The following is a 144,179-nucleotide window of genomic DNA, read 5'->3' as shown; positions in this document are numbered from 1 at the left end:
CCCCCCCCCCCCCAAACCGAGGAGAACAGCTGCCCTTGGGTGAAGGCCTCCAGGTGATAAGGACCCCACATGACCTCCATGGTCTGGCTGGTGGTACATTTCATCTTCAGCACGTCAACATTCCCATGCAAGTTCTCCTGAAATTGCCTCGTTTGTTGGCGCTTATGGTTGACTTTAAACATTCCCAACTGACCTTTCATTGTGGGCCCCACCCCCTGTGTGAAAACGGGTGCTCTATCAATTTCAATTGTCAGCTCCGGTCTTTCCACTCCAGTTCAGTCCCATATTTTCAATGTCTTTGCACTTTTAAACTTTCAATCTGTGTCTAATAAATGTTTCATTCTTGCAGATATAATTACATCCTGTGACCTTGCCCCCCCCCCCCCCATTTTTCACCAAGCAGCTCTGCCTTCCGTGGTGGAGCTCTTCTTACTCAGTTATCATTTCTTTTCCACGCAGTAAGAACTTTTTTCCCCAAAAGTCATGTGTTTTAAAACTGTGCTCTAATCCGATTTGCTATGTAATCGCTTATCGATTCCTCATTCAAATCCGGGCTCTCACAAGACGTTTGTCTGCTCCCGAGCTCCAACTGATAAGACCCAATTCCTCCCTTTCATTTGGTCATAATGGGAATCATTTCAACCCAGATGACTGATTCATAATTCATTCATTATGCTGGATACTGGCTTCATAAGGCACCTTTTACAACCACTTTAATAGGCTGTTACACCCCCCCCACAAATATTGATGATGTTTGTCGACCAGCCATTGATGTTTCTACTCCATTGGCTTCTAGGACTTACACAGGATCTCCGTTTGTAACACACTCCCATGGATCCATGGCAGCGTTCCATTCCATCCCGTTTTACTGCATGGGAGCTTTGAGCAGATTTCGGAGCGTGTCCATGACAATGTTTGTTCATTCATCCTGAAGTCATGCCGAATCGAAGAGAGGGTCTAACTTGGGGTTGGGTATCAGTTACACAGTATCCCATATCGGTGCCAAATCCGTACTTCTGAAAGGATGTTGGGACTTAAACTATGTCCGCACCGGTACTTCATAAATGGAAACACATATATTTTACATTTCTACAAAAACAATAACTCTGTTTTTCCCTGGGACACTAAGTTGAACACAGTCATTGAAATACTTGAATCAATGAACTTCAATGATTCTGTACTGTAACTATGTAGTAATACAGGCACCAATATGAAATGAAATCCACAACAACAAAGAGAAAACCAGCACCGATATCGAACACAGAGAATGTACAAAACAACAACAACGCAATATTTTATGCTGCTTTAAGTCCCCGACCTTCTTGGGCCCATGGACCGGTTCTTGGGTTCTCTGGCGGACTAGCGGTGGCAAGGGTGTACATCATAACGGTCTATCCATCCATGTTCTATGCGGCTTACCTTTACTAGGTATGCAAGGGGTATGCTGGAACCTATCCCAGGTGTCTTGGGGCAAGAGGCAGGGTCCACCCTGGACCTCGGACTGGTGGCCAGCCGCATTTGGGGGCCGAAGATGAGGTGAAAAAAAGGGCAGTATCGTAGTAATCTGTGCAGCATGAAGGGAGTTAGATGGTGTGTTCGAGGACCGTGGAACAAACTGGCCCATAGTTCTCAAATTAATTAGGTGGGAGCCTGTGACGTCTCACCCGGGGTGCCACTTTGGGTGGGGCCGGCTGGACATTGTCAGAGTTGCATTTTGGGTGGAAGGGCGTTGTCAAATCAGAAGACTGACCTCGTTTGTGGCCAACAGAACACCATGCATCAGCTGACTACCTTGTGAACTCCCTGGGAGATCATTTGGCATCATACCTGCCCCCCAAATTCCCAAGTTACTCCATCCTCCAAATTCCCCAGTGACCTCCAGCCTTTATTTTTTGCCAAACAAATGCTTCTTCCCTCATTTCCCTCCTTGTATCGACCGTGGTGGGATTACGTGATGAGTCGGCCTTTATTCTCCTTTGGAACCGTTAAGGGCTGGCCTCCACTCTTGCATGTCTCATCCTCTTATATCACGCCGTTCGCTGACTTGTTGTCAAAATTCATCCTAGCCTTTTATTTCCCCGACTGCTATTACGTATCCCACACAGCTTTTGGTGAGCCAACAAGTTGAACAATAAGAGAAGAAGGCGGCCTTGGAAATGAAGGAATTCCTCCTTCTTCTTCCTTCTTGTCTCTTCTTTACGGGGCTGTGCTCGGGATATTGCTTTAAATGGAATATGTCGATAATAATTGAAGAAATTATGCAAAATATTGAATCACCTTACTCGAACTTATCCATCCTTTGGTGTCAGACCTTTCCATGAAAGACCTGGTCCACGCTGCTTTGATTCAGCTTTGTGGAAGTTCAACCCAACTCAGCAATGCAGGAATAGGGCAGATATCGATACTATATCATCATTTTCCTCACCTCCGTGCGACTGCAGCTTCTGCTGGTCGAGGCGGCGGGGGGGGGGGGGGGGGGGTAATATTGCAAACCAAGCAAGCAGATCGGGGCGGCGATCAATAAGAAGCACTGTAGTCAATCTTGTTAATACCTCCTTTTGCAATTCCAGAATTCAGATTTTTGCAGCAGGGATGAGAGATGATTGAGTGGGTGTAGCAGAGCGAGCGCCGCAAATTACCCAAGCAGCGAGGGAAGACTAGGAAGAGGGAGGTGGAGGAGGCAGTTGCCATGGAGATGATGATAATCCTAGACATGCTCAGATGCTATTTTGTTCTTCCCGACTTAGACGTACACACAAGACAAACACAACAATGTGTGCTTAATCTCCGTATGCTTGGCTGACTTCAAACACGCCGACACGGGGGCTTACAAATCAAATGGAGGCGGGGGGGCTTGACTTGCAGACGAGCAGAATTACACCGGAAGAGGAAAAGTCCAGCAACACGCTTAGCGCTAAAGAAAAACACTCTTGGGGCAAACGCATTGGGAAGTTCCTTTTTAATCAGGTTCCCACCTTTTTCAGCCGCAGCGTAGACCTAAGGTCCTACAGTCCTATAAGGTCCTACGGTCCGATAAAGTCCAACGGTCCTATAAAGTTCTACGGTCCGATAAAGTCCGACAGTCCTATAAAGTCCTATGGTCCTTTAAAGTCCTACATTCCGATAAAGTCCTACGGTCCTATAAGGTCCTACGGTCCTACGGTCCTATGAAGTCCTACGGTCCGATAAAGTCCTATGGTCCTATAAAGTCCTAAGGTCCGATAAAGTCCTACGATCCTATAAAGTCCTACAGTCCTATAAGTTCCTACGGTCCTATGGTCCTATGAAGTCCTACAGTCCGATAAAGTCCTACGGTCCTATAAAGTCCTACGGTCCGATAAAGTCCTACGGTCCTATAAAGTCCTACGGTCCTATAAAGTCCTATGGTCCGATAAAGTCCTACGGTCCTATACAGTCCTACGGTCTGATAAAGTCAAAAGGTCCTATAAGGTCCTACGGTCCTATAAAGTCCTACGGTCCGATAAAGTCCAACGGTCCGATAAAGTCCAACGGTCCGATAACGTCCAACGGTCCTATAAAGTCCTATGGTCCGATAAAGTCCAACGGTCCTATAAAGTCCTATGGTCCATTAAAGTCCTACGGTCCTATAAAGTCCTATGGTCCGATAAAGTCCTACGGTCCTATAAAGTCCTACAGTCCGATAAAGTCCTACCGTCCTATAAAGTCCTACATTCCGATAAAGTCCTATGGTCCTATAAGGTCCTACGGCCCTATAAAGTCCTACGGTCCGATAAAGTCCTACGGTCCGATAAAGTCCTACGGTCCGATAAAGTCCTACGGATCAATCCTGGCCACACTTTTTGATGTATGGTAGCGAGCTGTGTTTGTGGGGTCTAACCGGGTCTGAGAAGTTCTTAAATCAAGGTTGCACAACTGCAGATTTGTATTGGAAGTACGGTTCCAACCCAAGCCCCTCGCTGTGAGCCCACCTAACGCCTCACAGTGCCGTGTCCATCATAATCTCGGCTGTAGCCGCAAATCAAGCAAACAAATACATCCTGGCACCAAAATGAGATGAAGTCAATCCAGCTCCATAGTTTAGGAGAAGGATTGACATTCCGGGAACGTTAAAAACAATGACATGCAAATGTATGCATGCGTCCCTGAGAGAGTGTATGTGTGTCCCCGTATGTGCCCTGCCTCCTCAAACACTCGCCCCCAGCGCCGAGCCCCGTCTTTTCATCACAATGTCTGTTTCAGGCCGAAGAGAATGAGGCACACCGGGAGAAAGCAGGAGGGAGAGGAATGGAGGAACCCCGCCGCATCCCAATCAGCCCGGCTCACTGAGGCGGAACGCTGGCCAAAGGACTGGAACTGAGATGGTCTCAGCATCGCATCGTATTTCCTACTCGCTGGCATCCCTGTCCAGGGCAATTCAAATACTAATAATAACAAAGCAGGTAGACGTGGACGGTTACGTGTGTGAGATGTTTAAATGATTCTTCTGGAACTGTTAAGAAGACTGCGTACAGATTAAGGGTCCAGCAACAATTTCAGCGTTAAAAACATGATTCACCAACTGTGCTTCAATATGTTCTATTGTTTAGCATCATGTGCTACGTTGTTACGTTTTTGGATGTAAACTTCCCCAAAATGAAATTAAATATATATAATATCATCTATTGGTAACATATTACCTACCGATGGTGAAGGACGTGTTTTCTGCAGAACAACCAAACATGGACAAATGTTGAATAGTGACAAACACACGTGACAACAGGATGTGGCAGAATTTCTTTCCAAACTCTCCCGGAAGCCAAATGAAGTGTTCATTTCGCTCCACGAGGTGCCGATCGTAAACGAGTATTGCTGTCAGCTTCGACCGTTTGATTGATGCCGCACCTGAAACCGAAGCAAAGAGAACTGTGGCAACTGTGCTGTGGCAGAAACTGCCAGTCCCGACACACGCGACTCAATTATCAGAGAAGGAAATGTGGTTAATCCTGTGAAAGCTCAGCGCTCGCGACACGGTTCTCCACGCGCACAAGCAGCCTCGTCCAATGCAGACGGCAAAGTGAAAACAAATTTCTGGCCAATTTTCACACAATGAAACGATGCTAATCTGGCCTAACGGCAGAACACACAGACGGGATAAACCCCCGCTCTAATCCTATTGTGTTTCGCCTACCTGCTCACACGGCTCAGCCTCGAGTCTTCCTTTTCGACCGCATTCCCCGTCCATTATTTAACACCTGCTGGAACAAGTAGGCTCACCCGAGAGGAAGCACTCCATTTTATTTTGTCTTACCGACAAGCAAAACCGGGATCATGAAAGTCTTTACTGTACTTCCAAAATCCTCTCAATGCAACACGTCTAGCTCTTGTTGACGTCGGAATGTTTACCTCCTTCGACATTCTTCTACACTGATTGTTCTTCTTGGCCCTCAAGCCCATTCTGTGTTACAGTAGGCATTCCTAATATACTGTAGGAATATAATAATAATAGTAATAATAATAATAGTATAGTAATAATATACAATTAGATGCAGGAAAGGTCATGTGTATTTACTTTCCCTCACCTTGGGGGCGTAGATGTAGAGCATCTGTGCTGGTATTGATGTTGCAAAGAACTTAAGTAGCATATTAGCACTACAGATTACAGGAATGCTATTTGTTTGGGATCTGATGTTTCAAATAATAAAGATCAGTCACATTTATTGTTTTATCTGTATCATATCTGACCTCGAAAAAACAGCACAACATGATTTTGGTGCAGACAAAAATACTGTCACTTGTTTGTTAGGAATGGAATATGTTCCTCTCTGTTTTGGATCAGTACTGCAACGTATTTGCACCTCACACCAGAGATAACACACCATCCTAAGGCCTTTCACTTGGAACAAACACACTATTGGTGTTTGTTGATGATGTCACCTTCCCGTCTCCTGGCTGACATGCTCAGCCACCTAGCCAGGACTAGCTGAAACCAGATCAGAGCAGTACACCAACAAAAAGTTACCCAGAAGTCTCATTTTCATGGCTTATGGCTTATGAGGAAGAGAACTCATGTTGGACACCACTCAGACCTCGGTAGACTTTGGATGGGTGGCTGGTGACTACGTTAGATGATCCCTCGCCAGGTTTGGATGGTTCTTTATTCTCAGGCTGTAGGTAGGACAAAGAGTCCATGGCAGAATCTCCCCACGGATATGGCAGGTATGCACTTGGACACGAATGTTGTCAAACGTCATAAACAGTCAATCTGCACTCCACAAAAGTCAACAAACACCTCCATGAACTCTGCTTCCTCCAGCCTAGTCCTCGGTTGCCACTTCAAGCAGGTCGTGGATCCACCTGGCAGGGGCAAGAGCAGGGTTGGCACACTAGGGGCATCAGGTACAGTACCCGTCAATGTGCTGGGCCTGATAATGCTGCAGCCTGCCGAGCTAAGCCGTGCTCTGCCAGGCTGCCAAGGCCTGTTGTTGGGTCTTCAGTGGAGATGAGCACAAGTCACCTTGTTTGTGCCAACAAGGTCAAATGATGTTGACGGTTTAGTATAAATGTCAACACTGCATGTACAGTAAACCGAGGAACTTCCTTCTGGAAGTGGTCCTTCAGTTTTATAAAATTATACTGCAATCTCTTTACATGAACAGCACATCCTAGATGAAAATGAAGTAATGTACAGGTACTGTAAGTAGCAAACGTAGTACTAATAGTGGTGAGCGCATCTGTGCCTGTTAATTGTTATCACTGACCCAAATAAAATATCAGAGAATTGTTTTTCAATGGCTTCCTTCTGCTTCGGGGCTTTCAGGCCTGTGTCCCAGATTAGAGACTTCCTGCCTGAGCGTCTCAAGACCGAACATGTCATAACAGACTTGACAACGCTGATCTTTTCCTTCCAAGGAATGCATCAAACGCATATTCTTCGTCGTGTGTTCCTTCACTTGAGGGTTGGATGACAAAAAATAGTTCCGGTGGTCCGGATTCTAGATGGACGACAATTTTAGAAAGTACTATGCACCATCATGGTCCTGGTCATGGTTAAAGGTTCCTGTATCTGGAAACTGTTTTTTTTTCCTGAATACAAGATTGTGTCACATGGAGAGACCATAGCCAGGATTCCTGCCAATAAGCAGCATCAGTTTAGCCCTTCGATTCCTTTCATGGTCTTTAGGCTCGTCACATGTCTGGGGGAGGGTGGGGGGGGTCTCTATTGCCAGGAGATACTTAGTATATATGGCTCGCTGATACTGTTATTACTCCATCCTTGGTGGAAAACAGTGGACTCCATCTTTATTCTTTCTACTGGGCCCCAGCCTGCTCATTTCAGGGGCTTTTAAAATCCCAGTGGGGCACCGCAGTAAATAAAAGTAAAATTAAGTAAAAAGTACTCATACAGCACTTTTCACCGACAAAAAAAAATCACAAAGTGCTTCACGATCAAATAAGAAATCGCAGTACATACACAGTTAGAGCCCAGAAAAAAACAGCAGTAGAACCATCGACCCAATCAGAAGGCTTTTACAAAGATCATTCCAAAGCCTCGAAGCAACAGCCTGGAAAGATCGGTCTCTGGTACCTGGAACCATTAGTAGGTTCTGGTCCACAGACCTGAGAGTGCGAACAGGGGTGTAGGGCAGAATCAGGTCTTTGGTCTAAGAAGTGGCCTGGTCATGCAATGCCCTAAAGGTGAGGACCTGAGGACCTCCGGAGGTCCTCCGATAGAAAACTGGCAGCCGATGGAGAGTTTTTAGGATGTGTCCTACTATTTTAGGGGGTCAGAATCCTTGCTTCCTGGTTTGGCACCAGTTGTAGAAAAGACGATGACAGTCGTCTTGTCGCCAAATCATCATGCAACACTACATCCCTGATGTTGGAGATTCTTAGCTGATGGGAACCGTTTTTCATCTGTTACCTTGTCAACGATAACCACCCGGGTTTCGAAGGGATGGTTTGGATGTCTGACCTAGGTCACCCTCAGAAGGCTTGAAGCTGGATGGCATCAGCAAATAGATGATAGGAGACATCACTGAACCAAAACTGAGCCCTGAGGGACTCCATACAGCTACAATCTGATATAGGACTGGCCCCGACCGACCGAACTGCTGGGTGTCCCAGCCTTCCCAACGGGATCCGGTGGTTGAAAGGTTGTGAGAATGGAAATGGACTGTGATGAAGTGGAGAAATGCAGTGGTCGTCCTTCATAATTTGTTGGGCAACGAGATCACGAGTGTTGGCTGACACGGTCAAACGCTGGCTGCCACCACTTAGATCCAACATGGTGGATAATTGAGTCTCAGCCACGTCAGGTGGGTGTCACTTGGAAGGAAGTCTGCTGTGACCTAAATGGACAGCAGATATCCTTTCAGGAGCTGGAACCTTGCCTTTATTTCTCTTTAATACACACTGGGATGGAGTTCAAATATACTTTCACGTATCGGATTTGAGGCTGACTGTCGAGAGTCAAAGGGAAGAAACTACAGAAGCTGCTGGATGTTTCCATGGAATTTCACTTTGTCTTTGAAAATGTATGGCGACATCTTAATGTGACTTCATTCGAGGTGCCGAAGCAAAGCTGGGGCTGAAGAGAGAAGATGAAGGAAAGACTTGCATGTCATATCATAACGGCCTTGCACCTTCTGCTTTTACCATATCAACCCCTGCGGACCCTGCGGTCCTCCAGCACTGGCCTTTTAACAATACCAAAACCCAGAACTAAAACCCACAGTGAGGCAGCATTTAGCCACTATGGCCCCCACCTGTGGAACAGCCTGCCGGATAGACTGTTGATATTTTTTTTTTTTTAAGATTAAAGACACACCTTTTTAATCAGGCTTTTAACCAATATTTTTAAACTTTTTTTTATTAAAAAAAAATCTTTTTAGTCCTCTTTTATGCTATTAGTCTTTAGCTTTTAACTCCAGTGTTTCCTCAGGGGGGGTCCTCCACACTGGGGGCTCTGTCGGGTCTGCTGAGGGGGTGCCGTCCTTGGGTCCCTTCAACCCGGCCGGCAGGGGGTTCCTCCCTTTGATGTGGGGGTCCGCTCGTCTGTTGGAGTCGGGGGGCCCGGATGCTGGTCCTCCGATGGCACGGCCTGCGGCTCCTCCCAGTGTGGACGGCCCCAACGGGGGCGTTTCCTTGATCTTCAGTGCCATGCCATGGTGTGTGATTGTGCGTGTGTGTCTAGTATAGAGGGTGGGAGGGAGGGGCTTTCTTTGTAATTGTTTTTCTTTTAATTGTGGTAATTGTTTTAAATTCTGAAAAAGCACTGTGTTGCATGTCCTTGCAGGAAAAGTGCTCTACAAATAAAGTTGATTTGATTTGCTTCCACCAAACACACTGACCGGGTGTCGGTACGTGCTTTCACCACACCAGAAACGACGGCAACGATGAAAAAGTCGCTAGATTTGTCGCTAGTCGTGTCATCCGAGATCAAGAGAGACCGGATATCTGCTGATGTTGTCACGCTGAATTAACGAAACAGCCCATTCCACCTAGAGGATGGAATGGTCCATGGTCCATGTTGGTGGGGGCCATTGGCAACATTGAAAATGTTGGACGGGATAGTGCTAATGTCTGTAGATGCTATAGTTTGCTAGCACAAAACGCGCATTCCTGATGAGGACAGTTCAAAAAGTCATCAAAATAGCTTTCCCATTTCCAGGACTCGCTGTGGGAAGAAGAAGAAGAAGAAGAACTTTGTGTTATGCACGACACAAATCAGCCAACACAGTTTTTCTCAAAGCTCGGATCTCCCGCCTCAGAGAGCGTTTTTATCCTCAGGCAATAAGAATTGTTCAATAAGAAAGAAATGCTGAAGTCTGATTTATGGATGTTCACTGCTGTCTTCTAATTTATTGTATTTTTATTGTTATCGAGCTGCGAGCGTGCCAGGGAATATGTATTTCATTTCTTTCATGGATGCTTTGTACTTGGATGCATTTGACAACAAGAACTTTACAACAAGTGCAGGTGAAGGCAGCATTTGTGGGGGAAATTGAATGCAACAGTATTTATATATGACCTTTTTCAAAAAAAGAGACATGAAATTCTGGAACGTCTCCATTAAAAGTTGGCCCGCGGATGTTTGGGAGTAAACTCCCTCCTTCCTCCTCCAGTCACCAAATGAACTTGTCACCCTCCCGCAGAGCCGGGCATAAATCAGAGGTCGTAGATCGAGATAGAGCCACGATGATTAGCACGGCGTCCGGACCTGTGATGAATGCTGCAATAATCTGCTGATGCATGAAGATGGAAGTTATAATCTCCTTCTCCATTTCCAGGCCATGACAATCCGCTTTTTTCCCACCACTCAAATGGTACTTGGCTTTAATCATCCACGTTGGGAATGACAGGTTGGATAAAGGTAATACATCAGCGCCGCATCCTCAAGCTAAGCGTTTCCTCTACGACTGGATGGGGCAGCACCTGAAATCAAAACAAGAATAATTCCACTGCATGAACTACATCACGACAAATCTCCTGGAAGACGCCGCCGGCGAGCCTCGTCAGCCAGGGCGAGTTGTCTCCGCCAGCCTGTTCTTGGACTTTTAGCGCCTCAGGAGCGCCTGATTATAAGACACACCCACCACGTTTAAAGGGAAAAAGTTTGTACATTTATAGGCCACACAGGTGGACTTTTAACCTTGCAGTCCTTCCCAGCGCCACTCGTTAGCTCATGAAGATGAGATCTTCCCACCGGAGTCCAGCTGCCGAGTAGAAGCTCTAGTAATTATTGTGTTCTTCAATCCATCCATCCATTTTCCTCACTCAGGCGGGGGTATGCTGGAGCCTATCCCAGGGCACACCCACGTTCATACCTATGGATAATTTGGAGTCATCCCGATCTCCAGACTGTGTGGCCTGCATGCTAACCACTACGTTGCCTAGTTGTCACTGTCGCTTTCTTATGAGCAGATCCTTTTTCATGCCCCAAATATTGATGTAGTGACTTTACTCCACTTTTTGGAATGACTTGAACGTAATTGCTGTCTCAGCAAATGCAATGAAGACAACGGGCTAAAGCCGGAACGCCGCCAATATATTTGTTGCTCTCGCTGATGTTTGGTGTGCAACTGAAGTAAAAGCAAGATAGAGCGTGTGGCTCACCCGTAAAGAAGAGCCCCCAAAGAAGGGGAAGAACGGGGTCAATTACCTGAACACAATTACAGAGACTAACAACCTCCATCCATCACTCGCCTGCTCTCTTAGCACCGCCGCAACGATCTCATCCCGCATTTGGGTCGGCTTTCCCGCCACATCGGCGAGACACTCTGTCATCCTGAAGGGGTTCCTCCTGGCTGCCATGGAAAACCTGAGTGGCATTCATAAACAACCTGCTCCTCCTCCTTGTCTTCTCCTCGCCTGCACGCCAGCAGAGGTAAGCTCCTCTGACAGGGGGAAAGACCCAAGGCCCGACCTGCCAGGTTCTGACGATACAACAGTCTGGATACATCCGGTCGGGATGTCCGCCAAGGTGGAATAACTAGAACAACTGGAATAACTGAGAATGATGAAATAACACGTTGGAGGTTGATGCCGGACACTAGCTAGCTAGCTAGCTAGCTAGCTTTAAGGTCAGAGAGCGTCATGGCCTCCCGGATCCAGCTATCAGTTCTTGATCAATAAGCATTGTATCATTCAGCCCCCACATGGCAAACAGCCATGTTTTCATTGGCTCATGGGCACTAATGACTGAGTCTGATGAAGTCTGCCTGGCAACCAATAGCCATGCAAATCCAAACTATTTACCTGCCGGGTCGATTCTATTGGGACACCGGAAGCAGGACGGCATCAGTGAAGCTCTGCTGTCATTGAGCCAATCGGAGGGCTTGATGCGAGATGGAATATTCCATTGGTAAGATTATGACATCACACTGGTTGAAGGTTCAACTTACCTTTCTCACATTCTACCCCTTATTTTCAGGAATCTAACTTTTTAAATGTAATTGTTAAATATAAATGTTAAATGATGTTCAACATCATGTTGAAATAAATCTAAATATTAATATTATTATTATGTTAAACAGCAATATGACATGTAAATGCTAAATGCTAAAAATAGCAGCAGTAATTCTGCAGGTGAAATGAAGGGGGCGAAGGAAGGACCCCATCGCCCCCTCCATTTGCTGGCACGTGGCATGTACGAATGAACAGGATAAAGTAACCCCCCCAGGACAAGCGGGTGTGTAAAAGCAGAGAGGGCATCTGTTATAAAACAATGGGGGTGTGGCCTGTGTGGGGGGGCCACTACACTGATATTAAATGGAGATGATATCGGAGGCCAAAGAGGAAGATGTAAACAGCTTTGTACCTCCCCAGCATGCATACAGTGTATTCATATACAAAGACCGGGGTGGGGGTGGGGCGCGTGATGGGAATAGCGATGAAGGCAACGCTGCAAGACGGGTGAGTCGGGTGAGAAGGAAGATGCCAGAAGTGCAAGGTTGCATAGTAGCATTCCTAATGTGGGGTACTGAGGTTACACACTGGGGGCACAGATTCATCATTACATCCATCTGTGTGTGTGTGTGTGTGTGTGTTATTATGTGTGTATTTTTTCCAGTTGGGTAGCTCGCCCTTGAAGAAGGTGCTGACTCAAATGTAGATGCCATCCCGAAAAAGTGCTTACGTGTCGGCTGCTTTGCTGTCCAGTCCTTCTTCCAACTTTCTTCAAACAAAGTCCACAATTTGTCCACCCCCTCCTTTGCTCAAAGACAAGGAGGTGAAGCGAAAGGTCTGCCTAAACGCGGGTGGGCGGCGCTCCGAGGTTGTTACTTCTCATAGACGCACCCATCAAAATACATCTGGCATCCCGTCTATGACTTCGCTAGCGTCTTTTGGCAAACTGACAAGCTTTTTCTTTGCCTTTCCTCAAGTTTGTATGTTGCCCCGGAGGCCAATTACCCGGCGTGAGCGCAAAGATCCCATTACAAAGCCGGGTCACGGTCCGCTGTTCTCCGTGCCGTCTACACAGGTCCGCAGAATTCCTGAAATACCCACTGCTAGCTCGAGCGTGGACTTGATGATGCTGCAGCCGAACCACCTGCAATCTGCCATCAAATCCCAAGTCAACCATCACTTGGATTTCTAGCCAACGCTTCAAGGCTATTTGCTTCGTCAGTCCTAATTTGACGTACACAAGAACAGTACTTTTGGAAAGTCGCCCGTTGGAGCTCAGTGGCCAAGCGGGAGGCCTCATCCGCCCTTTCAGGATCCTAGTACATCCTAGTACATCCTAGTACAGCTTGTTTTTAGCAATGCAACCGTCAGACAGAAGTACGTCATGCTTGTGGCGTAGTACTGCATTTTGTCTAGTATACGGTCTTTCCCCGTTATATCACAGTTCCAATTACAGTATTGTGTACTACAAATAACTGTTAAATCTTTTAACAGTCTCATTTACAGAGTTATACAATGTTCCCTCGTTTATCACAGTTAATTAGCAATAAGTGAATTTGCTCAAAGTAAGATTCAATATTGATAAACGCAATATTTTTGTAGTTTAAAAAAACCTGTTTAGTCAGTTTAGTACATCCTAACAGTCTCATTTACAAAGTTATACAATTATCCCTCGTTTATCACAGTTAATTAGCAATGGTAATAATATATACAATAAAAAAAATTAAAAATAATTTAAAAACCTGTTTAGTCAGACTAGTACATCCAGTAGTACATCTCGTAGCCAGTTTTAGTCAGACAAGAAGAAGTACGTCATGCTCGTAGCATAGTACTGCATTCTGTCTAGTATACGATCCTTCCTCGTTATATCACATGTATCACAGTTCCAATTACACTATTGTGTACTACAAATATCTGCTAAATCTTTTAACAGTCTCATTTACAAAGTTATACAATTGTCCCTCGTTTATCACAGTTAATTAGCAATAAGTGAATTTCCTCAAAGTAAGATTCAATATTGATAAACACAATATTTTTGTAGTTAAAAAACCTGTTTAGTCAGACTAGTACATCCTAGTACAGCTTGTTTTTAGCCAGTTTTTAGTCAGACAGAAGAAGTACGTCATGCTCGTGGCGTAGTACTGCATTCTGTCCAGTATACGATCCTTCCTCGTTATATCACATGTATCACAGTTCCAATTACAGTATTGTGTACTACAAATATCTGCTAAATCTTTTAACAGTCTCATTTACAAAGTTATACAATTGTCCCTCGTTTATCACAGTTAATTAGCAGTAAGTGAATTTCCTCAACGTAAGATTCAATATTGATAAAGCAATATTTTGTAGTTAGAAAACCTGTTTAGCACCTTCTAAATGAAGTTTTCGACCATCATTAGAGCCCTGTAGACATGAAATAACACCCCAATAGTCAGTCACCTTTACACTCTTGTTGTTCTTGTGCAACACTGATGCATAGGCTACCTCATCCATTCATTGTCGGCTGGCTGCTCTGTATTACGTATAAAAGGAACATGAGGACCAAAGACGGAGTCCCATCTGCTGATTGGTTTCCAAACGGCTGCTTGCTTTGTGAGAGCGTGAAACTGAATGAGAACCTTCATTAGAATGATTTAGCTGTAAAAGGTCAGCCCCTCGCCCCCTGGTGACACCGGAGCCTCGGGTTTACGCCAGATGATGTCACACTCCACAAACTCCAGAGTCTGCGTACACCAACGCGAGACCACTACATCCTAATCAGACCTGACAGTCCACCGGCTGCCAGAAAGGTCATCTCCCGAGGCAATCAGACATCAACGCAGAAGAGAGCCAGGGAAACAAACGTGGGAGTTGAGCTGCAGTTCAGAGTCCAAAGTGTGAAGTCTAATGAAAGCAACAGGAGCCAGCGTGGAGAGAACCGGGAGCTCGGAGAAGCAGATTGCTCTCAAGGCTGGAGGCGGCTCACAGCTGACTCTATGTAGGTCAACTGCATGTGTTCCGGGTCGGAGCGTGACAGTTCGGCCAATGGAGCAAACATCGGAAGCAGCCAATGACAGAGTATCTACCCTGGGCACATCCGCCCAGTGGAACAAGGGAGGATAATATTTTGCACAAGAAGTGGAGTTGAAGATGTGGGTGGGGAGGTGAAAATGACAGGGAACTCTCCCAATAATCACCTGTCAATTTTTATTTTTATTTTTATTTTTATTTTTATTTTTATTTTTATTTTTATTTTTATTTTTATTTTTATTTTTATTTTTATTTTTATTTTTATTTTTATTTTTATTTTTATTTTTATTTTTATTTTTTAGTTTTAGTTTTAGTTCTGATATTCTGGTTGATATGAATGTAAAAGCCACTATGGGGGTGTTATATCGTGTCAAGGTGGCTCTAATGTTAAAAACTCTATTTAGAAAGTCGAAAACTGGTTTACTCTAAAAATCATAAATAACAATTCCTACTTTGTGGAAATTCACTTATCACTTATGGTCTGTAACCAATGAATTGTGATAAATGAGGGATTGGAGGACCAGCCAAATGATGGTCAATTATTCAAGATGTTCTTTTACCTGGTGAATGCTCTTTCCACCTCCAAGGTACTCACAGCGCTATAGTACTATACTATGTAGTACTATACTATAGTACTAGAGTATACTCTAGTACTATAGTATAGTACTACATAGTATAGTACTATATAGTACCAAGAGAAGCTTGTAGAGCAACAAGTCAAGGAGGAACATTCATTCCAATCGTGATGTTTTTTTCCGATGTAGAATATGTGTGATATGACCTTGATATGACCTTCTCCATACTACTGGCTCACTACCAAGACTGTAAGTGCCGTAGTTGTAGGACATATTTCTCTCTAAAATCATATTTAAATGTTCATTTCATTCATTAGAAGCAGAATCTGACTTTTCTCTCGTTGTCCATCATCTCCATTCCTTCGGCCTCATAGGATGGATCGTTTACGTTGAACTTCCCAAAGAAGGAGAAGCGATCCTCCGACCAGGATTTGTCTTTTGTGTATTTCCGACAATATCCAGCCTCAAATCCGTTATTACCACCGCACCCACCGGCCTGGTCGGAATGCTACTAAAAACCAGCGACCGCGGCTGGGATGGAATCAGACTGGCTTATCGGCGCCAACACCTTAGCTTGACCATGGGAGTCATCTACGTGTGACATGGGGAGAGTATCTTTGCGTGTAATGTCTACCGATGCATGATGCACACCCCCAACGGAGATAGGAGGTGATGGAGGAGGCGATGGAGGAGGTGATGGAGGAGGTGATGGAGTCTAACTCCAGATGAACTCAGGTAGAGTGTGTGAAATCGCAGACGTTTGTCTAAATAGAAGAGGCCACTACAAATCCTTAGCTGCTTCCCTGTAAAGCAGCTATGATGTCACCCCCCCCCCCCCCCCCTATTAAATAAATACCTTATCAGTTTCTCGACTGGAAAAGGCCGTCGGTCTTGGATCCAGGACAGCGATACCTTGAGGCCTTGATCTGAGAGACACGTGAAGGTCGTAGGTTTTCCACAACCTAATAGCTTTATTTGTGTTCCAGTGCATGTTGAAAGGCGCGGCGTGACATCACAAAGCGCAGCAGCTGAAAATAGTTAGATATTAGTCAACAGGGGGGGGCGAGTATTCTGGCTTTTATTAGCCAAGATCCTTTTCAGTCTTGTTGACAAAGTGAAATGTAGATGAAGACAGATGGAACCATTTTCCATAAAATATGAATATACATACAATGTAAGCATGGAAGTCAAGGTTTGCCGTATTTGTTATTGAAGTCCACACCAAAACCTAAACCTAAAACCAAATCTGACACAAATACAGTACTTAGTACCGACCTGCAGTGCCTAACTAGGGTTAGGTGAAAACAACATGTGTCAATTTTCTTCTTCTTCTATTATTATTATTATTATTATTATTATTATTATTATTATTATTATTATTATTATTATTATTATTATTATTATTATTATTATTATTATTATTATGTCTGATATTCTGGTTGATATGAATGTAAAAGCCACTATGGGGGTGTTATATCGTGTCAAGGTGGCTCTAATGTTAAAAAACTCTATTTAGAAAGTCGTAAACTGGTTTACTCTAAAAATAATAAATAACAAATCCTACTTTGTGGGAATTCAAAGGTTAGGTACTGCAGGTGGGTTCCTGCCATGGCGTGTCCCACGTGATCTCCTCCCATCCTGTGTGGAATTGGTAAGTTTTTGGTTTCTTATGTTTAGAAGGAATAAATTCAAGGCCAATGGTTAGCTTTCTAGGTTGTTAGCTTGCTGGCTAGCAGCTGTCTCAAATAATAATGAATAATAGGAGTGTAAAGGTGACTATAGGGGTGTTATTTCATGCCTACGAAGCTCTAGTAGGCAGGTATGCTGTGCTCTCGGACAATATTCCATGTATTAACGTTGATTCCCACATTGCGAAATCCATTACCGTGGTCTGGCCCGGGGCCAACGAAGCGCTTTCCATGAGGGACAGCTGGACTGGAAAGCTGAGACGTCCACGTCAAGAGGCAGCAAGTGCAGCAGTGATGGATGAGGGCATCGGGCTTTACCGTATAGCGTACACGTTGTCTGTTTCTCCAGCAAGCGCCGCCAGTCGGGAGAGCTACAAATGACTTCCTGCTCCAAATGAGTTGTGTTTGCACGTCACACCCTGGAGTTCTGTCTTGGCCTTCGCTCTCATTTTCTTTTTGCTCTGCTCCATTTTTCTCCGTCACCCGCTCCAGCCAATTACCGTTGTTGGCTGCGTCGTTGTCTGTCTGCCTTCCAGGACCTTCAGATGCTGTTTCACTTGTGCAACAAGGAAAGTCCTCAACAAAACAGACACCAGAGAGTCTTGTCTTGGCATCCATCCTGAGACATACAGGATTATTAGAAGAGGTGATAGCACAACAAGAGTTGTCAGACACGCTTGTTAGCGTGTTTTTATGTGCTTGGAGAGAATATTAACAGACTGGGGACTCCCTCGTAAAGACCATTAGTGTTTTCCTTCCTGCTTAGCAGCTTTTCAAAATCTTCTTCTCCTCAAGTCACCTCCGGTCTGACTTTGGAAGTTCTCCCTGTCCCTCAGCTTCCCTGCCCAACACGAGCAGGATGTGGAAACACAACGACAAAGATTGCATTTGACGGGACAAAGAAATCCCAACTAAAAGAAAACGACGGTTGCATCCAAAGACGAGGACGCATACGTGGGATCCACGGAAGACTTGAAGCAAGATCATACAGACGCTAAAAGAAGGAGATAGACGGCGAGGGCCGCTCCGTTAGTCCTGACTCCGAGCTGCCCGCTAAGCAGATGATGATGAATGAGGCGACGGGGAGGCCGCCTCCCCTCTCTTCTTGCCGGATGGAGAGCCGCGCACGAGTCCGTTTCTCTCTAATTACCTCTCACTTAGCATCAACGCTGCCACAGCCACTCCGTTCCGCCATCACTTCCCAGACTGCAGGCTGCCACTTCCCATTGGTCCTCGGTAGCCCAGGAAGCCGACTGGGTGTCGCTCACTCTTTCCTCACGTCCGCCTCAAATAACAACTGCACTCTGACCCATTTTTATTAAATGGCGGCCGTTTGGGGGTTGGGCCGCCCAACATTGGTCCAAGGTCCAAGGTCATGTTGTCCCACTGGGCATCAGTCATGGATGAGACATGATTGCCTTCACAATCGTGAAATACCTTTTCCTCACATTCTGTGTGGAAGTGGTGCATTTTTAAACCATTTCTCAAGTTTAGAATAAATAACTGGAGACCAACTAGTTAGCTCATTAGCATAAAGTTTGTAAACCCGTGGATGTCTCTGGTGTCCTTCAAGTGATCCTGTAGCCTCTGCAGTAGCAATGTCGTGTAAACACAAAGACTACAGGGGTATGATTTCATGTCTACAGGGCTCTAATAGTGGTAAAAAATAAAAACTACAGGTTAACTGTGCTCTAACTATAAAAATATTCAATTTCTTAATGGGAATATAGTAACTGGTCTGTAACTTGTATGCGCTTTATCACGTTCGCCTACGGACGACGTAGCATCAGGAGCAACAGGCATTGAGTATTTTGACCAAGGATACTTCCACATGATCATGGGAGGGCGGAGGATTGACCCCACAAGTCATGCCGCCCAATTTTGAATCCAGCTTCACCATAATTCACTTTCTCGCCGTCTGGAACCAGTTCACCGTGATAAACAAGGGACGACTGTCATCACATATAACCTCAGCTTAACGTCAGTTTAAGCACTAACGATGTTTCCAATCATGAACTGTAATGATATTCATTTTAAAATTCATATTTTATATATAGGGCGGCACGGCGGTCGAGTGGTTAGCGCGCAGACCTCACAGCTAGGAGACGAGGGTTCAATTCCACCCTCGGCCATCTCTGTGTGGAGTTTGCATGTTCTCCCCGTGCATGCGTGGGTTTTCTCCGGGTATTCCGGTTTCCTCCCACATTCCAAAAACATGCTAGGTTAATTGGCCACTCCAAATTGTCCATAGGTATGAATGTGAGTGTGAATGGTTGTTTGTCTATATGTGCCCTGTGATTGGCTGGCGACCAGTACAGGGTGTACCCCGCCTCTTGCCCGAAGACAGCTGGGATAGGCTCCAGCGACCCTTGTGAGGATAAGCGGTAGAAAATGAATTTTATATATACAGTGAAGAAAATAAGTATTTGAACACCCTGCTATTTTGCTATTTCTCCCACTTAGAAATCATGGAGGGGTCTGAAATTTTCATCGTAGGTGCATGTCCACTGTGAGAGAGATAAACTAAAAAGAAAAATCCAGAAATCACAATGCATGATTTTTTAACAATTTATTTGTGTGATACAGCTGCAAATAAGTATTTGAACACCTGTGTATCATCTAGAATTCTGACCCTGAAAGACCTGTTAGTCTGCCCATTAGAAGTCCACCTGCACTCCATGTATCATCCTGAATCAGATGCACCTGTTTGAGGTCGTTAGCTGCATAAAGACACCTGTCCACCCCATACAATCAGTAAGACTTTAACTTGTAACATGGCGAAGACCAAAGAGCTGTCCAAAGACACCAGAGACAAAATTGTACACCTCCACAAGGCTGGAAAGGGCTACGGAGCAATTACCAAGCAGCTTGGTGAAAAAAGGTCCACTGTTGGAGCTATCATTAGAAAATGGAAGAAGCTAAACATGACGGTCAATCTCAATCGGAGTGGAGCCCCATGCAAGATATCACCTCGTGGGGTCTCAATGATTCTAAGAAAGGTGAGGAATCAGCCCAGAACTACACGACAGGACTTGGTCAATGACCTGAAAAGAGCTGGGACCACCGTTTCCAAGGTTACTGTAGGTAATACACTAAGACGTCATGATGTGAAATCATGCATGGCACGAAAGGTTCCCCTGCTTAAACCAGCACATGTCAAGGCCCGTCTTAAGTTTGCATATGACCATTTGGATGATACAGAGGAGTCATGGGAGAAAGTTTTATGGTCAGATGAGACCAAAATAGAACTTTTTGGTCATAATTCCAATAAGCGTGTTTGGAGGAAGAAGAATGAAGAGTACAATCCGAAGAACACCATCCCTACTGTGAAGCATGGGGGTGGTAGCATCATGCTTTGGGGGTGTTTTTCTGCACATGGGACAGGACGAGTGCACTGCATTAAAGAGAGGATGACTGGGGCCGTGTATTGTGAGATTTTGGGGAACAACCTCCTTCCCTCTGTCAGAGCATTGAAGATGGGTCGTGGCTGGGTCTTCCAACACGACAACGACCCGAAGCACACAGCCAGGAAAACCAAGGAGTGGCTCCGTAAGAAGCATATCAAGGTTCTAGCATGGCCCAGCCAGTCTCCAGACCTGAACCCAATCGAAAATCTTTGGAGGGAGCTCAAACTCCGTGTTTCTCAGCGACAGCCCAGAAACCTGACTGATCTAGAGAAGATCTGTGTGGAGGAGTGGGCCAAGATCCCTCCTGCAGTGTGTGCAAACCTGGTGAAAAACTACAGGAAACGTTTGACCTCTGTAATAGCAAACAAAGGCTACTGTACCAAATATTAACATTCATTTTCTCAGGTGTTCAAATACTTATTTGCAGCTGTATCACACAAATAAATTGTTAAAAAATCATGCATTGTGATTTCTGGATTTTTCTTTTTAGTTTATCTCTCTCACAGTGGACATGCACCTACGATGAAAATTTCAGACCCCTCCATGATTTCTAAGTGGGAGAAATAGCAAAATAGCAGGGTGTTCAAATACTTATTTTCTTCACTGTAAGTATTAATCAGTTCATGAACTGTGGGGCAGGGATCTACAGCATATTTTCTTCCTTCCAAAATGCTTATTCACTAATTTAGCCATGAATGACATGCATGGCTGCAATAAAAGGACAACTCAGGTGTCCGACACAAACAGGAAATGGAATAATCCAACTCTAACAGCATGGAAACTTTTCCAAAAAAACAAGCATACATTTTTAGTCAACTTTTGTGGAGTCAGAAAATGGTCATGTCATTGGGAAGACAGCAAAGATCAACTGCATCGATCTCAGTCGCAAGAACTTTTTCCACATTTCGATCCATCGGAGCGTCTTGAGTGGCCCTTATTGAAAACAACCGATCACTATGGCGGCACCTGTGGCGGGGAAAAAGACACGCCAGACTCTGAAAACGACATATTGACTTCCAACTGTTTCCATTTCCCCTTGTTCACAGTCCGGACAGAACCATGGCTAATCCGTTGAAGATACAGTAAAAGATACTATAAAATGATTTTAAATCACACAGGCTTGAATTGGTGACATTTTGTTCACGTAAATGAAAATACACCCCCCCCTCCCAGCCACACCATCCGAGTGAGCTATCATGTCACCTCCATTGTCCTCGTCTGGTGAATCCTTAAATAAACCTCGTGCCCAAGGCTTGGAGGCGTATTAATATTGCAGGCCGGTCCGTATTCATTATGGATGAGAACAAGTGTGAAGACTGAGAAACAGGCTGCAAAACAGTGCAGGACTGCGGCTGCAACCATGCGGGTCACGGCCATAATCAGGCACCTCGGCTTTACTCACATTTGTAATCACGGGATCGGTTTTGGCTAACTTTCGGCAACAGACTTAGGAAAATGTAAATGGAAAACAATGATGTGTTCAAGTCCGCTAGTTTTGTGTCCTGTTGAATGTGATGCGAAACCTTATGAATGTCAGGGTTTGAATCCGGCCTCCCGCGCCATGACAGGCCAGCGTATTTGAAGCACTGACAACGGCGACCTCTCAGCTCCTGGAACCAAGCTCTATAAATGATGTATATTTTCCATTAAAACGTCCTGTGACATCTGAGACGCCTGACCTGGCAGTGCAGATGGCGGCAGAGGAGTGCCACAAGGTGCTGAGCCAGGTCCGCTCGCACTCGTCCCTCGCGTTGATGTCAACCGTGAGTCACAACAACTGCGCTAAAGTGCTTCCCAATTTAGATGCGCCTGGAATGGGTGGAGGGGAAAGTAGAACAAAAATCTGCTGTACTTCAGCCGGACTTGACCGTATTTGTCTGTGAACACAACACGAGCAGCGCTTCAATCAAGAGTCAAAGTGCCATCGTCAAGTTGGTCTTCATGGGAACGTTTCTAAATTCTTGTTCGCATCGTAGCAAGACATAAGCAGAAAGGTGTTGCACAGGATGTAACCCCCCCATGAAGGCGTAGGGTCCTTTGTAGGGAACTTGATCGATAGAACGATACAGTACTGGGCAACGGGACTAGCTTTTTATGTGCAATATTGCATGAAAACCTAAGCACAAGTTTGGTGCAAACTAAAAAAAAATGTTTAGCTGTTTTTGGTGTGTCAGGAAATGGTAATAGTAGTAGTTTTCATGGGTTTTACTACAAGTATAACGTATTGTTACACTGAGCTAGAAATGGACTATGCAAGTATATTAATTAAAACGTTGCTTGAAAAGGACGACTTGTGTACGAGCACACGGTGGAACCTTGTGATTCATCCATTTCTAAGGATCCGTCACAAATGGAATCGTTCAAAAACTGAAAAACAAAATTCCCATAGGAAATAATTTAAACCATAGAAACCATCCGTCTGAAAGCCTATTGTAACACTCAGAGTCACGCAGGGCGCTTGAACTCCTCATCACGTTAACGATGCAGAGTTGCACACGTTCTAAAGAAAGGATTCCCTGGACTAAATCTGTCTGTAGTGTCCCAACTCATTGGCCACTCCCCTCCTATAAGGACTAGGACTACTTTCTGATTGGCCGATCGATAAACCGGGGCTCACGAAACTGAGGTTCCACCGTCCAAAGAAACTGAAGGTTAAACGCCGTTCAGGAACAGATTATGTTTGAATTCGGAGGTGTCTGTGGTATTTCCATGTTGACAAAAGCGACTAGTCATAAACACAGTCGGGTTTTGCTCTGACTGTCTTACTGTCCGCCGTTACCTCCGCCAAGCACCTGCCAAAAAAAAGCATCAACTTTCCATCACTTCTTTGCCGCCCCGGACCCCCACCTCCATCCAACTCTTAACACCGTCTTGCCAGCCGTCCCTTCAGCACACAGTGGCGTTTCTGTGTTGCCAGATGTGCTTGGACCAGAGACACAATCCCAAACACATCCTCCAGGAATTCCAGGAATGCTCCCAGTTTGCCGTTAATGAATCACACCTACCATCGGACGTGCAGTCCTTTGGTTTGAATGTCGTTTGTGAGACCGGCATGGAGGTCCCACAGATGACCACGGTGCTCCAGGAGATCCGATGGGATGCAACAAGTGTCTTTTACTGCTGATTTGCCAAGTGAATAATTCATCCAGCTCTTCCACCTTTGAAAGTCGGCCCATCCTATTCATTATTTACTGCTCTTTTTACTGAGGCGGAGAGGACTCTTCCATTATTGAGCAACAATACGGGGGCATCGCAAGGGTTAATAGGACTGCTTTTCTCTGGCAGCCGGGGTTGGAGGGAAAATGGGCAATGGAGGTGATGACACCGGCGGGCGGGGGGAGATTTATGGGAAACTTTTTGCGGCGGGGGTGGGAGGAAGTTAAAATACAGGAAATTCTATGGAAACTATTTGAACGGGAGAGTGACAAGAACGAAGGAATAATGACTGTTTGTATTATTAAAATGAAACACACAAGGCACTATGCGTTTACACTATGCTACATGGGAAAAGAATCAAATAAAATACCGACGGCTGTAGCTTTAAGCATAGCATGCTAACTCGTTAGCTCTCAGTTCATTTCTTCTAAAAAAAAAAAAAAGACAGAAGGAAAATGGACAAAGTCAGAAGCCCAAACTTTACCACTTCCACACTGAATGGGAGAACATTTTGTGGCGCTACAATGTCGGACGCGCGTGGCTGACTCCATGTTTGGCGTCACGACTGAGCAGAATTCTGCCTGCATTGTCTTCCAACATGTTTGGACCAATCGTGGGCATTTCATGATAGATATAATTGTTCATATTAGTCCAATAGGTAGAAATGAGCCGTAAATTATCAGTAATAATATTCGATTGTTGAAATTCAGGCTATTCAAGTATTGTTCACGTGTTTTTATGTCGTCTTAGTCATTCCTGATGAAATGTTCCCAACATGGGATGGATATGTCCAGCTTCAACCGGCAGGATCGGGTTGAACGATGCGGCAGTGACGTCTCTTTGCAGCAGGGGTGTCCAACTCCTGCCACGCAGGGCTGAAACATGACAGCTTTTCTTCCTAGCAGGTGATTCCATTGACAGCTCCTTCCCTCAAACCAAACCTGCTTTAGTGACCGCTGGAAAGCTGAAATTGAATTGATTACTTTGGTGTGATGCTAATCATTCGCCATCACTTAGCACACAATGTTCCCTCACTGCATCACTAAATGACTTCCAATCTCTTTTTGTTCTTATTCATATTGCTATTGAGCAAGGCAGCGAGGCCATGGTTTTGCAATGTCAGCGCTATCGTGGCTAATTGATGCGATGATCGGCGTGTCCATTTGAATAATGGAGAGCAAGGAGGATGAAGATAAAGGAGTGGGCTCCGTTTGTACTTCAGTGAGCCAAAGTGGGCGTTACACCCACATGTTTCAGCACCCAATGATGTCAAGCGCTGCCCTTTCCTTCTTTGAATATTCTAACTCTGCTCCATCGTCTGACTGACGAGTGCCTGATAAAATAGCCTGACTTATTTTAGACGACGTGAAGAAGATGCTTGACTAATAATTGATATTTAAGAGCCAAGCAAAGAGATGGAGAACCTTTCCACCTCCTGCTGGCTTTTTCTGTTAGAAAGGCAGCAGCGCCCCCTGTTGGCGCAAAGCTGAAATGCCTGCTTGGAAGTCATGGTGTGGAATGGATAGCTGCTTTTTTTCCAACGTGTGAACTTGGTGAAGTGAGCCTTATTATCAATCACTGATCTGAGCTCTGCGGTTTCTCTCAAGAGGCTGAGCGATGCCCCTCCCTAATCTCAAATGTCATCAACGACTGCCTCGTTCCATCCCAGCAGGTTTTTTTTACAAGATGACTGCATCGCTTTCAATACATCAAAGTCCTTGGCTACAATTAGCTCATTCACTCCGACTAAAAATGCCCCTTTTTACCTCACGGCTCAATCTCAAGTGGTCCACTCCAGCTCCCTTTGAGGACGATTGCTTCCCGTCCGGAGAGGTTGAGCACACTCTCGCTGGGCGCGAGTGGGGCCTCCGTTTTGTCACATTTGGCGAGTACAGACAATGCTCCGCTTAACGGGAAGCTCACTGTCCTTATCTGTCCGGCACGTTCTCCTAGGAACCTTGGTTAGCATCATGAATCTGAGCTCGAACCGAAACATACTCAAACTACATCAACACCAACCCCTTTTATGATTGGACATGCTGAAAACACACAAAAGATGTCAATTCACTTTTTCTTTCACTGAGGATGTGATTGTTGAAAATGCCACCACCTTCCTGTTTTGCCATGAGTTATTTCTTGCATTCCAGTCTCGCTTTTTCTTTTGGACGTGACTGCAGAATAACCCCCCCAATGAAAGTTGCAAGTGTCAGCGTTTTGATAAAGAAGGCCAGAAAGACGATTTAAATTCAAGGAATAACTCATGGCAAAACAAGAATGTGGTGTCTCACTACTGTCTTTGGGCAACAAGCACGTCTTCAGAAAGGAAATCAACCCTAAATGTTGCCTTCATTCTTCACGTCTGCATTTAGAATTGTTTTCTACGTGTAAAACTACCCCCCCCCCACACACACACACTGAAAGTTGCAAGTGTCAGCGTTTTGATAAAGAAGGCGAGAAAGACGATTGAAATTCAAGGAATAACTCATGGCAAAACAAGAATGTGGTGTCTCACTGCTGTCATTGGGCAACAATCACGTCGTCAGAAAGGAAATCAACACTAAATGTTGCCTTTCATTCTTCACGTTTGAATAGTTTTCTATGTGAAAAAAAAATTAACGTTAACATTCTGACATCAGTGTGTTCGTCAAGAAACCCTTGATGACATCACAGATGACTTCCAGTTCCTCTTTCCATTTTGTTAGGAAGCTAATAAGATGCTAACACAGTGATAAAAAATACGTAAAAAACGGCCAGTGAATTAGCAACACAGCATTTGGGACGCTAACCAGAAAATGTACGCAAACCACAGTCGCTGCTATCACTCATTTATTGCAGTTAATTGCTTCAAAGTAAGATTTGATATTAATAAATGGAATATATGTCCTGAGTTAGAGCATAGAAAAACAGTTTAAGTCTTCCAAAATAAGTTTGAGCCTTGTAGACATGAAATAACAGCCCTATATTTACATTGACACCAATTATTCTTTGTTTACACCACATTGCTGAACTTTAATGTGCAGGCTGAAGATCACTGCAAGGACATAAGAGACGGCGTTAAACATTAGCAAGCTAGCAAGTTAACTAGTTAGACATCAATTTATTTACTATATTCTAAACTTAAGAAATAGTTATATTAATAGTTATTAGAAACAAAGTAGGGAGAAAGACAAATAAGCCAACAATGTACCACTTCCACACTGAATGGGAGGAGACGTTTTCCACCAGAAAAAAGCAGCACGGATTCTTTCTGCTGTCAAAAGGGGGCACACAGCCGCAGTGTTGCAAAGGACAATGATGTGTAAGGACAGCTTGCCTGGGGGGGGCAAGCAGGGGGGCATAAATGTGTTTATAAGCTGAATGCTGAATGAGAGTGTTGAGTAAACATGTGGATGTCATCTTAGGATGAATACACGTAGGAATACTTGATAGTGTGTGAGTGAAAGCAGAATGGCACATCAACCCCCCTCCATCGACCCCCCCATACCCCCCCTTCCACACCTTCCTGCCACTGCTGATGAAAAAGCAGATTGAAACGCTTGATAGCAGCGTAGAATAGAATAGAAATATGTATTTGTGGTGGTGGGGGGGGGGGTGGGAAGGTAGCGGGTTCGCCCCAGGTGAGGGTTTGAACAAACTAGCGGAGAGAGCGTGCATGCCAGACCGCACAGAAACAAAGAAGTGAGGGTCTTGATGAGGGGTTGATCGCCGGTCCTCGGATGGATCTTGATGGATCTTCTATCTTGGATGGACTGTCGCCTGAGCTTTGGATCACCTGACCTCAAGTCAAATGTGTGTATTCATAAAAGGCCAAGCTAATTGCTAAATTGAGCAGATAAAAGCTGAGATGAAATCTGGAGCGGCTGTTTGAAGAGAAAGTATGGATTGAGGATGTAAACATCAGCATCTGGTGAGCATTTAGAGATATCCGCCTCTCGAATGCGACACAGGTGTACGGACATACAGCGAGGCCACGACGTGCTCAACCATCTCATGAGCACATATCTCAATCTGAAGATATCGTCTCCGGTCAAGTCTTCTGGTGTCGTTTTCTTATCTTCATATTAAATTGGGTTTTGTTCTGGACATTTATACAGTGGTGTTTAAATAAACATACAACTACTCGAGTTTCACTGACTCACGTGTACTCCATGAAGACTCGAGGTTCACTGAGTCACGTGTACTCCATGAAGACTCGAGGTTCACTGAGTCACGGGTACTACATGAAGACTTGAGTTTCACTGACTCATGGGTACTCCGTTAAGACTCCAGTTTCACTGACTCAAGGGTACTCCACAAAGACTTGAGTTTCACTGACTCACGGGTACTCCAATAAGACTCGAGTTTCACTGACTCACGGGTCCTCCATGAAGAGTCAAGTTTTACTGACTCACAGGTATTCCATGAAGACGCGAGGTTCACTGAGTCACCGGTACTCCATGAAGACTCGAGTTTGACTGAGTCACAGGTACTCCATGAAGAGTCAAGTTTCACTCACTCACGGGTACTCCAATAAGACTCGAGGTTCACTGAGTCACGGGTACTCCGTGAAGACTCGAGTTTCACTGACTCACGGGTACTCTATGAAGAGTCAAGTTTCACTGACTCTCAGGTATTCCATGAAGACGCGAGGTTCACTGAGTCATGGGTACTCCATGAAGACTCGAGTTTCACTGACTCACAGGTACTCTATGAAGAGTCAAGGTTCACTGAGTCACGGGTACTCCATGAAGACTCGAGTTTCACTGAGTCACGGGTACTCCATGAAGACTCGAGTTTCACTGAGTCACAGGTACTACATGAAGACTCAAATTTCACTGACTCACAGGTACTCCATGAAGACTTGAGTTTCACTGACTCACCGGTACTACATGAAGACTCGAGGTTCCACAACCAGGACTTCAGCTTCAGTGGCTGACAAGTACAAGGGTATTCGACAAAGGCCGGACTTTAGCTGACTGGAGACTGGAGAGCATCTACAAGTCACCTGCCAGGCTTGTTGCATTGTTGCGTTGTTGCGTTGTTGCGTTGTTGCGTTGTTGCGAGTGTTCTGTGTGTGTGTGCTTTGTGACGTGCGACTCGAGTGAATCCAGCGACTGGCTTACTTCCCATCCTCATTAGGGTTGTGGGACCTGGAAAAATGACATCAGTGATCATCATCTTTTCTTGTTTTGCATGCCAGACGTGACATCTGGAGTCAAAGTGCTATTCTATGAATGCTACCTATTGGCGGCCTGGATCGTCACAGGTGTACAACAAAAGTACACCTTGCATTTTTTTGGACTCATGTGAAGCATGCGGGTCCTCTACGGATATGCACGATAACGACGTGTGTGTCAAATCAATACGCCAATTATTAATTCCACTGGGTGGGAAATTAGCAGTGACAGACCTTTCACAAATGAATGAAGCTAGCAGGCGGAGTTAGGCTCAAGCAACGTGAGTGTTTACAAAGCATGGTGGACAGCAGTAGTGAATGGAGAGACTCATCCAGGGGCTGAAAAGACAAAATGAAAGAAATTCAGCTTGTACTCAATCGTTGCTAAGACCAGCAGATGTTCTTAAGTAATAAAATCCACTGCGATGATGTGGCCTCGTCGACCAGGTTGGGGGGAGGTGAACAGAATCGAAGTCAGCACGAGCAGCGCTTGGCACCAACCTCCACTCGGAGAGTGGAAGCCTGGGAAACCAACACAGGCTGTCTGTCCGCCTGTTCCCTGAGGTTCCTCACGAGTGACAGCTTTCCATTCAGCAATCTGCTCCGTCTGAAGCTTTCAATGGGAATGTTGTTACGTGTGTGGGTCTGAAACCAAATGTGCAGGCGCTGCAAGTCTGTGTAAAATATGTGCGTGTCTGCGTGTGTGCCCTTGTGCAAAAGCAAAGCAGACTGAATTTTAGCTAAATATTTTCTGATCCCCGGCTCCGGCTGGCAGGAAAGGCTGACATCCGAGGCCAACAATAACACAAGTTAGATGGACAGAAAGGAAGACGTCATCCCGAATCATTTCATGAACTATACATCATTTGTCCCCTTCAATTTAGGCAATCAAACATCAACTTGATCGTCCTCATATGAGAGAGAAAAACAGATCTCAGTGTTTGGTCCACAGATCCACTTGGTTCAGACAGTTGATAAACGGTGGATTTCACCAGCAGATCACAGATTCTGTCAAGGACTTGGCTTGTCTTTGTCTGACTTTTGACTTTCTACATTGCAATAAAGATAAACTTTAAGCCGAGTTCAACCACGCCTGAAACAGCTGTTGGCCTATCAGATCGAGTAGAGGCGTCAGGTTCATTACTTCATTCATGATTGTCCAAACGTTACTCATCACCTGCTTGACTGGTAAACTGTAGGATGTTCTCAGTCCTCCGTGGGGGCAACCACTGCTAGGCGTATTGGGACGTATTGCAGGACCACCGTAATGGAGAGAAGTGGCTGTTCAAGCAAGTACAGAGGATCTGAGGACCGGAGGCTAATATCATCGTCTTAGGGGGCAACTATAAACAAGACAAAGGATCGAAAACGAGCAGAACAGGCAACATCTTTGCCGTCTCCACTGTCTGAACCACTTTGTCAGCCGCATTTATCTTTGCAACTGATGAGTGCCTTTGGAGGGCCTCTGCAGGGTGAAGTACACACACCTCCGCTATGTTTCTTGATGATACAGAAAGTCAAGATCAAGGTATGATGTAACCAAGATAGATGAATGTGTAGTACTACTACTAGTACACGGATACAAATCTGAGTCCCCCTCAAAGAGAACTGAAAACTATTCATTGGGAACAAGGAGAAAATCAGGACAGGCTCTCTATCTTTCTCTCTATCCATCCATCCATCATGCATCCATCCGTGTGTCCATCCATCCATTCGTCCATGTATTCATGTATCCATGCATCCATCTATCCATCAAACCAACCATCCATCCATCCGTGTATCCATCCTCCATCCATCCAGCCATTCATCATTCATCCATCCATGTATCCATCCATCCTCCATCCATCCATCCATCATCCATCCATCCATCCATCCATCCATCCTCCATCCTCCATCCTCCATCCTCCATCCTCCATCCTCCATCCTCCATCCTCCATCCATCCATCCATCCATCCATCATCCATCCATCCATCCATCTATCATCCATCCATCCTCCATCCATCCATCCTCCATCCATCCATCCATCATCCATGCATCCATGCATCCACCCATCATCCATCCATCCATCCATCCATCCATCATCCATCCAACCATCCATCCATCCATCCATCCATCCTCCATCCAACCATCCATCATCCATCTATCCATCCATGCAAGCATCCAACCATCCATCCATCATCCATCCATCATCCATCATCCATCTATCCATCCATCCATGTATCCATCTATCCATCTATCCATCTATCCATCCATCCATGCATCCATGCATCCATGCATCCATCATTCATCCATCCATCCATCCATCCATCCATCCTCCATCCAACCATCCATCATCTATCCATCCATCCATGTATCCATCCATGTATCCATCCATCCATCCATCCATGCATGCATCTATCCATCCAGCCATCATCCATCCATCCATCCATGTATCCATGTATCCATCTATCCATCCATCCATCCATGTATCCATGTATCCATGTATCCATCTATCCATCCATCCATCATTCATCCATGCATCCATCATCCATCTATTCATCATCCATCCATCATTCATCCATGCATCCATCATCCATCTATTCATCATCCATCTATTCATCATCCATCCATCCATCATCTATCCATCCATCTATGTATGCATCCATCCATGCATCCATCCATCCACCATTCATCCATGCATCCATCATCCATCTATCCATCCATCCATCATCCATCCATCCATCCATCCATCCATCCATCATCCATCATCCATCCATCATCCATCATCCATCATCCATCATCCATCCATCCATCATCCATCCATCCATCCATCTATCCATCTATCCATCATCCATCCATCCATCCAAACCAGACTCATGGGACAGTTGTGCCCAAAGTAGCCTGGTCCTTAAGGCAAGTTGTCCTGGAGCGGTCGTGTATTTATTTGGAACATAAATGAGGAATGTGTCAGGTTCAGGATTTAAGCGCTGCACAGTTTGTCTGGGTTGGATGCGCACTAAGCCGACTTAAGTGGTTTTAGGAAAATCAAATATGCATGATTCGTGGCCGCCGTAGCAAAACCAGAAAGCACAGAAGGTGCAGCTTGTGTTCAGACTATAAAAGCAATGAAATGGGCTTGCGTGATACGTTCACCACAGCCACCAGCTCGCTAGCTCACTAAATCAAATCTGGAGTTTCACTTTTGACAGATTTGGCTAAAAGCTGAGAGTGGACGGTTTTCTTGTCTAATCTGGGAAAGAAATGTTCCGACACGCGAGGTGAAAAGGTTATCTGAAAGCAGAGTCTGCTCATCGCTCTGACTGCTTCCTCTGACTCATCTGGAGGACGCCCTGATTGCAACGCCCCCCCTTCCCCCATTCAGTGTGCACTTGAATGCAACACCGTCCTCCACTTTGGAATTCTCCAACACTTTCACAACTAGCATCTCTAGTTGTCCTGACGTCCCTCTCCGCCCACTCCTTTCATCTCTCTTCCGACAGCCAATAAAAGAGCAGCTTGCCCCCCCCCAAATGGGACCGATTCATCCTGTCTTGAGTGGTTTGTTTTCCTTCCCTTTCCAGTTATTATTCCTCTGTTTATATCCTCCTTACAAGAAAGAGGAAAAGATTTCATCGAATTCATGACCCCAAGCTGGACGTCCCAAATGTTTATGGCGCACCCGGAGCGCAGCAGCAGGATATTGAAGCCTATAAAAGTGTGGTGTAGTGTTTGGGAGTTTTAATGACTAGTCAAGTCAACATGGCCGTTCAATGAGAAAGATTGCTGGTTCTCATTTGCAGGGATGTAAACAAGAGGCCGGAGAATACTTTGGAATTTGTGCTGTAAAACACGTAAATATTCCCTTCCCACATTCCAAAACAAGAGTTAGGAACACTTTGATGACGTGCTCTTGAAAGGCAGGCAAGGAAATCAATCCCAGAGTTTCATTTCTCATGAATAATTCTCGGAGAGAAGTAGGATCTCGGGGGTGCGCTTGTTGTCTTCCTTCCGTTTGTTTGGCATTTTGGCAACAGTTTTAGCCTCCAGCTAGACTTTTCTTGAAGACCAAGTCACAGCGGGACGTTTGATGTTCGGTAAAAGTCCAACACTTCAAAGTTGGGGCGCAGGCGTCACCTGTGAAGGTTTAGGAAAAGGAATCTTCTCGCTATTTCTGTGAAGAAGAGCGGGATAAATTTTTTCACGCTTTAATCTGCTGATCGTTGCTGGCGTGCGATACCACTAATTTTTGTCTGAGTGATATTCTAGCTGGTATCAGCGATACCAAGTTGATATTGGTACTGCTCCGTGATGCTCCGTGATGGGATGTGGGGTGACACTGTAGAAAGACATGGAGAGGGCGGTGCTGAGGGAATCGTGGAGCTGTTAGGTTTCAACACTCGAGGTTAAGGACGTTAAACATTGGAGATCAAGCTTACCACTTGAGGCTTTTTGTCATTGAACAGACGTCTTTCTGACCAGAATTTGTGATAAGCACTGCAAACAACCCTAACCCGAGCCCTAAAAAAACGGAAAAAAAAACCTAACCCTAACCCTTTCGTTTTTGTCAAAAATTGACGCCCTAAAATTTTGGCATTTTATGCCATTTTTGGGTGCTCCTGGGGCCCCTGTTGAGTGTGTGTGAGGTATCCCGTTTTGGTTTTTTTTACCCGAAAAGTGCATTTGAAGCAAGTTGAAAAAAAACAGAAAAAAACAGAAAAAAACTGAAAAAAAATGAAAAAAAATGAAAAAAAAATGAAAAAAAATGAAAAAAACTGAAAAAAACTGAAAAAAACTGAAAAAAATGACATATTTACCCGAAAAGTGCATTAGAAGCAAGTTGAAAAAAACTGAAAAAAACGACATGCTAACCCCTTATGTTTTTTGTCAAAAATTTACGCCTTAAAATTTTTGCATTTAATGCAATTTTTGGGTGCTGCTGGGGCCCCTGTTGAGTGTGTGTGAGGTTTCCCCTGTTTTTTTACCCGAAAAGTGCATTTGAAGCAAGTTGAAAAAAACTGAAAAAAAACTAACCCTAACCCATTAAGCGAAGGTTTTAACCGACCTGTCGCCCTTGAACTCCTCTGGCTCAGATGCAGAGTGTGAATCTGTCGGGCTGCTGGGTCGGCAATTAGTCCTGGATGCTCAACAACAACAACAGGAGGGAACAGGAGTGCTGATGGGGGGGAACGGAAGAAAGCTGTGAGCCGGGGAGATTTTGGATGACTGGGGAGGAAGTGATGGAAGAAAGGTGTGAGCAGGAGGTCACCTCAAGGACAAGAGGAAGGATAAAAAACACTTTTAATAAGAGCACGATGCAAATAAATGTGATGAAGCAACAGAAAGGGACTTGGTCTCTAGTTGGCGACTGCAGGGTACCCTTTAATTCTTCATTTTACCAGGACATTTCCTGGTAAACCTGGGAGGATCGTTTGGGCAAGGCTCTCCCACACGTCCAACTGTGACCAATTATTCCCACAGATACTCCGGATGGTTTTCATATGGACCAAGTCCCTGTCTTCTTCCATTTCGGGTTGTTGTGTGCATCCAAAGAGCTAAAACAGGACGCCAGGGTGCTCGGGATGTTTCTAATAAATGAATGAGCATCACTGTAACCATGACGTCATGTCTCGATTGCTCCCGAGGCCTGATAGCCTGATGACGATGCATCAAGGCTGTAACGTCGTTGAGGACAGAGTAGACCAGAGTGTCCAGAAGTTCTGATTGGTTCGTATTGTCAGACAATTTCAACCCCAGAGAAGAGCAATCCATCACTTTGACCAAAGGTCCTCCTTTCAAGGCTTTTTCCTAGTTAAACCTTCATTTTGCTGCGTTTCCGTGAGGTCTGTGCTGAGCAGCTGACCCAGGCAGCAGAGAGAAGAGGCCTCTTTAATCTTTTATTGCTACAGACACGTAAAGATAACCAAGCCGGCCGGCGTCTTTGGGATGGAAGATTTAAGGTGTTTTGTCCTCCCTGCTGAGCTCACAAGTCAAACGTCTGTTTCCTTGATCTCCCTCAACTTCTTTATTGGACGCTCTTTTTTTTACTGCTTCCGTGGATTGTTTCCCAGTTGAAGATGCTCTTGCATAAAACCATCCTCTTTATTCTCCGCCTGTTTGGCTACTAGCTGGGAGGTAGTCAGTGAACTTTGACCTGAGAGGTAGGTCATAAGAGGGAGCTCCTAGTTGAAGGATGAGGCATTAGTGGAAATGTACGTTAGAGATAAAGAGGCTCTTTTCCATCTTAAGCAGTATTGGTGAGAATAACATGAATGTGAAACCAAGGCACCGCAAGTCCTATAAACTCTGGATGCACTCGGTGTCTTCTTCTTACGTTGTACTTGTTGTCTTCTGTAGTCGGAGGGAGGAGGTCCTGTTGGTCCAAAAACAAAAGCAAAATACACATACTGCTAGCTTGTTTGTGACAATCCTTGTTACTTATTCATGAGAGGAGATCAAATGTTATTTTGTTCAATGAATCGTTAATGCCAACACAGCCACACTATTTATTTATTCACCCAAATAAGAGCAGAAAAAAGGCTTGAATGAAACAAGCCGTCTTATATAACGAACCCCACCCACCCACCCACCCACCCACACCCAGCAACATGGTGGTCAACGTCGCTGCTGTCCATCTTGTTAGATTTTGGATTTCAGTCTGTACATTGCTGATAAATTAATAGCTATGATGGGTTTCTCAATAGCACTTTCATCCTGAAGGGGGCATGGGGGGTGGGGCAGGAAATAACCGAGAATCACTTCACGAGACAGACACACCTGAATTGCTGTAAAAAAAACACACCTGATCAGGTCTGGGAGGAGCTTTGACCTTTTGGAGGTCTTTGGAGCTTCACATTGATCTTGTTCTGCCTTCCAACGACTGCTGAGGACATCTGAGGATACATGGAAGCAGAGAGGGATGTAAGAAGCACAGAACCAAAATAAAGGCATGGCAAGGTGCAGGACGATCCGTACCACATACCCAGCAAGGACCTTCTAGACCTTCTGTCGGGAGGTGCTACAATGGGTGTGAACTTCCCTTTGTAGGCTCCAGGCAGTGTCCCTTGGGCCAGCGATGGCTCCTCAGACAGACATTTAAAAGTGGGGATGAAGACACCATGCTGCATGGTGGACAAGTGGAAGTGGGATGTCTCCTCATGGAGAAGCAGCTGCTGTACTTGGTCTGAAAGAGTGTGGAAAACATTCCCGTCATAAAAACTGCAAGTTTTCTCTCATTAATCAGAATCGGGAAATTCATAAATCAGAAGAAAACCGACAGTTCCCTCCATGATTGGCGTGTTGGGTGTTAGCCAACTGGTTGAATGTGCTAACAGCGTATGCTAATCAGTCAGCAACGCGTAGCCGCACATCTTCCAGCTGACGTGGACTTGGACAACCCACTGCAACAAAGCCGTTTGACGGCAGGAGCGATCTCATAAAGCCGTCAGAATCCCGTCACTGCCGTATTATTACAGCTGCTCCCGCTATTTGCCGTCAGAAACGTGCCAAGCTGGGAGGGGCCAAAAGACGATTCACCTCAGACGCTGACTCGCCATTAGAAAATGTTTAGTCCACTTTACCTGTCATGCTGTTGTCTGCGATGGAGCTCCATAAATAATCCGTGAAGAGCAGCTACTAAGACAGGCGAAGAGCATCTAAGTAAACAGAACAGGATGCGGCTGTTAACATCTCAGCCAACACTCAAAGAACCGGCGTGACAGTCGCTAATTCAGGATCTGCCCTGTTAGCGTCAAAAATAAAAGCACCAGCCAAAGGTGATGGTGTGTCTCCATCGGCTAAATATTCACTGCTAGATTCTTCATTTCCTGTTTGCTGTCACAAAGTTGAGACCTTCCATTTTGTTTGATTGTTGTTCCGCCTGAAGGGATTCATCACGCTGGGAGGTTATTAGCCGTGCTCCATCGTGCCGAGTGCTGCCTACCACCGGGATGGCTCATTCACAAATATTCCAATATTATACTCCAGTTCTGTCATACCCCCCCCAGCAAAGAACTGCCAGCTTCATCGTGTCTAGTTCGTTAGCAGTGGCATGTCATTTGTTGTGTGTGTGTGTGTGTGCACGGCAATGCATCATTGGGTCTCCAGGAGGATTTGATGTGTACTCCGGGGGGCCACGTCCACAAAGACCGCCAGCGTGTCTGACATGTCTTTACTGGAAAGGGACTTCTTTGGAAAAACTGAGAAGACTGAGATCCTTAACGTCGCCATGTTGGCAAGCATGCTGTCAATCATGTGTTCTAAATAAACTAACCTATATCCAAAATGTAGCATTTATTCCTCTTCATGCTTGTTCGCGTGCGCCGATAGATTGAAAAACCACTTGGTGCTCACCTAGAACTACCAACTCCATGACATTTCACTTTTATCGATGTCTTTCCGTCATTGTTTTGAGGTTTTACTCTACTTGACACAACACATTGACTTTCTTGAGTCTTTAAGACTTTATCGTACACGCGGACTTGCAGGCATAATGTTATTGTACTAAATGTTATGCTACTGCATCAATATTTAATTATTAGGGCAAATCCATAATTTATTATGGAAAATCATTGTTATTTTAGATATAAGGTGGCTTTGAACTCCCCGTAGCTAGAAGAACGGATCCTGCAAGACATCGCTTGTATAATACAATTTGAGTGTTTCGCATAACATTTATCGCGCTACTTCCTTGTACGTCACTTCCGGTATTGGTTTGGTTTTGTAGAATATAAATACGAAAACACATCCAGCAAATACTTTTGTGTTTACCAAAGCTTGGGAAATATTGGTGCTTGATTGGTCAGTAAACCAGATCATGGGGGGGTCAATGATGGTGTGGACAAATCACCACTGAATCCAAGAGGTGCCATCAAGGGGCATCTTCAAAAAGATCTTTCTCCGGGGAATCCAAGCGAAACCAGACAAGCAGAGATGAAACTTCACGAGAGATGGTTGATGGTTTGAAAAGCAGATTTGTTGATCTGCAGTTTGTGTTCTATCTGAACAGCAGCGGCTGCTGCGGTGACGTCAGCCCCACCTCATAAAGCATTGTGGAGATCCACGCATCCATCAACCATCTTGTCGTACCTCACGTACCTGACGGAAGGCACATCAGAAGGAGTGATGGAAGAAGGACGTGTGAGAAGTTCACACGTTCAGATGGAATTATGACGCATGGACCTTAGAATGAAGTTTGTTTGTAGTTCTAAATGGATTTAAAGTGTTCTTCATGTGGAAATAATATGCAAATTAGCTAACGATGTCATCTAGGGACTTGTAGGACAGCCAATAGCCAGGACGTGACAAAGCGTGTCCACGTTGGACCTCCACGTTCTGTCCTAGGACAGTTAGGATGGCATGATGGACTATTTTAGCGCCATAGCGCCGTATGATTACTTTCCTTCCTACGTGCTCGGCAGGAAGTAGACGGATACAAACGTCATCCAAGTCAAGTTTCTTCCCAAACGATCCAAATGGATTTGGAAGTCGTGCTTGTTTGCCGGGCACGACTGTTGCCGAAGAGCCAAATGAAAAGTGAGGTCTCATGCCCAGGCTGCGCCACAGCTGCAGGCTAATGTTGGCTCTAGCGCCTTATTAAGCTCTCCGCCCGTGAATGGCTGCACTGTATGAGCGCCGTCTCGTATGTCATCTACGGGGGGGGCAGTAAGCCTGCTGATTGTTACAGTTGCTACTGTTGGACGGGGGACACATGCACCGCCCTGCTGGGTGTGTGTGTGTACGTGCACGGGCACGGGCATGGGCGTCTCCCTTTGGAACGCTTGTATCAGCGGCTTCCACTTTCCACTGAGGAGTCGGTGTGCGTTGGCGGGGGATCAAATCTTACGCCAACAACAACAGGACCCCAAGTTTCAGAGCCAAGGCAGACTGTGCCCCCCGTAATTCCCCATAATCCACCCTGTCTCCAGGCAGGTGATCCATGTCTGTGTGTGTGTGACGGGACCATTAGCACCATTCACACAACGCTTTAAAAAGTCATTTTCCTATTGGCCCATCACTCTTTACTGTAACCAAGAGGCGGAGCTTGTCACAGGTCCAGTTATGGTGCACTTCATCTCTCCGTGGGGGGCGCCGGGGCGATCGGATATCAAAACACGGCCCTGTTGGTACTGACATCCGTCATTGTGTCAACATGTAGTTCACTGCTAGCGTAGCGTTTCCTTATAAAGCCTTTCCCGTGCTAATCTCCTTTTAGCAAAAGAACCTGACGCTACATTACTAAAATAAACTGTCAAGTCTGGAATTTCACTTTCACTTTCTTTGGGAGCACAACAATAAAAATCAGATCATTTCATCCAAAAATGTCCATTCTTGTACAACATGCGTACTGTATATCTACATAATCCATACAGTCATGACTGATTCATAATAACATATACATACCTACATAGTACACATCTATAGTACTGTAGTGCTGTAGATCAGGGGTTTCAAACTCGCGGCCCGCGGGCTAGTTTGAGGCCCCCACCTTGATACCAAAGTTTAATGTTGAAATGACAGCTTAAAGCTGTGTGCACACCGGACACAATTAACATGATTTTGCCCCGCCCATACTGTTACCCTACCCTGTTTTGCTTTGGATTAGCAATGAAGCTAAAGGCTTATGACTCTGGGTACAAATAAATGCAGGAAATGATTTGGAATAAAACGGAAAATACACGTCAAGATAAAGCATCTCATCAAACATGTTGTTAAAGTTACGACACTGCTCCCAGATGGAACTGAGTACGATGCTAACTTGCTAATTGGGTCAAATTATTAAGTTTCATTAATGTTCATGTTAAAGGTTAAATAACTGTTAATACTGTACATTTGAATCTGAAAAAATAATTTCTCTACCAACTGTATGTGGTTTCTTATGTTTTTCTTACTTGCTGTTTTATTATTTTACTTATTTATTACTGATTGATTGATTTATTGTCTTTATTCTTAATTTGTTTATTTTTTTTATCTTATTTTGCGTATAGAAAAATAAGAATTAAGATATTTGAGAACAGTGGAATGTTTTATCAGATATTTTGGTGTGGAAAACCGGAACCAAAGTACTGAAAAAGTGTAGGGTATAGCAGAAGCAAAAGCATTGAAGATAGTTTTTTTTATTGATTTTTTTCCCCAGTATTTAATAAATGCGTTTTGGGTTTTTTTTGAAAACCTGATGCGGCCCGGCTTCACCCAGAACCTAGCTCCGGTGGCCCCCAGGTAAATTGATTTTGAGACCCCTGCTGTAGATACACCACATATAATGACATCCTCACATCATCATAACATGTTTTGTCCTCATTTTTATATCTATTTCTTCCTTTGGAGTCACCCCACATATGAACTCTATATGATCAATAATATAGCTATTGTTATTGTTTCATCTCCATTCATTTTAGGTCAACAATTGATGAAAATGTAGGGCTTACAGGCAGGGTATAGATTTTTATCACTTGCTTTGTCACATCCCCTTCATGGGAATATGAATATGGGAATATGAATATGGGAATATTGGTGGAATTGATGTGGTTTTGCTTTTCAGGGCTTATAAAGTGTACATATTATTACCTGATATAACCATTACCAGAAATGAAGAAGAATTCTTGAAATCCGTTGTCAGAACTGGTAAACACAAAGTTTGGTTTTTCAACATTTTTTGCTTAAACATCCCAACGTTGTCGAAAATTGAGATGAATATTGGAATACGATGGCCAAAGGTGAATCAAGACGAATCATTTCAACTACAAGAATCTATCTAGATGCTCACCGACAGCCGTGCATCAACATGCGGGGCGGTGACGGTGGACGTGTTACGTTACCTGAAAGCACTTTCTTCTTTCTGAGTCGTTCCAGATGCGCAAGAAAAGCTCGTCCACGTGGGGGCTTTGGCCTGAGCTCCTAATGTTTTCTCCTAAGCCCCGAATCTTTTGGTTTTTTTAACCTTGGTGTCATTTCCCAGGAGTCTGGCCGACTGGAACGCAACCGCTGCGCAACGGTTACAGAAGGAGGAACAAATGTTCTGTGAGTTAGAAGGACCGTTTGAAAAGGTTGCGGAACGCTGCGGCTCCGCGGGCCCAGCAGCCAAACAATCAATCACAACACGGCGAGGAGAAGAAGGCGACCGGAAAATGGGGAGAGTGATGAGGAGCACGCGAAGGGAATTCTGGATTTCAGTGGGTGAGAAAAGAATAGTCAAAAACGGGAAACTGGAATGAAAAAGGCTTTTCGACATGATTTCTACATTTTATTTTCATTTTTCATTTCTTTTAATTTTTTTGGTTTATGAGTCGCACAATTTATTTAAAAAGTATGACTATGGTTGCATTTTCAGCATTTTTTCATTGTATATTTTTTACTCTTCATGGCATGATTGCTTCAGACGACTTAATAAGCTTTAGAATTCATACGAGTCCTTCACAGCGGCGCCAAGTCAAGTCACGGGGGAAATCCTTGGGCCGTGTTCTTGGATAATATTTTATTTTTAGTGACATCCTGAATTATTTGAACATTGCTGAAAATGGAACCATGTGAGGGGAGGAAACGTCCTGTGGGTGGAGTTTGTGATCCATCTGAAAAATGACTAAAATATTCTCTGGTGTCAAAAGGCGGAAACAAGCCGGATCAGATGTGGGAAGGGTTGCCACTGCAGTATTTGCTCAGAAAAACAGCATAAAAACCACAAGATTTTGGAGCGTGTCCGGTGTTGGACCCAGGAGAGGGTCTGTCCGAGTCTCTTCTAGTCCGAGTCGATCAATTGACTAGGACGTGTGTCTGCCTAACTGCCAAAATGTTAAACCAATCGGGTTTTTTAGTCAAGTCATTCCGACACTCGGTTAACATCATCTGGAAGGTTTGACTCAAACCAAAACGGACGTTAACCAAGGCAAATTTTCCACAAAAAGTTTCCAGACAACCAAAACCCAGCTGAGCGATGAAGATGAACATGATGGTTCTAGGTTATTTGTGCAACGGCGCTCCATCCCGTGCGACCAGGCCGTGCGAGCGCTCCCCTGGCACGCTACGGCGTGAACTCCTCACCCATGATGCACTTGGCCTTCATCCAGCCCTCCTTCAGCCTCCCGGCTTTATCTCTTCTTCTCTCGGGTCACAAGAGCGGCATTTATGGACTGAGATCCATCACTCAACGCCCCCGCCTTATTTAGGCTCTCATCCAGCAATTCCAGGTATTTAGCCTGACTGACGGACTTCCATGATGAGGCCTCGATGAAACCGCCATTGTGCGTTTTGCATGAGGGAAGCGGCTAAGAATGACGGCGGGACGATGGATCAGTGAAAGCATTGAATTGTTTCCATCGTGAAGATTCCTGCACTGATACGCTAAGAAATAACGAGCGGCCGCGCCGCGGCACGTCGGCGTGCGAGACGGACACCAAGCGAGCATCACACAAGGCATGACCGGCCCGTCTAGGAATGTGTTCTGCACTGCGATGCTAGCCCGTGATAAGGCACCATCTGTTAGCCAGCCTTGTCACTCGCTGCAAAGCCCCCCCCCCCATGCCCCAGATTATGAAAGGGTTTGGCTCTTCGGGGGTGCATGGTTTCCATTTTGTTATTGTAACATCTTTGGGTGTCATGAACCGCCTTTCTTCCTCTCTTCGGTTTCGTACTGGGATTACGTGAAATAAAAAAAGGGGTGGCGACGTCTCTGGTGATGGTCGTCTCTGGTGATGACTTTTGGGGCCCCCGGTATGGCGACTCCGCTCCGTTCGTCTAATTTGACGGGGAGGCTGACAATAGAAGTTTTTCATCACGCTGTACTTCCCCACTGTTGTGTTTGGCTGGGGTTCAGAGAGGCCTGCAACAGGCCAGCGTGAGGATCAGGTGGCCCCAGTTTAGTAAAACAACAGCAGGATCCGATTCCCACAAAAAGCTTTGACCCATCCGTCCCAATTCAAATGGAAGCCAAATGAATGTCAGGCCGAACAAAGTCCCAACCCTTGTGGACTCAGACGTGTCCGACCCGAATCAAAGCATTGGTGTCTAGTTCTAAACTGCGTCCTAGAAGTCCAGTTGGACGTAGAGTACGTGTGATTCATGGCCATGTTTGTTAGGCCAAACATGGTATGAAGATAATCACACCACTCTTATTCCGCCGGCGTGGAGTTCTGGTTCAGATGGTGGACTTGTTCAGGGATGCAACATCATCTGCTCCTTGTCCTCGGCCCATCGCTCACAGGGGGAATACAAACGAGGGGGCACAGTCCAACTTATTGGCTTCATCAGGAAACATTTCAACATTTCATATATAATATATATAATATATAACATTATTATATTATAATATAATTATTATTATTATAATAAAAAATAATTAATAATAATTAATAATAATAACAATAATAATAATAATTATTATTATTATTATAAAAATGATTAATAATAATAAATAATAATAAATAATAATATATTATTATTATTATTATTATCAAAGCATAATAATAATTATTATTATTATCATCATCATCATTGTTATTATTATTATTATTATTATTATATGTGTGTAATGGGGTGGATTTGGTGATTTAGTTCCTGTTGCAGTTGAAAGGGCAAAATTCCTACGGCCGGCGCTCCCCCAAACGCATCATGAGCAGCCGAGGTGCGCAGCTGCACTGATGTAGTATCCGGTGTTTTTAAATGGAAGGTTCGCTTCCTTTATCCGCCGGTCACCTGCAGAGGACAGGTGCCGGTTGCTTCTGCCCTGATGGAGCTGTGGAGAGCGCGGTGAAGGTAGGTTTCGGTTTTTGAATGTTAAATTCTGTTTGTCTTTCAGTAAGCCGCTGCTGTTTTGTTATGCTTAGTTTTATTGCTCGTTGTATTAGGCCGGTGAGGCGCACACGGCTACTTACTTCTCAAGTCGTGTTTAGTGTTATAATGTGTGTCTAGCCTTTTTATCTTTTAGTATCTAATTAAATCACTGTCTTTTGAATGTCTTGTTTGTAAAATAAAATAGTGTCTTGTATCTGCCAACTAGTTCCCCCCGGTCGTTTTTTATTTCCCAAATTTATGACACCCTATGTGAGACTGACAGACCGGTGGGCCTTTAGCCCCGCCCTCGCTGGTCGCTCGTTACATGTGAACACATGTCATATTCTACTACTTATACTGTACTTGTATATGATGAGCCTATGATATATTATTATATAATTATTGTTTATTATATGTGACTACATGTCATATTCTTACTACTTATACAGAGCCTATGATAATGAATTGGTATAGCTGAATGCACGTGGAGTACCGCAGTGCTGTGTCGTCATTGGAGCATTTGGCAGCAAACATTTAGAGGCTGTTTATTAGCCAATGGAGAGGCTGTTTATTAACCAATGAGGATGCTGTACACTAGCCAATGAGCAAGCTGTTTATTAGCCAATGAGGAGGCGAAAGCTATGTAGTAGCCAATGAGGAGGCTGTACACTAGCCAATGAGGAGGTGAAGGCTGTGTAGTAGCCAATTAGGAGGCTGCTCCTTAAGGGTTGTACCAAACCCCGCTAAGCTAACCACACCGAACTACTAAAATAAGTTGCTAGCGTGGCCTTGCAAAGAAAATATTACTTTTTAAGTGGTATATGTCCTGCCAAGATGCCCCTTTGGCTCGCTGGGCTTCGTGTGAAGATGGGAGGGACCCAGTGATGGATCCTTCGAACATCAACATCATGCTAAAGTAGGCGCCGATCAACACCAATCATTCACATTTGAAGAGTGACGCCCACACAAAGGCGTCGTTGTCGCTGTTTTTGGCATGGAAGCAGCCGGCGATGCCCCAGTTCCCCAGAGGGAGGGTCGGACTGTACCTGGCCCTCTCTATTGACTCCATCAGGAAGTCCTACACTGACCCCTAGTGGCCGCTACCTGCAGCTGCACATCCAGCTTCAGCTCAGTCGAAGGTACGACCTCGGCGTGACCCCTGGGTCATTGGGAGTTCATGGTGGCGGAGTTCTTGTCTAAGCTTCTTTTCAGTCTCCTATAATCATCATAATAATAATAATAACAAGCAGGGATGATGTCATAGTGCTTGTATAGAACGTTGGAATTATCCTTCTCCATTATGACCATATTTGGGTAGTCATGTTGGCTGCATGTGTGCTTTTATACGCATACAGATACATACTGTGAATATAATACATATATATACTGTCTACACTAAGAAAATATCTATGATGGGTGTCATTCAGTTCATAAAAACTACTGTATATAGCTTTACTCTAAATATATTTGATGAGCAAAGTACACATTTGTATTCCTCTCAGGCCACATTGCCCCATAAATACTGCATTTACTACTGCATGTTATGCTAGCATATGTTTTTGTTCTATATAGAATATCATCTTTCTACCTTGATCATCTTACACTCGCTGCTCTTTGGTTTACTACACTTACCGATGTACTTACTGTAATACCACTATATTATATACTCACCAATACTTCCATACAGTACAAAGAAATACCATGGATAGTGTATTATATATTTACCAATACTTCCATACAGTACAAAGAAATACCATGGATAGTGTATTATATATTTACCAATACTGCTATACAATACTTTGAAATATTATGGGTTGTGTATAATATATTTACCAATTCTTCTTTGAAGTACTTTGAAATACCATGGATAGTGTATGATATATTTACCAATTCTTTTATACAGTACAAAGAAATACCATGGATAGTATGTTTTATATTTATCAATACTTCTATACAGTATATCAGTAGCATTTTCATGTCTTTATAGATGTATAAATAATAAAAATAATTTCTACTATTCCCATGTAGTGTAGTACAGTACAGTCATCAACAAATCAAGGATACTAGTACATGGTTGGAAATTGAATAAGAATGGAGGCATGTCTACCCTCACCAAATACTTACGTATACTCTTATGTACTGCAAGTATATTGATACTTCAACTAAAAACAAAATGACCAAAATTAAAAGCATAATGTAAACATTATTTTCAATGCTAATAAATGTACTGTATATAATAATAATTATGATTTTTGTAATGAATATATGACATGTAGCAGACAGAGAGATGGAGAATATTGGTGTTGTGGGGGGGCTGACCTGAACATGACCTAGAAGTCATGTGCTGTTTGTGTAGGGAGGCGTCTGGGGGGGGGGGGCATGGACCTTCAGACGCGTCCTGGATGAAGACGAAGCGCCCGGCACAGGCGTGAAAGGCTCCAAGGACGTCTGCTGATGTTGATCATAATTCCGGGGGCCTCCAGGCCGAGCCGTGGCAGAGCCGTGGAAGAAAATATATAATTCCAATCAAACAATGAACAATTTTAAAATGCAAAAAATCTTTAAAATAAAATTTGAATAATATAAATTAAGTGATAACTATTTTATTTATTGTGTATTTGACTATTGTGTATTTATTTATTGATAACTATCTCTTGTCAATCTATAAATCATCCTGCACGTATTTAGGAATATATAAATCATCATCCTACACGTCTTTATGAATATATAAATCATCATCCTAAATGTCTTTATAAATCATCATCCACATCTTTATGAATTTATAAATCACCATCTTATATGTATTTATGAATATATAAATCATCATTCTACATGTATTTATGAATATATAAATCATAATTCTACAAGTATTTATGAATATATAAATCATCATACAAGCATTTATGAATATATAAATCATCATCCTGCATGTATTTATGAATCTACAAATCATCCTACACGTCTTTATGAATATATAAATCATCATCCTAAATGTCTTTATAAATCATCATCCACATCTTTATGAATTTATAAATCACCATCTTATATGTATTTATGAATATATAAATCATCATCCTACATGTATTTATGAATATATAAATCATCATCCACGTATTTATGAATATATACATCATCATCCACGTCTTTATGAATATATAAATCATCATCCTGCATGTATTTATGAATCTACAAATCATCCTACACGTATTTATGAATATATAAATCATAATTCTACAAGTATTTATGAATATATGAATCATCCTACACATATTTATGAATATATAAATCATCATCCTACATGTATTTATGAATATATAAATCATCATCCTACACGTATTTATATATAAATCATCATCCTGCACATATTCATGAATATATAAATCATCACCCTGCACGTATTTATGAATATATAAATCATCCTACAAGTATTTATGAATATATAAATCATCATCCTACACGTATTTATGAATATATAAATCATCATCCTACAATTATTTATGAATATATAAATCATCTTCCTACAAGTATTTATGAATGTATAAACCATCATCCTACACGTATTTATGAATATATAAATCATCATCCTACAAGTATTTATGTACAGACAGCTGTGGGTCATGTGACAAAGCGTATCAACTTTTGCGTATCAACTTTTCTGTTGCTTGTCTACTTTTGGATTTGGTTGATTTCATCAACAAAACCCAAGCTGCGGCCTGGAAACGGCACCCGGGCCCCACATTGGACACCATTCACGCCATATGAGTTATGCTCTGTTAAAGGGGACGACCCCCCCCCAGTGGTCTTTGTCACCTCCTGGTTGGGCATGAGGGGAGTTCTCACCAGACGTGCCGTGGGCTTGATGTACTCCCCAAACATTCCGCCTCATCCCCCCACCACATCGCCCCCCCACCCTAATTGGATTTAATGAGTGATTTAACAAATGAAACTGCTACTGTCCGCCACGCTTACACACGGGTCAGCGCTCCGTCATGCTAACATGTCACAGGACCCCGCCCCTCCCCTCGCCGCTCTCGGCCTCCGTCTACGTTCTCACAGCACGGGTGGGACCCCAGGGGGAACCAAGGGGTGGGACGCAAATATACGTATTTATAGTACATACAGATCATATATTAGATGACATTTTTCATGTTTATTATTCATTATTGGTTATTCATGTTTTCAATAAGTCTTTCATACACATATTCATCATCATCCATCCTAAATGTTTCCATCAGCTCTTATGGGAATAGTAGTACTACAGTAATATTCATAGGAATATTCCTAAGGAATAAATCAATAAAGACGTCATAATAAGTCATAATCTTTTCTGATGGAACATTTTAATGACTAATAAAAGATGACAAAAATGTGACGGCTACGTGACGGCTGGACGCTGTATTGTTTCCGCCACCATTTTTTAACTGGGGGGGGGGGTCACCCAACGCTTCTATTCTCACTCATCCAGCCACTTTTTTTCACGCTAGTGCTCTCGTCACCCCCCACCCCCCCAAGTTTGCCCAATTCCCGTCGGGTTCAGCAGCAGGTCAGTGGGTCGCGACACCGGCTTGATTTTCACACCGCTCCCTCCATTGAACGCCACGTCACGTTAATCGGGGTTAACGACTGCGCCGATGCCTCGCTGGGCGGCCTCCCGTCGGCTTAACGCGGCCTGGCACTGGTGATACAGATGGACCGCTAATCTGCGCTCTGGTTGGCGGACGGGCCTGACGGTTAGTTGAAAAGGAAAACGTGTCACATGGGCTCAGACGGGGAGATTTAGCAACAACACAACACTAGCATGGCGGCTAAGGTTAGCACTAGCATTTGTACACGTGAAGAAACTATCTAGTACTACCTTACAAAACATCTTCACCCACCATCTTCCTGCTGGAAAATGTTGGCTGAACTGGCGCCCTCTGCCGGGTTCATAGATGCTGTACTCTTTTCCCCCTGCAGATAGCGCCATCAAACACTCGTCCATCCAAGGTACCATAAAAAAACAGAAATGATTATTTGCAAGAAGAAAAACACCAACTAAAAGTCGTAAGATAGCTCACACTTGTCCCTACTAAGTCTAGACACTAAAATTCCCCACTAAGTCCTCACACTTGTCCCTACTAAGTCCTCACACAATTCCCCCAAGTCGTCACACAAGTCGCTACTAAGCCCTCACACAGTCCCTACTATGTCTTCACACAGTCCCTACTAAGTCCTCACACAATTCCCCCAAGTCGTCACACAAGTCGCTACTAAGCCCTCACACAGTCCCTACTATGTCTTCACACAGTCCCTACTAAGTCTTCACACAAGTCCCTACTAAATCCTCACATATGTCCCGACTAAGTCCTCACACAGTCCCTACTAAGTCCTCACAGAGTCCCTACTATTTCTTCACACAAGTCCCTACTAAGTCCTCACACATGTCCACATTAAGTCCTCGCATAGGCCCTACTAAGTCTTCACACCAGTCCCTACTAAGTCCTCACACAAGTCCACACTAAGTTCTTGCATAGTCCCTACTAAGTCTTCGCACAAGTCCCTACTAAGTCCTCACACTCTGTTTTGTTCGGACCCCCAGACCAGACCCTCCCCCAGGTTGGGGGAACAGCAGGGTGGAAGGGAAGGAAGTCACTTGGATTGTTTCATCTCACTTCCAGTCGGCGTTCCCTGGCTAGGCTGAACGTGTTCCATCATTCCATCCTGCATCCCCCCAAACAGGTTGACACGGCACTTAAGTGTGTGGGGGGTGTGGGGGGTATGGGGAGGGGTGGTGGTCTTGCAACCAATAAATGACTTATTTGGCCAGTAGCAAAGTAAAGCTGGCTTTTAAGCTAACCTTTGAAAGAAAAACTCTCCGACACCCGCTAACCTTTTTTTTTAGCGTGGCCGCGCCTCCAGCACTCTGACCCCCCCCCCCCCCCCTTCATCGCCACGCATCTTCAGAGTGACCTGTCTTTTATTCATGAGCCCCTAAAGCCCCGCTTGCGTACTTTCACAGGTTTTTGTCCCTGCCACCATTTTGATTTGGCCGTGCCGAGGGCCGCCTTCCAATGTGCGACACGCTAAATATTTAACTCGCTGCTGGAGAGTAGCACTATTTATTCCCATCGCCCTTTGGGTCATGGAAGGCTCCTCCAAGGGAAGAAGGGAAATCATGTTGGAGTAGGACGGGAGCGTCCTAACTATTTCACAGCGGGGGCCGCATGAAAAATGAAAGGATGCAACTTTCATACTCGAATACTTTGGATAGCGACACGCGTAGCTATGCTAACAACGCCCTCGTATACGGGAGATGATTAAGTCACTATGATTAAGTCACTATGATTAAGTCACGATGATAAGTCACGATGATAAGTCGCGATGATAAGTCACTGATTAAGTCACTATGATTAAGTCACTAATATAAGTCACTATGATTAAGTCACTATGATAAGTCACTCAGTTGCCCACCCGCCCCACGAGGCAGGGTTGTTGTATCAAACGCCATTTATGTGTCATATTAGATCATATTACTATTACTATTATAGCATTCTATTTTCCTTCCTATTACAGATTAATTCTTGGAAGTTTCTTGGAGTTTTTCTTTAGATTCCTGAAATTACAGCAGGTTTTTTTCCTTTTTTGCTGTTTTTTATATTTCTCATCTTTCATTTGTAAATGTTCTCCTAATTCTGACTTCATTCCCGTAATATGATAACTTTATTCTCATAACATAAATAACATTTTTACAACCTGGTTTTCCAAAATACCTTTTTCTTTCTTTCTCGTGGTACTTTGAAAAGTCGTTATTACAACTTTATGCCGCTAAAATGATGATTCCTCATTCTCCGAAAACTTTATTATGATGATGATTTTTAACCAATTCTATTTTTTGCCAAATATTACAACATTCTTGAATTTTTTTCCCCATCATGCCTCATTTTCCAAAAATAACCAGCTCATTCTTGTTTTTTCCTTCTCATATTAAAAAAATATTTTTTTCCTTTCATATTTCCACCATAGGTTAATTAAATTAAATTATTTACTTATTCTGGTAAATTCATATATTTCCCCACTAGTATTACTATTTACTGACTACTTCTACTTTCTTCTGGTAAGTTTTTGTGTAATATGAATGACTGAATATTACGACGACGAATCATCATGAATTCTTTCATTATGCTGACATTATTCATATCATATTTTCATTTTATTCTTCTAATATCCAAACTTTTCTCCAACATTATTATTTGTTTACTCTGCTTCTCATATTACATCTTTTTCATATTTCAACTTGATGATACTAAAATGTTATTTTGGTTATTTATGTATGTTGTTTCTCTTTGGACGGTTCATTTGGTTTTCTACTCAAATACTGGGAGTGTGCTGCAGGCCAGTGGGGCCCTGGGTCCAGGGGTGGCTCCAGGTGTGGATCCAGGGGTGGGTCCAGGGGTGGGTCCAGGGGTGGGTCCAGCGCATTGGGTCCAGGCGTGGATCCAGGGGTTGGTCCAGCGGATCGGGTCCAGGCCTTCGGCTGCAGCGGAGTTCCATGAGGCTGAGCTCGGGGCGCTTGGTCCAAATCCATGGGAGGCAGATGGCTAATGATGTAGTGAAAATGCAAACAAGCGAGACGTTTAAGCCCTACTAAACTCCACCTGACCTCCCTGCCGCCCTGGAGTTCACCAAAAGTTCACGTGTCGGTTATGGTTGCCCATCCCGGCCTCGTGTGCCTCCGAGCGGGGCTGTGATTGGCTGGCAACAAGGAAGCTAACATACCCGACCGCTCTTGATGCCACACTACACGTCTTTCTACCTCTGACCCTCATACGCGGGTCGCCGTGCGGTCACACTGCCGCTGCGGGCCAACTGTGTGTGTGTGTGTTTGTGTGTGTACATGTATGTGTGTGTGTGTGTAGGATGACGGGAGGGCGGCCCGTTAAGAAAAAAACACCATTAAGAGGTAAAGACTGAAAATATCTCTGTACCCGGGCTCGTGTCCTAACCTTTTGGCGGTGGCACCACGCCGCCCCGCCCCGCCCCGCCGTAACACGGGTTCAAATGCAGTTCACGGCTCAAGCCACGCCCCCTCGCCACTGCGTCATCACGACCGAGAAACGCCACCCCCCCACTTGGCGCTCAGACTCGGTGACCCTCCCACCCCCCCCCCCCCCCCCACCTGGCCTTCATGCGCTCTAGCATGTAAAAATATATGTACCTTTATCACCTCACATAAAAATATACCACAAATATTGTTAAAATATGATACTATATACGTATATGATGGATATACTGTGTACATGAGTACACTATTGTTCCGTCCTGTAGTGTGTAGGATGCTTTTGTGTGTTTTCCCTGCAAAGTGGGGACCACATCCCAGGTGTGTCTGATTGCCAATCAGGTGGGGCCTCCATATTGGACGCTCACGGCAATTAAGAAGGCCTCGCTCGCTCCCTCGCTCTCTCTCTCTCTCTCGTTCGTACTGCTCTCCTCGAAGTGTTGCTGTGTGGGCGATCAGGCGTCCATGTTGTGTGCTCTTTGCTGTGCGCTCAGCCATTTTGTGTCGACTATTTTTGTTTCCCAGGTTTCTTTCTCATCTTGGTGTTGAGGATTGCTTGTTTTCTGTTGCTCCTGGAATTAAATACTTTATTTACTTTAAATACTTTTATTTACTTTACTTTCCCTTGACCGCTATTTTATTTCTACCTTTGTTACGCCCCGTTTCCACCCTAGGCACTTTTGGGGCGTAACATTATGTACATGTATGGATACTCTCTCTATATATATATATATATATATGGATATACTATAGACTTGGGTGGATATATTATATACATGAATACACTATGTACATGGATGTACTATGTTGGATGTACTCATGTTTTAACTGTGTATAAACGAATGAATGTTGTATTTTAACGTATCTTTTACTCTGTTTACTTGTTTTCATGCAACTCCATTTTCTGTAAAGTGTCTTTGAGTATTTTGAAAAGCGCTATACAAATAAAATGTATTATTATTATTATTATGTACTATAGCAGTGATTCCCAAAGTGTGGGCCGTGGTGGTACTGTAGGTGGGCCATGAGAGGTTATTAAAAATGATTCATTTTTGCAAATATTATTTGTATTATTGTTTTTATTGTAAAATATTTATTGCACGATTAAAAAATATATTTATAGGCCTAAGTAATATCCTATTGAGTGTTATTGGCCTGTCACAAGATTTGACAAAGGGGGGCTGCGGACATTTTTTAGAATTTCAAGTGGGCCCTGAGTTGGTCAAGTTTGGGAACACATACTATATACTTGGATGGATATAATATACATTACATACATTAATACACTATGTATGGATTCACTATGTATATGGATATACTATATACTTGGATGGATATACATGAATACACTATGTACATGGATGGATATACTATATACTTGGTTGGATATAATATACATTATATACATGAATACACTAGTACATAGTACATGTATGGATACACAATGTACAGTTTGGTCTAAAAGACAAAACAGGGTTCAAGTGTGAGATGTGGAATATTTTACTTTAATTGAATTAAATTTGCTGCATTTAAATGAACATATTAATTCATCTTAACGACAATAAATACTCATAGCAAGCATTGGTACATAGAATAAAAATAATACATCTCATGACGCACGTGCAGCAGTCATGTCCCATAGAGGTGCAAGTGCGCCCTCTAGTGTTACAATGGAGCAGTCCAGGTTCCCCCTCTAGTGTTCCAATATAGCAGTCCAAGTGCGCCCTCTAGTGTTCCAATGGAGTATTCCATGTGTGCACTGAACAAAGCTATCATTTATAAGACATAACCAATAAAACTATGATCCCACAATTGGACAAACGTGTGAGTTGGATTCCATATTTCCATGGGAAATATACATATTCACCAAACTCGTCCTTATTTAGGGTGCTGCACTTTCCAAACATGTCCAGGAAGCCTGCAGACCTGAGAGCAAAAAGAACATCTTAGGATTAAATGTGGAAAGCTGAGCTTTATATTCTTCATCTCCTTCTGAAGGCCATTAGAAGAAGAAGCCAACGTTGGTTATTATTTATGATATTGTTGTGATAATTGCTGTGTTGGCAACCAACCTTCCATAGCAACTAGCAGCTGACTCTGCTTTCCGCTTCCTCCTCTCCAGAAGGTTCCACCAGCCGCTTGTAGGAGAAGGCCAGCATCACCTTGAGGGAAACACGCACGGCGACATGGAAATATTCAACCATGGAGCAAGATGGCCGCTCCTGCCGCGTGACTAATGCCGCTGTGTCGCTTACCGTCAGCAGCACCAGCAGCGCCATCATGACCCCGATCATGATGTACAGGTTGGACGTGAGGCCACCTGCCCACAGTGGGCCCAAGATGGTGGCCAGACCCCCCACCGAGCGCCGCACCCCCTGACTGAAACCTGCAGGGCCGACAAACACGTCAACCAGATGCTAAGTAGGGTGGTACATTATTATCATCACGGCAGTGCCAGTGGTGTCCAAAGTGCGGTCCGAGGGCCTGTCTTAATTTATTGGCCCTTGGCACTTTGGAAATATACAAAAGGAGTAAAAATGGAAACAAGAGCAGAAACTTTACAGAAAAAGCTGGAAATGTCATTGGGAAAAATATGTCAGGATCATGTGGAAATATTAGAGGAAAAGCTCAAGAAAAAGAGAAAGAAAAAGACTTGAGGCTGTCTTGCTAGGTGCTAGCGTGATGACTGTTAGCATGTTAGCGTTTTAGCTAATTTACTCATGTCTAAAGGCAAATAGACACATGGCATGATGTGGGGACACTATGGGACTGCTCCAAACTTTTCGGGACCTGGGGCTGTCTTGCTAGGTGCTAGCATGGTAGCTGTTAGCATGTTAGCATTTAAGCTAATTTACTCATGTCTAAAGGCAACTAGACACATGGCATGATGTGGGGACACTATGGGACTGCATCAACCTTTTCGGTACTTCATGCTTTCTTGCTAGGTGCTAGCATGGTAGCCATTGGCACACCGGGCTCGAGGTTCACAGCACAGGTGGCACGCCCATCAAAATTTCCACGGGAATTTTCTAGTTTTTATTATTATTATATATTATTTTATGTTTTTTTTATTAAATTGACAAGGTCTATGCTGCAACTATGACTCCTACTTTGTGGAAATGGACTCATGGTTGGGGGATTAGAGACGGGATGACTTAGTTTGTGCTGTAAATATCCAGCTGCTACACATCTGCCTGTCTGTGCAAGCCAGGGTTCACCAGCAAGATCTGGACTCTTTCCGGCTGCGGCAACCAGGATGGAACCATGGCATCAGCTGATTTGCTTCCGTGCGTGTTCCCATTGTGGTCGGAATTCCCACGGAACATTCACGGCTCTTGCCGCTTCTCACCTTGCGTTTCCTCGGAGGTGACTTTGGAGAAGAGGGAAATCTGGGCAACTGCTACAAACGGCAGACCCAGAACCTGCAGGAAGACGCCTACGATGAACTCTGTCAGCTGCCACGGGAAACCACCTGCAGCGAGAAGAACGCACGAGAGGAGCGCCGTTGGTCAGTGAGGGATTCGGGAACGACCCCACGACCAGGTATTACCCCCAGGTACACAAATGCGGACCGACCTAGCGGCTTGGCCACGAAGATGAGGCACCAGACGCAGGAGATGTTGCAAATTCCGAGGCCGACGGCCAGAATGACTCGCTCAGCAACACGCCGGCTCAGCCAGCGCACGAACAGGAAGCCGGCGATCACCTCCACGCCGCACAGGCAGTACATGAGGCTGTTCTCCAGCTCCCCGTAGTTGAAGTACTTCTGGGTCAGCGGGGTCACCATGGTCTGGAGAACACGTTGTTATTCAAACGGCTGGCAGCAGCTGGGACACGTGATCTCCTCTACCTCCAGGGCGGTCTGGTTGAAGAGGGTGATGAACTGGGCAGCCAGCAGCACGACCACCTCCTCCCTCAGGAACTCTGCGGTCCAACACAAGCGACCCGGGTTAGACCGTCAACGAGACCGAAAGCCAAAGCGGCACCTACCACGCGAGAGGCTGATGCTCTTAAAGGGCCTCCAGGCTTCCCGTGACGCCGCTGCCTCGGGGGACGGGGAAACAGGATTCGCATTTGCGCTCGGATCGGAAGTTGAAGGGCTGCGATTCCTGTGCGAGTCGGAAGCGAGCACCGAGCCGTATGATCCCGCCAGCTCCTGGGAACGCATCAGCGGCTTTCCCTCGTCGTTATCCTCGCCCTCCTCTTCCTCCATCGCTTCTTCATTCTCAGCGACGCTGTGCGGCGCCTTAGCCGCGTCCTTCCCCTTTTCCAGAGGTGGAAGATCCCAGTACAGGAAGAGCACGGCCAGTTGAAGAAGAATCCATAGTAGACACATGAACAACTGGGGGGGACAGGGAACAACATCAAAAGTCTGGACGGCAAAACCGCTGTGGGACGCTGCTGGTCTTGTCCCATCATATCATCATTATCATATCATCATTATCACATCATCATAATATCATATCATCATTATCATATCATCATTATCATATCATCATTATCATATCATATTATTTAATCACTATCATATCATCATTATCATATCATATTATTTAATCACTATCATATCATCATTATCATATCATCGTTATAGTATCATCATTATATCCTTTCATCACTATCATATCATTATCATATCATCGTTATCATATCATCGTTATCATATCATCGTTATCATATCATCATTATCATATCATTATTTCATCACTATCATATCATCATTATATCATATCATCATTATATCATATCATCGTTATCATATCATCATTATCATTATCACACTGAGGGACGAATAAAGGCATATCTTAATCTTAATTATCATCACGTCACTATCATCACATCATTATTTTTGGTGTTATTTTCTGACTGTCTGACTGCCAGGCACGTGGGGGTCCATGCTAGGCTACATTAGCTTCCGTATGAATAAAAGCTTTTTAACCTGCTAGTCTAGCCTGCTTTTTCCCGGAAATCGGACAATATTGATCAGCAGCCAAGTCAGATGGTTAGGTCAGGATCCGGACAGCAAAGCAGCAGTCAAATGAATATGAAGATATGGCTTACCCCTGGTGCCGTGTAGGTGTTGACCACGAAGGGACCCAGATGGAAGTCACACAGTCGCAGGAAGATGTTAAATGCCGGACCTACGCCAAAGATACATGGAAAATGTCACCACAACGCAACCATTCATCAATGGCGATCAGACTAAGTACTAAAGTACTAAACATGCTTCCATGCCGACTGTTACACTGGCAAGGTAGAAGGCCCACAATGCACTGCTGATGGCCCCACGATACACAGGTGTGGTGGTGTACGACTGTACGGGTACAGGTGTGGTGGTGTAAGACTACGGGTACAGGTGTGGTGTACGACTGTACAGGTGTAGTGTACGACTGTATGGGTACAGGTTGTGGTGTACGACTGTACAGGTGTAGTGTATGACTGTATGGGTACAGGTTGTGGTGTACGACTGTACAGGTGTAGTGTACGACTGTACATGTACAGGTGTAGTGTACGACTACGGGTGTGGTGTACGACGGTACATGTATAGGGGGATGTACGACTGTACAGGTACAGGTGTGGTGATGTACGACTGTACGGGTAAAGGTGTGGTGATGTACGACTGTACGGGTACAGGTGTGGTGTACGACTGTACGGGTACAGGTGTAATGTACGACTGTACGGGTACAGGTGTGGTGTACGACTATACATGTACAGGTGTAATGTATGACTGTACGGGTACAGGTGTGGTGTACGACTGTACATGTGCAGGTGTAATGTACGACTGTACGGGTACAGGTGTAATGTACGAATGAAGAAGCAGGCGTGCAGTACCGATTATTGGAATCCTTACTCGGCCTCCTTACTCACCAATGAGAAGGCCCACCTGTCGACACACCATGACGGCGGCAAACACGGTGGAGCGATCCTGTGGGCGTGTGCTTCTGGTCAGGAGGCCGAAGATGGACGAGCCGGCGCCTGTGCCGATGCCTGAGGAGAACACCATAAGGACCACGACATTGAAGAAGATTGGAACATGCATCTGGCAACCACCTGACCAGGAAAGCCCGTGGTTGTTGCCCTCACCTGCCACCAGCCTGCTGGACAGCAGGAGCCACCTGGAGAAGCCCAGGAAGTACATGAAGTTACCTGCACGGCCAAAGAAAGGAAAGGTCAACAGAGGAGAACAAGAGAAAGAATGTGCTCCTTTGTACGAGCGCACGAGAACATGTGAACTCACCCACAATCTCAAAAAGGTTGGAAAGCAAGATAATCTTCTTGGTGGTTCGGGTCCTGTCAGACCAGTGACCAAACAGCGGCCCTGACAGGAGGCCGCTCAGGCTGAATGCTGATAGGGTCAAACCCAGGAAGTACGGCGGTGCGTCCAGGGTTTGCAAGTACTTCCATATTGTGGGCAGGATGACGGCTGGAGAGGAAAGCAGAGTTACTGCTCTTCTGCTGGGCGGGGCAAACATAAACGTCTCAATCCCGAAATCCTGGGCTACGCCCGTCTTTCCCGCTTGACATAACACGCCAAGAGCTGCACGCATCTATCAGTGATGCACACGGAACACGGAAAAAAACATCATAGCTGATCAACACCGGAAATCTATGCAGTCACAGCCAGCAAAGTCTTCTCTGCTGGCCAAAACGCTAACCCTAAACCTCGACAACTTGACAATAGCGTTGTTCCATGTCGTCTGTTCTTTCCATCCCGTCACATGTCTAACATGTATGTGGAAGTCATATGTGTTACATTTTTAGTCCAATCAGATTTCAGCTTCTATGCATTGCCATGTCTGTTTCATCTGACCAGGGCCTTCACAATCAGGAGTGCTGGCCCTTGTCACATATTCACATATTTTTCACATATTATTTTTTCTTTTTAAACAAACAGATTTCAGATTGACCTCACAGGGCCAGCTAGCAGGCCCACGGTGACATCAGCAGTTCTCTGTCCTCAGATTGGTTGAGCTGAGCAAAATTTTGCTCAATTTGTGGTGAGTAGACGGATTGTCTTTGAAAGGTTATGGATTATTTTTGATTGTGATGTCAGCAGCTGGATGGCGCCCTCGACTGAAGGCCCACCACAGGCCAAACAAACCTGGTAGAGCAGGGGTCACCAACCACCGGGTGAGTTAGTTTCCCTGCACTTAACATATGCTTTTAGTCCCATCGTGTTATTTTACATTTGCTGTATTTTTCTGCCACATATTGCTGGTCCGTGGTGCAAAAAAGGTTGGGGACCCCTGTTTGAGCACCACGACACACTAGTCTACGTCTTGATGTTCCTGCTGACTGCCGCTACTTCCTTACTGGGCGTGTCTGCAAACAATGAAGACAAGTATTCCACACCAAACCCGTCAGACGGTGAATACCGGTCTTGTCACCCTGACAGAGATACTTCTATGCGGGACGGGGCAAACGATGAGCTCGCTAGACCTTTGACCTCAGCGGTAATCCAATAGCGGAGCCAGAAACAGCTGAGCAGTCGCCATCCCAATCATGGAATTGTTCTACGCTATCCGCATTCCTGAGGAACACCAGGAGTACATGTGTGGTTTCAACTGGTTTCCTGTAAAGCAGCCATGTTGGGGCGACTGTGCTGACGTCATTCTACATGTTACTACATCTGTGGGTTAATTACATTTAAGATACTTTGGAAATACACTACTGCTGTACATATATTATACGTGTATTTACTGTGTACAATTGTAAATACGCCAGAATGCACAGGACTAGTGTACATATTTTCAATCATTCAAACACATTTGGTGACTTTCTTCAGTATACCTGCACAAACACGCCTGGAAAAAACGTTCATCAAAGATGAACATCATTATTATGGTTTACTGATATTCGTCTGCACCAACTTTTGTACAATAAACAAATAGTCAATACGAAGGATTAGCGTGCTACGTCCTGTCCAACATATGTTTACCATATTCCACGCCGCTCAACAAGAAGATAAATCCGATGGTGATAAACGTCAGCTTCTTTTTGCGTCCATGATCCATCCCGGTAGGCTGCTAAACACGTTCAACGTTCATCCACATTATCGCCACGAAGTGACAGGAACAGTCGATAAAGGCTTCCGTCCGTGGGACATGGCTGAATCCGAGAACCAGGACCGGCTGCACCTTAATACGAGAAGGTGACAAGAAGCCGAGACTCGCTCCTCCTGCGCCTTTTAAGCGCTCATACATCACTTCCGGGTATCTGGTTGCACCTCCGCCAATCAGACACGCGGATTCGGATCCAGGCCAGAATTGAATGTGCCACTACAAAATAGACATCCAATATGATTTCATGATCAATACTAAGGGAAAGTACACTTTATTTTATTTCTACCAATCATTAAGCATAGGGTTCGTTTATTCCAACCATTTATCTTGTCCGCTATGGGGCCAAGGACTTGCAGTCCCCCAGTGTCCCCATGGACATGCCGCCTGGAGCATGCAGTGGGTCCCTTGGTCCTTGGTCTGAATCCCTTGGCTGTTACTCAGCATCCTGTGACGGACATTACACACACACGTGACATTGCGCTGGAATTCCATGCAACACTGCGTCTTTCAGGCCATCCTTAATTACATTTGGATTCCAATGTACAATTTTAGCGGCCGCCATTGTAAACGTAGGCGCCTCTTTGCTGAAGACTGAATTGTTGTCCGCAACCAAGTTTGTTCTTTGTCTTCTTTTTTCTGCTTTTTCCTGATTACGGAGTCGCCGCAGCGAATCGCTTTTTGACCTGCATCCTGATTTTGGCTTGAGCACTTTATATTCTTGATGCCCTTCCCGACCAATACCAAGGTCACAAAGCGTACCGACACAAACAGCAGTTTATATTGTAGTTAAACATTAAAGCAAGAATACATCAGCCCCGAGGTTTCAAATATCAAAGCTTTATGTGATTTTTTTTTCCCCAAAAAACTTTGAAGTACTCTTACAAACTCTATGAAGATGTCAAGTATCCAAATAAGGCCTAAAAAAGAAAGACTGTATACCGTATATTTATTTACACATTATGAGAAGTGCGGCGAATAAAAACAGAATAGCTCGGATAGCATCTCCATGAAGAAGTCTGACGGTTCTCACATGGACTGTGGCGGGGCAGGACTGGGCTTCAGAAGGCCAGTTTCTTCATGAGAAGGTACACCCTGGAGTCCACCTCGAAGCCGTGGAGGTTGTTGGCGTCTCCTTGCAGCCTCATGAGCAGACCGCCGTAAGAAACGTAGGCAGAGCTGAAAGAGGGGGTGGCATGGTAAAGCTGTTTCATATAAGAAGATAGTATGTTTAGGTAAAGCCTCTGCACTCCTTCATTCATTCATTAGTTTGACAAAACACATGGTAATCATACCTTAATATGATTTTTTTAGGGTAAAAAATAAGATCTGGGAGGAATTAAAAGGCAGCAGCTGTACCATTACACCACCAGGGACAGTCAACCACTGTGCCAATGAGAGTGTCAGATTACTTGTCTTGTTTCCTGTCCTGCATGGGGCAGACTTGGTGCACTATGCCTCACGGCAACCATGCACATCCTTTGCGCATATGCAGAGAATGCGCCCCCTGCCGCCAATTGGGGGCCCCTTTGGATCGTGCTTGCGTGTAGGGAGAGGCGGCCCTGGTCATAATATGATGCTGAACTGAAGGAACACAAGCACGCGTACGATAGGCCAAATTATAAAGGCTACTCACAGGCGCGTTGCTGCTTCCGTTGATGTCTCATCGCCCTCAATCTTATAAACCTTCCCGTACATCACATAGTCAAATTGGTCTGCCCTGAAAAATGACACGCAAACACTGAGTATCATCCTCATGAACACATTATTTCCCACAAGGGGAACATACCTTGACGGTCTGTCGTCCTGAGGATTGTACTCCCCATCATCCGGCGTTCCGTCTTCGTATAACGTGCTGGCAATGACCAACCTGAACTTGTCACCTTCATGAGATGAACACACACCGTTTAACTTGGCTTTATCCCAAACTCCCGTAGGTAGGTTCACGCCCACAGCCTTAATGAGCTGAGGGGGGTGTCAATCACTAAACAGCCCGAGAAAGCATGCAGCTGGCAACAAGATGAGTGTGGAGATGTGTCCTTACCGAGATCCACAGGGTAGATTTGAATGTTTACATCTAAAATGAGGTCCATCTTAAAAGATTCACTTTCACAGTGTAGACGAGACACTGTGGGGAAATAAGAAAGAAGTAGAACGTCAAACATCTGGCGTCACTCAGCAATGTAGACTGATGGGTTGATCAACAAATACTGTACTACAGCCAAGCCATGGACATTTTCACTTTTGTCCACAAGGGGGCGATGCTGTGCTTAAATGTGTTGGTACAACTTTTGGAACTGGCTCATTTTTTTACATCAGCAACAAGAAAAATACCTATTCAAAATACGAATTAAATTACATTTTTGTAGAAGGTGGTTTTAATTTCACACTGCTGTGGTCATACATATTTTATATAGCTAAATGAAAGCATTCAAAAGTCGTTCCAAACCTCTGTCAAACTTCTTGCCATCTGGATCGATGTCTTTCACGTCAAAGATATCCTCAAAAAGAATTCCAGCCATTTGTTTCCCTGCATAAAAACACCAAATGACAGAAATACTGAAGGAAAATGTTGCAAACATGACTTGTTTCCGTGTATTGGCATTTAAAAAGCGGTTTCTCCTCGATAGGTTCACTAGCGTGATATATTTCACGCGGGATATTTGAAATAAATTACGACTAAAATAACTAATAAATGAAATAAATTACGACTTAAAATAACTATTTGGAAACAACACGTTACCGTCGTAGTTATTCTAAGTTGTCTTGTTTGTTAGCAATGTTTCTGTCTAGCTAGCTGCTAGCTTAAGCGCCCATTTCCTTACCTCGTTATTTGAAGCTGGTATCCCGTATTGTACACAAGCAAGATGTTCCAGCACTCGGCTATGTGGCAATGCGTGTGGTTATAATATGCGCCTTTTCCTTGTTTGGTTAAAACTTCATTCATTCATTCATAACATCGTGAGGCGGTGAAACAATGTGCACAACCTTTGACCCGCCATCTACTTCCGGTTACTTTGAGCGGCACGTTATATAATGTATAATATTAGCAGTAATTATGAAAAATATTCTCGTTATACCTAAAACATATTTATATTATACGTTTTCAAATTTTTAATATCTCAGGTTTGATGCGCACATAAAGAATATTTGAAGGCAGTACTTTGCGACATATACTTCCGCTTTTCAGCAGCAAGCATCTGGTTGCTATGTAGTTTGTTTATTGTCTGTTTGCGGTTGCTAGCTAATGCATAACAGCGTAAAAGAACTTATATTTTCCGTATTACATTATGACTTCTGGAGAGATGAGACTAATGATTGAGTTTTCGGATGTGGGAAGACGGTGAGAATGATTGTTTTGTCGTCCTCTGTTAAAACAAGCGGGTGCTAGCATGCCAGCTAGCCCTATTTTAGTCGGCAATGAAACTGTGTTACTATAAAGTATATATTACCGCGAAAATGTAAATCTATACTTAACACAGACCGTCTTAAAGGTAACCGAAAGTAAACCCACCGATGGTGCCCGCTTTTTAGTTGACGAAAATGCCACAGTATAGAAGGTAGAACTTGCATTGCTAACATGGACCTCATGTGGTGTGTTTCCATGTAAATATTGTCCTTCCGAACAGATAATGACGGCTTCAGTAGAAGAAACACGTTGGATCCAATGAGGCCTCAAGGCGGAAAACCTATCTTAAATAAAGAGAAGAAACGTTTGCCTTCTACATGTGATTGGAGAAAGTTGTTGACATTCCCATGAGCTGGAAGAGGGAAGCCAAGATGGGAGACATCCTAGCCACTGAGGCCCATCTGCTCGGGATGATCAAGGAGGTAAGAACATCCAGCCGTTTCATTTGGTGAAGTACTGTCATCTGTGTCTTCTTCTTCATCTTCCATTGCCCATACAGTACCTCAAAGTTGAACAATTTGACGAGACCGCCCACACCTTTGACAAGGAGTGCAGAAGCAAAGGAAAGCTTGTGTCCAAGCCTCAAGGAAACGCTCTGAGGGACCTAAAGACCCATGTCATCCAGGTACATTTCAACGATGATACACCATTCCAATGTGACAACTAGAGAGTGTGCAGCCAAGACATGTTTGTTTTTTTTCTTTCTTAAATCATCTCCTTTATTACCCCTCCATATGCAGAAAGATCTACTTAGCGCTTTTGATGGTGGACATTACAAGGTGTTCTTTGAGCTGTGGACAGACAATATTCCGTATGATGCCAACAACACCGAGACCCAGAAACTGGAGTTTTACCTTCACATCCACTTCACAGTCTACCCACTGAGACGCCACCCCGGAAGACACGTATGTTGACTGTCTTGTGCTGCTACTGTATCGTTTATATCAGGGCTGTCCTGAGTGCTGCTTTTTATTGGCCTAAGGCAATTCCATTAACTGGATCAACATCTCTAGTCATTTCCAAATATTCATTTTAGTCGCATAATGTTGAAAATATATATGAAAAGTAGTCATTATTGATCTAAAGATCTCAATGTTTGGACACGATGAGCTCCCACTTTCTCTGACAGTGCAGCACATGGTCAGCGTCTGAAGATGCCCACTAGGCCGTGCTGTTGGTCACAATGTTGCAAATGTTGCATGAGCACAGTTCAAGCAGCCAATCACCAAGAGGTGGCCTTGCAAGCTAACAATCAATGGCTCTGTGAATGCTTCTATCTGGAATCCAGGACCGGGCAGAGTTTGAAGAGAGGATTTCTTACTTCAAGAAGTACCTGGAGACGCGAGGAGGAGCCCTGAGCCAGGCTGCAGAATTTTTGCCTTACTATGCCCTGCCTTTTGTGTCCAATCCCAGCACCCACCCCTCCTTCAAGGATCTCTTTAAGGTTCTCCATTCTCTTATTCCCATTCCTGTCCTTGACGCAAACAGTATTTCATTGTCACAGCCACCCTTCCAATGAACAACACCTCATCTTCTTTCATATTTTGTTGATTTAGGATTCCTGGATACCAAAGTTGAAGAATAAACTTGAAGAGTTTCTGCCTGTGACACTCAAGCCTTCAAGCTGTCCAAGGCTGCTGACGTTATACGTATCCTTTACCTCGGTGCCTGACAGAAGCGCACAGCTTAGCTTCACGTTAGATTCAATCGCAGGTGTCTAAAGCATGGCCAGGGGGCCATTGGCGGACCGCAGCTTGTTTTGCATTGGTCTGCAGCACATGGGAGAAATAACCCCGGCAACAATAGGGAGAATACAGCAAAAGGCAGCAAAAGATGAAATGTTGACGCTAATAACACAAAGCATTGTCTTTAAATACTGGTAATAATAATATTAATATATAATGTCAATCATATTTCACAAGTGGTTGTACCATAGAATTAAACTATATTACACAAAAAATAATACAAGTTATATTTTGTAGCCTTCTTCCAGAATTGAAAAGTATATAAGAATATCAAAGGGCCCCTTTCAGTATGCGGCCCTCGGTGGAACAGGTCTGGACATCCCTGGACTAAAGGGACTGTGCAGCTGGCTCCAATATTATATCACAAAAACAGTGGCTGACGTATGTTAGCAAGAATTGTTTATATTTGACCAATTATGAGCTAAAGTGGATGAAAATAGTTTAGTGAGTAAAATAGTTGTGGCAGCCGGGCGTCCGCGGTCCCATTGTAGCGCGTATACAACAATTTAGTACTCTCCATTCATGCGATAGAACGGCAGCTAATGTGAGGCGCTAAACTGTGCCAAACCACTATCATCCGCTGACAGCCAACCTTGTACTTGGTTGTGGGTTAGGCAGCCAGGGAACCCCTTTGACCTTTGACCGACAGTCCCTTTAAACACGCACATAGTTGGTAGCTTCTCAGGGCAACTGTGCTGCCTCAACTTTCACCTTTAGCCACATGAAGAGTACTTATAAAGCATGAGTTGGCATGACTTTACGTTACCAAAGCACTGGCATCTTCCAAGCTATGCACTTGTAATTTGTGCAATAGTCACTACAGGGCAAGGCAAGGATGACAATACTGCACATCGAAGGATCATTTTTCATGCTTCATATACATACAGTACTTCCATGAAACCCAACCCCGTCCTCACCGGCTGCTGATCGGAGATTATAGATGGACATATTAGTTACACCGTCATTTCAAGAGCTGAGCAAAGAAAATAGTTTTTTGTGTCCATATGGAGTAACATAAAGCAGCTTATCTGACGCGTATAATCTTCCATTGTGCAAACACACACAGTGAATAAAGGGCTGCTTGGCTAACGTGTATTTGTTTTCGAGGAAACGGGCACGTTGGAAGAGGTCCCCTGTTAAGTACTTGTCAACTCGAGCATGACAGCTGTGTTTGTCCATGTAAGGGTGTTTGAGAATTTCCCAAGACCGCTTCCATCCCTCCCTGCAAAACAAACCAGTATCAATGGCGTACGGACCCCGCTGTGGCGTCACACTGTAAAATGGATTATCTTAATCCTGTCCAAATGCTCTATGGGAGGGTGCTGCCTGCTTTCAACAGGATGTACAAGCTGGATGTACAAGTGACTGAGGGTTTGATGTATTTTCATGCGTAAGTGTATGTCACCCGGGGCGGAGCCTGGCGAGAGACAAACCGTGTCTTCCTTAACAGATGGCATGCAGAAGGAAGGTGGACAGACTTCTCAAGGTAAATGTCCAGGGTCTCTTCATCACCAAATGTAGACTGATGAAAGACAATATGGATATGAGGTTTTGAAGAGCTTGGAAACACAGCTCAATGTTAACAAAGAGGCAGGTTCTCCAAAGTGCTGGTGCTGCCAGACGTGTTGGTGCTGGCGTACAAACATGGCCGCAGGCTGAAGTGATCAGCCAATCTCTCTCAAGATATAATGATAGCCTTTCCCACAGGCTCTGATTACGCTATAGATATACTGGGCACCTCTGATCCCTCCTGCTACGTCTTCTTCTTGGTCAGACCGGTTATGAGCGAGGGCAAATCTTGTGTGATCCATACTGAAATATTGATCCTTTCAATAGCAGCTCTACTTTATTAGTACCTCAGGATACCAGTCCTCTCGCCCAAAGACAGCTGGGATAGGCTCCAGCACCCTTGTCATCTGAATGATATCACGAGCCTCTCCATTGCCGTACCTTCATTTCCTGCGTCCTGTGTATATGGGAACATTGGAGAAGGTATTGTAATAGTACACACCTGGGTAACAAAGCACACCTGTCGGTCACATGTTCCACGTGGTTCCGACAAAAGTGCTGTCTTTTAGGCTATGCCTCCCATTCACACTTACAAAATACATGGAAAGAAAAGCTGAATTCATCTTTGACCTCCACGTTCCAACACGTCTGGTTATGACAAATGTTTTTTTCTCCTCTTATGGTGCAGTCTAAAGGCTAGTAAATATTGCATTTATTGTCTGATGCATTTGTTACACATCGTCATGAATTCCTAACCAACAATGTGTCTGAATCCACACAGAGGCCGTCCAGCAGCTCCAGCTCCAGCTGGCCGAGTCGGAGCGGCGCGCTTCCGGTTACATGCGCAAGTTCAACAAGATGCAAGCCGATTATTACCAGCTGATTGGCATCACTGCTGAGCTGGTGGACTCCATGGAGGCCACCATCAGTGGAAAAACGGTAGTGGGAGCAAACACGGCACTGCACGCCAACCACAACACACAACGCTAGCTACTAAGAATGCTGTCAGCTGACACATGCCTGTCATGGTTACTAAATAACAACATTGCTATCCTGTGTTCCAGCACTCCAGCTCACCCAGCCTGCTTTGCTTTTCCTAGATCTCCCCTGAGTACCTGCAGAGTGTTTGTTTTCGTCTGTTCAGCAGCCAGATGAGGCAAAGTGCGGCGCACGTGGGCGACCTGACCAGGCCTGGCACCGTAAGTGGAAGTACCTTCACTCCCTGGCAGATCCATGCTGTGGGCATCACCTGGCTACAATGATGAGTAGTATAAAGCTCAGCTTGCACCAGTGTTCCCAGTTAAGCATGGACACTGGCAGTACTAAAAAGCTCAGCTTGGACCAGTGTTCCCAGTTAAACACGGACATTGGCAGCATGGGAGTAGTAAAAAGCTCCGCTTCCACCAGTGTTCCCAGTTGAACAGCCAGCTTGCACCAGTGTTCCCAGTTAAGCACGGACACTGGCAGCATGGGAGTACTAAAAAGCTCAGCTTCCCCCCAGTGTTCCCAGTTAAGCACGGACACTGGCAGTACTAAAAAGCTCAGCTTGCACCAGTGTTCCCAGTTAAACACGGACACTGGCAGGACTAAAAAGCTCAGCTTGCACCAGTGTTCCCAGTTAAACACGGACACTGGCAGTATGAGAGTACTAAAAAGCTCAGCTTGCACCAGTGTTCCCAGTTAAACAGTCAGCTTCCACCAGTGTTCCCAGTTAAGCACGGACACTGGCAGCATGGGAGTACTAAAAAGCTCAGCTTCCACCAGTGTTCCCAGTTAAGCACGGACACTGGCAGTACTAAAAAGCTCAGCTTGGACCAGTGTTCCCAGTTACGCACGGACACTGGCAGTACTAAAAAGCTCAGCTTGCACCAGTGTTCCCAGTTAAGCATGGACACTGGCAGTACTAAAAAGCTCAGCTTGCACCAGTGTTCCCAGTTAAGCACGGACACTGGCAGCATGGGAGTAGTAAAAAGCTCAGCTTCCACCAGTTTTTCCAATTAAACAGCCAGCTTGCACCAGTGTTCCCAGTTAAGCACGGACACTGGCAGCATGGGAGTAGTGTTGATGGTGTTGTTCCTGCTGTGAACTGAACAACTTGTCTCTGTTTGTCCTTCCCGGGTGTTTATGACACCTTTGTCCCCAAGGGATATTACTCTATGAGCCCCTATGATGATGGCTATGTAAGTTTCTTGTTTTCATCTTTTCTTTCAACCTTCCTGAGTTGTTCCCTGCTTCCCGTCTCGCTCGCCGTGCCTCCTTTTCCCCTCGCCTCCAACTCGTGCGTCTCCTTCACTGACAAATGACCCCGTCAAGCCGCTTTGTCTCCTCCTGTCTCCTATTCCTGCTGGATTGTCCTCGTTGAAAGGGCGTCACGTGACATAAACGTGACCCCTGCTGTCAGCCTGCCTTTAAGATGCACCCCTCTATGACAATCACCTGCATCCTTCCGGCTCCACCAACTCCCTTCACTGCCTGTTTCATGTTCCTTCCGGCAGCGGCGGTTGGACGGTGCAGGTTTAGCCAGACACGGTGAAAGCACCAGAATGGCAAACTAAAGCATTCTCTCACGCTCAGCTCGGCTCCAATTCCAGCCACTTGAAAGGACAAATGATCAATCAGCTCTAAATAATAATCCGGCCAGGAAATTCCTGCCTGAAAATCAACAATTAGCACGTTGTACAAATGAAGACACTGCTGAGCCTTGTGTCGACAGTACCGACCTAACACCATCATTGACCATAATGGACAGTTTGCTTTGTCATTTGGCTTGACTTTTATATGCTAGGGACTGTCGGAGCAGAGCTGTCACCCTCGCCTATAAGGTGAACAATAAAAGGCTTTACAGCACAGTAAAGCTGAGAGAACGGAATAGACGGCTTATGTAAACCTTTATCTTCTGCCTTGTGTGACGTTCTACTGAAAGAGGCAATATGAAACCGATGTCACACTATTTGTACCATATCACTGTCACGTCTTATGGTGCATTCAAAGTCCCTGGGTGACTTTCAGGAAATACATATCTCCTGCCACCACACAGCTAAACATGTGGACAGAATGATAGAAACTCCTGGTGTCCTCCACCACGGTACATGGTAGTGTTGCACCCGCACACGTATTTGCAACCAACCATGTGATACCATGATACATACAACCAGTCAGCTGACATCAAAATCTTCTCTTGATTGCCAGTCAGCATCTCCTGTTGTGGCATCTCACAGTGAAGCAATGCTTAATGGCGAACTGGATGCTAACGGCGGAAATAATGAAATACTATTGAATCGGTGAACTGAGTTACTGCTATGTTGCTATGGTACTTTGACCCGTGCAGGGTCTACCCCGCCTCTCATCCAAAGTCAGCTGGGATACGCTCCGGCATAGCTGCACCATCGTGAGGATAAGCAGTATAGAAGATGGATGGATGTGGTATTTCAAATAAAGTACAAAAGCCATGAAAATGTGGTATTGAAGTAAATACCAGTCAAAAGCAGAAAACGTCTTCCTAAATGTTTTGTTAAAAGATAACTTAGCACCATTATGATCTTACACATCTTAAATGGTCTGGAGTTGCCATGGCAACGATGCCGCTCCTCCGCTACATTCCAGTGCAGTTGTGTGAAAACAAGGGAATAAAGCTTGGCCCTTTGTCGGGACAGATGGCAAACCGAGCTGGTGACAATGTTTGACGCTAACACGATTCTCCACCAACTCAACCTATTGTCTGCATGGGGGATCTTCCCAAAGTAATGATATGTTTGGGGGTTGAGCATGTACAACACGCATGATACAAGCATGTCCATCCATACACTAGCGATGATGCAAGGCCTCTAGGTGAGTAACTCGTACAGCATATGGTCTGCGTTTGTACGGTATGTGCGGACACAAGCTGGACCTGAGTGCATGAGTAAGGATGTGTAAACATCATGTTCATTTCCTAGGCTTCCTCCATGCTACGAGCATCCATTGCGCCACAGTAAGTCCTTCTGTGTTCTACATGCTCTCCGTCTGTACGGCCTTAGCATGACACCTTGTTGAACAACCCCCTCAGACCCAAGGAAGTGCCAATGCTGCCCTCTTTGGATTACGTCAAGCTGAAGAAGGACCTGCTCGGAGGCTCAGACCGCCTCAGGTCCCTGCTGCTTCAGGCGCTGCGTTGGGTTTGTATATTGGCCTTCGTCGACTACATTACCTACTCAACGTTTCCTGCTCAGCCACCCTCGTCTTTCTTTTTAGAGGCTAACCCGCTCACTTCCTGGAGAGCAGAGGGATACCGTGCTTCAGGCCTACATCAGCAATGACTTGTTGGAACGCTGCAAAGCAAAGCAGGTGAAGAACCATCATCACATGCGGTTGTTTTGGAACTTGACCTTCTCAGGCCATGGAATCCATCTGTCAGTTGTCTTGTCTGTTGTCTTAGATGACGCCTGGGCTCTCATGTGACCAGGCTTCATCAGTTCTTGCTCCAAATCCTATTTCTGATCAGATCGGACCCTAATGTAGAACTATGTACAAGTTGGTGGTTATGTGCCTTGCTAGACGGCAAAGTGAAGTAATACCACTTCCAGGTAAAAATCTAATCACAGCTGTACGCCTGTCTCAACAGGAAGTGCTTCTCTTACTGACGTTGAAGAATGACATGGTGCGACAGTACATGGCTCGTCTCATCAATGCCTTTGCCTCCTTTGCAGAGGGTAAGTCATCAACTCCAATAGATCACCCATTTAAGGCTTGGCAACCCTTGTTGACCAGTGTTAGCACCTTGTTAGCACATTCCCCCAATGATCAAACAGTGGCTCATTGAGATACAGTACAGATCATACAGCATCTCGAGAAGTACAGCAGGAACTACTACATAATCTATGTCGGGGTGCGCAAACTTTTTGACTGGTGGGCAGCATTGATTGAACGAACTTGACGGGGGGCCAGACTATATACACGTAAAACATATATATATGTATCTATAAAAGTGTCATGCAGTCTATACGTGCCTGTGTCCGTTTTCAGGAGCACATTAGAAACAGCAGACCACATCAAATAACCAAATTGATAATACAGCTACTTAAACCATCAAAATGTAGGCTCAAGCCGTGACGCCACGTTGTATGTTAGGTTTAATGAAATACTTTGGAAAGAACGGGCGGGCCGTATTCAATCACTCGGCGGGCCGCATGTGGCCCCCGGGCCGTAGTTTGCCCACACCTGGTCTACTACATGGTCCAAATATTGAACCAGTGTTGTGTTTGTGCTTCCAGGGCGGGCTTACCTGTCACAAATCCCATATCTCCCTAAACTCCTGATGGAAACCCTCACAACAGAGGAGAAGGACTCCTTGACCAGGGAGAATGTCCTGGTGGCTCTGCAGAAGCTCAGCCTTAGGTAACACACGTGCTGTCATCAGGCAAGGTTGGTCAACCTTTACCGTCACGTCTGTCATGTAGGAGGAGCCAGCAGACCATCATGATAGAAAGCCATCTGATTGGCTGGCTCGTGGATGAGCTCCATGACTCGGACTGTCTGAGTGACTCCACCTTGGAATATTCTGCTGCTCTTCTTATGAACTTGTGCCTGCGAACAAAAGGTACGGATGTATGGAACAACAACAACATCAGCTGCAGCGTCTGATATCGATGTTTGTGTGGATGGCGGGATTGTGCGTGTATTCACGGCTGTGTTTATACAGGAAAAAGGAAGTGTGCAGAGAACGCCAAACATGTGCTCAAGGTCCTAACGGACCTCCTTGGACATGAGAACCATGAGGTGACTCGTACATCTCTTCATTCCTGCCAACCATCGACACACAAAAGTATACATACAGTATGCAGTAGAATATACAGTATTATAGTATCGGCAGTATATTATAAAGTTATTATATTATTAAGTCTGCTCAGGTTGATGATTGGATTAGTGATTGCGTCATATAGACTTCCTAATGTTGGGATTTCTAGTAATATTAATATACGTTCCTATTCCAGAGAATAACACAATAATTCCCTTTGTTAAAAAGAAGTTTCTGAATACTTTATTTATCTATATTTATTTTAGGACTAAACATCTTCATCCATGTTAGTGAGTTATGGCATAGAGTATACAGTACATGTTTAGTAAAATCACTAACCATCTTCATCCATAGTGAGTGTCCAGTACATGCTGACTTCATGTTTAGGGCTGTCTGTGTGGTGCAGATCCGTCCATACGTGAACGGGGCCCTGTACAGCATCCTGTGCATCCCGTCTGTGAGACAAGAAGCGAAAGAGATGGTGAGATAGCGAATATGTCTTCACACGTTGCTTTTCTTTTCTGTTGACTGTTGCAACACAGCAAGCAGGTGTCCAGGCCTACCCAGCTGCTATTTTTTTTTACACTGGTGTTTTGTTTTAGGGAATCAAAACACATTGGAAAATGATCCATATAATCTTGTAAAGCTTTTGAAATGTGCAAAAAGGGAATGTGACATGTGAATGTATGTTGGGCTTTCCGTGCAGAGCGTGGATGAGATCCTTTGCTGCTACAGCAAAGAGGACAACCCGGATCTTAACAGGCAAATCGGCTTCATCATTAAAGAGCTGAACTCAGGTCAGTGCCCGCACACGTATGATGCTCCAATGTGGGCCTCCTCATATTGCCGACATGACACCTTCTCCAAACCTGCTGGCCAAAACCCTGACAGCATTGGACGTTGACGTGCACTCAGCGTTCTTAGTCTCTGGGACTGTGGCATCCATGGCAGTATAACAGTCATGATGACTGGACACCACACACTGTAGAGATGTTAATACTAACATCTTAAGGTTTTATTCACATGAAGTCATTTGGCATGCACATCAGAAGCAAAACAGATTCCATACAATTTAACACGCATGATGCTAGTGGTGGTGGACACCCAAAGGTGACGGTTGTTATTGGAACGCCCCGTACTCGGTCAGTGATATCTGTATAACAGAAATGGCGCATATGACTCCCACTATGAAACTATGATATGCCTGAAGAAAAGATGATCCAAAATTGATTTTATCATCGCCATAGCGCAATAATGTCCCAATTCCAAGCATGGAATGTCCATTTCACCTACGACTAACACTGTAAACATGCTGTACATAGAGGAGATGATCCTGGAGAAGAGCTCTGCAGGTTCAGAGAACATGGCGTGTCTTCAAATGTACTATATACCATACTACTAATAATACACGAATCATAATGTATTTTGACATTTTGTATCTTTACCATAAAACCATCCAGCTGAGGAAGAAGGGCCAGAGTCGGACGATGAAGAAGATGAGGATGACAATGACGTAAGTTCATCCAGAAACATAAGTACACCAAGCTGTACACCAAGTACACCAATGTTTAAGCTAAGATTTGAAGAAAGCAGAAAGGAAGCCAAAAGAGTAGTAAAGCATACGGCAGTGGAAATGGCAGCCTTGGTATGGTACAGTCTTCCTCTGAAGCTTTATTTGGCGAGACGTTTCGGAAGATTTATGGAGCTAATATATGTAGCTTTAAAAGTATTCTTCTGGAGAAATGTAACACGGTTTCACAAAGCATAGCATATTTTCACCAACTTGCTTAGAAAGCCAAGCACTCGTGTAAAGGTCTTGGGTCTGTGTGACTGTGTTGGGACAGGAAGATTTAATAGAGGCGGACCTGGACAAGGAGGAAGTCCTCCAGCCTCAGCCCAGAGAGCTGTCTGGGGAAAGTCTGCTCACCACCGAGTACCTGGGTGTAAGCACGCACACACACACACACACATTCACATGCTTAACACGCCTGAACGCGGAAGCCACACAGACATAAGAGGTACTCATCTTGTTGCTCTGAGGCACTTTTAAGGGGGGGGGGGGGGGTTATCATCGTTTAGGGCAGGGGTCTCAAACTCAATTTACCTGGGGGCCACCAGAGCTAGGTTCTGGGTGAAGCCGGGCCGCATCAGGTTTTCAAAAAAAAAAAAAAAACGCATTTATTAAAAACTGGAAAAAAATCAATAAGAAAACTATCTTCAATGCTTTTGCTTCTGCTATACCCTACACTTTTTCAGTACTTTGGTTCCGGTTTTCCACACCAAAATATCTGATAAAACATTCCACTATTCTCAGATATCTTCATTTTTATTTTTCTACACACAAAATAATATAAATAAATAAACAAATTAAGAATAAAGACAATAAATCAATCAGTAATAAATAAGTAAAATAATAATAAAACAGCAAATAAGAAAAACGTAAGAAACCACATACAGTTGGTAGAGAAATAATTTTTTTCAGATTCAAATGTACAGTATTAACAGTTATTTAACATTTAACATGAACATTAATGAAACTTAATAATTTTACCCAATTAGCAAGTTAGCATCGTACTCAGTTCCATCTGGGAGCAGCGTCGTAACTTTAACAACATGTTTGATGAGATGCTTTATCTTGACGTGAATTTTCCGTTTTATTCCAAATAATTTCCTGCATTTATTTGTACCCAGAGTCATAAGCCTTTAGCTTCATTGCTAATCCAAAGCAAAACAGGGTAGGGTAACAGTATGGGCGGGGCAAAATCATGTTAATTGTGTCCGGTGTGCACATAGCTTTAAGCTGTCATTTCAACATTAAACTTTGGTATCAAGGTGGGGGCCTCAAACTAGCGTCTCGTGGGCCGCATTTGGCCTGCGGGCCGCGAGTTTGAGACCCCTGGTTTAGGGCTTAAACCTGACTTGTGTCATGACTGAACAACGGCAAGTGGTTATGGTGCTGACTATAAATAATCCCTTCATAATAAACACTTTTATTGCAAATGTTGATCCGAAATTGCAGGAGAACATCAGACATTTTTATGTTCCAGCCATGTTCAGTAAAGCATCCGTGTAAAAAGCTTTTAGTGGTCATTGTAACGACCCATCATACACATACTGTATTGACCATATTGGTTCCACAGTCAGTACTGGTGTAGACCTGAAATGTCAGCCGTTGGGGGAGTTTAGCCAAAGTGTTTGTATTCATGTCGTGTTGTGTGCGTCATGCTTTGCACGTTAACAGTTATTTGTTGCCTGTACAGATTATCACCAACATCCCCAAAGCGAAGAGGAAAGCCACTCGACAGCATCAAGCGAGCGCCGACGAGCCCCTCCAGCGGCCGGTGACGCCAAGCTCCCATCGTAATACGAACGCAGTGTGAGTGATGCGTGTGGACGAGGCCTAGATGTATCTACACGCTGGTCGGTGGCCCCTCATCCTCCCGGGGTGATCACATGACACCAGCACAAAAGGAAGATGAAATGGTTCTGTGCGAGAACTTAAGTCCGGACAATGAGGCACCGCTCCAGCACTAAAGAGGTCGTTACGACAATGATGGTGGAGCCCATTGTCAAACGTTGCAAGCGATTGTCGTGTGTAGAAGTAGAGCAGTGGGTCAAAGAAAGGGTAGACTCTAGCTTGAACTGAAGGTGTGTATGAAAGGAAAGCTTTGAAGGAGTCATGGATGTGGACTCCTATCTAGTCCTGATGGTCCATTCTTGTCTGCAAGTGTCAGGGAAGCAAACATCTAGGATAAAATATCCATTGTCTACGCTATCTTCTCATCCAAACTCTTAGCTCTGCTGTTCCTCATGTGTGTCCTATGTAGGGATCAGCGCCCAGGAAATCGGGGGGGCGATCCAGGTAGGGAGGGTGGAAACGGGAACGAGCGGAATACCTCCTCTCCTTTCAAGTACGCATCGCGACCTCACACCAGCTCTGGCAGTCGCCCGTGCACGGCCACCTCCCTGAACCAAAGCACCAGTGAGTAGTTGATGTGGACTATTTGGGATATTAATACAATCAGTCGGATGTGGAACAGCTAGTGGCCCTGACCTTAACAGAATACTAATACTATGGAACTTTTTCATGCAGCGAGGTGTCGTCCAGTAATACTCTGTAAGGTGGTGACCACGCCCAGTACTGCTATTTAAAACACATTTTCATAGAAGACCAACAACCTTTCCTAGTATAAGTTGAGTGGCATGGGAAATGGTCAGAGGCATCTTCAGCTTGTTTTAACTAAACCCTCCTGGTTTGAAAGTGATGGACCAACCCAGCGCAGACTCACAGAATGCCACATATATAACCCACAAGGCATGCTGGGTAACCTTGCCATAGCTACTCTTCCCCGCCCTGTGTTATTGTGCACCATCTTTTCATCCAATATTTCATATATTTGATATCCAGTGTATACATTTGATATACATGTCATATATACATATGAATAAATCACACACAGACCTGGAGTTCGGCTGCCTGGCTCAGACTTCAGACCTGGACCGATCCTACCAGGCCCAAGCAAGAGATGGAAACCTGCAGAAGCAGAAACTCAATGACAATTTATCAAGGTGACTTGAAACACACACTCACAATTCCCAAAGGAAAGGGTTAGGGATGTCCCATACGGCATAAACATGACTGAATCATAACGGTATTTTTTTTTCTGCTGAGTCATGATGACATCAGTGCTTGAGTGACTAAAGCTAGCAAAGCTGCGTGTCAGTGCTATCATCATCTAGTCCAGGCAGGGCCTGACAATGATCATGCATCCATTCTCTGTACCGCGTACCCTCTGCTGGAGCCTACCCCAGCTGTCTTAGGGCTGTCTTAGTGCAGGGCGGGGTCCACCCCTGAAACACACCAGAACTTACCGTATGTCTTCATCTCCTCTTTCAGCGGGGATTCAATCTCGGCATTTGTAAGCAAACCCAAGATCTCCCGAACTCCTGAACCGGGAGCCATGGCGAGAGACTCCGCCTGGACCCTGGCACCCACCTTCTCCCACTCGGAACCCCAGCAGAGCAGCCGCCCGTGCTCCGCCAGTGCAGTGGGGGAGCAGAGTGGAGGTGGGTCCAACACTTTGAGATGTGGAACAGGGTTTTAGGGCACTGGAATGATGTACTACACTAGACCAGATACTACAGTATAGAGGAAGTACACAAGGCTATACAGTATGTGGTATACTAGACTAGATACTACAGTATATAGGAAGTACTCAAGGCTATACAGTATATACAGCATGGCATGTACTATACTAGACTAGATACTACAGTATATAGGAAGTACTCAAGGCTATACAGTATGTAGTATACTAGACTAGATACTACAGTATAGAGGAAGTACACAAGGCTATACAGTATGTAGTATACTAGACTAGATACTACAGTATAGAGGAAGTACACAAGGCTATACAGTATGTAGTATACTAGACTAGATACTACAGTATAGAGGAAGTACACAAGGCTATACAGTATATACAGCATGTAGTATACTAGACTAGATACTACAGTATAGAGGAAGTACACAAGGCTATACAGTATGTAGTATACTAGACTAGATACTACAGTATAGAGGAAGTACACAAGGCTATACAGTATGTAGTATACTAGACTAGATACTACAGTATAGAGGAAGTACACAAGGCTATACAGTATGTAGTATACTAGACTAGATACTATAGTATAGAGGAAGTACACAAGGCTATACAGTATATACAGCATGTAGTATACTAGACTAGATACTACAGTATAGAGGAAGTACACAAGGCTATACAGTATGTAGTATACTAGACTAGATACTACAGTATAGAGGAAGTACACAAGGCTATACAGTATGTAGTATACTAGACTAGATACTACAGTATAGAGGAAGTACACAAGGCTATACAGTATATACAGCATGTAGTATACTAGACTAGATACTACAGTATAGAGGAAGTACACAAGGCTATACAGTATGTAGTATACTAGACTAGATACTACAGTATAAAGGAAGTACACAAGGCTATACAGTATGTAGTATACTAGACTAGATACTACAGTATAAAGGAAGTACACAAGGCTATACAGTATATACAGTACGTATGTAGTATACTAGATTATATACTACAACATATAGGAAGTACACAAGGCTATACAGTATATACAGTATGTACTATACTAGACTAGATACTACAGTATATAGGAAGTACACAAGGCTATACAGTATGTAGTATACTAGACTAGATACTACAGTATAGAGGAAGTACACAAGGCTATACAGTATATACAGTATGTATGTAGTATACTAGACTATATACTACAACATATAGGAAGTACACAAGACTATACAGTATATACAGTATGTAGTATACTAGACTATATAGGAAAAGTATATATGATATAGGTAGTGTACTAGACTATATACGTATATATATATATAGTTTATAGGAAGTGTATGAGACTATATATGAAGTATCCAAGACTAAATGTACGTATGCGCCCTGGCCTGATCCATCCGATCCATCAATCATGATGGTGTTCCAGTCTGGCGTGTGTCACATGGATGATCTCATGGAGTCGTTTGGTCCAAGATGGGAAGTGAAGCCAAGGAAGCCAATAAGTGTATTATTGTGCTTTTAGCCATCATGTCCATGCTATCTCAGTCCAATCACTTTCCACTTGGCTGTTAGGCCTGTTTAGCCCAGCCCTGCCCTGCCCCCCGCCCCCACCCCCCCATCACCAGGGGAGCTGCAGACCATCCATATTCCACGTCCAGCATATTACTGCCATCTTGGCCTATTCCGCTTCTTCCTTATGGGCCTGCAAGGTGCAGCACAACACTATTCCTGCTCCATCCTACCTGTCATCATATCTGATTCCCAGCAAGGAATGCATGGAAGGAATGTCCAACGTGTCACCGGCACGGTGGAAAACTGGCCACTTCATTAGGAACGCCCCAAGCTCTGTGGAAACATTCTATGTAACCATGGTGATGAGAAATATTCTAAATGAAAAGCTGACAGTCTGTCTTGTCCCCTCCCCAATCCCGGTCCCCCTCCAGGCAGCCAGTCAAAGCGGAGGTGAGGAGGGAGCTGTCACCACAGCGTCGCTCTATCTCCCCCGCACCATCGGCCTTCCTGTAACCTCATCCTTCCGGGTTTTGATCAGGGTCAGTGGAACAGGGGGGTCGAGCATCAGCGGCGGGGGTGCGGGGGCTGGAACAATGCAAAGGATTGTGGTCCTGCATTTTTTTCTCAGCTTCACCGCAGACTTTTGTAACCTAATAGGGGGTCAGACAATAATCACGTCTCCCAGCCGGCCAGCCGAAGTTCTTTGTGGCCTCGTTTGGCCCTCTCTCTTGCGCTCCCTCTCTCGCTCTCTCTCTCTCGGCGAGGTCACACTTGGCACACCTGAAAATGTGCTACATCCTGCGGCCATGACGGCTCACATGGGATCTATTATTTATGATCATGTTTACTGCTACCGAGGTACGGGACCATGACCTGGACCAGGAATATGGCAGAGGAGAACCAAACGGCAAAAACCCAAAATAAAGCCATAATATCACAGCAAGAACCTTTCAGCAGAAATGGGGGGGGGCACAAAGATTTTTCATTGATGTAACAGAACATGACCCTCAGTGGAAAAGGTTATAGTATATACACGATACATGTGTTATGAATATGACTATATAGTGTATGATAACAGGTAGGGTATATACACGATACATGTGTTATGAATATGACTATATAGTGTATGATAACAGGTAGGGTATATAGTACATGTGTTATGAATATGACTATATACTGTATGATAAGAAGTAGGGTATATACACAATACATGTGTTATGAATATGACTATATACTGTATGATGAGAAGTAGGGTATATACACGATACATGTGTTATGAATATGACTATATAGTGTATGATGAGAGGTAGGGTATATATACATGATACATGGATTATGATGAATATGACTAGTGTATGATGAGAGGTAGGGTATATAGTACATGTGTTATGAATATGACTATATAGTGTATGATGAGAAGTAGGGTATATACACGATACATGTGTTATGAATATGACTATATAGTACATGTGTTATGAGTATGACTATATACTGTATAAGAAGTAGGGTATATACACAATACATGTGTTATGAATATGACTATATAGTGTATGATGAGAGGTAGGGTATATAGTACATGTGTTATGAATATGACTATATAGTGTATGATAAGAAGTCGGGTATATACACGATACATGTGTTATGAATATGACTATATAGTGTATGATGAGAGGTAGGGTATATACATGATACACGTGTTATGGATATGACTAAATAGTGTATGATAAGAAGTAGGGTATATACATGATGCATGTGTTATGAATATGACTATATAGTGTATGATGAGAGGTTATGGGCTATATATTTTGTCATCCATGGCTTAGACGTAGTTGAAGTTGTGTTTTAATGATCAATACGCACATCATGTACATACAGTGAATGTAAAAAGTGGAGTATGAATGTTGCTATGCGTTGTACGTGTGTACTGTTGGGATATATTTATGTGCTCGGTTAGGCTAAGATATCTTAGCATGAGCATTGCATGGACACTAAATAAATACCATTCATGTCATCCAACCACTTCCCCAAAGTCAGAGTACCCGTTTCCCTCCATGAACCACAGCTCTCAAATAAAGTCAAGATGCATTGGTTATGTCATTATTTTAAAAACGGTACCGGTGCCACTTTTAGCTCTTCCCCGACTCCCATTTTGTGTCCTGACGGATGAGGGGTCCTGACTCAATGCCGGCGAGATGCAGCACAATGTGAGGAAACAAGTCGCACATGACACACTGACGCACTAGCATGCAGGTGGCTGGCTAACCCTTCGCTCCGGCATGCTGGTACCGTCCAGCTGGAATCGCAGCAGAGAGGAAGCCGCTGCTTCTTATCAAAACAAAAGTGTGGCTAAAGGGGGGAAAATAGACGCCTTTTCTGGCTTGTCTCGTTACAGAATGGAAAACCTGATTCCATGACCTTAGCAGGGGACACTGCTTTGTACCAAACGGGTCCATCACACATGCCGTTCCGGTATCAGACTGGCATGGAGACAAGAGGACGGCTTGCAATTTACCTTCTTTCAGTTGGTTTGGAAACACCTGCCTCTTCTACTGTTGGACTGCAGGAACCTTAACCTGTAACTCTCCTACCAAGTCCACTAGAACCATCAAGTCACAACTTTCTCATCAAGTCTACTAGAACCATCTAGTCCCAACGTACCCACCAAGTCCACTAGAACCATCAAGTCGCGACTTTCCCATCAAGTCCACTAGAACCATCTAGTCGCAACTTTCCTACCAAGTCCACTAGAACCATCAAGTCACAACTTTCCTACCAAGTCCACTAGAACCATCAAGTCACAACTTACCCATCAAGTCCACTAGAACCATCTAGTCACAACTTACCCATCAAGTCCACTAGAACCATCTAGTCACAACTTTCTTATCAAGTCCACTAGAACCATCAAGTCACAACTTACCCATCAAGACCACTAGAACCATCTAGTCACAACTTTCCTACCAAGTCCACTAGAACCATCAAGTCACAACTTACCCATCAAGTCCAGTAGAACCTTCAAGTCACAACTTTCCTACCAAGTCCACTAGAACCATCAAGTCACAACTTTCCTATCAAGTCCACTAGAACCATCAAGTCACAACTTACCCATCAAGTCCACTAGAACCATCAAGTCACAACTTTCCTATCAAGTCCACTAGAACCATCAAGTCCCAACTTTCCTATCAAGTCCACTAGAACCATCAAGTCACAACTTACCCATCAAGTCCACTAGAACCATCAAGTCCCCCATCATATAATAACTGACATGTTGTTATTACGTACACCAACGTAGTGACAGATGATGCCTTGGCTTTGACCTTTGGATTCTTTGGAGGCTTTGTAAGATATTCCTATTAGGAAATGTGGAAAAGTACAGCAAACGCTAGGCAAACATTCCCACGTCACACTTCGGCAACTGACGTAGGCCCTAGCACGTTCAGGCTTCAGCGCTATGGCGCCTGCAATGCCAGGACCGGAGTGGCGAGTCTGACACCCGGGACTCCTCCCGTCATGTCGCGTTGAAGGTAATGGTCGCCATCCGGCAAGTATTGTACACGCTGGTGCGGACCTGACTCCTTGTTGCCGTGTACCCCCAAGCTCACACTGAATCCTGAACAGGATTGTGTAAGATTGGAATCCCAGTTGTAGGCTCCCATGGGCTCCGGATCAGGATCATAGTCAGTGTGAGCCCGGTGTAAACACAAGCAACTCCATGTTTGGTTTTGCAAATAGTTAGGACCACGGCAGCCTAGTTTTGCGGGGTCCTTGGTGATGACTTAGCAGTGTTAGCTAGCAGGACCAGTAGCATTCCACTCGCACGTTATCAGCAAGTGTTCATGAGCACTGCTGATAAAAGATGACGCCGGCCAAGACATCTGTCTCCTTGACTTCCTGTTTCCTCTAAAGTGGTCCTTCCAGACCCAAGAGACCTCAAACACTCTTTCAGAACGTCTTGGCCATTTCCAAAGCCGTCCTGGTTGGTTCATTCATCTTATTTACTAATGACCTTCTACATGGTGTTCCCTCTCAGGAACGTCCTGACAAATATAAACATTAACCTTCCTGGATGCGCCACAGCAAGTTCCCATGTGGGGGGGGGTTTGACTTGTGATCGGGAAGGAGATAAAAGACCAATCAGACCAAGTCCTGCTCTCTTAGAAGCAGCATTGGCAGTAAAAATTTTGTTTTTATGTAACGTGGCATGTTGCTATGATAACGTGTATGATTGACATCCTTCATGGGTAAAGCATGTTGCAGTGTTTAGGCTTCTGGATGTTTTTATTCACAACAAGCCCATGATCACATGACTTTGGTTCCTGCTGCCTTGTGACAGAGGAACATCCTCACTTGATGGAAAGGGGGGGTACAGGAAGCGGGGGCGGTATGCCCTCAAGCGTGTATTATTGTTTTTTTACCTCTGAAGTAAATTCCTTCCTGGTGACTTGTAGTGAGCTGACGGAACCCAGGTAATCCTCTCAGGTGGGCTTACCTCAACCCAGGATTAGGGCAAACTTCCTGTGGGCGACGTGGAACTTTTCCCATTTCTTGTTTTTCTTATCACCGCTTATGTTGACACTTTTCTTGTTCTTGCATAACCTGCAAGAAAAGATGAAAAGAACCTGCTGATGGCCGTGGAAACAAAGGTGTGTTGATGTGAGGGGTGCTCATACGTCATTTGTCACACTCATACGTCCCACTCACACTGGGACAGTACAACAGTAATGGCCAAGCACCAGTACTTCTACTATAGAAGTATAGTAGAAGTAGACGCCAGTACTTCTACTCTAGGAGTAATGGCCAAGCACCATTAATTGTACTATAGAGGTATAGTTGAAGTAGACTTCTAGAGTAGAAGTAATGGCCAAGCACCATATACCTATACTATAGAAGTATTGTAGAAGTAGACTTCTAGAGTAGAAGTAATGGCCAAGCACCATATACCTATATACCTATACTATAGAAGTAGAGTAGAAGTACTGGCCAATCACAGTGGTGAATGCATGTGTCATTGATTCCACCAGTCCAAGATACATAACTTGTGTTCAAACCAGGAAGTTGTTGTGTTGTAATGATTAACCACATTTTTCTAAAAAAAAAAAAACGTTTCAGGTTCTTGGCCACTCAGTACTTTGGGTTGCTAGTTAGCATCCTTTTAGTTGGCATCCTTTGCATTGGTGTAGACATGCTACACCAGTGAAGGCACACAAGGTGTCTAAGGTCTCTACGATGTCTATAATTTCTATGATGTCTAAGGCATGTGACGGTACGGGCCCCGGCACGGATCAGCAGGTCTACGGAGTGATTGCCCCCCCCCCCCGACCTGCTAATGAGCGGTGGTTGTGAAAGCACAACAAAGAGCTGCAGGAATGCGTCATGGAGGTGAGAGGAGCTTCACTCAGCTGCTGCTCGGAGCCATCTTTGTGCCGTAGATTTCACAAGCATGGCTGCAGACCTCAGCCCTCGGCAGCTGCAGGATCTGAAACCGCGGGGGGGCGAGGGCGGGGGGGTCCAATGGTGAAAAAGCAGCGTCGGCAGGCGGCAGGATGCACATGGCCCCCGAGAAGGATGACTTGTTGGATGCAGGAAACCGGGAGAGAAGGAGAGGAAGGGGCCGTTTGGATCACAGCTGCGTTGCCATTGAAACATTCCTGTTTGGAAGCACAGAGACATGTTGTCCTCTAGCAAGATGGCCGACGTTGCAGGGACGCTTCACTCAGCCACACCATTGCTTTACCGCGCTTGAATGTTCTCATGCGTACTGCTGGCTTTGCTTCAACTGATGGTCTGGACATTGTACTACTACGAAATACTACATTGAAAGCCTCCTATGCATGGATAGAACATTGTACTACTATGAAATACTACATTGAAAGCCTCCTATGCATGGATAGAACATTGTACTACTGTGAAATACATCGAAAGCCTCCTATGGATGGATAGAACATTGTACTACTATGAAATACTACATCGAAAGCTTCCTACGGATGGATAGAACATTGTACTACTATGAAATACTACACTGAAAGCCTCTCCTGGATGGATAGAACATTATACTACTATGAAATACTACATTGAAAGCCTCCTGTGGATGGATAGAACATTGTACTATGAAATACTACATTGAAAGCCTCCTACGGATGGATAGAACATTGTACTACTATGAAATACTACATTGAAAGCCTCCCGTGGATGGATAGAACATTGTACTACTATGAAATACTACATCAAAAGCCTCCTATGGATGGATAGAACATTGTACTGCTATGAAATACTACACCTATGGATGGATAGAACATTGTACTACTATGAAATACTACATTGAAAGCCTCTTATGCATGGATAGAACATTGTACTACTATGAAATACTACATTGAAAGCCTCCTATGCATGGATAGAACATTGTACTACTGTGAAATACATCGAAAGCCTCCTATGGATGGATAGAACATTGTACTACTATGAAATACTACATCGAAAGCCTCCTACGGATGGATAGAACATTGTACTACTATGAAATACTACACTGAAAGCCTCTCCTGGATGGATAGAACATTGTACTACTATGAAATACTACACTGAAAGCCTCCTATGGATGGATAGAACATTATACTACTATGAAATACTACATTGAAAGCCTCCTGTGGATGGATAGAACATTGTACTATGAAATACTACATTGAAAGCCTCCTACGGATGGATAGAACATTGTACTACTATGAAATACTACATTGAAAGCCTCCTACGGATGGATAGAACATTGTACTACTATGAAATACTACATTGAAAACCTCCCGTGGATGGATAGAACATTGTACTACTATGAAATACTACATCAAAAGCCTCCTATGGATGGATAGAACATTGTACTGCTATGAAATACTACACCTATGGATGGATAGAACATTGTACTACTATGAAATACTACATTGAAAGCCTCCTATGCATGGATAGAACATTGTACTACTATGAAATACTACATTGAAAGCCTCGTACGGATGGATAGAACATTGTACTACTATGAAATACTACACTGAAAGCCTCTCCTGGATGGATAGAACATTGTACTACTATGAAATACTAGCTGAAAGCCTCCTATGGATGGATAGAACATTATACTACTATGAAATACTACATTGAAAGCCTCCTGTGGATGGATAGAACATTGTACTACTATGAAATACTACATCGAAAGCCTCCTACGGGTGGATAGAACATTGTACTACTATGAAATACTACATTAAAAGCCTCCTATTGATGGATAGAACATTGTACTACTGTGAAATACTACATTGAAAGCATCCTATGGATAGATAGAACATTGTACTGCTATGAAATACTACACCTATGGATGGATAGAACATTGTACTACTATGAAATACTACATTGAAAGCCTCCTATGCATGGATAGAACATTGTACTACTATGAAACACTACATTGAAAGCCTCCTATGGATTTATAGAACATTGTACTACTATGAAATACTACAATGAAAGCCTCCTATGCATGGATAGAACATTGTACTACTATGAAATACTAGCCAGTGCTAGATATATATATTGTATATGATGTATATTGTTGACATATTTCAATGGTTAATGGTTCAATTAGCTTTGGGTGATGAACTGATCCGATGGCCTGATGGCATCCAATGAAGACCAGGACATTTCCATCAGGACCCCAGGCCAGGGGTTTTCCACCAAGGGTCCCATACTGACAATCAAAGAACGCGGGGGCCCACCCAGATGCTGATGATGTCCCACCATGGACATTCTTGCCAAGGATGCTAAAGGAAGGGGCGTGTGTTGGTTTCCCATCAGGTGTACTCCTTAGCCACACAGCAAGGAAGCACTTGGCGTTTGCACCGTTACTGCTCATTAACAACAGGACCTCCGCTGCCTGCCCTCATCCTAGTGATGACTGGATGACTGGAACCAGTCACTGTGCACACAAACAGTCCAGTCCAGCAGGGTCAGGGCAGTTTTTCCACGCCAGCAGGTCCATAGCGTTCCGTGACGTTAGAGCTTTTTCATAGCTATGAGTCCATACTTCATGTCCATGATCTTTTACAAGACTCCACCACAGTAGAAGACAGGGGGCACTGAAACATCTGAGAATCCTTCACGTGGAAGCGGTCCCAAGTGCGGCCTGGGGGCCATTTACGGCCTCTGGATGTTTTAGAAGCAGCCAAGATTGGGAATGCTGTAGTGGTTTTGTCTTGGCGAGTTCTACTCCATGCTAGCACCGTGACATCAAATCCTGACTTCTTGTCTCTGTTTCGTGGAGTTCTCATGGAAGTTCCTCTTCCTAAACATTTTCCTTAATTATTTAACTCCTGATATTTACTTTTTATCCTCTTAAAGGACTTTTATGTCTTGTTCAATGATGTGATGAGAAACAGCCATTGGCCCCCAGGCCGGCCCTGCAGGGTGGAGTTTTCCGTCTCTGTGTGTGTGGTGGGCGGGCCAAGGTGACGCGTGTGCATGTAGAAAAGCTCTGCAGGACGGGAGGAGGAGTGAGAGGAGGGAGCAGCTGCAGCGTGGACACAAACGCCTTCCTTCCCTCCAAGTCATCCCTGCTGTCACACGTGGTTTTTCCCTGGACAGGATTATTGATTTGCTGGAGGTGCTTGAGGTCTTCCACCAGACTCCCAATGTAAGTGTTATGGAATGGTTTCTTCTTAACTTCTCATGTCTTGCCTGAACTCTTAAGTGGAGGCTCTCCACCCACCACAGTTGGGGAGGAACTTGTAGGACATCACCATCACAAGGAGTGTTGTTTCCTGAGAGGAGACCATCTCTGCATGGTGCTCTACTCCATCACCATGCTGTGGTGGAGGAACATAGAGTAGATGAGAGCGTAGTGGAAGGGACCAGCAGTGGCATGAAATGATGGAAATCCAATTTCAGGTTGGATATGACACCACATTCCCACATTCTTCCAAGTGACAGCAGCTTTCTTCCGGAATATCTTGCTATGTACGTAGCACCACTTCCATTTCATTTTCACTTTCATTGGCGCACTGGAAGGAGTTCTGGCTGTGGTGAAGGCACCTTGTCACCTTTCCATGTTCCCTAGTGTGCTTGGAAGGATGGAAATACAAAGTACATCTTTGTCATTATAACATGCCACTACTGCCCCAGGCTAGTACTACTAAACTAGACTTGTACTCCACGTGAGAACATGGAGTACATGTTATGCCAATAAACACTGGAAAGAAAATCCTGTACTTTCCAGGTATTTTATACTACCTTGGTATCATCCTCACCACCTTTCCTAGCTTTCTTTTGGCTTTCACTCGCTTGGTTTCCTCTGACTGTTGCTTGGTACGCTTCTGTTCTTGCCCACCCCCCCCCCGCCCCCGGGGTGGGGTCCTTTAAATATAATTCCAGTTTTCTTAGGTTACTCAGGGTATTCTCATTTTAGAATCCGCATAAGCAGTTTCATTTTTGCAGTTGCAATTTGATTTTTTTCTCCAATTCTAATTCCAACAATCGTTCTTTCTTTTTCTTATATGATGAATATGAAATCATCTTCCCGTGCAGTTCTACTTTTGCTGCCCAGAGAACCAAGGCGAGGTTTCTGGTTGGTCATTAAAATCTAAAAACATTGTCCACTTTGTCAAGTATTTTAGAAAGCCTAATGATGTATTACATCGTGGTCACTAATGATGATAGGGTGGATATGAATATCTGATATGTCTGATAAGATGAGCTACTTGTTAAAAAGTAGTCAATTGGAGACTAAGTGTGGTGCCCTGGTGAGAAATAATAATAATAATAATAATAATAATAATAATAATAATAATAATAATAATAATAATAATAATAATATATTCCCTGTGATAGGGTAATAAGAGCGCCAAGCATCACAAAAACCAAAATCAATCATATTCTTCTTCAGTATTGTTGATTGAGACTCACGATGTCCCCCATCTGGGCTAGACCTGGACAGCTATATCTGGATGAAATACTAAAGGCTAAATAGTGAGTCCCCTCCCAAGATCAAGCTTGAATCCAGGGGGGCAGAGAGAGAAGAAAAGGTGTGAAAGAATGAGGGGTCATCAACATTAGGGCCGAGGGGTCACCAACATTACAAGGGGTCATCAACATGAGGGCCGAGTGGTCATCAACATTAGGACACAGAGGTCATCAACGTTAGGGCCCAGAGGTCATCAACGGTAGGGCCGAGGGGTCATCAACGTTAGGGCCGAGGGGTCATCAACGTTAGGGCCGAGGGGTCATCAACATTACAAGGGGTCATCAACGTTAGGGCCCAGAGGTCATCAACGTTAGGGCCGAGGGGTCATCAACATGAGGGCCGAGAGGTCATCAACATTACAAGGGGTCATCAACATGAGGGCCGAGGGGTCATTAACATTAGGACCCAGAGGTCATCAACGTGAGGGCCGAGGGCTCATCAACATTACAAGGGGTCATCAACATGAGGACCTAGGGGTCCGGAATGACGGACACTTTATATTCCAAAATGTCTCGCAGAAGTAATTCCATTTGGTCGGCAGTCTAGAGACGCCGGACAAGCGGAATCTGACGCACCACCAGTGCATTCGTTCTTTGGTGCTGTGTGGTTTTGGTGGGTCACATGGTTCTGTCTGCGTGTGTTTCCAGCGTGACAACTAGGCGTTATTACGTATTACATCGTTTTCACCCAGTGATCCGTTCCTACCTCTGAGCCGACACGGTCTGGAGGCCAACGAGGTGGACTACGTCTAAGTGGTCTCCATACGGTTGAAAAGACGCCTGATCTTAACTAGCAAATGAACCAATCATGTTTGACTCCAAACGAGGGTAGGTAGCGCACCCTTAGGTGATGACCTGCTGTGGTTGCCCCCCAACAAGTACCTCATGATCCTGTATCGACAATGCAAGCGCTGATCTGAACTTTCTCTTGTGTTTGTCTCCACCAGGATGAACAACAGAGATCGTTGGAAGGTCTACAAGAGGGTGAGTGTGATGTTCTTCTTGGCAGTGGTGGCGCTCACCATGGTCCAGAGAGGGAGCATCAACATGGGGGCGCCATCTGAACTGGAAAGGCAAGCACGCATGGACACCTCAGGGAGAGTGCAGTCCAGAGCTCCTCTTCAGGAGAAGATGCCGTCCTTTCAGGGGGTCAAAGGCTTCTGGAAGGCAAGCAAACAAAATCCGCCTCCTGGAGGCGGATCCACCACCCAAGAACCAAGCATCACTGACGACGCCAGCGCCACCACCTGGGATGTGACCGCCACTAACTGTAGCGCCAACCACAATCTTTCAGGCCAGGATTGGTTTCGGGGTCTGGAGGACACCTTCAAGCAGTTCATGCTTTATCGACACTGCCGCTACTTCCCCATGCTCCTCAACCACCCGGCAAAATGCTCCGGGGACATTTATTTGCTCATGGTCATCAAATCTGTGGCAACCCAGCACGATCGCAGGGAGGTCATTCGAAAAACTTGGGGAAAGGAGCGACTCCTCGATGGCAAGAGGATCAAGACATTCTTCCTACTCGGTAAACCGTCCAACCAGGCCGAGAGGGCCAACCATCAGAGGTTGGTGGAGTATGAGAACCTCATCTACGGGGATATCCTCCAGTGGGACTTCTTAGATAGCTTCTTCAATCTCACGCTGAAGGAGACCCACTTCCTCAAATGGTTCCACACCTACTGCCCGAGTGTTCAGTACATCTTCAAGGGGGACGACGACGTCTTCGTCAGTGTGGAGAACATCTTTGAGTTCCTTACCAGCACTAACCGTGCGAGGAACCTCTTTGTAGGAGATGTGATTGTCAAGGCGAAGCCCATTCGAAAGAAGGAAAATAAGTACTACATCCCGCTGGCTCTGTACAATAAGACCCATTACCCCCCGTACGCTGGGGGCGGGGGCTTCCTGATGGACGGCAAACTGGCCAGGAGGCTTCATTGGGTCGCAGATACCTTGGAGCTGTACCCCATCGATGATGTCTTCTTAGGTATGTGCCTGGAAGTCCTTCAGGTGGCTCCAATAAAACACAATGCCTTTAAGACCTTTGGCCTGGTGAAAAACAAAACCAGCAAGTTGAACAAAGAACCTTGTTTCTTCAGGAGCATGATCGTTGTTCACAAACTGCTCCCAGCAGAACTCCTACGCATGTGGGACCTGGTCAACAGCGACCTGATCTGTTCACAAAAAGTGGAGATCCTATAGCTTGAGCAGGATCACCCGATCTCGCCGTTGGTCGGGAGAGTCCAAGGCGAACCGCAATCCTCTCCTGGGACAGTTAGCTAAACAATGTTCTTTGAAGTTCTTGTATTTATAAGACATTTAAAACACTGAAGCTGTGGAATGGGAACACCATGACGTGGATTCTTTCCTTCGCAACCTTCTCTGCTCCACTGCTCTCCAGCAAAGACCCTCCATCGCTAATGAAACACCCGGAAATGTGAATATTACCACTAAAGAAAATCATGAATGTTTTTGTCTGCCATAAAGAAGGAATGCTATTTTCCATGTGGAGACCACACTTGTCATTACTGGTCCGGTTAAAACCAAGTCTAGTCCGTAGCTCTGCTAGCATGGTTGATTTGGTCAGGTGAGAACGCAGGTGGACCCAGAGATGGGTGGGTCTCCGCCCCGAGTGGGGGCAAGCGCCAACGCGCCTAAACACCGGACATGACGTCACAACACAAAGCTGAATGAAAATCATGAAAATAAGCAGTCGCTTAGTAGCTAGCTTAACATTCGTCCAAGCGCCGGAAGACGTCATGTTTTGATCCGCTGAGGAACACATTGGTATTTGGCCCCCTAGAGGTCAGCGTCTGTACTGCTGTGCCTTTTATGGTTCAAAAGAAATATTACTTGATCTTTGGCCTGGATGTGAGGTTTAAAAGTATGAGAATGACTGGTCTCTACCTCAGTACTCTCCTACTACCAGGGTCACCAGGACCTGGCCATACCAGGGGCACCAGGACACGGCCATTCAATGAATACCAACGCATCCAGTTGATGCTGATTTGTTGCCTTTCGTGGCTCCACCCTGGGCTGGTCACCAGCCAATCACAGGACATGGTCCAGGTCCTTGCAATCTTTTTTTTTTTTTGGGGGGGGGGGGGGGTGCCTGAGTGGCTGTGGAGAGCGTCCTGTGAACCCGAACGTGCTGATATACTTGACACTGTGATACGGTACTAAAACTACGACTGGTACCAGCATGCAAAGCAGGGGTGTCCAAAATGCGGACCGGGGGCCATTTGTGGCACATTCCAAAATGATCATTTAAGAACTTGTTTTTAAATGGACAAATCTGTAGTAAAGTTACAAAAATGAAGATAAAATGAGTAGCGTGAAGTTGAAATGTTAAAGTCATAATGTTGTGAAAAACTGCAGTATTTGAAAAAGTAAGCAGTGGAAAAAGTTCAATATTAATTGTAATAAAGTCACAATTAGAACATTTTCAAGAAGAAAGTTGAAATTGTGCGAAAATGTCAACAAAAAAACAGCTGTCATTTTCTGAGGATTAAAAGGGAGCGTATTACCAAAAAATAATATGAGGAAAAATAATGTATTTCATAGCGTAGCGTTAAAATATTTAAGTATGTTGTAGGAATCAAGTCAAGAAAATATGCAAAAAAATAAAAAAAGAAAGAAAATATGCAAAGATTATTTATAAAGAAAGTTGGTGAAAAGTCCTGAGTGTCAATAAGCGGTTCCATCTTCACCATGAAGCTAACGTGCTTTTGTTCTTGACATATTTATAACGTCTTAGATTTGCTTTGCATTTTGGGGATGAGGCCCTCGCTGGCAGAGGTCTGGTCATTACGGTCTCGGTGATGTAAATATTGTACATGTGCACATTAAAGGATGTCAATAAAGTTTGTGTTTGGTTCTTTGAGCATGTGGCCTACTAGATCAGCATCTTTGTGAACATCTCCAACAGGTAAGCCAACAGTGACGCAGGAGAGGCAGTCACGCTAACCAACACTAAACATAGCCTTGCGCTACGTGGCTGTGGAGGGAACAAAGACACCGATGGTCCTCCTGAAACACCTTGCAAGAACACAAAGACCAGACCTTACCAGGACACCTGAATCAGCAGCCATTGTTGCAACCATCATCCAATTCCTCCACAACTATTTTGGCATTTCATTGTTTTTTTTTTTTACTGAAAATGTAAACATCCTCTACATGAAGTATTAGTATATTCGTAGTACATTCACACACATCACCTTTGACTTTACACAACAACGAGGATACTTTGGCCTCTTTTCTTTATGTTTGTGTCCTACTGATGTAGTCTAGCTCGTAAGCTAGCTATGAGCATACACGTCCCAACATGACTCCAAAACAGAACCACACAGGAACACGAGGTCAAATGCAACCAATATTTTGGGGGGAACGCGTTGCTAATAATCCATGATGGTGAACATGGTAACGGCTGTTGGGACCATCATGGCGGGGAAGAAGACCCTATGGGACTTGACTGCATGGTCATCCACCAGAGCGTGCTAGCACCCCCCCCCCCCTCTCCTTTGTTCACACTAATTGAAGAAAGGGAAAGGTAGCGTTTGATGTCAGTTTGCTTCATGGCTTTACTGGTTGGAGCCGCAGTTTTCACACCAGTACTCCAGGAAAACAACTTTGTTGGCACAAGCAGAGGCGACAATGCTAATACTTGGCTTCAAGGGAGTGGAAGAGCTACTAAAATTGTGTTTACCAAGACAAGGACTACTCCTCGACACAAATACACTGCCCCCCCACAAAAAAGATTGGCTGACCATTTGTTGGTCACAGTGTAAGTTATGCTAGCCATGACCCTCGCCATGCTAACTACAATGCTAATGAATTGTTCCAAATGCTTCTCGTTTGATGTTGAAGGAGATACTCACCTTAGGAATGTTCGACACACCTGACTTCAGTTTGGACGAGAATTTAGCAGTTAGGCTGCCCCCTGGTGGAGAAAGGGTTACAATATGAACCTTCAACATTTTCTACACTTCGGTAGTTGCTGCGAAGGCCTTCTTAAATATTCGGCATAACGGATGATGCACTTTTGCCGGATACGAGCAAGAAACGCGTACATTTTGTCATTATCATTGTTATTGGCGTTCGAAGAAAACTATTACTATTCACCCCTCGCGCTCTGTGATTGGCCAATCTCATACAGAGCCCGCCTCCCGGGACGGCGGAAGCCACACGGCTTCACGGTGCATTTGGGAAGAGTGCCTCTTTAGTTTTCTTCAGCTCGCTCTATTAGGTTGGCTTTGTAGCTAAAGTTACTTGGTGAACTGAACGAATGAAAGAACAAAGTCAATGATCAATATAAACACACGCACATAGAGCTGAATAATAAATAACACATATAGCAACTTCTGATCAACCCAATTCAATGTCAGACTTCAAATAATGTGCTGATTAAGCCCCGCCCATTTCCACACCCACTCCCTTTGAATAGCCCGCCCACTGCCATCACGAATAGGGATATAGATCATTTTGATGAACAGATACAGATAGTGTACTCGTACATCTACTGGATGTTGTGATAGCACAGCCAACTGCTTTCATTTCTGCTAACGTCAGGAGTGAAACTGACTACTAAAAAAAATAAAGTCACTACAAAATATCAGTACGGTTATGGCGCCGCCCATTTTGGGGACTTCCGTGTGCTTACTCCCAGGATGCATTGCGTCTCAAATGGCTGCCTTGTATTTCCCCACTGTTCGGGATCTGCCCGCCAAGGAATGAAAGTTAAAAACGGCATGGAGCCCAGAATCCACCATGAGAAGTTGATCGGGACGAGACGGACTAAGAGTGGGATGTAGTCCCTGGCTCCGACCAGAGTAGGATGTTGAAATGATAAATGGAGCTGGTCATGGGTTAGGGTTAGGTCATGACCACAAGGAACAGAGAAATTGATCTTAAAGTATGAAAATGGATATTTAATTGGAAGTACTTCGACAATGCAACATTTGTCAGTAATGATGTGAAAACACTACTACTGTCATGAAATTAACTATGCAGCCGGGGGGGGCCACTGCAATCTGGATTAATTATGTGCCATGAACCTGCCAGGTAATCGGTTCCTTTATGTGATGTAAGCATAGCTACACTTGGTGTGGCCAAGACGCGTGCAAGTATGGATGTCAATAGGACGTTCGTTTAAAAATCACCACCTTTACGGTTTATTCAAGGAGACAATTAGTCTAAGGGGAAATGCGTTAACACTACAAATGTTACAGATCGGGTGCTCTCGCCTTCCACCTTGAACAGATCATGTCCCAAAAAGAAATCCTCCATGAACATACGCTTTACACGTTACAGCAAGACTAAAGGCAAACAGATGAAAGCGTAACAAGTGGGTACAAGTGTATTTTACAAATGGTAAAATGGAATCACACAGCGCTTTTAATTTACACATGTATGCATCTGGGAGACCAAAGAACAACAACAAAACAAAACAAAAAAAAGAGAGCTCAGTTTTCACAGCAAACTGGTTTTGCCAGACCCATAACATTTCATCCCTCAGAAAGACAACGTAAGCATGAGGAGGGGTGCCAGATAGCATTCCGGACATTACTCACCAGCTGAAAGGTCAAAACATGCCATTTTGGCACAGGGGGCGGGTCATGTTTGCGGGATCTAATATAAGGGCTAAAATGCCCAATTACAGTTAAATATACCAATGACGCTTTCTGGAATGTCCAAAAGCTCTGAAAAATCATGAAACCAGAGTCCACTGAAAAAGTAAAAGAAAGGATTTAGTCATCAAATTTGATTTTCTTCCCTTGCGGCTTGGCTCCGAATCCTCCGCCGCCTCGTCCACCTGGAAGGGCAAGACAAAGGTTTAGCAGTTGGCACAACGCCGCGCTCAGGGAGAACAGCAACCGTAACCTCGGAGACGGAAGTAGCATTTAGTAAGATACAAGTTGTACTTCGATAACTACACTTGCCTCCAAAGCCGCCACGTCCACGCCCGCCTCCACGAGGGCCTCCTCTACCTCTGCCGCCAAAGCCGCCGCCACGCCCCCCGAAGCCGCCGCGACCTCCTCTGCCGAATCCGCCGCCACGGCCACCGAAACCGCCTCCGCCAAAACCGCCTCCGCGGCCTCCACGGAATCCGCCCTCACCCTTGGGCTTGGCGTAGTCGAGCGTCACCTTGCTGCCATGGACCTCGCCGTCCTCCATAGCTTCCTTGGCTGCCTTGCAATCATCTTCATTGTCAAAGTCCACAAAGCCGAAGCTGAAGAGGGAACAGGTCAAGTGTAGACTGAGGATACGGCATCGCCAACGCCACATGTAAGTTTATACATGTCGTGGCCAAGCATCATTATCAGACAACTACAACAAGTTCTCAAGTCTACTAGTCATTTGAGTGTTCCTGTGCCACACCTACCCTTTGGAAGACCCCGTGTCTCGGTCTGTGACAATTCTAGCGCCCACCGCCCCATCAAAGGCATCCTTGAGCATTTCATCAGTCGTGTCCTCTGAGAGACCTTTGACAAACAGTGTCTTTGTTGGACCTGGCAATGGAAACAGTGGGTCAAAGTTGGTCTTGGTTCCGGACCAAAGCATCAGTGAGGCTTGGTGAAGATCAGGACTTGACTATCTTACACATCACAGTATTTCAGAAGCTCAAGTTTTCATCACATCCGCTAAGAACTTCATCCTAGTGTGGTTTTGACGACCTACCCGAGTTCCCCCTGCCTCCTTCTGCCCGGTTATCTCTGCTCTGGCTGAACTCCAGTCGGATTGTGCGGCCTTCAATCTCTGTGTTGTTCATGCTGTCCATGGCTTCCTTGGCGTCTTCTACGCTCTCAAACTCTACAAACGCAAAGCTGCCAAAGAAAAAGATGATGAGGATGTGCTTCAGACCAGCACCAGGCTGCCAACCGTTTCAATGTTCTTGTAGCACAGCAGACATGGCATGACACCCTCACGTGACTGGGGTGGAGCCGGTTTAAACCGTGCACTGCCTCTGCTTCTCGTGCGAATCCGTGCATAATCATGGCCAGATTACCAGGAGCTCATGAGAAGGTGACAACCTGGAGTCAACGTGGCACCAGAGTACCGTGCTCACCCTTTGGGTCTGCCGTCTCTCAGCGGCACTCTGATGGAAACAGCTTTGTCAAACACAGACTGCAGGGTCTCCTCCGTGGCGCTGAAGGCCAGATTATTCACCACCAACGTTTTACTGGCTCCCCCCGCTGATGCTGCCATCGCTGCAAGCAAGAAGATACCTTCACATCAACTCGCTTCTTTTAACTACATGGGAACATTGCACTAAATATTTACCTGGCCCCTTGGCCCCCTGGCGGCTCTTCTCTCCTACAAAGTCTACAATAATGGACCTCCCATGCAGATCAGAACCCTGTGTCTCTTCTAGCATCTTCTCTGCCTCAGCCTCTGTTTTGAACTCGATGTAGGCAATGCTGTGAAGGAGAACATATGTATTTACATCTGCATGTGTGGTTCATATTGCTCTAGCAAGCTTCTTCCCCACCCTCTGCTCATGTTGTTCTGGCCCTGCGGCATCCTGATATCCACCGCATCTTCAAAGAGCTCCCTCAGGTCATCCGCCTTGACAGAAAAGGGAATGTTTTTGACAAAAAGTGTCCGTGCATCCCGTTCTGCGGAGAAATGGTAAAGTGTCAAGGGAATGGCGTACAATGTTTCCTCAAGCAGCCAATGCCAGCAGTACCTTTCCTTTCTTCTTGTGCATTCTCCTTGTTTCTGGCTTTGTCCAGCTTGATCTCCTGGCCCATAAACTTTTTACCGTTGAGCTCCAGCGCTTTCTGCATGTCCTCCTCAGATTCAAACTCCACATAGCCAAATTTCCTAGAATGAAGAAGACATTGAACACGATTGCCTCCACCACAGAGCATGGTCCTGCAGCAGATGGCATCAAGCCACGCCTTTCATACCTGGAGCCACCTAACCGGACATCAGCAATTTCAAGGCCGTTCTTGGAGAAGAATTTCCTCATTGACGCTTTGAGGTCGTCAAAGCTCTTCTCAGAATTCAGGTTGCCAACAAAAAGACAGAAACCTGACAGAAGACAGACACTTTAGTGACGGCAGTAGTACAAACCAAGATTTTTATTTCACAGCTTGACCCACGCTAGTCCTAAACTAGCTAGCTGCTCTGTGGTTGCCTACAGCCCATACGAGCCCATACAGTGTTCTATACTAGTGTTACATTGATGGGACCCCCCCCCCATGTTTGATGTATGTCTACTACATACATGCAAAGGACTATGGGCTGCTACTTCATGACATTTATAAAGTAGTAGAGATGCTCCAAGTATACTCCATCCATAAAGGAAAGTTTACCATTTCCATCTGACTTGGCTTTCTTGGCAGGTGGGGCCTCCTTCTTGCCGTCTGCCTTCCTCTTTGCGGGGGTTGCTGGGGATTCTGTTTGACGGAAAAATAGTCACACTTTGCACTGGGGAAGGGGGGCTTTCTGAAAGAAGCAAGCCACCACCCCAGCAAGCATGCTAGATGCTAGCATGCTACTCATTCTGCCTCCACAGCCATCACCTTGCATTGAAGGCTGGGCTAATGGCAAAATAACATGACTCACCTTCGTCATCATCATCTTCCTCGTCTTCATCATCTTCATCTTCCTCCTCATCATCATCCTCCTCCTCTTCAGATTCTTCCTTGGCTTTCACCATGCCTGCCTTCTTTGCGGCGGCTGGAGAAGGTGTGGTGTCCATCTCCTCCTCAGAGTCTGCAAGGCAAGAAGCCATGGGTGAAAGTCGGCCATGACGGTAAGCTACCCTCAAGAGACCAGCACTGCATCAGATACATGTCAAGCCACATCATCTGTCAGAATTAAGTCCCTTGTTGATCATCACTTGCAATCCACGCCACCAAGACCAACATGCCTCAGCATCATCATCTTACCATCCTCCTCCGCCTGCTGAGCTGGCTTGGCCTTTGGCTTCGCTTGTTTTGCAGCCTTCTTGGGAGGTGGGGCCTCCTCTTCGGATTCTTCATCATCATCATCATCGTCATCATCATCATCTGAGGGCTCCTTTGCAGGCTTGCCCTTCACCTGCTTGGCAGGAGCCTTTGCAGCAGGTTTGGCTCCTTTCTTGGGGGGAGGGGGTTCCTCTTCAGACTCATCTGGAGACAACCAGCCATCAAATTAGCCATTTTTTTCAAAGTCGTGCAAAATGAGAACAGAAGAAATGCTTCATGTCACAGCGATTGAGGATAGAACTGGTGGACAAAGAAACACACCAGCACCGAAGACATAGCGCTGTAGCTCACTTTTCCTCCAAACATATCACACATGAGCATCGCAAAACCACATGTGTGCCAAGAAAAGGAGGGTGGGACATAACACTATACAGTGTAAAAAAGTATTTGATCCCTGGTTGATTTTGTTGGTGTGCACACTAATATACATAATTCTATACTTTTGATGGGAGATGTATTCTAATACGGAGAGACAAAATACCAAACGGAAAATCCAGAAAATAAAATATTCTTTAGTTTTGTATTTCAATAATCCCACGAGCCAAAAGCACTTAATACTTGGTGGCAAAGCCTTGGTTTGCAAGCACGCATACAAGACATTTTGGCCCACTCTTTGCAGACTAAATTGTTATGATTGGTGGGTTGTCGATTGGCAACTCTGATTGTCTCTCCATGTGCAAATACATCTCCCATTAAAAGTACAGAATTATCACACCTGACTTTGTGAGGAAAAGCCGAAAGAAAAACAAATTTGTGGGCAAACCAACAAAATCAGCAAGGATTCATAGCCTTAACACTCTCTGTATTAAAACAAAGGATGACCGACCATCATCTTCGTCCTCATCATCATCGTCCTCTTCAGACTCTTCTGCAGGTGCGGCTTTAGCAGCTTTCTTTGGGGGAGGGGCTTCCTCTTCTGTGGAATTAACACAACAGTCCATGTTCATTTCACAGGTTCATTCAGGGGGTCTATCAACCTTGAAATGTGAAATGACACCAGCATTTAACCTGTGCTGTGTTTCATGTGCTGTGCATGGGTAGCAATGCATGAAACGAACATGGCCTGTAAGCCAGTGGGCTTACTTGAATTTCAGACATGATCACAGAAACATCGGCTTTCTTGCAGGTCTGAATTTTCACAGCAGGCACGTAACATAACCATCAGCTACTGCTGGGTCGTGTAAAGGTGACTATAGGTGTGCCATTTCACATCTTCAGGTTCCAATATTAAACGTATAAAGGTTGGAACTGCACAAAATATGAAAAGGAATCCTACTTGGCAGAGATTCACTTGTCAGTGATAAAGGGGGCTTACCTGACTCGTCTTCATCTTCACTTTCTGCTTTCTTGGCGGTTTTGCCGTTTTTAACAGCCTTGGTGGCTTTGGCTGGTGTCGCTTTCTTCAGCGCTTTTGGAGGTGGAGTCTGTCAAGAAATAAACCTGGGAAAATTAGTACAATATACATAACATGAAAATACCACCTATGGACAAGGCAGTGCACCTCTTCCTCTTCGCTGCTCTCCTCTTCACTCGATTCTTCCTCCACTTCTTTCGGAGGGGGAGGAGCTTTCTTCTTCTGGCTTACTTGTTTATTTGCTGCCTACATGAAAAAAAAGAGTAAGACTTTTTACCTTGATTTCAAGTAAATTAACAAAACACTCAAATTCCAGCATTGGGGGTCTCGTAATGAAATGAAACAAGTATTGCTAAGTATATTAGCATTTGATAAAGTAGGGGTGAGACCACGTGGGGGTGGTCCCCACTGTAGGCCAAGCGTGGCCGCCTCGTGTGTCACTGTGGAGGAGGCGCAAAACCCACGTGGATATGTATGTTAGCATGTTGGCTAACGTAGCGGCGTGTATGCGATCGAACTTGCAGATTAACGAAGCGTTGAAAATTGCAGTCGTACAAGAGACATAAGCCCCCGATCCTCAAACAGTGTCAATAAGACGGTACCAGTAGCTGCGCAGCGTCAGGGACCAACAAGTTCCCGCATTTCAACAGCTAACCCTCGCGTTAATACTCACATTAGCCGTTTTGCTCACTACAATAGCCAAAATAAATAGTGTTTAAAAAATAGCAGTCGGCAAGGTTTACGTCATGTGTGCGTCAAATCGCAACCATCAAGACGAGAACGCGCACGAATGCCATTTTGAGTGGCTAGCTTACAGAAGGCTAGCAGGCCGAGCTGGGAACAAACATGGCCGCTCACTTCCCAGCAAGAAACGCCTATTTTAATCGCCATTACAACGCGTTTTGCCCTCGTACCAAGATAGCGTTTTAACATACATATGATACAATACAGCAATTATATTTAGTGTCTCGGCAACCATTTCCACTTATGTCATAATCCCTTCTTTAAGACGTAGCAACTTCACCATGAAGGCCTCGTGCCAAGACACAAAGCAACCACTATTGCGCCAAAAACGGCTTTTAAGTAGAAATGGCCTACCTTTGCTAACTTCACCATGGTGCTGTCGTGTGTTTCAATGAAACACAAAAAAGAAGACGCTGGAAAATCAAGCTCGTCAACAGCTAATGCATGCACGTGGCTGCGCCTTCACGTTGGGGCATTAGAGACAGGAAAGACAGAGCCGAAGGGAACGCGTTCCTTAGTCTCTAACAAAGCGCGGCCACGCGAAGACATACCACCTGACTCTGTCGTCCAATCAGAACAGGGTACATTTAAATCGTGCCCGCGCTTCGCCTGCATGGCGTTAAAAATGACTATTGTTTTACCAGGACTTTCTCTAATAATTACAATACTTAGAATGTTGGGTTCGGAGAAATATTTAAAGAATAATATGAAATAAAATAAAATATTGCTTCATATTACTTTACACTGGTCATGTGATTGGAGGTCGGGGGGGGGGGGGTAACATGTGGGCTTGCAGCTGTTTTGGAAGCATGTAGTTTAAATGTAGCACATGGTTGTTGAACCGGAAACGTGTATATGTAGGTATTGAGCATGGGTTTCTGCTAGAGCTAAGAAATAAAACCCGCCTCACCATAAAATTATTTTGTTTTACTTGAAGACAGTGTTAAGTAATATTGTTTGAATGCATGGATGGATACTGTATATGCTATACAGATACATATATAACTTATCATTATGATTTATGCGCATGTTGATCACAATTATTTAGAACCACGTTAAAATATCCTGAAAATGTTTCACTGAACTTTATTTTGAAAAACACGCACCACAATTGCCCGTCTGCCCTGTTGGCACTTGCACGTTCCTTATTATTGTGAGAATGAACAATAGTTGGTCAAATGTGGAGTCATTTGACAACAGCCCATCACAGCGTGTGATCGCTCACCTCGGAGTTATTCTGACCTCTAGTGGACGATAATTGTACTGCACGTAAAAGTATCCCTCACTCTGTACACTAAAACATTTGGCGAGTGAAAAGTACTTGTGTTGCGTCATATCTGTTGCCATAGTGACGTATTATTGGATTTGAATGTAGCTCATGTAAAAAAAAGTCGCTGACATTCATTTGGGAACCCTGCGTCTCATCTTGGCGGGTTACACCCCGAGACTGTGGAAGAACCTGCCCCCAAAATACTTCATTTTTTTCATGTTTCCCTCATAAACGCACTTTATGGACTTGACTTTTATGTGTTTCCATTTCACAAGTGCCTGTTGCTTGCTTGTTTTCCTGTTTGTCTCTTTTGGACTGCGTGCTGAGAAAAGCATCATGAGGTTTTCATTCATATACAGTACATACACATACTACTTATGTACTATATGCAGTACATCCCTGAACTACTGAAGCCAGACCTGGTTCCCACCAACACAAGAGCCTGAGAGGACACGTGGAGGTGCACATCTTTATCCTTTTGGAGAACATTTACAACTATCTGAGACAAAAGAAAAAGTTACAAACAGAATTGACCTGCAGTTTGCATCCTTTCTCAACATGTTACATAAATAAAAGTCATTTATAAATATCTCTTTTTTATAAACATATAAATAGTTCTTAACATAAATACATTTATGCGGGGAATGTAGTACATGAATTTACAGCAGCAGCAACCAATGTACAGCCTTGCGCTTTGTAGTTTTTACACCGTCGTCTCAACATCTGGTCCGGTATACATCTATGGATATATACCTGCGTATTGATCATATATATATATATATTTGTATCAGGCTTTTGTAGCATTGTCATCTCAGTCCCTGTTAATGCTGGTCATGGCGACTTCCATGTGTCCCGTCTGCTCAGTTTATTTCCCTCGTGTGAGAACAAAATGAAGTTTCCCATCCGGAGATCTGGAGATGAGAGAGGGATAGAAGATGTTAGATGTTATCTTCGTTCATCCAATGAAATGTTTCCCTGATAAACGTATCAATGCGTCAGCATGGATCCATGCAAAGAGTCATGGCATGTACTCCTTGATAGGTTCACTGCTATCTAGCTAACATGAATAAAACACAGACTCTGATGACTCTATCCCAGGAATGAAACTGTAGTTGGGTGACTTGGGTCAGGCATCCGAGACGCCTCAGCAAATGTGGGCGTCATCTTTGATGAGGACATGTCATTAGAGCAGCATTGCAAACAACTGATAAGAAATTGTTTTTTTCAACTGAGAAATATCTCCAAAGTCAGGACTATGGTGTCGTATCAGGATTTGGAGCTAATCACGCATGCCTTTGACTATTGCAATAGTCCTTTCTCTTGCCTAGGTAAGAAAAAGCTGTCTCGCCTACAATTGGTGCAAAATTCTGCAGCAAGGATTCGGACTCGCACAAACAGGAGGACACATATATGGCCTATTTTGTAAACTTTCCATTGGCTGCCTCTCCTATTGAAAATATTTTAACATTTTGGTCCTCTCTTTTAGAGCACTGCATGGTCAGGCTCCTTGTTGTATTAGTGACCTGATCCTGCCTTACACCCCCACTACATCACTCAGGTCTGTGGACCAGAACCTACTGACAGTTCCACATACCCCTTTCCGGACCAGAGGGGACCAATCCTTTCAGGCTGTTGCTACTAGGCTTTGGAATGATCTTCCTCTCTCTCTGCATTTATCTGCGTTTTTTTTCTTCTTCTTCTCTTGTCTGTGAAAGGTGCTACATAAATTAACTTTACTTACTTACTTACTAATAAACTAGCATGACGCTACATTTTCTAAAGGGATAGATTCACTGCTACCTAGCTAATAAACTAGCATGACGCTACATTTTCTAAAGGGAGAGACTCACTGTTATCTAGCTAATAAACTAGCATGATGCTACATTTTCTAAAGGGATAGATTCACTGCTACCTAGCTAATAAACTAGCATGACGCTACATTTTCTAAAGGGAGAGATTCACTGTTATCTAGCTAATAAACAAGCATGATGCTACATATTCCAAAGGGATAGATACACTGCTATCTAACTAATAAACTAGCATGACGCTACATTTTCTAAAGAGATAGATACACTGCCGCGTAGCTAATAAACTAGCATGATGCTACATTTTCTGAAGGGATAGATTCACTGCTATCTAGCTAATAAACTGGCATGGCGCTACATTTTCTAAAGGGATGGATTCACTGCTGTCTTGGTTATAAACTAGCATGATGCTACATTTTCTAAAGGGATAGAATCACTGTTATCTAGCTAATGAACTAGCATGACGCTACATTTTCTAAAGGGATAGAGTCACTGTTATCTAGCGAATAAACGAGCATGATGCTACATTTTCTGAAGGGAAAGACTCACTGCTTTCTTGGTTATAAACTAGCATGATGCTACATTTTCTAAAGGGATAGATTCACTGCTATCTAGCTAATAAACTGGCATGGCGCTACATTTTCTAAAGGGATGGATTCACTGCTGTCTTGGTTATAAACTAGCATGATGCTACATTTTCTAAAGGGATAGAATCACTGTTATCTAGCTAATGAACTAGCATGACGCTACATTTTCTAAAGGGATAGATTCACTGTTATCTAGCGAATAAACAAGCATGATGCTACATTTTCTGAAGGGAAAGACTCACTGCTTTCTTGGTTATAAACTAGCATGATGCTACATTTTCTAAAGGGATAGATGATTCACTGTTATCTAGCTAATAAACAAGCATGATGCTACATTTTCTAAAGGGATAGAATCACTGCCATATAGCTAATAAACTAGCATGACGCTACATTCTCTAAAGGGATAGATTCACTGTTATCTAGCTAATAAACGAGCATGACGCTACATTTTCTGAAGGGATAGACTCACTGCTTTCTTGGTTATAAACTAGCATGATGCTACGTTTTCTAAAGGGATAGATTCACCGCTACATAGCTAATGAACTAGCATGACACTACATTTTCTAAAGGGATAGATGATTCACTGTTATCTAGCTAATAAACAAGCATGATGCTACATTTTCTGAAGGGATAGATTCACTGCTACCTAGCTAATAAACTAGCATGACGCTACATTTTCTAAAGGGATAGATTCACTGTTATCTAGCTAATAAACTAGCATGATGCTACATTTTCTAAAGGGAGAGATTCACTGTTATCTAGCTAATAAACTAGCATGACGCTACATTTTCTAAAGGGAGAGATTCACTGTTATCTAGCTAATAAACTAGCATGATGCTACATTTCCTGGAGGACATGCTTCCTTATTGCCTTCACCATGCCTGCTCATGATGACATCCACATGTATTTGTGAGGGCATCACTTCCTGTTTCTGTGTAGGAGGACTTCCCACTTTGGATGAACCTTCTGAGGTTACTTGATAACGGCCGGTGTGTCGAGTCAGCTTGACTCACAATAACAACATGTGCGGACCTCGTAGGAATCAAGCGTAGAGAAAGAACCAGTGAGTCATAGGTCGATCTACACCAGGGGTGGGCAAACTACGGCCCGGGGGCCACATGCGGCCCACCTAGTGTTTCCGGCCTGCCAGTTGCTTTCTAATTATTTCAACTTTTAACATACAAACTGGCAACATAAATTAAATTAAATTAAATTAAATTAAATTAAATTAAATTAAATTAAATTAAATTAAATTAAATTAAATTAAATTAAATTAAATTAAATTAAATTAAATTAAATTAAATTAAATTAAATTAAATTAAATTAAATTAAATTAAATTAAATTGTTTGATGTGGTCTGATGTTTAAAGTGCTGCTGAAAAAAGGGACCCCCCCCATCTACACTAACAGGCTACATACCGTTTAAAGTAACGTTTCTTGCACCTACAGCAGAACCATGTGCCCCAACGTGCTAGTTTGCACCCGTCCTTGCTAATGTGCTCCACGGATGCAGCCCGCCCCCCGTCCCCATCCACGGGCTCCGGTGTCAAGTGCAGCCGGTCTAAAGAGGAGAACCGAAACACTGACCGTCTACGTGCGATCCAGCACTAGCAGCCCATGCCGCTGATGGTGCCTATCCTGTCCATCTTGTGTCCGAAGCAGCCGCTCCGCGCGGTGGAGCCCGCCTTCTTGCTGCCGGATTTGTGCCTCCGAGGCACGGGCTGGTCGTTGAGGAGCCGAGCCCACATCCCCCTGGCCCGGACGTCCGTGCGTAAATCTCTCAGTAGACGCATCCGAGCGCGCACCGCCTCTATCCGCCGGTCCCGCTCCTCCGACTCCAGCAGGTCCGTCAGCTCCTCGCCCAGCAAACTCCGAAGAGACTGAAAGAAGCATATGACGTCACTACTGTGGAAAAACTAGAGAAAGCTCGAGTGGATGCTATGGAGTGTAAGAATATTTCGCAGGTGCTTTTGGTCTGGATGAAGATGGACTTGCGTGAATTCACATCCATGTTAGTTCCAAAAGTTTTGCAAATAAGCAGACATTTCATCACAAGAATATGAAGAGTTATGTTTCGTGGGTACAGGTGAAGCATTTTAGCGTTATGGCGTTTCAATTTAAAGTGATTGAAATGATGAAATATGCGTGACAGCATCTGACCCACCTTCTGCTGTGCCTGCGTCAAAGGTTTGGCTCCCATCTTCCCCGACAGCAGCGTGACAATAAGTCCACAAGCCACCAAGAAAGACACGTTCATCTTGAGGAAATTTCAGCCGTGGATTCCTCTGCTCTGGCGTGGAGTGCAACGAGAGGATGGGTGGATGCGTGGATGGGTGGATGGGTGGTGTCGTATAGCAGCCAATAAAAGCCTGGGCTCCCTCCTTGTACTCCAAAGCTCCTCCGGTGCTCCTCTGCTTGCTCTATGAAGCCCGAGAGCACTTTATAGGCAGCCCGCGGTGATGTCACTGTAGTCACCCGTCCTCGCCTACCTGCCCCGAGCACGTCACGCACGTCATCAAGCTTTGGGGGAAATGGGATGGACGTGGATCCGTCGGGATGCATCCGTGTCCCGGCTGGGATGCGGCGTGCGGGACCCGGGGTGCCCTTCGAGGCTGGGGGGGGGCATCGACCGGCCTGTTGCACGTTGAAGGTTGCACTTCCGTCACATCATTCGTGGAGGCTGCAGGGGCACGTGTGCACATCAGGAACCCACGTGCAGCCTATTGATGAAGATATATCATTATGGCTGATGATGCATGTCAGAGACACACAAGCACCAGACCTCAACACCACAGCAACGGGCTCTTATTGATGCTTACAATGACCCTAACCACGCCCAGATAAAACTCACTTCTGAACCCCCTACTTCCTGTACCCCCCCCACACACATGTGATTGTGATTGGCTGGCCCCAAGCCAGCTGGGGTAGGCTCCAGCCACCCCTACACAAGGTCGTATATATATGTATATATATATAGAGAGAGTCGCCGGTATGCTGGAGCCTATCCCAGCTGTCTTCAGGCGAGAGGCGGGGTACACCCTGGACTGGTGGCCAGCCAATCACAGGGCACATATAGACTAACAAAAGCCATTTGGATGACATCATGGTGTTGAATGCAACATTTGCTGTGTTCCAAATGTTGGACAAAGATGCCAAGCAGGCATACAGGATCCATGTGTCGTAGGTGGTGGAGTGCCGCGACGGACGCCACCGAGCCAGGCAGCACTGCCCGTGTTGAGACACAGAGTGGCAGTGTTTGCTGTGCCGTAGAGCGAAGCGCCGAGGCAGATTCCATGGCAAGATATCACCCAAACATCAAAGTGCCTGATAGCAGAAAGTGAGCGTATGAAAGACTTGAAAGACAATGACAGACACCTGAGGGGACCTGGGGAGCACCTGGGGGTCACCCGGGGGTGTGGCTAAAGTCTTCACTATCCCATGGTCCATCCTGATATTTCCAGGAAGAAACGTCGGAGCAGCTGACCTGCCTTCCCCCCCCCAAGAGCAACCAGACACTCAGCTGGGAAAAGCCCTCAGTGTGGAACTCTTTCAGTCAGTATCTTCCTCATAGCACACGTCACTGATATGAAGACCATGAATCATGGGGTCCTAGACCTGACCACGTCAGGACTCCTCCACAGGGTGAGAGGTTCACTGTAAGAAACATTGGACTTTTCCTTATACTGTATATTACAGACTGGGGGGGATAATGAAAGTAGATATGCTAGGACTTAAGAAGAAGAAGAAGCTTCAGCTCAGCTTTGGGATGGACAGGAGATTCATTTCTACCGCTTTTTCCTCACGAGGGTCACGGGGGTGCTGGAGCCTATCCCAGCCTTCTTTGGGCGAGAGGCAGGGTCCACCCTGGACTGGTGGCCAGCCAATCACAGGGCACATATAGACAAACAACCATTCACACTCACATTCATACCTATGGACAATTTGGAGTCGCCAATTAACCTAGCATGTTTTTGGAATGTGGTAGGAAACCGGAGTACCCGGAGAAAACCCACGCATGCACGGGGAGAACATGCAAACGCCACACAGAGATGGCAGAGGTTGGAATTGAACTCGTGTCTCCTAGCTGTGAGGCCTGCGTGCTAACCACTTCACACCGTGCAGGCCAAAGTAGGATTGAATATCAATAAATTGAATGTTTTCATAATTACCTGTTTACGATCTTCTAAATTTGTAAACATTAGAGCCCTTTAGACATGAAATAACACCCCTATAGTCATGAGCAGCGAGACCAGTGGCCAATGTAGTTTAGTTCATTTAGTTGATTCATTTTCATGCTTCATTCATTTCACCTAGCATGTTTTTTGAATGTGGGAGGAAACCGGAGTACCCGGAGAAAACCCACGGATGCACGGGGAGAACATGCAAACTCCACACAGAGATAGCCGAGGGTGGAATTGAACCCTGGTCTCCTAGCTGTGAGGTCTGCACGCTAACCACTCGACCGCTGTGCCACCTGGACAGGAGATGAGAAGGTGAGACTATTCCTAGCACCTCACCTTTCACTTCCTTCTTAAATAATCCTTTTTGAATTTCCTTGACATAATATTGGGACATTGTTCCCAAACGTTCCAAAAATGACAACATGACAGAGCCCCCACCTCCTGACCTGATCGTGAGGCCAACCAGCTAACCTCCAGGCCACCGAGTGGGAAAGAAATACACGTTCATGTTTCACATAAGGATTGGGAATTTTCCCTTTAAGAAGCCGCGATAGCCAGTGCTAGCTAGCTAACGACCATCACCTCTACTTCACAAATATGACTAATTACTTCAAACTCCTTTACTCGTGAATCAGTGACTCGTTCCTTCACAAGCGCCAGTCATATCCAACATGGAAGCTGTCTAGGAACTCATTTCTCCCCAATAATTCCTTACTCACTGACTCATCTTGCGAAGAATGCTAGCATCATGACAACGAATCAACGTCAATTCCTAAGAAAACAAACACAATGGAGGCTACAACACTAGCAGCAACTACGAGTTTCAACTAAAAACATTGATTTTAATCCACCAGGGGGCGTGCATGAGTACCTCTGACGTCACCATATGACCTTTGTAGATTTGACTTTGTATTGGGAAGTACATGGGACTAAAGTATTATTATTCAGTGTACATAACAAAAACATTCATTCATTCAGTAATTTTCTACTGCTTATCGTCAAAAGGGTCGCGGGGGTGCTGGAGCCTATCCCAGCTCATAACCAAAACAATACAATGATAATATAATATAGGCACCCAAGATCATCCACCCATGGGACATGCTGTGCTTTGGACATATGCTAATGCTAAGCAAGTTTTTCAAAGAGAATGAGTGAAAGAGGAAGAAGCAGCCATTGTTCCACCATGCTAGACTTGCCTCCATTGATTCTTCTTCTTTAGTCCTCCTCAAACATCACTCGGCCTGTGGTGGGCTCCATCGCAGGAGTCTGCACAGGTTTTCTTTTTTTCCCACAGGAATATTCCACAAAGGTAAAAGGGGCCATCATCCCTCCCTCAGCCTGAAGGTGTTTGTAACAGCGCCGCCATGTGGTGCATTGTAGTGATGCATGTTCAGGCTCATTCTGAAAATATCATTTTTTAATTAATTTTCTACCGATTATCATCAGGAGGGTCGCGGGGGTGCTGGAGCCTATCCCACCCTGGACTGGACAATTTGGAGTGGTCAGTGAAGCTAACATGTTTTTGGAATGGGGGGGGGGGTAAAAAGGACATAAGTTTTACTAGCATAGAGTATTAAAAGATATGTTTACAGTATATCCTGTTTAATTTTAAGTCATAATATTATTACAAAGTAAAGAAAATAAAGTTGTTTATTAATATAGTATGTATATATAAATTTAGTTTGGAGGAAAAAGTTATAATATTGTAGGAATAGAGTCCAAATATGATGAGAATAAAGTTATATCATACTAGCAAAAAAAGGTTGAAATACTGTATATGGGAAATAAAAAAACAAAAATGTAAAAAAAAAGAGCAAATACCAAAGTTGATACTCCTAATATTTGATTTCACGTCCAGTACACGACAATAAGTACATCATATACGTAGTTGTCAAGCCCGGTGCGGCTGTGCAAATACTACGTTTGCGTACGTATGCGTATGTTTGTACGTCGTCAAATACTGGCGAGTCATCTTCTGAAGAGCTGATTTGCATTTGTGATGTTTGCGTGGCTGTAGGCAACGCCTGCGAGACCGAGCTATGATCTCCGGTGTCACGTCGTGTACGGCTGTTTATAAGTGGGAAGGACACGAATGAGCGAAGTGTGACTGACAGGCGAGGCGCCGGGCTCTTTTACGTGTGGAGGGCTAGCTGCTGACGTAAGACCTAAGCTAGCTCCACGCTTGATTGCAGGTACGTTTACAGTCAGGAGCTAATTCAATAAAGATCTGCTTTCAGCACGCATGTTGAGAAGAAAGTGGCGGGGCTGGCGGCATTGAAGGCAACATCAGATCTGCTGTCAAAATGCTCACGTAACTTTCATCCAACCCTGCGGCGACCTCTTCTCTCGTACTCCGGGGGTCAAATATAGTTCCAGACCGGAGTGCTCGGTGCAGTTTCTCAGGCCGACTATTTTATCTGGCTCCGTGGTGAGTGTTGCGTGTCTAGCTTCCCTCAACCTGGATTCATGGGATCCGTGATCAAGACATGACCACAAACGCATCATCCAGCAGGAAGGCGGCTCATCTTGGATTCCTAGCCGGTTAGCATGGCTACTTAGGAAAACTACTAGGTAGCATCTTACAGTACTCATGCACGCACTCTCAGCTGCTGGGAGAAATACCTCTATCATCGGGATGGGACGGGATGGATAGGATGGGATGGGATAGGATGGGATAGAGTGGGATGGAAATATAATTTTAAATAGAAAAACACATACAAATACGGGTTGCGTTGCACACCCCTAGTACTCAAGGGTATATATGTACTAGTATTTATGTATGTATGTGTGTACTGGTATGTATGTACTAGAGGGCATATACGTACTAGTATGTATGTACTAAAGGGTATGTATGTACTAGCGGGTATGTACTAGTATGGATGTACTAGAGGGTATATATTATACTAGTATGTATGTACTAGAGGGTATATATGTACTAGTATGTATGTACTAGAGGGTATATATGTACTAGTATGTATGTACTAGAGGGTATATATGTACTATTATGTATGTACTACTAGAGGGTATATATGTACTAGTATGTATGTACTAGAGGGTATGTATGTACTAGAGGGTATATATGTACTAGTATGTATGTACTAGAGGGTATATACGTACTAGTATGTATGTACTAGAGGGTATATACATACTAGTACATATGTACTAGAGGGTATATATGTACTAGTATGTATGGACTAGAGGATATGTATGTACTAGAGGGTATATATGTACTAGTATGTATGTACTAGAGGGTATATATGTACTAGTATGTATGTACTAGAGGGTATATATGTACTAGTATGTATGTACTAGAGGGTATATACATACTAGTACATATGTACTAGAGGGTATATATGTACTAGTATGTATGTACTAGAGGGTATATATGTACTAGTATGTATGTACTAGAGGGTATATATGTACTAGTATGTATGTACTAGAGGGTATATATGTATGTACTAGTATGTATGCACTAGAGGGTATATACTTACTAGTATGTACTATGTACTAGAGGGCATATACGTACTAGTATGTATGTACTAAAGGGTATGTATGTACTAGAGGGCATATACGTACTAGTATGTATGTACTAGAGGGTATATACGTACTAGTATGTATGTACTAGAGGGTATTTACGTACTAGTATGTATGTACTCGAGGGTATATATGTACTAGTATTTATGTACTAGAGGGTATATATGTAGTAGTATGTATGTACTCGAGGGTATACGTATGTATATCTACTAGTATGTATGTACTAAAGGGTACTTAATCCCACACTAACTTAAACCTACCAAATACCAAATAGTATGTTTGCAAAGCAAAATAGGGATGCTAACTAACTAAGTTAGTCTCCTCCATTGCTGGGAAGGGCAGGCAGACTGCTTGGGCTGCTCTGTCCCCGCCCCCGACTGCTGAACACCATCTGTCATTCCATTGGCTGATCTGGGCATGCACTGGTCTCATCAAGAAACGCAGCTTTCTGATTGGATGTTTTTATGTTCCAATTCATTATTTCATTAGTCATTATTCCTGCTGGTTCCAAAACGTATTGGGGTTCGGCCCCACCCCTAGTATGTAACAGACCTGTGGGAACTACAGAATCTATTTATACTTGTGGACCCCCCCCCCAACCCCCAACCCGCCCCCCAGCGTGTTCCAGATGCAGGCTGTGTGAAATGTTGTGTTTATTGTACAACAACAGCGCCGAGTGGGGATTGTCTGCTTTTTGTCCCCTTCAGGTGTTGGCCCCGCCTGCCCGTTTTCCCCTGACATGACTTGGACTTGGACTTGGACTTAACTTGGAACTAGAGGGTCCCAGCCAGCCTGTTGTGGCACGGTCTCTGTGTTGCTATGCAGACTGATTTTTCCACTGGCTGAGCTTTACCAGTCGTCCTCTAAGACGAGCCTATTCCTGATTGCTCCGGATTGTTGAGCGGAATTAGGAGCTGGTAATGGCCTCAAGTCCGCGTCTGAGGCATTATGCTCAAGGGTGTGGACCCACCTCACATTTCCCATCTGCGTTTCCTTTGGTTCCTGCTTCCGAGCTGGCTTGTCAGCTTTGCTTCATGACCGGCAAATCTAGAGATTAGCAACTAAAAGAAGAAAGCAATAAAAGGTAGACATGAATGGCGGAGGGTGATGTTCCACCAGCCATCACCACTCATCCACCGTCTTGTTGTTCCATGAGTGGAAGCCAGGCTTTGTCGGGCCTGAAAAGCCTCTAATGCCTGAGAGCTCTGTGTGTTTTGGTGGGGTCGTTTCTTCTGCACATTCACCTTGACTTCCGTGGTGATGGCTTTCCTTTTCCTTGGCGCACCGTCTCTTGGGAGACATAAAAACGTCAACAAAGAGGCAATGTTGTTTCTTGTTGCTTGTAGCAAATTCAGCCATCTTTCCTGATCAGGTCAGGAAGTAAACATACCCGAGTGTCGACGTTCAGATTTCCTGTGCTGAACACGTTTTTGTACATTGTTGATCTTGTATGCAAAGCATTCTATGCATCCACCTTCTATGCCGCTTATCCTCACTGGGGTGGCAGGGGTATGCTGGAGCCTATCCCAGCAGACTGTCCGAGAGGCGGGGTTCATCTTGAACCGGCCAATTGCAGGGAGCATCCTATTCCGCATTGTTGTTACATCTATTCTGTTTTAGAGGTTGGATTGGAGGGCGGCACAGCACTCGAGTGGTTAGCGTGCAGACCTCACAGCTAGGAGACCAGGGTTCAATTCCATGAGTCTTAAGACTTGGCTTGGACTTGTATGTCTTTCCAAGAGACTTGATTTGGACTTGTATGTCTTTCCAAAAGACTTGGCTTGGACTTGCATGTCTTTCCAAGACACTTGACTTGGACTTGTATGTCTTTCCAAAAGATTTGACTTGGACTTGTATGTCTTTCCAGGAGACTTGACTTGGACTTGTATGTCTACCAAAACTTGTATGTCTTCCCAAGACACTTGACTTGGACTTGTATGTCTTTCCAAGAGACTTGACTTGGACTTGTATGTCTTTCCAAAAGACTTGACTTGGACTTGTATGTCTACCAAAACTTGTATGTCTTTCCAAGAGATTTGACTTGGACTTGAATGTCTTTCCAAAAGACCATCTCTGTGTGGAGTTTGCATGTTCTCCCCGTGCATGCATGGGTTTTCTCCGGGTACTCCGGTTTCCTCCCACATTCCAAAAACATGCTAGGTTAATTAGCCACTCCAAATTGTCCATAGGTACGAATGTGAGTGTGAATGGTTGTTTGTCTATATGTGCCCTGTGATTGGCTGGCCACCAGTCCAGGGTGTACCCCGCCTCTCGCCCCAAAACATCTGGGATAGGCTCCAGCACCCCCGCGACCCTCGTGAGGAAAAGCGGTAGACAATGAATGAATGAATGAATGAATTAATGGATTTTTCGGTTCTCGTCTGACCTGTTGGAACAAACGGATGACGAAGACCGAGGTTCCGCTGCACTTGCGTACTGGAAAGTATGAGAATATCCAGAAGATGTCTATTGGGATACATTGTGGTCTTCACAAAGGTTTCACCCGCTGAAGTTTCATTTGTGGTGGATGACAGCTGTATTTTGAATTTCATCTCGTAGTAGCCTGAATGAAAGTCCTCTGGCGAGCGAACGGACAGGAAACACACAGCAGACAGAAAAACAGCAGAAACGCTGGATGAGAAGGGGCCCTCCTCCGAGGGCTATCGAAGGTTAGAGGAAACACGGCTGGAGACCTGGGCCAAACTCGTGTTTGGAGAGTCATCTGAGGTAGACCATTTGTTCTGGGCGGGGATGTTGATCTGAACCAAAAACTGGAGGGGAAACTCAATAGCCGTGCTACAAGTAGGAAGAAACAGCCAAAGGGCATCGGGCTACTGCAATTTGGCACGGAATAAAAGGCGTTGTGTCATTAAAGGCGAGGCCATTATATCTCGCAGATAATATTCTCCTGAAACTGCCGGGGTTTTGGGCTGGTAGCAGCAGAATGGAGCCGCTGGAAGACCTTTCTTCTCAGCCGTGATACTTTTCTGTGCCGCCCCTTCTTATTCTAATCTCCATAGAAACACCTTGACCGAGTCCTTTGCATCTTCTTGTAATGAAGAGAAAAACACATTATTGGGCAGGGCTAACGCTAGGCTAGCAGCGCTAAGCCTTGTCGCATATAAATATGAAAATACATTTTAAATTAGCGACACGTTGTCTCATGGCGCCAAACATTTGGGATGATCAGCCCACTTCATTCAGTGGAACGTACCAAAGAATGTGATAGCTGGCGGTACAAATACGGTTAAATAACAGCAACAGCCTCGCTGGTTCCAATCCCTCACCAGTTATCCTTGCTGCCTTGCTAGTGTGATAGCAGATTTCTTAGATATGAATCATAATACTTATGATGTCGTTTCTAGTGACAGAATATCTTTGCGGTTTGGCTTCGTTGTTTCTCCTTTTTTTCTTCCCAGCTGTTTTGGAGCCACGGGGTTTCTCTCCGCTACACACTCACTTATTCTCCTCACGGTGTTATACTTGAAACGCTTCCAGCCACGCTTTTTCTGACTGACTCTTCCTGTCAGTTCACTGTGTCAGCCCAGATCTCACAGCGATAGCCTGCATTGGTCCAGTTATTTCCTCATCAAACATGACTGCTGCGCTTCCAGACTACGTGGAGTCTTCTTTAGGCTGACCTTTGTTTGGCCCTTCTGAGCGAAAACCAGGAAGGCGCTACTTTGCAAGTCCAAGTCAAGTCTTTTGGAAAGACATACAAGTCCAAATCAAGTCTCTTGGAAAGACATACAAGTCCAAGTCAAGTGTCTTGGAAATACATACAAGTCCAAGTCAAGTCTTTTGGAAAGACATTCAAGTCCAAGTCAAATCTTTTGGAAAGACATTCAAGTCGAAGTCAAGTCTTTTGGAAAGACGTACAAGCCAAAGTCAAGTCTTTTGGAAAGACATACAAATCCAAATCAATTCTTTTGGAAAGACATACAAGTCCACAACAAGTCTCTTGGAAAGACATACAAGTCCAAGTCAAGTCTTTTTGAAAGACATACAAGTCCAAGTCAAGTCTTTTGGAAAGACATACAAGTCCAAGTCACATGTCTTGGAAAGACATACAAGTCCAAGTCAAGACTTTTGGAAAGACATACAAGTCCAAGTCAGGTCTTTTGGAAAAACATACAAGTCTAAGTCAAATCTCTTGGAAAGACATAAAAGTCCAAGTCAAGTCTCTTGGAAAGACATACAAGTCCAAGTCGCGTCTTTTGGAAAGACATTCAAGTCCAAGTCAAGTGTCTTGGAAAGACATACAAGTCCAAGTCAAGTCTTTTGGAAAGACATGCAAATCCAAGTCGAGTCTTTTGGAAAGACATGCAAATCCAAGTCGAGTCTTTTAGAAAGACATACAAGTTTTGGTAGACATACAAGTCCAAGTCAAGTCTCCTGGAAAGACATACAAGTCCAAGTCCAAGTCCAAGTCCAAGTCAAGTCTTTTGGAAAGACATACAAGTCCAAGTCACGTCTTTTGGAAAGACATAAAAGTCCAAGTCACGTCTTTTGGAAAGACATACAAGTCCAAGTCAAGTCTCTTGGAGAGACATACAAGTCCAAGTCAAGTCTCTTGGAAAGACATACAAGTCCAAGTCAAGTCTTAAGACTCATTCAGTCTCTTGACGAGATAGGTCTGCTATGTTGGAACGTTGCTTCAGCAGCGCAACAAAGCCATGGATCTGCCAGGCCAGTCTTGTGTCCAGGTGGACATGACATCGACATCCCAAAGGCGACATCCAAAGTCCATTTAGTGAGTGTCCCGTCTCTCCTCCTCACTTTCCCCCTTTGTCGTTCTCCTCGGCCATTTCTGTTTTGTATCACCTCGCTTTTCCACATACCTGTCTAAGCAGCTGGGCTGCCCTCGCCGTAACCTGCGACGCTGCAGGCTGGGCTAATGTGCTTCAGGGAACCGTGCTCAACTTCAGTTACGGCTATTCCACCGACACTCACAAACACAAACACAGACAGTTACACACGTAACACTCCCAAGGAAGGGTGTGTGTACAGAAAGGGGGTCTTGTGGGAATTCAAGGGATATTCTGATGGGAACTATGAATGAGCAAGAGAAGGAAGTGATGTCTAACTGGTTTCAAAACGCACATATGATAACAAAGAATTGAAATAGATAAGCTCTCATTCCTCCTGTTCCTTTTCGGACATGTTGAATGATAAGCATATTAGAAACACTTCCATGATGTCCATTCCTAAATGCCCGGAAAATGAACTTCATGAGTGAAGGATGAGCAGCAAATAATGAACTCATCATACTTTGTCACTGGAAAGTATGCTGATGAAGTTTGTTATTAATGCATTTAAAACGCACCCCCCTCCCCACCAACCCTAATCCAAAGTTTCCCCCTTTATGACTGCTACTTACCTAACAGTTGAGGGGATATTACTTAGCGGTCTGCTCGCACAAACCCACAGGAAAAGGTCGGAGATAGTGGTCGCGTTCTCACAGGGAGTGGTAAGTTGTTGGTTTCCTGAAACAAAAGACTCGTACTGCGTTCCCAGCGAGAGCAGGAGAGGCAACTGTGAGTCATCACCGACAACTTCCTATAGCATAAACCATCATACGTACCGTACCTGGCCAACGTGACGCCGCTGGCCATTGTCAAGTTCATATGATTTCCAAAGAGCAATGGAAACGCCTTTTCCTTTTCCCTGGATTCTACATAGTTGTTGTTGTTCTACATCGTTGTTGTTGTTCTACAAGTTGTTGTTCTACTACATAGTTGTTGTTGTTCTACATAGTTGTTGTTGTTCTACATAGCTGTTGTTGTTGTTCTACATAGCTGTTGTTGTTGTTCTACAAGTTGTTGTTCTACTACATAGTTGTTGTTGTTCTACATAGTTGCTGTTGTTCTACATAGTTGTTGTTCTACTACATAGTTGTTGTTGTTTTACATAGTTGTTGTTCTACATAGTTGTTGTTCTACATAGTTGTTGTTGTTCTACATAGTTGTTGTTCTACTACATAGTTGTTGTTGTTTTACATAGTTGTTGTTCTACATAGTTGTTGTTCTACATAGTTGTTGTTGTTCTACATAGTTGTTCTACTACATAGTTGTTGTTGTTCTACATAGTTGTTGTTGTTCTACATAGTTGTTGTTGTTCTACATAGTTGTTGTTGTTCTACATAGTTGTTGTTCTACATAGTTGTTGTTGTTCTACATAGTTGTTGTTGTTCTACATAGTTGTTGTTCTACATAGTTGTTGTTGTTCTACATTGTTGTTGTTGTTCTATATAGTTGTTGTTTTACATAGTTGTTGTTGTTCTACATCGTTGTTGTTCTACATAGTGGTTGTTGTTCTACATAGTTGTTGTTCTACTACATAGTTGTTCTACTACATAGTTGTTGTTGTTTTACATAGTTGTTGTTCTACATAGTTGTTGTTGTTCTACATAGTTGTTGTTGTTCTACATAATTGTTGTTGTTCTACATAGCTGTTGTTGTTCTACATAGCTGTGGCATGCTAGCACTTCTTCTCCAATAATTCACGATGGACACTCCCATATTCTGCCAGTAGCAACCTCTAAATACCTCCCAAAAACCTGCAACAACACTTGATACCGTATAGATGCTGTAGAAACAGGCGCACCATGATAACATCACTTACAGTATTTTGATCAAGCAGTATTCTTTCCACGGTTGATGGATTCCACGCAGCGCATGGCAAGCAAGGCTACGTCCGTCAACCTGGAGCGTGGAGAGCGCATCCTGTGTTTGCTGTGGCTGACTTAGCAAGAGGCGCCGCCGTTAGGACAAGGGATTGTGGATGATGGTGAAAATGTTTTCCTTGAAAGGACTCCCCTGTGGGAATCTGTCTGTAGTGTCCCAATGTGAAAAGAACTCAATTTGGAGGGATTCATGGGTAAACGGACTAATGTTGTTGGAATAGTTGTAATGGTTTGGTACCAGCATGTTTTGGTACCACTACTATCATCTTATTTTTCAGAAAATAATTCCTATTGAGCTTTTTTCCTCGGAAGACTGTAACACACATAAAGCGCTTGTGTGTGTATGAGATACTCATCTGCAGTATGAACTAATATATCATGATGGAGCTGAGGCTGCATGGCCTTCAAAATGAAAGAATAAAAACAAAGTAGGTGTCATTAAAGCCAATGGTCTGCATAAAAACGCTTTCATTTTATGACAGTCTCATTATAACTTGTGGCTCGGCATCATAATGCGCTTATTTGTTCATTCTCTCTTGTCTTGGTGGATCCAGGCACTGAAAAAGGACATGGAAGTGTCCCAGATAGAGTGTGGCGTTTAAGAGGCAAACTTGGTGAGATGCAAAGATCTTTGTTTTCCTTGGCTGCCGAGCAGTTCCAGCCCATCCTCGCTGACCAAGATGTGGGATCAAAACATGTCAGTGTTAAATTTGGGGCCTTTGAAGGGTGGTCTTGACTGAGCTGAAGGTCCGGTAGCTTTCTTTGCAGCCGTCAGGCAACCGTCAGCATCTGCTGGACGACTGACTTCCTTTGACTGACTGGTTTCCGACTCCCTGCTCAGCATGCTCTTCATCATTGGTTAGCATGTGGCTACAGAAGATATGGGGCGGAGGTTAGGCCACTTGGCCGGGATGAACGGTGATTAGAAACCGGCCTGTTTGAGGCCATGCTTTGAAGCAGGAGATGGCTTAGTTCTTGTATCATTGGGCTTTGTCAATGAGTGAGGGAAGGGTAGACCATGGAATCAACAGGTCCATCTCTGCAGGACATGATAGCAGATCATCCTGGTGAAGGTCTTAAAGAGGGGGGGGGGGGGGGCTGTCTTAATGCTCACAGATAAGGTGAGGAGTTCAGCCTGTTGGAGAAGAAATTTATTCTCAAGAAATGTCTTTTCAGAAACAGCTGGGATAGGTGAGGATAAGCGGCATAGAAAATGAATGGATGGATGGATGGACGGATGGATGGATGGATGAACGGGTGCATGGATGGACGGATGGATGGATGGGTGGAAGGATGGACAAATGGATATACATACGGACGGACGGATGGATGGGTGGATGGATGAATGGATGGATGGATGGACGGATGGACGGATCAATGGATGGATGGATGGATGGACGGACAGATGGACGGATCAATGGATGGATGGATGGATGGATGGACGGACGGACGGATCAATGGATGGATGGCTGGATGGACGGATGAATGGATGGATGGACGGATGGATGAATGGACAGATAGATGGACGGGTGGATGAATGGATGGATGGATGGACGGATAAATGGATGGATGGATGGATGGACGGGTGCATGGATGGATGGATGGATTGATGGATAGATGGGTGAATGGACGGATGGATGGATGGGTGCATGGATGGATGGATGGATTGATGGATAGACGGGTGAATGGACGGATGGATGGATGGGTGCATGGATGGATGGATGAATGGATGGAGGAATGGGTGGATGGACAGATAGACGGATGAATGGATGGATGGATGGAGGAATGGGTGGATGGACAGATAGACAGATGGATGGATGGATGGAGTGGGAGTTCTTCACCCACTTGCCTGAAGCCTCCACACCAGAAGAAGAGCGATCGCTCCTGATTGATCATTCCTTGCTCATTCAGACCAGCTAGTCGATTTCTTGCTGTTCCATGTCCACCACATGGAATTGGGGAGGTGGCCAAAGACAGGCAAACCTGGAAATCCTTGACTAGATTGTTGCCCCTGCTTTTCTCTGCTTTTATCCGCATACTCTCCATGCTGTGTAGATGTTTTACTTCTCTAAAGGTTTCCCTTCGATGTCATGCTTTATTTCGTGTGTAACAAACATGACTAACGTCGTTAAGTTCCATCCAAGCAGTCAAAAAAATATTGTGTTATGCATGCTTGTGTTTATGGTTACCATAATTGCCATCAACCCAGGAAGCAATGACAGCATTATGCCTGCCAGTCATTGGCTAACAACCAACATCAGACCATTACCCAAGTGGAGTTTTGGGAGAAGGCAAGGTACTCTTTCATAAATCCTCAATTATCATCCTTCCCTTTGGCATTTGGAGTTGAAAACAGAGCAGAGCCAGAACCCATGGAGGATTTCCCTCAACGCTTCTGTCACTTGTTAACGCAGGAGTACAATTGTTGTGGGTTCAAGTTCTACTCCACCTACAGGATGGGAACCCCTATTCCCTAATAATTCCCCAACAATTCCCTAATCCCACATCGACAATCCCTGAGCTTGGCTTTCATGGAACACCTTTCCTTGCGTGGATCCAAGCGTTGTACTGGTACTCTTGGTCGGAAAGGTTGTTTGTGTTGGTGTTTGAGCCTGACCGATGATCACTTTATCACAGCCTACGGTGACATTACTAGAGCCCTCCAGACATGGTATAACATCCCTATAGCCACATTTATACTCTTATTACCCAATATAGTAAGTATAGTAAGTGATGGGGGGGCTTGACGTTAGCTGCACTGCATTTGTAGCAGATGATTTGGTCCTGGAAAATCCCCTAACTATCCCAAGGAGGTGCATATTACCGGAAATGATAATCGGAAGTAGTCTGCCGGGACTCCACATTGGGCTGACGGTGTTGGATGGGAATTAGCGTTATCAGTTGGAGGCAATGATGGCAAATAGAAGGTAGGGATGCTGGAGACCAGGAAACAACGAGGTGAGGCGAGCGTACACCGCCAAGCAGGAAGACATTCTGGGCTCAATGCCTGAACGGGAGAACACTTGAGGAAAAACCAAGTCACCGCCAAAGTTAAGATCTCAGCTTTCATGAGCAGTTCCAGAAGATGGTTTGGGTTACTTCTGGGTAAATCCTATCATGACGTGAGAACATCAGTTTTGGTTTGAACCATTGTGCTGACTCGGCAGTGTTCAAATGTACTGAAGAACAAGGTTCAATACTCAGGCCACTGAAGTGGACTAAGTGATACAACAGAAGGACACAAGAGGTTGGGGGGGGGGCTCCGCACGAGATGGTCAACGCCGGCAGGATCTATTCTTCATCCTAACAACGCTCCTTGTGAGCGCTCGCCAGATGTGATGCGGGTCGCCGTACTACAATACTTGCTTGCTCAGGAATTTCAGTATTCCATGTATTCCAATTCCATGTATTGTTTGTTGGTTGTTTGTATCTCTTACCCGCATGGTGGTGAAGTGGTTAGCATGTTGGCCATGCAGTCAGGAGATGGGAAAACCTGGGTTTGAATCCGTTGGACATCTCTGTGTAGAGTTTGCATGTTCTCCCCATGCATGCGTGGTTTTTCTCCGCTTAGTCCGGTCCCCACATTCCAAAAACATGCTAGCTTGATTAGCCACTCCAAATTGTCCATAGGTATGAATGTGAGTGTGAATGGTTGTTTGTCTATATGTGCCCTGGGATTGGCTGGCCACCAGTCCAGGGTGGACTCCGCCCCCCCAACATACCCCCCAGTGAGGATAAGCGGTATGGAAAATGGATGGATGGATTTTTGGACCACAAACTCATCATCATGAAGACACCTGGACTTCACCTGGACTTCATCCTGCAGGGTTCTAGTGTACAATACTGACTGCTTTGCACCCCCCCATTATGGAATAGCCTTTTGTTGTGGCCAAGCTGGGGTACAGCTGTGTCATGATCCTTCTCTCATCAGCATTTGAGGCCTTTTGCTGAGCAAAATAAAAGTGTTGCGTTGTTCTCGGGTGTAGGCGGATATAGCGTAGCATAATCATAATCATGTGACATCAACAGGAACATAATCAGTTGAAAGGTCAGCCTGAGGTGGAAAAGGTGCAAAGACCAAAAGGCTGCTGATCAGCTGGCACGCTTCCTGCACGACGCCCACTCGTCTGTTTTTGAAGAGCGCTGCTGAGTAAAAAAGGCGGGCGACGCCACAGCAGGTCATGAGTTGCAAAGCGCCTAACGGCTTTAACGACTCGCTGTGAAGAAAGGATCATCTGAAGGGGACGTGACAGCTTGAAAAGAGGAGCGCTCGACTGCACGACAATTCCGTCCAAGTGCTGTCTGCAGACTTCGTAAGATCGATCGGGGAAGCGTTTTCCCTTCCAAGGCATAAGAACCACTGATGAACCTGATCTTCATCAGTGATTGGAATCTTCCTCGTTTGTCTCGTAGCTGTGCTTCTACGGCCACATTGTCCGACCAAAACACCTCAAGAACCTGAACAGGAGAAACGGGAGTCAAGCATCACTGAAGACTTTCCATGTGCTCAGCATGCTCCCATCCGCAAAAAATAGAAGTTGTCAATAAAAGCCAGACGGAATATTTGAAGGAAAGCGTTAACAGCGTTAACAATGCTTCCCATGCAGGATGATGCCAGGCAGGAATGGACCAGCCAGGACACCTTTTGTTCACAGTTGTAGTCACGTGACTGCTCGGCCATGGACCACCATACGTGCTTCTGGCCGTCATCGGGATTTCACCAAGTTGTGGTTAGCAAGGAGCCAGGAGACCATCTTCCTCGCCACTCGACCAACTTTGCTAACGTTCCCAGCATGTTTTGCTGTTTCTGCTCAGAAGACATGGAAGGTAAAACCTGATGCTTTCAGGAGGAAGTGAAAAACCAGTCCTCCTTTGGCCTGCCAGCTTGAACTCTACGCATATAATAACGCTTGTGGGGGCCTAGTTTGAATCCTTCAAGGATATGACCTCAGAGGCCTGCTGAGCTACGTACCACTGGAGAACCAGGGATGCTTTTTGGTGCTGATGGTGGGACGAGCTGCGGTCTAAAGCAGACTAGGATCCCAGGATGACGAAGATCATCGTCAGGGAAACCAAAAAGGAAGCAAAGACACCGCGAACACAGATGGTAGCATCTCGTTAGCACCTCGTCTACAAGCTTTCACCCTTCCTGGTTTTGGTTCCAGCAGCTTTGCTTCAGTTTAGACTCCGCTGTGGCCATTGGGTGCCACCAACGCTCGTCCATGGATGGCGTCCGAGGAAATAACATTTCTGCTGAACATTCATTCCCCAGGAACGCTTTCCCATTTGGGATAAGCTACCTGTGTTTGTCTGGAAACCTGCTGGTCTGGAACATCTGATGACCAAGGACATTTAGACGATATCCACAATCTTTTTAGGAGTCCTCTACACCTGATTGGTGCAATATTTCTTAGATGAAGAGCAGTCACTTTTCATACAGTTCCATCCGTTCAACATACATTTCCAGCAATGCGGGAACACGGATACTAAAATCGGAATGTCAGGCGTGTCATGGCGGACTTCATGCAGTAATGTCAGTCAGCTCATGTCTCAATGTTTTGTATCATTACTGCCACCTGGTGGCCAAAATACTACATCCAGTATCCCTTGGATTTCCGTTTACCCGGACCAAAAAACGCTGATCATTTGTGAAAATTTGGGAAGATCTTACTGGACTATTATCCCATTGATCCAAGTGCTATGAGGTGTAAGGATTCATTAACTACGACGTTCCAATGTGATCAGGATTCATTTCCGCTGAAGGAATCTGCTGGAGTGTTCCTCCTGCTATGTTCCTGCACAGGAAAGAGGGAGTCCCGGGCAGGTTGGAACGCCGGAGCAGGCTAAGTTTCCGTGCGCGTTCCATGAGGCAAGTGTTTATCGGGGTGTTTCCCCATCGGCCTGCAGCATTGCAGCCGCGTTTGTTTTGTTTTTCTTCTGGATGTTGGAAACACGGATTAGCGGTGCCAGAGAGCGCCTGACGATGCCTCGTCCTCCGCAACCATTCCCAGATGCTTAGCGAGCTTTCCTCATTAGTCGCCTCTTTATTTGTTTGCCACCCTGCTGGCCGTGTGCGCCGAAGCCCATCCACGAGACAACACGGGGAAGCCAGCCATGCCACCGTAGACAAACACAAACACATAACCACAAATGATGCCGTTTGTATTTCATCCGGTTTTTATCTCCCTGACATTTCAGCGTCCGCCAGGTTGCCAGGTTGCCAGGTTCCCTTTAAAGCCAAGCCAATGTTCCCTCTTGAAAAACTATTTCCACCTTAAGAGCACAATTAACAGCACATTTGGTGCAGACGGTCCCCAGCTACACGTTTCCCGCCATAAGCCAGTGTAAAAATACGGTAGTTCCGCATGAACCCGGGCCCCCGCTGGCGCTAGGACGGCCACCCGAGCCCACGGGTCAAAAGGAGAAGTGCTTGACTGCATGCTACTTGACGTGATTTCAAGCTTTCATTTCAACAACGGCTTGAAATAGATTGGCGGTGTGAAATAGGCGTGTGTGTGCTTGGAGATGCACGATGAACCATGTTGCTACACTGTAAAAAAAAGTTGACTCAATTTAAAAAAAATGTGTAACTTTGCTGCCTTAAAATTTGGATTAAATCTAGCAAATTATGTAATGGTAATGGTAATGGTTTTATTTCATTTGAATATGCATCAGATTCCAATTGAGTGCATCCCATAATCAGTTCTCAGTTCCACATGTCCAAAAGCAGTAGGAAGAAGCAAAGCTTATTAAATCCTACCCCTCCATCTGGTACTTTTACAATGACTAACTGTTACATTTGTTCACTTCCTGCTTTCCATAATACGTTTTTTTTGTTGTTTTTTTTAATAATGTACCTCGTACTGAAGTACGAGGTGATTTGACCATACAATGACATAATGGGTACCATAGTAACGGTCAACTCACAAGTAAGTTTCTCCAGCTTAAAAGATCAAGTTCACGTGACTTATTGCTTTCTTTATTAGGTCAAATAAACAAATATTTTTGTTGTATCAACAATAGAACTCAAGTAATCTCAACTCACTTTTGATTTAGTCTAACTAATTAGCTCAAGTAAATTCAACTCACAAATAAATGGAAATTAATTGAAATAATTTGTTAACCTGATTTGAAAATGAGTTGAGATGATTTGATTTACTTTGTTGATACGACCAAAATATTTGCTTATTTGACCTAAAAAATGAAGTTCCCACAACAAATCAATAAGTCACGTGAACTTGGTCTTTTCAGTTGGAGAAACGCAGTTGTGTGTTGAAATTAACTGAAATAATTTTGGTAGATTTAATCCAAATTTTAAGGCAGCGAAGTTACAATTTTTTTTGTACATGGAATTTTTTACAGAACGTATCAGCTTCTTAAATGCAGTAGTCGGGGTTGAAATCTGACACAAATCATAACAACGAGAAATGCCATGTTAAATATTAACTATTTAACATTTATTAATGTTAGCTATTTTGTTACAAAACAACAGGCTACCAAACAGAAATTTTAAAAATTTAAAAATGTTTTAAATTTAAAAAACAGAGCCTCGGTTCACAAAAATTTTTCATTTCATGCGTCTTGTGTTATTAATCCCCTGCCAACTGTGTACTTTATGTATTTGTACCATCAACCATCTGTCTTGGCTTGGCTCCGTCGCCCTGCTATGACGTCATGCATGCTAACACGGCGATGCCACGAGTCTCTTGATCACAGCTGCAAAATAACCCACAGTGGGACCAAGGAAAGATCTGACTGCCAGATTGCTTTGTCAGGGATGGCATCTTCCAACGCGGAAGACGTCATGTCCATCTTCCTTTTCCTTGTCATTCATATTTCACGTTGTTTTCTGGAGGTAAAAGGAATGTAAAATATGCTAACATTTTGGACTGTCTAGAATGGATTCATTGGAATTGCAGGATTTCTTATGGGAATAATCGATTCGGATAGAGTACATTTTGATTTGAGTCGGACCTTCTGCAATGGAGTCACGGCGCTAATTGGGGTCTGTAGCCTAATTCCTAACAAAAACCCGACAGCAAGGCATCACTCAAGCTCGTCACTGGCATGCACATAATAATAATAAAAATAACAAATAAAAAAACATCTTGTAAATATCTTAGCCAGTGTTTGAAACATGGCTTCCATTTTGTCATAAGCGTCTTATGTATTAGCATCTTAACATCTTTTGTTGTCTGGCTCGTGAAAACTTGACTAGAAACAAAAGATTGAACAGACTCTGACTTCATGCTTTCCACCCTCAAGGTGATCTTCCCACGTTCCCCTGAAGTACCATCAGGAGCAACCATGGGAATGGCAGGATACTTTCACATGGGAACAGAAAGGACGGAGGACCCAGCCCGCTACCGATGGTGCCGGACGCTGGACTGGGGACAAGACCGGGGAAGTCGGTGTACCAGGCAGATCATCAGACCGGACTCTGGTTCACAGTCAAGTCCTCAGAAACACATGAGGGGGCTGACCTTAGCGACTGGTGGCCAACTACTGATGGAAGGACCGGGGAGGTCTTACGTCACCCTGGATGAACCAAAACAACGTTGTGGTAGGTAGAGGCTTGATCTGCAACCTCACAGGAAGTTGACCTTCTGCTGCCTCCATCATGGCACACATTACTGTTATGATGATGATGATGGTGAGGCTCTTTGATCTCCCGCCCAATGTGTCCTGACACGGGAAGCGGGACTTTCCCAAGGAGCAGGTGATAACCATCTGAGGTGATTTGCAATCGGTGCCACTGCTGGACGGCCCGATTACTGGCAGGTGCTGCCTGTTGGCCAACCGTCTGGGCTTTGAAAGCAGATGATTGTCGGCAGATGGAGGCTCCTCGTCCAAGAAGAAGGTCATCAGGTAGGAGAGGAATGTGGGAGTTCAATGGGATGAGGGAAGGCCCGTGCTACCGGGCGGATGAAAGTCTGGCATGATGTCAGCCTTCACATCCACCCTTAGCCGGGGCCTTAAGCCATGCTGATGTAATGCCCCCCCCACCTTCCTACGTGACGTTTCCCAGCAGGGGGCAGAAGGCTTACAAGTAACAAATGAGCAGATAAGTGTAGACATCTGCCACCAGAAGTGATCAACCATCTCAGAAGGTGACTTCTTCTTTTCAAAGACCTGGATAAGCAGAAGGCTGGGGGTGGGGTGGGGCGGGGTGGCGGGGGGCTTAATGGGAGGAGTAAGTGTCAATAAAGAGACCACTGTACTGTGTACTTATCACTGTCCATTTCATAGGAGCAGATCCTTGAACATAATGAAGGATACCATCTTGGTGCGTTTGAGGAGCTTGGATGGGCCAAGATCTTGGTTGGTAGAATTTGACGACATCGACTTTCACGTACTTTTCACTTTCACGTAGATTGAATCTGCCTTTCGCTCAACTCCCTCTTCACCACAACGGACAGATGCCGACAGATCAGCATCACTGCAGATGATGCACTAATCCACCTGTGGATGTTGCCATCATCCTTCCCTGACTCGTAGCAAGACCTGGAGGTCTCCTCCCCGATTGACAGACGCCACTTCACCCTTTTCCAGGCAGAGAACCAACCTAGAGGTTGGGTTTTCATGTAAACACTGGCCAAAACTTGACTTGCGGGACCAATTGAGGCCATAGTCACTATTGATGCACTACACTGCTGATGGGGGGTCATACCAGGTCACGTCCAAACCTTCCAACCATCTTATCATAAATAATCACTAACCCTTTCAGGCTTCACACAAAAACCAGGTTTGGGCATGGATACATGAACTTCTTCATCAGGGGCCTCCATTGCAAGAACGTGTTGACAGAAGAAGCAGAGGTCCCTCAATGAGAAGCTCCTAAAACGGTACATCAACGCCAATCAACGCCAATCTGTCATTTCCACAAGTCCCTTGAAGGATGACTCAGCACATTGGCCATTGCAGGTAGGGCGTGGCGCTACACCTGGAATGCCTCCTGAGTTGACGCCATAATGATTTCGACACCGGCTTTTATGCCGCTGTTACCATAGCAACCAGCACACAGACACCTTGCACTTTGAAAAAACCAAACCAAGCCCAAGGCTGGATAATTACAGGACGGGATAAACATTATAAGCTTAACAGGTAAGCCCGGATGCCCCCCCCCCTCACAATGACGCCATTTTATACTTCACTTCCTGTCAGAGATGATATTTGAGGCTCCCCACGTCCTTCCTGTTTCAGTGGCAACACTTGGTGTATTTATTCAAAGACCATGATTACGGAGCGCTATACGTGGATGGGGTCTGCACAATGCTAAATGTTTCCTTTACTGTATGGGAGGGGGGGGGGCATATTCCAAAATGCAGCAAGGCTGCTGTAGTGTCGCCGAGCAACAAGCAAACACACAAAGCTTCACCTAAAGCAGGCCGGTCGCTATACGATACTCCTCCACCTGAGTCATGCTTGGCTTTCCTGTTTTGGTTCTTTCATCCAAGGCTGAAGGGAACGGATCCTCTGGTCCACGGAACCTTCCGCCCATTAGCACCGGGCCTATTTGGATGCCATTACGCTTTAGTCATCCGATATGATGCAGAGTTATGTATTCCATTTTAATATCCCACTTCCACAAAGGGGGTCCAGATGACCAGTGACCACATGGATCCAGGAAATATCTTGGAACCATCATCCAAATTTGCAGAATGGATCATTCCCACCTTCCAAAAACGACACAAGCGCTACTCTCACAGGTTCAATACTTGGCATGGACAATGTAGCATTGACTGGTATAACTTCATCACGTGCTACTGTCCCATTTCAATCAGAACGGGGGTCTCCGAGGTAGTACCAGTAGGGGGTCCTGATGTCTGTTGACACCAAAGTGTTCAGAAGGCCATCGGGGAAGGGATTCCTTTCTTTTACAATGTAATTCATTTGCATGCCATCATTGGGGGAAGGGGGGGGCAAGGGGGTGCAATCAGAAAGTCTTAAGTTCTTTACCCCCCCCGCCCCCTCGTAGACGGAGTGGCTCCAAGGACGTCTTGTCTGTGGTCATGCTATGGAGTATAAGAGTTCCCGCTAAGAGGCCTACAGACCGCCATGCATCCTGTGTGCTGTCTTGGTTTTAGGTCATAAAAAATATGACCTAAAATCATATAACCATATAAAATAAAATAAAATATTATTTATTATATATTATTTATTATTTTCTACTGCGGATGATACCATTTTTCCACAACATTCTGTTTATTGCCAAGAGGTGGTTTGCTGAAAAGGTCAACAAAAGGGGGTCATTCAATACAATGGTGAAAAATGAAAACGCCCCGGTTAGCATGTTTTTTGGTTAAAATGTTGCCTTGGTTTGTGTACATTTTTGGTTCAGATACATATGGAGTTGGTTTTGTTGTGTTATTAATATGCTGCATGAGTCCAACTGTACTTTTATCCCCAAACGTCCTTGTTAGCAGCCTGTTAGCTTGCTAATACACAAACAGGTACCCAAGGTCAGGAAGGTCAGCGCTGCAGGTAAATGTTTTTTATCCCTTTCATTGGTTTTTACGTGAAAAGAGGAGCCATTAGCAGGAAGAATATTTAGACTGGTGATTTGTCATTCAGATTGCGGTGTAGAAGTGGGCGGGGCTGAGATGAATCAATATTTCAGTAAATGTCCAATCAGCTGTTTGGTTTATGTTAAAGCGGCCATCTATTTGGATAGAAATTTGTGCTGCCGGTTTCATGATATTGGTCTTGGACCCGCTTTGGTGAGAATGCGGAGCAGCGCTAGAGTGGACATCCGCAAACCCGACCAAGAAGTGGATGAAAACGTCCATCAGAGGATCAATGCTATCTGCTCGGGAAAAGTTGGGCCTTCCGAGCGATAGACCAATTGGGTGTAGACTGAAGCCGTGCCTGAGAGTCTTAGTATAGCCTTAGTCTTAGTATAGCCTTAGCCTTAGTATAGCCTTAGTCTTAGCCTTAGTCTTAGTATAGCCTTAGTCTTAGTATACCCTTAGTCTTAGTATAGCCTTAGCCTTAGTGTAGCCTTAGTCTTAGCCTTAGTCTTAGTATAGCCTTAGTCTTAGTATACCCTTAGTCTTAGTATAGCCTTAGTCTTAATATAGCCTTAGTCTTAGTATAGCCTTAGCCTAGCCTTAGCCTTAGTATAGCCTTAGTCTTAGTCTTAGCCTTAGTCTTAGTATAGCCGTAGTCTTAGTATAGCCTTAGTCTTAGTCATAGTATAGCCTTAGTCTTAGTATAGCCTTAGCCTTGGTCTTAGTCTTAGCCTTAGTATAGCCTTAGTCTCAATATAGCCTTAGCCTTAGTATAGCCTTAGCCTTAGTCTTAGTATAGCCTTAGGCTTAGCCTTAGTCTTAGTATAGCCGTAGTCTTAGTATAGCCTTAGTCTTAGTCATAGTATAGCCTTAGTCTTAGTCTTAGTATAGCCTTAGCCTTGGTCTTAGTCTTAGCCTTAGTATAGCCTTAGTCTTACTTTTAGTATAGCCTTAGCCTTGGTCTTAGTCTTAGCCTTAGTATAGCCTTAGTCTTAGCCTTAGTATAGCCTTAGTCTTAGTCATAGTATAGCTTTAGTCTTAGTATAGCCTTAGCCTTAGTATAGCCTTAGTCTTAGCCTTAGTCTTAGCCTTAGTCTTAGTATAGCCTTTGTCTTAGTCATAGTATAGCCTTAGTCTTAGTCTTAGTATAGCCTTAGCCTTAGTCTTAGCATAGCCTTGGTCTTAGTATAGCCTTAGCTTTAGTCTTAGCATAGCCTTAGTCTTAGTATAGCCTTAGTCTTAGCCTCAGTATAGCCTTAGTCTTAGTATAGCCTTAGTCTTGGTCTTAGCATAGTCTTAGTCTTAGTCTTAGTATAGCCTTAGCCTTAGCCTTAGTATAGCCTTAGTCTTAGTCTTAGCCTTAGTATAGCCTTAGTCATAGTATAGCCTTAGTCTTAGTCTTAGTATAGCCTTAGCCTTAGCTTAGCCTTAGTCTTAGTATAGCCTTAGTCTTAGCCTTAGCCTCAGTATAGCCTTAGTCTTAGCCTTAGCCTTAGTATAGCCATAGTCTTAGCCTTAGTATAGCCTTAGTCTTAGTCTTAGCCTTAGTATAGCCTTAGTCATAGTATAGCCTTAGTCTTAGTCTTAGTATAGCCTTAGCCTTAGCTTAGCCTTAGTCTTAGTATAGCCTTAGTCTTAGCCTTAGCCTCAGTATAGCCTTAGTCTTAGCCTTAGCCTTAGTATAGCCATAGTCTTAGCCTTAGTATAGCCTTAGTCTTAGCCTTCGTATAGCCTTAGTCTTAGCCTTAGTCTGCCTGTTTTCAGAGAAGCAGAGCTGGCAGGGGCGTGGTCCATGAGAGAAACCCAAGAGCTTTCTCAGAGGTTGTCGGCTTTGGAGAGCTGCTACCATTTAGGTGGTCTTGGGGGACGTCAGGTCCCGGGGCGCTCCCATGGTCTGTACAGTGTTGAATCTTTTTTGTTTTTTTTCTAACCCGGTCGTGGAAGCCAAATGTTGTTTCTTCCCGCCCCTTGCCATAGCAAAGACCAATCAGCTGCTGGTGGAGTTTGCGGTGAGTTTGTGGTGACGTCGTCGTAGTTTAGTGTCAGGAGGTTCGAGTCTCAGCTTCTGGTGTCCACGGACCCAAACACTTGAGATCAGCGCCGGGAATCAAACCCACACCTCCGCTTGAACGGTACCGTAAGCTGGCAGTGCAGGTCAAAGTTCACCATTTTGCTTGAAACTGCAATCCTTACATGACAGGAGGTTGATTGACAGCTGATTGGTTGGCTGTGGTGACCGTTTCCTGATCCTGCTTGAAGCGGTTCTGTGCTTTTATTTTGTTCCATGAGCTTCCTGTTTGGCCTGAATGCCTCACCTTCGCTGTGGTTGGAGGAAAGCACCCGTCTTTGATTTACAATTAGACTAGACCGGGGGTCCCCGACCCCCCCTTCAGCCTCTTTGTTGTGGCCCCCTTAGCAAAGTCTTTGTAATGGAAAAAAATCCAACTTTTTTGTGAGACCATGAACGCATCTTAGCTGAGTTCTGGCTGGTGATTGGACGAGCAGACAGAATGGATTCAGTTCTCTGTCACAGGTAAACATGGAGGACAGAAGTCCTACTTTCCTAGAACGTTTTGACATTTCTAAGAAAAATTCCACAACAAAAGTTGATCTAAAGATGATAGCGTGGATCTGCTGGCCCTGACAGACCAACAGGGATGCGTTCTTGGTGCTAAAAGCATCCTAATCCTAATGGATCCTAATCATGTTAAGCGGTACAGCGGTTGGGAATGCCTTCCCGCTACCAAACCATTGGTAAACATCATCCTTTTCACCAAGCATCTGCAAGTGGGCAGACCAGCCCAAGTCGCCACACCCGGCCTGGCAAAGGAAACAACGGACAACAACACCAGCCTCACCGGAGCAGAAACCCGCGTAACCCAAGCTCACCGTGGCCCCCAGAAATCTCCTCATTTCCTCCTTTGTTGCTTTCACACTTTGAAGTCCACAGTGCTGACATAACGTCCTCCCCAGCTCGGATGGGGCGGATTTTTATTGTTTTCATATCAAATGTAAAGCTCGGGATCACTTTGTCGCCGAATTCTCACACTTCTTTCCGACCTAAATGTTATTGCAATCGTCTAAGAACAATTATTGGTCAAATAAACCAGGATAAAGTCGAGAATAATATCGACAAGACGTACGTAGAATGGGAAAGACATTCAGCATAAAATGTGTTGGCATGTAATTCAGAATTATCGCTAACCTATTTTGGTCAGTGTGAACACCCCATCCCATCCCATCCCATCTCATCCCAGTTGGATAAGATGTTGCGTAACTGCCCCGAGCCGGTCCTTGATACCATATTGGAAAAGACGTGAAACGTTACATCAATAAATGAGATCCTATCGTGCAAACTTTCAGACAAATGATCTGATGATACGAGGGATGTGCCTGCCAACCCACGCAAAACCTTCGGTGTGTGCAGCGGGATCCGTTACGCACCGCCCCCGAACCCCCAGATGCACAAACACAGAAACAGTCATTTGATCCGCCACTCGGCCGATTTATGCACATAAATCATTTCCTACACGGTCTTTGGGGGATTTGTAGCAATAACAGGCCATCTCTGCCATTCCCATCCCGTTCCCATCCCGTTCCCTCGGTGCGGTCCTTGGGAAAAACCTCCCGGGTCTTAACATTTGGTCACATCTGGGTTTCGGTTGCGCTCTTACCTCCTCCTGACCTGGGCTGTTTGCACGGATTTACCTGCTCGCTCTAATCTTGGAGAGCTCCGAACCAGCGGCAGGCGTTCTCTGACCCCTTCCCCCTCTTTGATCCCGTTGCTTTTCCAGGGTGGGGCCGCTGCTAAAACATCACCGGCGCTTGTACAATAATATTGCCACTGTCACATTCGCTAGACGTCAGGCTCTCCGGCCGTGCTTCCTGTCAGGGAACTTTCTCTTTTTCTTATTGGCCACCTGCAAGCCGGCTTGCGATGATGCCTGAGAAGAACGGAAGCGTGCGTGGTGGCTACTGATGGCGCCGCTAAAGAACGGCGACGTATTTCTCTTGCGCGCCAATAAACAAACAACACAAGTGCTAAGCAGGGGGCCACACCCCCAACAAGCAGAGCCCCCAATTTAACCAGGCAGCATGACGCACGACTTTGTCTCTCTGGCGCTGAGTCAGCCATCTTGTATATTCCCACCGCCCCAAAATGTCAAACTTTGACTTTCTTATAATTCAACTCAAAAACATCCTCAGTGACCCGTACACGTGGACGCAATTCTTTTCATTCGCATCTGAACGATGTTGGACCAACGCATGCTGACATAGTCCAAACAATCTCCTCACCTCGCCATGTAGCACCCTCCGCTTGGACAACTACAGGGGGCTGGGCATGAGGCCGGGGTGGACCTCACCTCAACCCTGACTTTATTACCATAATAGTATAGTATATTTTTTGCCATAATATTATGATTTTATTCCTGTAATATTATGATTTTATTACCGTATCATTATGACTTTATTCCCTTAATATTATGACTTTATTCCTATAATATTACCCCTTTATTCCCACAATATTGTGATTTTATTCCTATAATATTATGACTTTTTACCAACCAAATTTTTCAAAAATGTGTTTTCCAAAAACACAGTGGCCCAGCCCACACGCCATAGCCAAGACGGACACACCATGGCTGAGACGGACACGCCATGGCCAAGACAGACACGCCATGGTCAAGACAGACACCCCATGGCCAAGACGGACACGCCATGGTCAAGACAGACACGCCATGGCTGACACGGACATGCCATGGCCAAGACGGACACGCCATGGCTGAGACGAACACGGCATGACTGGGACAAACACGCCATGGCCAAGACGGACACGCCATGGTTAAGACAGACATGCCATGGCTGACACCGACATGCCATGGCCAAGACGAACACACCATGGTCAAGACAGACACGCCATGGCTGACACAGACACGCCATGGCCAAGACGGACACGCCATGGCTGAGACGAACACGCCATGGCCAAGACAGACATGCCATGGCCAAGACAGACATGCCATGGCCAAGACAGACACGCCATGGCCAAGACAGACACGCCATGGCCGAGACTGACACATGGCCGAGGCGGACATGCCCGCTATGGCCGAGATGGACATGCCACGGCCGAGACGGACATGCCTCACATTCCGTGTGGAAGTAGTAAATGTTTGGCTTCTTTCCCTTCTTTCTCTGTTTAAAACATGTAAGTTTAAAGTAAGTCTGCTGTAGTCCAATTGTGATAATAATAATAATTAAAACTGCAAGCAGTGATGAGCGGGCTCGAGCACCCCGACGCGCTCGGGGGTACGCGCGGGTCGGGGGTACGCGCGGGTCGGGGTCGCGCGCGCGACCGGACGGGCGCGCGGACGCGCCGTACGAAAAACCGCGGCGAGCGGATAAGCGGTAAGGGAGTCACGGCACTTGCAATTTTCCGCCAGGAGGGGGCGACAGCGGCGGCGAGGCGGGTGCGCGGTCACGTCCCGTCCGACGCCGCGAACCGCCATAAAAAAATTCACGACGATCGGACCGCGCGGTAGGTCCTTGCGGCGGATATATGTTTCCGCCTGTGGGTGGCGCTATAGAGTGTATGCGCCCACACGGTAACGGACCGGAGGGTACCCCGAACCAACAGAAAAAATTAGGGGCCGATCCGACCGTGCGTAAGGAAGTTACGGCAGATATACCTTTCCACCAGTTGGTGGCGCTATACAGTCTATGTACACACACTGTCATAGACCAGAGGGTACCCCAAACCACCAGAAAAAATTTGGGCCTGATCCGACCATGTGGAAGGAAGTTACGGCTATATACATTTCCACCAGTTGGTGGCGCTATACAGTCTATGTACACACACAGTCATAGACCAGAGGGTACCCCAGACCACCAGAAAAATTTGTAGGCTGATCCGACCATGTGGAAGGAAGTTACGGCTATATACATTTCCACCAGTTGGTGGCGCTATACAGTCTATGTACACACAGTATAACAGACCAGAGATTGACCCAACACACCACAAAAAATTTCAAGACAATCTGACCATGAATCAGGAAGTTACGGCAGATATACATGTCCACCAGTTGGTGGCGCTGTGTTTTGAACATGGCTTCTGGAGCGTTAAGTGCGTCCTGTCTTGATAGACGTCTCCACCGAAAATCATAGTGATACGTGTAACGGGTGGCGAGGGATAATGAATTGAAACTTCTAGGTGGCGCTAGTGTGTCAATTTAGATTGGTGTCACATGGGAGCACCACCAGGGCGCTCAGGCCTGGATTAAGGCCTCACGTTTAAGATTTCAGCAGCCTGTGACCTTCTGCAGGCAAATGATGACCTTTTGATGGTCAATGGCGAAGGCTGACCATTCGCCGTGGCCACGCCCCCCACATGTGCTTTACACACATCATAGTCCATCAACTGACTTCATCAGTCTGTCAGTCAAACTGTGTATTGACTTTGATGTACATTGCTTCAAGGCAAGGCCAGACACCAGGCAGGGCCAGATATGAAATGGTCAAAGTTTGGTGGCGTGCCACGCCCACATCCTATGGAGCGGCCCAAAATCCTTCGCAATTTAACGTGGGCCATTTGTCTAGTGTCCGTTGATGCAACAACGGACTCATTCGGTCAAACCCCCTAGGAGGAGTTTGTCGAGATACGACCCATACATCCGCCCCCAAATGGCCGCCGCCACCTAAAATGGCCGACTTCCTGTTGGTTTTAGAACATGGGTTCTTGAGACTTTTTTGTGCGTCCTGCCACGAGTGATGTCTCCTCCGAAAATCATGCCGATACGTGCAACGGGAGGCGAGGGATAATTATTTTAAAACTTGTAGGTGGCGCTAGTGAGTCAATTTGGCTTAGTTTCATATGGGGGCCACACCAGGCCGCTCAGGCCTGGATTCTGACCCCCCCTATGAGCTTTCAAGCCCATGCGACCTTTTGCGGGCGAATGATGACCTTTTCTATGTAAATGGCGAGGTCTGAGCATTCGCCGCCAGGCCACGCCCACCACGTTCGCTTTTCCTGCATCATGGTCCATCAACAGGCTTCACCAGGCTGTCAGGCAGTGACCTTGTGACCCTGATGTTCATCTGATGAATCTCCTGGCAGAAAAGGCCTCATGTAGATGACACGCCTTTAGCCTGTCGCCAATAGGTGGCGCTGCGACGAAATCAGGAAGTGACCTACGGGGACCTTCGGGGCGGGGCCATGATCACATGTACCAAGTATGATGAAGATCTGACCACGTGGAGCCAAGTTATTCACGTCTACAGTTACGCTCAGCGTGCAAGGCCCGGACATATGAAAATGGGCAAAATTTGGGGGCGTGCCACGCCCACATCGTATGGAATATCCCAAAATCCTTCGCAATTTAACGTCGGCCATCCGTCTAGTGTCCGTTGATGCAACAACGGACTCATTCGGTCAAACCCCCTAGGAGGAGTTCGTCGAGATACGACCCATACTTCCGCCCCCAAATGGCCGCCGCCACCTAAAATGGCCGACTTCCTGTTGGTTTTAGAACATGGGTTCTTGAGACTTTTTTGTGCGTCCTGTCACGAGTGATGTCTCCTCCGAAAATCATGCCGATACGTGCAACGGGAGGCGAGGGATAATTATTTTAAAACTTGTAGGTGGCGCTAGTGAGTCAATTTGGCTTAGTTTCATATGGGGGCCACACCAGGCCGCTCAGGCCTGGATTCTGACCCCCCCTATGAGCTTTCAAGCCCATGCGACCTTTTGCGGGCGAATGATGACCTTTTCTATGTAAATGGCGAGGTCTGAGCATTCGCCGCCAGGCCACGCCCACCACGTTCGCTTTTCCTGCATCATGGTCCATCAACAGGCTTCACCAGGCTGTCAGGCAGTGACCTTGTGACCCTGATGTTCAGCTGATGAATCTCCTGGCAGAAAAGGCCTCATGTAGATGACACGCCTTTAGCCTGTCGCCAATAGGTGGCGCTGCGACGAAATCAGGAAGTGACCTACGGGGACCTTCGGGGCGGGGCCATGATCACATGTACCAAGTATGATGAAGATCTGACCACGTGGAGCCAAGTTATTCACGTCTACAGTTACGCTCAGCGTGCAAGGCCCGGACATATGAAAATGGGCAAAATTTGGTGGCGTGCCACGCCCACATCGTATGGAATATCCCAAAATCCTTCGCAATTTAACGTCGGCCATCCGTCTAGTGTCCGTTGATGCAACAACGGACTCATTCGGTCAAACCCCCTAGGAGGAGTTCGTCGAGATACGACCCATACTTCCGCCCCCAAATGGCCGCCGCCACCTAAAATGGCCGACTTCCTGTTGGTTTTAGAACATGGGTTCTTGAGACTTTTTTGTGCGTCCTGTCACGAGTGATGTCTCCTCCGAAAATCATGCCGATACGTGCAACGGGAGGCGAGGGATAATTATTTTAAAACTTGTAGGTGGCGCTAGTGAGTCAATTTGGCTTAGTTTCATATGGGGGCCACACCAGGCCGCTCAGGCCTGGATTCTGACCCCCCCTATGAGCTTTCAAGCCCATGCGACCTTTTGCGGGCGAATGATGACCTTTTCTATGTAAATGGCGAGGTCTGAGCATTCGCCGCCAGGCCACGCCCACCACGTTCGCTTTTCCTGCATCATGGTCCATCAACAGGCTTCACCAGGCTGTCAGGCAGTGACCTTGTGACCCTGATGTTCAGCTGATGAATCTCCTGGCAGAAAAGGCCTCATGTAGATGACACGCCTTTAGCCTGTCGCCAATAGGTGGCGCTGCGACGAAATCAGGAAGTGACCTACGGGGACCTTCGGGGCGGGGCCATGATCACATGTACCAAGTATGATGAAGATCTGACCACGTGGGGCCAAGTTATTCACGTCTACAGTTACGCTCAGCGTGCAAGGGCCGGACATTTGAAAATGGGCAAAATTTGGGGGCGTGCCACGCCCACATCGTATGGAATATCCCAAAATCCTTCGCAATTTAACGTCGGCCATCCGTCTAGTGTCCGTTGATGCTACAACGGACTCATTCGGTCAAACCCCCTAGGAGGAGTTCGTCGAGATACGACCCCAACTTCTGGCCCAAAAACGGCCGCCGCCATCCAAAATGGCCGACTTCCTGTTCGTTTTCCAATATGGGTTCTTGAGACTTTTTGGTCCGGCCTGTCACGATAGACGTCTCCACCGAGTTTCGTGACGATAGGTGAAACTGGTGTCGGGGGCTAATTTTTTTTAAAATTCAAGGTGGCGCTAGAGAGCCAATTTTGGAACATGATATTTGAAACCCATAAAATATAAAATTTTTCGCCAGACCTGATGCGCTCGCCAAATTTGGTGAGTTTTCGGGCATGTTGAGGCCCTCAAAAAGGCCGACGGTTGGCAGAATAATAATAATAATAATTAAAACTGCAAGCAGTGATGAGCGGGCTCGAGCACCCCGACGCGCTCGGGGGTACGCGCGGGTCGGGGGTACGCGCGGGTCGGGGTCGCGCGCGCGACCGGACGGGCGCGCGGACGCGCCGTACGAAAAACCGCGGCGAGCGGATAAGCGGTAAGGGAGTCACGGCACTTGCAATTTTCCGCCAGGAGGGGGCGACAGCGGCGGCGAGGCGGGTGCGCGGTCACGTCCCGTCCGACGCCGCCAACCGCCATAAAAAAATTCACGACGATCGGACCGCGCGGTAGGTCCTTGCGGCGGATATACGTTTCCGCCTGTGGGTGGCGCTATAGAGTGTATGCGCCCACACGGTAACGGACCGGAGGGTACCCCGAACCAACAGAAAAAATTAGGGGCCGATCCGACCGTGCGTAAGGAAGTTACGGCAGATATACCTTTCCACCCGTTGGTGGCGCTATACAGTCTATGTACACACACTGTCATAGACCAGAGGGTACCCCAGACCACCAGAAAAAATTTGGGCCTGATCCGACCATGTGGAAGGAAGTTACGGCTATATACATTTCCACCAGTTGGTGGCGCTATACAGTCTATGTACACACACAGTCACAGACCAGAGGGTACCCCAGACCACCAGAAAAAATTTGGGCCTGATCCGACCATGTGGAAGGAAGTTACGGCTATATACATTTCCACCAGTTGGTGGCGCTATACAGTCTATGTACACACACAGTCATAGACCAGAGGGTACCCCAGACCACCAGAAAAATTTGTAGGCTGATCCGACCATGTGGAAGGAAGTTACGGCTATATACATTTCCACCAGTTGGTGGCGCTATACAGTCTATGTACACACAGTATAACAGACCAGAGATTGACCCAACACACCAAAAAAAATTTCAAGACAATCTGACCATGAATCAGGAAGTTACGGGAGATATACATGTCCACCAGTTGGTGGCGCTGTGTTTTGAACATGGCTTCTGGAGCGTTAAGTGCGTCCTGTCTTGATAGACGTCTCCACCGAAAATCATAGTGATACGTGTAACGGGTGGCGAGGGATAATGAATTGAAACTTCTAGGTGGCGCTAGTGTGTCAATTTAGATTGGTGTCACATGGGAGCACCACCAGGGCGCTCAGGCCTGGATTAAGGCCTCACGTTTAAGATTTCAGCAGCCTGTGACCTTCTGCAGGCAAATGATGACCTTTTGATGGTCAATGGCGAAGGCTGACCATTCGCCGTGGCCACGCCCCCCACATGTGCTTTACACACATCATAGTCCATCAACTGACTTCATCAGTCTGTCAGTCAAACTGTGTATTGACTTTGATGTACATTGCTTCAAGGCAAGGCCAGACACCAGGCAGGGCCAGATATGAAATGGTCAAAGTTTGGTGGCGTGCCACGCCCACATCCTATGGAGCGGCCCAAAATGGTTCGCAATTTAACGTGGGCCATCCGTCTAGTGTCCGTTGATGCAACAACGGACTCATTCGGTCAAACCCCCTAGGAGGAGTTCGTCGAGATACGACCCATACATCCGCCCCCAAATGGCCGCCGCCACCTAAAATGGCCGACTTCCTGTTGGTTTTAGAACATGGGTTCTTGAGACTTTTTTGTGCGTCCTGTCACGAGTGATGTCTCCTCCGAAAATCATGCCGATACGTGCAACGGGAGGCGAGGGATAATTATTTTAAAACTTGTAGGTGGCGCTAGTGAGTCAATTTGGCTTAGTTTCATATGGGGGCCACACCAGGCCGCTCAGGCCTGGATTCTGACCCCCCCTATTAGCTTTCAAGCCCATGCGACCTTTTGCGGGCGAATGATGACCTTTTCTATGTAAATGGCGAGTTCTGAGCATTCGCCGCCAGGCCACGCCCACCACGTTCGCTTTTCCTGCATCATGGTCCATCAACAGGCTTCACCAGGCTGTCAGGCAGTGACCTTGTGACCCTGATGTTCATCTGATGAATCTCCTGGCAGAAAAGGCCTCATGTAGATGACACGCCTTTAGCCTGTCGCCAATAGGTGGCGCTGCGACGAAATCAGGAAGTGACCTACGGGGACCTTCGGGGCGGGGCCATGATCACATGTACCAAGTATGATGAAGATCTGACCACGTGGAGCCAAGTTATTCACGTCTACAGTTACGCTCAGCGTGCAAGGCCCGGACATATGAAAATGGGCAAAATTTGGGGGCGTGCCACGCCCACATCGTATGGAATATCCCAAAATCCTTCGCAATTTAACGTCGGCCATCCGTCTAGTGTCCGTTGATGCTACAACGGACTCATTCGGTCAAACCCCCTAGGAGGAGTTCGTCGAGATACGACCCATACTTCCGCCCCCAAATGGCCGCCGCCACCTAAAATGGCCGACTTCCTGTTGGTTTTAGAACATGGGTTCTTGAGACTTTTTTGTGCGTCCTGTCACGAGTGATGTCTCCTCCGAAAATCATGCCGATACGTGCAACGGGAGGCGAGGGATAATTATTTTAAAACTTGTAGGTGGCGCTAGTGAGTCAATTTGGCTTAGTTTCATATGGGGGCCACACCAGGCCGCTCAGGCCTGGATTCTGACCCCCCCTATGAGCTTTCAAGCCCATGCGACCTTTTGCGGGCGAATGATGACCTTTTCTATGTAAATGGCGAGGTCTGAGCATTCGCCGCCAGGCCACGCCCACCACGTTCGCTTTTCCTGCATCATGGTCCATCAACAGGCTTCACCAGGCTGTCAGGCAGTGACCTTGTGACCCTGATGTTCATCTGATGAATCTCCTGGCAGAAAAGGCCTCATGTAGATGACACGCCTTTAGCCTGTCGCCAATAGGTGGCGCTGCGACGAAATCAGGAAGTGACCTACGGGGACCTTCGGGGCGGGGCCATGATCACATGTACCAAGTATGATGAAGATCTGACCACGTGGAGCCAAGTTATTCACGTCTACAGTTACGCTCAGCGTGCAAGGGCCGGACATTTGAAAATGGGCAAAATTTGGGGGCGTGCCACGCCCACATCGTATGGAATATCCCAAAATCCTTCGCAATTTAACGTCGGCCATCCGTCTAGTGTCCGTTGATGCTACAACGGACTCATTCGGTCAAACCCCCTAGGAGGAGTTCGTCGAGATACGACCCCAACTTCTGGCCCAAAAACGGCCGCCGCCATCCAAAATGGCCGACTTCCTGTTCGTTTTCCAATATGGGTTCTTGAGACTTTTTGGTCCGGCCTGTCACGATAGACGTCTCCACCGAGTTTCGTGACGATAGGTGAAACTGGTGTCGGGGGCTAATTTTTTTTAAAATTCAAGGTGGCGCTAGAGAGCCAATTTTGGAACATGATATTTGAAACCCATAAAATATAAAATTTTTCGCCAGACCTGATGCGCTCGCCAAATTTGGTGAGTTTTCGGGCATGTTGAGGCCCTCAAAAAGGCCGACGGTTGGCAGAATAATAATAATAATAATAATAATAATAAACGGAACGATAACAATAGGGCTTTCGCACTGGTCAGTGCTCGAGCCCTAATAATAAACGGAACGATTACAATAGGGCTTTCGCACTGGTCAGTGCTCGAGCCCTAATAATAATAAATAATAATAAGACTGTCAAAGTTCCTATTGGGTGTTATTCCATGTCTGCAGGCTTCCAGTAATGGGAGAAACCTAAACAGGATTTCTATGCTCCAAATACAAAATATTGAATCCTAATTCACTCCCAGTCTGGTCTGGAACCGATTCAATTCAGTGACGTGTGGTGTTTGTTTCCATCTCAATCCATCTCAAGTGCCCCCCCCCATAAGTCATTTGTAGAACTTGTGAGAGTAAAACGGCTGCCGGTGGTGCTGCTGCTGGCAGAGACGTGGGCGTTGGACGTGGATGTTGGATGTTGGACGTGGACGTTGGACGTGGACGTTGCAATGCCCTTCCGAAGGGAGACGCATGGCCAAAGTACTTTTGGTGACATCATCAAGCCTCATTTACAAAAGGGAGGGAGAGCAATTAGCCGACGCAATTAACCTTTAAGAGGCTGCCCATCTGAAATGAGCAGGGATGAATGATAGCCAAGCCCCCCCCCGCATATAAATCCCAGCATTGCCTCCCCAAGGAGCGCTGAGGTGAATGGCGGCAAGGGCGGGAATACGAGAGGTCGCCAACTCACACGTTGGTGGAGATGTGGCGGCTTTGAGGCGGATCATTTAAGGGTTTAGTCTGGGGCTTCCAAAGCTCAGCTCAGCTCAGACTATAGCATACAGCGGTATGCCCCCCCCCAATGTCAACACAGTAGGGAGTAAGGAGTAAGGAGTAAAGAGTAAGGAGTAAGGAGTAAAGAGTAAGGAGTAAAGAGTAAAGAGTAAAGAGTAAAGAGTAAAGAGTAAAGAGTAAAGAGTAAAGAGTAAAGAGTAAAGAGTAAAGAGTAAAGAGTAAAGAG

At 45.1% G+C, this 144,179-nt stretch overlaps 6 protein-coding genes, 1 long non-coding RNA gene and 2 other non-coding genes across 16 annotated transcripts; 2 read left to right on the top strand and 7 right to left on the bottom strand.

Annotated features, from left to right (window-relative positions):
* Positions 1-53,125: 53,125 nt before the first annotated feature.
* mfsd8l1 (major facilitator superfamily domain containing 8-like 1) lies at positions 53,126-59,848 on the bottom strand. The gene is made up of 12 exons (XM_058073156.2): positions 59,572-59,848; positions 57,871-58,056; positions 57,717-57,779; positions 57,501-57,620; positions 56,694-56,773; positions 55,623-55,974; positions 55,483-55,556; positions 55,209-55,422; positions 54,982-55,104; positions 53,888-54,018; positions 53,705-53,794; positions 53,126-53,558 (listed from the first exon to the last, which is right to left on the bottom strand). Exons 1-11 carry the CDS (start codon positions 59,645-59,647, stop codon positions 53,717-53,719), a joined length of 1,497 nt encoding a protein of 498 aa, XP_057929139.2. The 5' UTR covers positions 59,648-59,848; the 3' UTR covers positions 53,126-53,558; positions 53,705-53,716.
* A 150-nt stretch (positions 59,849-59,998) lies between these two features.
* polr2h (RNA polymerase II, I and III subunit H) lies at positions 59,999-62,720 on the bottom strand. Of its 3 annotated transcripts, none has more exons than XM_078790276.1 (7): positions 62,518-62,720; positions 62,142-62,222; positions 61,737-61,820; positions 61,482-61,575; positions 61,329-61,412; positions 60,726-60,871; positions 59,999-60,140 (listed from the first exon to the last, which is right to left on the bottom strand). In XM_078790276.1, the coding sequence occupies exons 2-6, from the start codon at positions 62,212-62,214 to the stop codon at positions 60,754-60,756; spliced, it is 453 nt and encodes a 150-aa protein (XP_078646402.1). In that variant the 5' UTR covers positions 62,215-62,222; positions 62,518-62,720; the 3' UTR covers positions 59,999-60,140; positions 60,726-60,753. The 3 variants fall into 3 exon arrangements, with proteins under 3 accessions (XP_078646402.1, XP_057928755.1, XP_057928754.1); XM_058072772.2 differs by lacking the exon at positions 59,999-60,140 and adding an exon at positions 60,192-60,612; XM_058072771.2 differs by lacking the exon at positions 59,999-60,140 and having other exon boundaries at positions 60,194-60,871.
* Positions 62,721-62,869: 149 nt separating this feature from the next.
* Positions 62,870-89,803, top strand: armc9 (armadillo repeat containing 9). 4 transcript variants are annotated; one of them, XM_058072762.2, is made up of 26 exons: positions 62,870-63,035; positions 63,322-63,523; positions 63,601-63,726; positions 63,842-64,006; positions 64,390-64,545; positions 64,658-64,750; positions 66,308-66,332; positions 67,137-67,294; positions 67,456-67,554; positions 68,500-68,535; positions 70,291-70,325; positions 70,401-70,509; positions 70,586-70,678; positions 70,956-71,043; positions 71,605-71,728; positions 71,791-71,930; positions 72,033-72,109; positions 72,535-72,609; positions 72,835-72,925; positions 73,589-73,641; positions 73,973-74,071; positions 75,389-75,504; positions 75,956-76,110; positions 76,589-76,697; positions 77,026-77,195; positions 89,662-89,803. In XM_058072762.2, exons 2-26 carry the CDS (start codon positions 63,449-63,451, stop codon positions 89,664-89,666), a joined length of 2,472 nt encoding a protein of 823 aa, XP_057928745.2. In that variant the 5' UTR covers positions 62,870-63,035; positions 63,322-63,448; the 3' UTR covers positions 89,667-89,803. The 4 variants fall into 4 exon arrangements, with proteins under 4 accessions (XP_057928745.2, XP_078646401.1, XP_057928743.2 ...); XM_078790275.1 differs by lacking the exon at positions 89,662-89,803 and adding an exon at positions 81,132-81,974; XM_058072760.2 differs by lacking the exon at positions 89,662-89,803 and adding an exon at positions 79,171-80,839.
* Positions 71,426-93,753, bottom strand: LOC131129334 (uncharacterized). Of its 2 annotated transcripts, none has more exons than XR_009129828.2 (5): positions 93,592-93,753; positions 83,152-83,332; positions 76,591-76,662; positions 72,468-72,583; positions 71,426-71,917 (listed from the first exon to the last, which is right to left on the bottom strand). It is a non-coding gene; the product is annotated as an uncharacterized LOC131129334 (long non-coding RNA). The 2 variants fall into 2 exon arrangements; XR_009129829.2 differs by having other exon boundaries at positions 83,226-83,332.
* Positions 77,051-92,577, top strand: b3gnt7 (UDP-GlcNAc:betaGal beta-1,3-N-acetylglucosaminyltransferase 7). Of its 2 annotated transcripts, none has more exons than XM_058072770.2 (2): positions 77,051-77,195; positions 89,662-92,577. In XM_058072770.2, the coding sequence occupies exon 2, from the start codon at positions 89,663-89,665 to the stop codon at positions 90,914-90,916; it is 1,254 nt and encodes a 417-aa protein (XP_057928753.2). In that variant the 5' UTR covers positions 77,051-77,195; position 89,662; the 3' UTR covers positions 90,917-92,577. The 2 variants fall into 2 exon arrangements, with proteins under 2 accessions (XP_057928753.2, XP_057928752.2); XM_058072769.2 differs by lacking the exon at positions 77,051-77,195 and adding an exon at positions 86,070-87,389.
* Positions 93,754-94,860: 1,107 nt separating the features above from the next.
* Positions 94,861-101,331, bottom strand: ncl (nucleolin). Its single transcript, XM_058072767.2, has 16 exons — positions 101,141-101,331; positions 100,190-100,288; positions 100,004-100,112; positions 99,515-99,604; positions 98,611-98,832; positions 98,285-98,434; positions 98,032-98,115; positions 97,624-97,747; positions 97,401-97,537; positions 97,203-97,329; positions 96,995-97,131; positions 96,780-96,921; positions 96,392-96,537; positions 96,096-96,222; positions 95,653-95,942; positions 94,861-95,525 (listed from the first exon to the last, which is right to left on the bottom strand). Exons 1-16 carry the CDS (start codon positions 101,156-101,158, stop codon positions 95,461-95,463), a joined length of 2,067 nt encoding a protein of 688 aa, XP_057928750.2. The 5' UTR covers positions 101,159-101,331; the 3' UTR covers positions 94,861-95,460.
* On the bottom strand, positions 98,500-98,568 carry LOC131130325 (small nucleolar RNA SNORD82). Its single transcript, XR_009130024.1, has one exon. It is a non-coding gene; the product is annotated as a small nucleolar RNA SNORD82 (small nucleolar RNA).
* Positions 98,903-99,041, bottom strand: LOC131130326 (small nucleolar RNA SNORA57). The gene has a single exon (XR_009130025.2). It is a non-coding gene; the product is annotated as a small nucleolar RNA SNORA57 (small nucleolar RNA).
* Positions 101,332-102,518: 1,187 nt separating the features above from the next.
* Positions 102,519-106,878, bottom strand: nppc (natriuretic peptide C). The gene is made up of 3 exons (XM_058073579.2): positions 106,613-106,878; positions 106,036-106,328; positions 102,519-102,967 (listed from the first exon to the last, which is right to left on the bottom strand). Exons 1-2 carry the CDS (start codon positions 106,703-106,705, stop codon positions 106,056-106,058), a joined length of 366 nt encoding a protein of 121 aa, XP_057929562.1. The 5' UTR covers positions 106,706-106,878; the 3' UTR covers positions 102,519-102,967; positions 106,036-106,055.
* Between the last annotated feature and the right edge of the window lie 37,301 nt (positions 106,879-144,179).

Source organism: Doryrhamphus excisus, linkage group LG4 (assembly GCF_037039965.1).
Source record: "Doryrhamphus excisus strain RoL-2023G ecotype Guam linkage group LG4, RoL_Dexc_Guam_v1.1, whole genome shotgun sequence".
In the NCBI taxonomy this organism is placed as follows: Eukaryota; Metazoa; Chordata; class Actinopteri; order Syngnathiformes; family Syngnathidae; genus Doryrhamphus; species Doryrhamphus excisus.
Note: the sequence above shows the minus strand (reverse complement) of the source record. Positions and strands in the feature narration are given on the sequence as shown.

Excerpts from the sequence above, each read along its gene's own strand:
- nppc (XM_058073579.2), bottom strand. The coding sequence starts at position 106,705 with ATGAACGTGTCTTTCTTGGTGGCTTGTGGACTTATTGTCACGCTGCTG. Across the intron at positions 106,329-106,612 it reads TGACGCAGGCACAGCAGAAG|TCTCTTCGGAGTTTGCTGGG; the intron begins GTGGGTCAGATG and ends TGCTTCTTTCAG.
- armc9 (XM_058072760.2), top strand. The coding sequence starts at position 63,449 with ATGAGCTGGAAGAGGGAAGCCAAGATGGGAGACATCCTAGCCACTGAG. Across the intron at positions 71,044-71,604 it reads CTTTGCCTCCTTTGCAGAGG|GGCGGGCTTACCTGTCACAA; the intron begins GTAAGTCATCAA and ends TTGTGCTTCCAG. Across the intron at positions 77,196-79,170 it reads AGTGGGGGAGCAGAGTGGAG|GCAGCCAGTCAAAGCGGAGG; the intron begins GTGGGTCCAACA and ends GTCCCCCTCCAG.
- polr2h (XM_078790276.1), bottom strand. The coding sequence starts at position 62,214 with ATGGCTGGAATTCTTTTTGAGGATATCTTTGACGTGAAAGACATCGAT. Across the intron at positions 61,821-62,141 it reads TGGCAAGAAGTTTGACAGAG|TGTCTCGTCTACACTGTGAA; the intron begins GTTTGGAACGAC and ends ATTTCCCCACAG. Across the intron at positions 61,576-61,736 it reads AATCTACCCTGTGGATCTCG|GTGACAAGTTCAGGTTGGTC; the intron begins GTAAGGACACAT and ends CATCTCATGAAG.
- ncl (XM_058072767.2), bottom strand. Across the intron at positions 99,605-100,003 it reads TGAAGATGAAGACGAGTCAG|AAGAGGAAGCCCCTCCCCCA; the intron begins GTAAGCCCCCTT and ends TTAATTCCACAG. Across the intron at positions 95,943-96,095 it reads GACACGGGGTCTTCCAAAGG|CTTCGGCTTTGTGGACTTTG; the intron begins GTAGGTGTGGCA and ends TTCCCTCTTCAG.
- mfsd8l1 (XM_058073156.2), bottom strand. The coding sequence starts at position 59,647 with ATGGATCATGGACGCAAAAAGAAGCTGACGTTTATCACCATCGGATTT. Across the intron at positions 55,557-55,622 it reads GAGCATCAGCCTCTCGCGTG|AGTTCCTGAGGGAGGAGGTG; the intron begins GTAGGTGCCGCT and ends GTTGGACCGCAG. Across the intron at positions 55,423-55,482 it reads TCAACCAGACCGCCCTGGAG|ACCATGGTGACCCCGCTGAC; the intron begins GTAGAGGAGATC and ends CGTGTTCTCCAG.